The sequence below is a fragment of the Rhea pennata genome, chromosome 4, assembly GCF_028389875.1.
Source record: "Rhea pennata isolate bPtePen1 chromosome 4, bPtePen1.pri, whole genome shotgun sequence".
NCBI lineage: Eukaryota > Metazoa > Chordata > Aves > Rheiformes > Rheidae > Rhea > Rhea pennata.
Window position 1 is genome coordinate 63260943 of NC_084666.1, and position 117755 is coordinate 63378697.

At 38.0% G+C, this 117755-nt stretch overlaps 4 protein-coding genes across 5 annotated transcripts; all 4 read right to left on the reverse strand.

Moving 5' to 3' along the window:
• Window positions 1-436: 436 nt before the first annotated feature.
• On the reverse strand, window positions 437-62118 carry EGF (epidermal growth factor). Its single transcript, XM_062574874.1, has 25 exons — window positions 61992-62118; window positions 53388-53519; window positions 50424-50623; window positions 49279-49460; window positions 46299-46529; window positions 44632-44834; window positions 39729-39854; window positions 38587-38709; window positions 35568-35690; window positions 34456-34581; window positions 32704-32840; window positions 30570-30718; window positions 28885-28989; window positions 26988-27211; window positions 23264-23431; window positions 22281-22430; window positions 21123-21272; window positions 20372-20488; window positions 19227-19352; window positions 16688-16807; window positions 14418-14568; window positions 11243-11407; window positions 7646-7748; window positions 5273-5375; window positions 437-2983 (listed from the first exon to the last, which is right to left on the reverse strand). Exons 1-25 carry the CDS (start codon window positions 62116-62118, stop codon window positions 2760-2762), a joined length of 3765 nt encoding a protein of 1254 aa, XP_062430858.1. The 3' UTR covers window positions 437-2759.
• A 17914-nt stretch (window positions 62119-80032) lies between these two features.
• On the reverse strand, window positions 80033-91761 carry LRIT3 (leucine rich repeat, Ig-like and transmembrane domains 3). Its single transcript, XM_062574876.1, has 4 exons — window positions 91613-91761; window positions 90759-91237; window positions 82444-82749; window positions 80033-81415 (listed from the first exon to the last, which is right to left on the reverse strand). Exons 1-4 carry the CDS (start codon window positions 91726-91728, stop codon window positions 80352-80354), a joined length of 1965 nt encoding a protein of 654 aa, XP_062430860.1. The 5' UTR covers window positions 91729-91761; the 3' UTR covers window positions 80033-80351.
• A 1434-nt stretch (window positions 91762-93195) lies between these two features.
• On the reverse strand, window positions 93196-105351 carry RRH (retinal pigment epithelium-derived rhodopsin homolog). Its single transcript, XM_062574877.1, has 7 exons — window positions 105246-105351; window positions 99179-99369; window positions 97504-97603; window positions 96573-96726; window positions 96019-96187; window positions 94556-94734; window positions 93196-93697 (listed from the first exon to the last, which is right to left on the reverse strand). The coding sequence occupies exons 1-7, from the start codon at window positions 105349-105351 to the stop codon at window positions 93592-93594; spliced, it is 1005 nt and encodes a 334-aa protein (XP_062430861.1). The 3' UTR covers window positions 93196-93591.
• A 5544-nt stretch (window positions 105352-110895) lies between these two features.
• On the reverse strand, window positions 110896-115668 carry GAR1 (GAR1 ribonucleoprotein). 2 transcript variants are annotated; one of them, XM_062574879.1, is made up of 7 exons: window positions 115588-115668; window positions 114809-114984; window positions 114580-114734; window positions 113087-113146; window positions 112570-112711; window positions 111659-111766; window positions 110896-111289 (listed from the first exon to the last, which is right to left on the reverse strand). In XM_062574879.1, exons 2-7 carry the CDS (start codon window positions 114969-114971, stop codon window positions 111276-111278), a joined length of 642 nt encoding a protein of 213 aa, XP_062430863.1. In that variant the 5' UTR covers window positions 114972-114984; window positions 115588-115668; the 3' UTR covers window positions 110896-111275. The 2 variants fall into 2 exon arrangements, with proteins under 2 accessions (XP_062430863.1, XP_062430864.1); XM_062574880.1 differs by having other exon boundaries at window positions 115633-115659.
• Window positions 115669-117755: the final 2087 nt, after the last annotated feature.

Consider the following 117755-nt stretch of genomic DNA (forward strand, 5'->3'; position numbering starts at 1 on the left):
TATCAAATGTAGTACATGGTAATTAGTCACAGGGCTTCTACAGGTTTATGGGAATTATATAACTAAAATTTTAAATAAAAACTTACTGTATTAAAGCTGGGATATAACTGTGAGCTGTAGACTATAATCCTCATCAGTACAGATCCTCTAAATGGTGTAAGAAGAACTCATGGCATCTGCAAATGCTTCACCAGCACATTACACTGCAGCTATATGAAACCAATGGAGCTACCAACAAACATGATATTCTTTAACTGAAACCAGAATTTTGCACTCTCTTCTACTAAAATAAGAGACACAGCAGGGATTTTTTTTATTTTATAAATCAACAGCTTTATAAACACACAAATAAACCAAATATATTACATTTATGTTGAAATATCATCTCAATGTTTTAATGCTAAAGATTATTTTGAATTTAGAGTGGAGTTTAGGAAATATTTGAAATTTGTAATATCCCAATTATAAAAACACATCATTCTGATTTTCCTATTTCATTCTCCAAAGACAGTTATCAAATTCAAAATTAGATTTTTAAACTGAAGAAAAGCAAAGCAACTGAAACATGGGGTAGAATATGAAACTCTAATCTGTGATTAGTTGAAACATCTTTGTTTAAACAAGATTCAAAATTACAAACCTGTATTTCCTTTGATCAGGGAAACTTCAGTGTTGACCATCATCAAACATAGCACTTTGATTTTAAGCACACAAACATATTTCAACAGAGATAATCAAATTCCAGGGATCAAAGCAATTTTACTATCTAACTCTTATGGAATCTAAATGCTTTACTGAATCAGGGCCTTCATAGCTGGACTCTCTTCATCAACCTATACAAGATCACTGATGAACTGTGAAAGATCAGGGAAGCCAATCGAGAGGCTTTTAAGAGTGTTAATGAAATTTAACTACATTGAACTTAAAATCCATTCTGCTGAATATTAGCATCTCAACCCAACTGTTGCCCTCTCCTGAACACAATTTAGTATGCCAACATTCCTCAATCACTTCACTTTCAATGGAAGCATTCTTCTTCCCATTCACACAAGAAAATGCATCTTCATTGTTCCTAATTTCAGCTAATCTTTTCAAAATGCCTATTTTACAAGTCTATTTTGAGATTAGAGCAGAATCACAGAAGTGATGTGATTAGAAAACAGCCTCAGCAATTCAAAATCACCAGTAGAAATCACTTGGGAAGAAAAACAAATAAGTGACAGCTTTCTATACAACAGAGTACTGTAATTGTCGTGATTCAGATGCTTTAGGCTGAATGCTCCTATTGTTTACACTAGCAGAAATCAGAAGTAACTCTGCAAAGTTACTCAAGTGTGTAAAACTGTCTTTCGACAAGAGATCAGAGCCTTTCAATACTGTCTTCCATTATCAGCCTACAGAGTTGGTTACCATAGGACAGTCACTACTCTCCAGCGAATGAATTTCAAGTAGTAGGAAATGTAGCAGAGTTTAAAGATGATGTCCAGTAGTTATAATAATAGACTTCAAAAACAGAGGACTGACAGATGCTGTACAATGAAAACAATATTTGCAATACAGCTGATTTACAGATATCTTCCAAACATTTTGAAAACAGCCTCAGGAATTGAAGACCAGTGATGAAATCACTTGAGATGATAAACAACTAAGCTACAACTCTCTGTACAACAGAACTTTATAAGTGTTAGTTCTTCTTAGTAAATAACCACAAGGGAGTCGCAGCTGTTAGAATGTCAGCTACAAAAAAAACTGGTGTTTTTTTTCCAATTTATCCCACGGATTTTATGAGGCAGAACAAAGCATTTTGTGGAAGTCAGTCCAAACTGAGAGGTTTTTTTTTGTTTGTTTGTCCCTCTTCTTCTATTCTGTTGGAACAGCAACTGGCTGGAGTTGTTTCCCTACATTAGATTCTATATAATGAGCTAGATTTTGCTGCCTGTCACACTTCCGTGAGATGAGGATAGCACCAGCACGTGTTTACTAGCCGGACTGAAACAAACTCTGGCCCACTGCCTCAGTTCAGAAATAATCACTTAATGGTCTGAAGTACTTCAAAAACTATAGACTGGAAAATTAACAGAAGAATCACCTTTCCTCTCAGATATTACATCTCATTTTATAGATGTGACTATCATGAATACCGTACACTCACAAACAATCCTACAGTTCAGCAAAATGGAAAAAATTAGGACTACACTTGGAACTCTCTTACAGACGCAGATACAAGAATAAGACTGGTGAAGTCCAAGAAGTTTCACTAATACGACAGCAGTAATGGAGAGTCGCTTATAGTGTCCATGAACAAAACTGTAATACAAAAAATCATTTTAACTCGTTTTCCTGCATCACCTTTGATTCCAGTTTCTCTGCAGTTTTTCTTGTTGCCCGTTTTCTAGGCTGTTTTCTGGATTTTGCATGCATAACGTGTAAAGATCACCGCTCATTTATACAATATTTGTCTCTAACAAATCACCCAGTAGTCTGTTTTGCCTTAATGTCCTTTTGCTGCCAGTAAATGAGCTTAGCAGTGTTAACCCTTAAAGAGATATTTATAGAGTATTCATTGATAATATATTGATTACAGTAATTCTTCCAAGCAGAGATGACAGAGAAGGAGTGTCAAGGATTTCTTTGTTCTGTTTTGATTTGTGGTGCTAATGCACAGTTAAGGAAAAGATAAGGATTGTTTCAGTGTTTCACAAGTTCCCGTTCTCTACTGATTTCATCCTCCCTCCTTTTCAACTCAACTCAGACTATTTCTAGTCTGGCTGCATCAATAGGCTGGCTGGGGCAAGCTCACATGGTCCTCTTTCTGGCAGGAGGTTGGAACGGACACTCCAGGGAGCCTCGAGAGGATTCTTCTCAGCTACCCTGGGCTGAAGCAATCTTTCACCACGAGGAACCTCTTGTCGGCAGCCTTGTTCCTTTTCCTCTTCTGCCAAACTCTCTACTGCTTTGTCATATGTTACAGGCTGTTTTTCCACTGAATAAAATAGAAAAATATTGTTCAAAGCCATTTGAGGATTTTCATAAAAACTAAGCAAAAAGAAAGCTAATGGCAGCTTTGAGAGAAGAAAGCTATGACAGGAAGAGAAGCAACAGATTCCAAAAATTGCAAAAACAACTCATGCCAAAGAAGACAAAAAGAGGCAAAGTCAAGAATTTTCTTCAGATTTTAAGAAATTGCTTGTTTTGCGCAAATTTTTAAGTCTTTTGGTTTTCATATATAAAAACAGGAAAAGGAATGTCTGTAACAAGATGACCATCCACCTGGCAAAATTGGAGCCCCTGCTCCACAGTCTTAGAATTATTCACTGATGTGGTATAAGACTTTTTAATACATTTGAAAAAATGTCATAGTATTTACCAGTCTTGCTCTCTAACATGGTTGAATTGATTTTGCTAATATTTTCAAATATGAAAAAAAAAATCAGACATCTGTAATGGGAAATTTCTGTTCTATTAGTTATACCTGCTAAAACTGTAAATAAAAGCAGAGTCTTCTGATGGGAAACATTAGGCATCTTCCACTGGACAATACACATTCTCTATGTAAGTCGAACCATTTAAATTGAGGCATGTTTTCTATTAATAAATAAACTGTGTTCCCAAGACATATTCAAGGTACCTAAATAGGACAGGTAATTCTAAAAATCTCACAAGATGCCTGCTTACTCAAGTATCTTCAAATATTTATAATTTCTAAATAGCCAATGCAAACTTTGGGTTCTCTGATAACTTCTGTAAATTATGGTAAACAAGAAAAATGGTTAAGGATATCAGTTTTTCTCCATCAGTTCCCACTATCTCAGCTATTAGTAGATTCAGTTTCCATCTATAGAGAAGCATTTTCTAAAATCCAGGCTGGTCCAGCCAGTAGGCTGTGGGTCACGGAAGCCTGTTGTGCACTTCTGTGCCGTCTGCTGTCTTAGCACCAGGGATGGCATGGAATACCTCCTTTATGCATCTCATCTGTGTTTAAGCACCAAACATTCCCCAAGCAGTCAATCACCTTGTCTAACATTTAGAGCATAACTGCAGTTGCTATCACATGACAAAAGGTTTCTTGGGAGATCTGGACTTCTCACACCATGACTGCCACTTATCCTGCCTGAATGAGTAAGGACCATCAAGGTATATCTTTCCTAAGATATACATGCCCCGTCAGCATGATGGATATAACTCACTTGCTATGAAGAGTACCTGAAAAGTTCTATATAAATGCAAAAATTTGACATTATTACTATCACAAGAGACCTCTGTCTCCTTAGGAACCTAAAAGTATTATTATAGCCTAATTTCTGATGAGCAATCTGCACAGTCAGGGACTGAATGGCCTCTTCACAGCAGTATAAACACGGCTTCTGCTGTGCAAGGCACAGGTCAGGAATAGCATTCTGGTTTCTGTCTCCTCTATCAGTCACTCATCCTGCTCATATAAAAGGGAGAAGAATCACAGTAAAGATGGATCTGGGGGGCCTGCTAAGGTTATTAGGGGAATAGAGCTTCACCATGGCATTTGAGATTCTTCTTCAGATTACAGACTTCAGGAGCTGGTTGGATCCAGATCAAAACATCTCAGAAAGCTTCTTAGAATTGTTGGTCTTGGAAATGCAAGAAAAACAGGCCCAGTAAAGGTAAATGGACATTAAATAACAAACACTGTATGTAGTTTTCCATTTTCTAATGTGATGGAAAATGTCATTTGTCCCAAGTGAGAAATACAAGATGACAGGGATAGAAATTCTGTCACAAAAATTCAGAATAGTAATATAGGTTTAGCAAAATAAAAGAGTAGACTTTAGAGTTCAGATTATTGTGTTTTCTCAGTGTGAAACTAGGATTCATGGCAGTGGCCCCCACTAATGACCCAGTGGATTGAGCTCTAGGAATACAACTCATTGCTTTCCCAGCAGTTCTGGCTGCCATATTGCATAGTGACTCTCACCCATACCTCCCCTGAGAACCACTGCCAAGAAATGGATAAATTTTACAGGTAAACAAGAGCTCCTATTTTTCAAAATGAACAAGCGAGAAACAGACTGGTGAGACTGGTGGCTGCTTTATATACCAGAATGGTTTACATTCATCACCCTAACCTATTCATGAATTTGAATTATAACACTGCCTCCTGTAAAAAGGCATAAATGACACCCTCCCCCCAACATTACTAATATCACCGTAACACTGGTGCAAAACACACACTATACCTACAGCTACTGCGCTAGCCGAGCCAAGCTTCTCCCCAAAACTGAAGGAAATCCTAACTCACCATATTCTGAAGAACAAGCAGGATGAAGGTCTGCTGTTTGACACTCGGTTAGATCAATTGCTTTAGTCTCCAGAGAATTGTTACACTCTTTGACAACTGCAAACTGCAAAATACATGCAATACATACAAAATACAAAGAGACTATATTAATATAAAACAAATCAGTTTCCTAAAACTCAAAGGGCAGACTAAAAAGGACAGAGGAGGGGGTAAAGGGTCATCCTGGTTTCTGGGATGACCTCTCCTCTGCAGATAATTAAACGTTTGAACTGGTGACAGCGCTGGAGAGCGTGCAGTTCCAAGCTATCGAAGAAGTACCCGACCTCTTGCTTTGCATAAAAGATGTTCAAACAAAAGCATGACAAATTCCGCGGTCTTGATGCAGAATTGGTGGATATCTGTGAATAGGTCACACTTATGTAAGCAGATGTGAATATTTAGGCACGAGTTCGTTTGCACAAAATCTGTAGGCTTACAGCTGTTAACACACATGTTATGGCCTTGGCCCAGAGGGGATCCAGCTATACACAGTTCTGCAAAATAACTTTGATTGTACAAAGTAGAACAACATTTGCTAGGTGACAAGTCTCAGAAGAGCATCAAAATCTAGGCACGTGCAGAAGTTTACCAGGGCTTCCATACTGCTGGGATAAACCCAGTTGGGGTTACGGATATCCTTCACAAGAATGTGAAAAATACCCAGCCATACCCTAGCCTAAATGTTGCCTCACTTGACAGAACAGAAGTAAAGGGAAGGATGAATGTCACAGGCAAATTTACAGGTGTCGTTCCAGTATCATGATACCTAGCATTTGACAGAAGAGAAAGGGCTTTTGCCCTGTCACATACATGCCAGCCAACACACATAGGAGCAAGGAAGAAACTTTGGACTCCCCTTCCCCAGCCTTACAGATGAGCAGCAGGTCTGTTTGCTAAGAAAGGAGTGAATTTCATGAACTCCTTGTCACTGCATACAGACCACCAGTCCCCATTTCAACTTCTTTATTAGTATTCCTAATGCTACATACATCAATAGCACCTAAGGACCTTTACCAGAACCTTAACGGTTACAAAACCAGCCAGACAATCTAAACCATTTGCAAGGCATCCTTTGGGATGATTAAAAATCCCCCGATTTGCAATATAGATATTACATGATACTCAACCCTTCAAACATAGCCTCCAATAGATGTAAACACATCTCTTTCTGGACTCAAAGATCTGGGGAAGTAACATAAAGAATCGAACTTTAAAATCAAGATTTAAAGTCAATATACCCATTAACATAAAAGGAAATACATAAAGCCAAATTGTCTTATAAACATGACCCCTTTACACACAGTTTTTATACCTTTCCAGCTATAGCTGGATATATAAGGCTATATTTCCTTAAACTTATACTAGAAAGCATTTGTGTAGTCACCTGAGTAGAAATGTTTGTGCATCACTACAGCTTATCTCCAAAGCTGTGTGGGTATAAACTCCTCCAACAGTCTTTTACACTGTCATAACTGTGCTTATTCCGAAGAGCATATGCTGCTTAGCTAAAATTACACTACCTAGGAGTGTAATGCTGCCTATACTACAACAGCTTCTTCAGAACTGTATGGTATGTGTTTGTATGTGTGCAGACAAGGTCTCAGACTATGTTGTACCATTCTGACATAGCAAGCTCAGATTGAGCATAAAAATAGCCACATATGCCAATTATGTCATTTTTGCCAACTTCAAGTTCCAGTTGCAATGAGTTAGCAACGACCTGATGAAAATCAGGTTTCTAGAACAGATCTTATGGAGTCAAATTCTCACAACACAAAAAACAATAGAAATAGGCCATTGCAACTAGATCATGACTGCACTTTTGCCAATATCAGAGCAAAATTAATATTTTATACTCCCTCCCAAACTGCTAGATAACATCCTAGTTCTTTTTCTTTACAAGATAGCCTCTAATACAAATACATTTAATTGCATCAACCACCCCAAATAAAGTTCAACATCTCAAGTAGTGCACACAACACTTGGCTTCCAAGAAGCCTTTTATAGGGAGGGCATACTTTCCTGTGAAAATAACTCTGTGATATGCCATGTCATCACATTGCCATTTCCTTAATTTAGAGCACAGTTCCCCAACTGTTGTGTTCAAAGCTAACAATAACACTGGCTAATAGTTGCAATACATCCAGGCAGCTGTGAACTATGAGGGATAACAATGAGGTAAGATGAACTAGGGTTCACAGCAAAGCACTTGATGACTCTAGCAGTTATTTAATATATTTAAGATGTGAATTATTTGATGGATAATCTCAAGTGGATCCCTAACACTCTTTGATCCTTCCTGCCTCCCTCTCCACTCCACATTAACATAGTTACCCGAGGCTTGTTGCAAGTAGGTGTCACGTTCTCATTGTCAGCACGGCTGCTGCCATCTCTTATTGCTTCTGCATAGAGATTCTTCTTATAGAAGTTTTGACTTCTGCAACAGAGCAAAAGCTGAAACAAATTACTTCCCTTCGGGAGGAACAGGCACTGCTTCCTTTCACACTTTATTCTATATCTGTTTACAGAAGGGATATACATTTTGGTTTCTTTCATTCATTTGAAGGGGTGTGTTACTGTTAGTTACAGCACAGTGGTTAAAACAGTTACCAGGCTTGCCAAAAATAGAAGTCATTAAGAGGTGAATAAACATTTTTCTAATGAATAACTCTTTAGAGATGCACATTAGAATAACCAATAGGCCTGAGAAGCAAATGGACAGGGGAAGTTAAAATTACGTTATTCTATTTATAATACATTCCTCTTATTAAGATTTAAGTTTAAGCACATACAATGGATGGTGCTTGCAGACGCAGCTGAAGGAAATCTGATTGAACTTTTGTACATCACTTAATTAATTACAATTATGAAAGTCACTTCTGTGTTTATCTGTATCATTTAAGGAAAGCAACAGCTTCAGAAAATGATAGGAAATAATTAAACTGAAGTTCTCAAAAATCTTGGAACTAAGTTATTTCCTGGGAAAAGCATGACCAGTTGAATTAGCTAAAGGGAAAAAACATCAATATACAGTTGGAACTGGAAAAAGGATATGAATAGGCCGATCCAAGTAGCTGGTTCCATAAATCAAAAAATTGTTATTTTTGCAGTTAAATAGTGACCACTTATAAGGTAGTATTAAAAGCCAATATAGGCTCCAACACACACACACACACACAAAAAAAAATCTTGATAAGAAAGATAGCTCATTTATACTGCCTGAGATCCAAATCAGCACATCCCTACTGAATAACATACAGAATTTTTATTCTCTTAGATGTCATCTATAAAATGAAAGTAGCTTATTCTAACTTCTTTTTACTTGTCTATTTTGAATTAAATTTAATAGACATGTATCAAAGAGAATAAGAATTTTCCCTTTATTTCCACACTGCATTCACAAAACTGGAAAAGTGCCTCATGCCATTATTATCATGAACATTCAATACAGGTAAGATGTGGCTTCTGCTAGAAGTGACAGAGACCTGTCTCTACCACGGATTTTCCCCTTAGACTCTGTGTGACATGCTGCTATGTGTTCACCTCCAAAAAAAAATTCTAGTTGTCCCTAGTAAAGGATTGCTAATATGAAGTCAGATATCAACCACACAGCCTTTAGTGCTGTGTGTCAGATCTAGGGGTATGTCCACAGAGCAAAATACTGAGAAAAATACTGACTTTCCTGACACTGTGGCAAGGCTGCTGTTGACATTTAAATCCTCACTTGCATGTGCCCACTCTGCATTGCAGCTCACCCTGCTGGCATAACTCAAGTATGTTATTCAGGGGTTTGAAAATCCATTGCACAGAACTGCAACTCACAGGCCCTGTCCTCAGACAGACGCCTGTTCAAGAGGATCACCTTAATTCTACAGCTTACTTCAAAGAATGCAAAATTATACATGCTAGATTGACTTTGCATGCATGGGAATCTTCACGTGTGACTTGAGCACAAGAAGGAGAGGCAGCGAAATCTAGTTGACTGAGCATGGGCAAGAAGAGCCAAGAATTCCTCAATCCTAATCCTAGCTCTATTGCTAATTTTTACATGACCATGGCCAATTTGTGATGGGTTGTGAGTGTCAAATTTGTGATTCAGTTTTTCTTTGATGGAAAATAAATTAACGTTTTTCTGTTTCCCAAGGAGATAGGAAGTTCAGAGAGTGCTACTGAACATTCAGACTAAATAAACCTAAAATTAAAAACATCACAATTCTGCTTAGCAGGCTATACTCATTGGACACCACAGTGCTTTGGTATTCTTGGTCTCCAGTTCATACATTTTTCAAACTGGCAAGTGCAGATCATCTACTTTGTTTCCTCCAACTAAAAGGAGATATGAGTCTGCAGCTTACAGGGGAAGGAACAGGACTGTTAGACACTTAATCAATGCATTTCAAAACACAGTAGGTTATGAGAAAAAGCAGTATAACAATTTCAATCCAAATATTGGTTTACAGACTCCAGTTAAGTAGGGATTTTAGATCTGCAGTTTCATTTCGATCTAGTTAGGCTAGTAATAGCTTCAGAACAAACAGTCAAGCATGTAATTGAAAACTTGTTTTGAGGTAAATAGTTATACTGATCAAAAGCATTTGGTAAGAAAAAAGTAAATCAGGGAGAAATGACAAAAGAGAGAGGAAGTGAAGAGAATCTTTACACCTTAACATCAGCAATATTCTGGCTAATTTTCATGAAAGTTTGTATGACATACATGGGAAATCTAAGAACCACATGATTTGTCTATTCTGCATGTACCATTCCACTGATTAGCTTCTCAATCACAGGTCACAAGAACATATCAGCCTGCGCTTAGTTTTAATCCAGAGCTCTACAATCAGTTAATAGAAAACAAAAAATGTGGCAGCTTACCTATTTGTATGGACTAAATATGCTAGGAACCATTAAATAAAAATATAAAATATATACTTTTATAGCTAACTACTTCTGTGACTTAATTTTTAGGGTCTGGTAGATTTGAATTTTAAAATTAACCTAAACCAGAAACAAAATACTTGGAAGACAGTTAGGCATGCAGCAAGAGGCTCTGCCAACTTGTCTGCTGCCTGGCTTTTTGTTTGCTTGCTTTTAAAGATAAACATGCATTTAAACAAGAGCCTCTGAGAACGGTTGCCTGCCAAGGTCATTTCCAAAAGACTCTAGCTTATTAAATGCTGAATACTTTCCAGTGCAAGGGACATCAACATTTAATTTCACATGAGACTGGGTTCTTAAATAGTAACTACAGGGATCTTTTTCACCATGAGGAGAATCCCAAACCTGCAAAACTTATTATAGCCATGGAAAATGCCAGGGAGATGTGCCCTAAACTCAATATCCCTAATTTTACTTTTTCTACTGCAAGAAAACTGCTTTCATGTTCATTGCTGCAGGCATCACTGTAGAAGTTCACTATTGGAAGGGTAACACACAGTTTTTCTCAATGGCAAAGGAGGATTCAGGTGTGGTTCTACACTAAAAAAGAAACAAAACAGAACTAGTAAGTTCTGTTCAGGGTAGGTAAGCCCTCGTATGACTGCTTCAGCCATTCAGAGCTCTTAAAAAAAAAAAAAAAAAAAAAAAAAAAAGAGGAAGAAATAAATAGCAAATAGCATGTCCCTGAACTCTTTCATCAATACAAATTACGGTTCCTCTTCAAACCTGATCAGGTTCCTGGACACATGTCACTCTCATTGAGGTCAGTGTGAGTACTGTGGAAAAGGGACATGACAGAACTTTATAAATTATTCATAGATTCAATTGCCGAAAAGCAAAAACAAACAAAAACACTGCACAACAACAGAAAGGATGTTATGGCGATTTCTACCAGCTAAGAAACAGTGCAAAATTTTCACCATTAGCCATCTATGAAATCCAGCAGCACCTCTGCCCCTCTGCCATGTGTTCAAACTCTGTGTTTGGAAGCATTACCTGTAGCAGTAGGCAGTCAGGGAGCCCAGCAGGAGCAGCAAGAGCACAGCTGCTATACAAACTGCAATGGTTACGTTCCGCATCTTCACTTGCTCGGCATTCTGCTGTTCCCACCACTCCAAATCGCTGAACTGACAGCGTTCCCCTACGTAGCCTGTCACACAGCTGCCAAAAGGAGCGGGTACACATTGTAACTGATGGTGGCAGGGTGGGAGGGGAATCATCACTTCAATCACCCTTTATATTGATTTATCATCAGCAACCCTATGGAAGCATCTTGTTCAATTTAGCAGGAAAGTAAACAAAAAGACATTAACGGGTTGACTGTCAAAACCTATAGAACTCAATAATATATACACTTTTTTTTACTGTAAAGCCCTTGAGTTTTTCTATACAATTATACAGTGGAATTATAATTTCCTGATTAAAATGGGTCAAATCTAGAAAAATAATTTTTTCTTAAATTCCATTGAATTTTTTTGTCATAAGTGTTTCCCTAAGATTTCCATTCAGCAGTTTCTAACAGTAAGCTCCATTTTTCTAAACTAGACACTATGAGACTTACAAGCTTTTTTCAGAGTGATTTGCTTAAGGGAACAAAATTCTATTCTGAATCCTTAATTCCAAACAAAATAAGCAAAAAGAAGGTGCTAAAAAACCTCACATGATTAGAAATATCTTCATAATTTAGTTTTATTACAAGCATCTTCCATGGGGTTTTTGTTTGTGTTTTACCCAGAAATATCTTACTAGGGAATGAAACCTATAAATCAAAATGACAAGAAAGTGACAAATACATCAAAAAGAATCTCAGTCCAGTTTTACTGTCCAAGCTTAGACACAAGCAAAAGTTGAACAATAAACAAGCAATGAAAAGTGGATTCAGTTCTTAAAAATCTCAGAGTAATGTAGGCTCAAATTATTCCCACAATACTTACAGGTATAATTTTACTCAAGCCTAGAATTAGTCAAATGAGTGAAGGAAGCAGTATTTGAGCTATAGCAGCTTTTGCCTAATGACTTGAAAATGATATATCAGTGTTCCTTATTAAATCAGGCATAAGCACTCTCATTCTGTCACAAATTGTAATACATATATGCTGAAAAGCTGAAAAATGTTCATGTTTTTGATGTAATACCACAATGAATCCTAAACAAACCAGAAGACCTAATTTAATAACAGCTCTTACATTGAAAAGTAAAACAAGAATTACACCTGGTATGTGATTTTTTTTTTTTTTTCCTAAATAACATTTTCCCATGACTTCGTTCTGGTATTTAACATATTTGTCAGACTGTATCACAGCCTACATGAACGAATGCTGCCATCTAGTGTACAATGTGAAAAATCAGAAATTGTGTGAAAAACACAATCACAGAACGATTGAGGTCAGAAGGGACCTCTGGAGATCATCTAGTCCAACCCCTCTGCTCAAGCAAGGTCACCTAGAGCACGTTGTCCAAGACCCTCTCCAGTCAAGTTCTAAATATCTCCAAGGATGGGGACTCCACAGGCTCTCTGGGTGATCTGTTCAAGTGTTCAGTCACCCTCTCAGTAAAAAAAAGTTTCTCCTTACGTTTAGAGGAACCTTCCTGTGTTTCAGTTTGTGCCTGTTGTCTCTCATCCTTTCACTGGGCACCATTGAGCAGAATCTGGCCCCATCCTCTTTACACTCACCCTTCAAATATGGATAAGATCCTCCGTCAGTCTTCTCTTCAGCAGCCTGAACAGTCCCAGCTCTCAGCCTTTCCTCATATGAGAGATGCTCCAGTCCCTTAAACATCTTAGCAGCCCTTCACTGGACTCGCTACACATCTGTTGTATTGGTGAGCCCAGAACTGGACACAGCACTCCAGATGTGGCCTCACCAGGGCTAAGTAGAGGGGAAGGATCACCTCCCTCTCTCAAAGAGCTGGCAATAGCCTTCCTAATGCAACCCAGGATACTATTGGCCTTCTTTGCCACAAGGGCACATGACTGACCATGAGGTCAAACTGTTGTCCATGAGGACTCTCAGGTGCTTCTCAGCAGAGCTGCTCTCCAGCAGGTCAGCCTGTATTGGTGCATGGGTTATTCCTCCCCAGGAGCATGACTCTGTACTTCCTTTTACTGAATTTCATGAATTTCATTTCTCTGCCCAGTTCAGAGCCCAGAGCCCTCTGGTGTATTAACCACTGCTCCACCCTAAACTTGCTGAGAGTTCACTCTGCCCCTTCATATAGGTTATTGATGAGTAAGCTGAACAAGACTGCACCCAATATTGACCCCTGGGGTATACCGCTAGCCGTAGGTCTCCAACTAGATTTTGTGCCACTGATCACAACCATCTAAGCTCTGCCATTCAGCCAATTTTCAATCCACCTCACTGTCTGCTCATCTAATTCATGCTTCCTCAGCTTGCCTATGAGGATATTATGTATGTCCCACGAAGAACATAGCTAAACCTGGTTGGACCTTAATTTGTTAAAGGGCTCCAATTTCCAGTAGTGAAGAGTATGTACATTTGGTCACATTGACCAGGCTAGGGCTGATTTCTAGAAACATAATAATCCCTGCTTTTGTCAGTAACTACGTTTGGGAACCTAGCTGTTAGGCTTCACAAAATAGCCACAAGAGGAAGAACATATTTTTGAGGTCTCATTGCCACTCTCCTTGTTTTTAAAAGGACCATCGTGTCATGCACTTTCTGTCAAAGAGAAAAACTCTTCAAATTGTAAGGAAAGATGCTGACATCCGGTTTTCTCCTTCTGGGACCCAATCAGAGAGGACTGGACAGAAGTGTTCTCTTCCATCTCAGTATGTGATAGAACAGGTGGACACAGTAAATGAACAGCAAGACCAACAGGGAGATGAAAGTCAGCAGGATGTATAAAGGAGAGACAGTAAGAACTTCTTTCATAAAGCTATGAGCACTCAGTCATTTAACAACTTGTCTCACACTTCCAAAGCAAATAACTGAGTGCTTAGAGAACAAATCCAGTCCTACTATTAATTGCAGCAGGTGTGAATGGAGTGATCACCTACAGAAACCAAACATAAAGAGCAGAGCATGATAATAATTACAAGTATGGGTGATGCACAGATCATACACTGAGAAATACTTCATTGTCTGTACTCATCTGTACCTTAAGAATACCATTCACCAGCACAGACAATACAAAATTCTATACTCACTTGCAGGCATAGTCTTGTAGATCAGAAACATAATTGCACACTCCACCATGAAGGCAGTAGGAGTCATATGAATGTGGACATCCTACAAAATCACCTTGCACAGGGTATGTAGTGTCTTCACTTTTGACAGTAGTAGGAGATACAGTAGATTCTGAAATACAGAATTTCACAAGCATATTTTGTAATGTTGGCTGCATTGGCAATATGACCATAAGAAAGTTTGAGAACTTCAAATGAGGAAAGTAAGAAAGAATCTCTGATTTCAGCCTGTGAATTGTTACTTGCCCATTTGCTTATTTTGGTATGGCCACATACTTATCAAATTTAAGCATATGGACTCTTTGATCAAAATACCAAATATGTTTGAATACCATACAGAGAAACTGTTGGTTTGTGTATCTACTATCTAGTATACTTTGTTCCCATCTATTATGTGCAAGTCTTAAAACAACAGATCATGACTAGCAATGTACATAACATTCTAGACATGCAGAAAAAGACCCATAGAGGTTGGCTGTGTTGTATTTAGATGTCTGAAGTACATTTTGAACTAAAATTGCTTTGGCTGTCTAGTTACCTATTTTAAAATGATTTCTGCAACTTAGACAGCTTTATGCTATGATGAATCTCCATCATGAATACCGTACCAGAGTCAGATGTGCAGGTGAAGGATGATCGCATTCATGTACTTGGATGTGAGCCTGAAAAGCTTTCACACGCAGCTTATTGTTCTTAAACAGATTATTTCTACTCTGCAGTCATCCAGTTGATTGCGTCTGCAGATGACTGCAGGTCACACTTTCGAGTGGCTTTAAATGAGCTAGCCCAGGTACAGATACCAGCATAATTAGTGAAGCACAGAACTTTGCGGACTCAGTTTCTTGAAAGGGTTTTGTAGCTTGTTCTGAACTGCACGTATAGTCACCTACATAAACGTGCAAACTAGCTAAAAGGTAGGTCTGATACCTCTGCACAGCACAATCCGCAGTGCAGACATATCCTTATAGAAAATAAGCACTTTCTTGCCTACTTTGGTACAATAGCATGTCTGTAGGTCAGAACTCAACAAGGTAAAGAATTTCTAGTATTATGGCTTAGGAGAGCTGCACCTAAGTGCTCTCATACACTTATGTCATCAATTCTGACCCGCACAATTTTTATTGCAACTTCACCTTCAAAAACATTTGGTCTTTAACATTTCATTTGCAGGAGAACTGACATGACAAAGTACCTTAATGCAAAGGAATAAGTGATTTTAGTAAATCCCAGGTGTGACTGCATTCCATGAAGAAAATTTCAGCTAGCTAAAGAGCTTATTACGTAAAGAACTAAAACAGTGTGTTAACACACATGAACACATGGGATCAGATTTACAACTGAGGGAACTACAGAACATTACTTATAAGTCATGTGTCATTTAAAATCATCATTTGTGTGTGACACCCAGAACTACTGAAAGCTTATACATCTGAAAAGCAGTGGTCAGGGCAGGGGGGAATTCTGGTAAGTGTTCTACTTATAAAGCCGTAGTGTTCTTCAGTTTTTTGCAGGAACAGATCTCTGAGAATCATACAGTACCCTTCTCTCATTAGACAGTCACTTGCTATGGGATAAAATTCACCTCTATGAAGAGAACTGATGCAGAGACAGAGACGATGAGTCACTCATCTCCCCATTTTCAGAAAACACAGCTGTGGTGCTGAGGCACTGAAATGAGGGTCAGATATTCACCAGCGCTGAAGCTGAACCAGCTCCCTTAGTTAAACTAGTAGCTAGTAACTAATTTTACTAGTAAACTAGTAAAATTTTCTGGAGAGTTGCAGAGCTCTTCTGAAAAATTAGTCACCTACTCAAGCAGTTTCCTGGATCTGGAAGACTAACTTATTCTGAAATATGGAACGGGACTTAAATTACATCCATTGCAGAAGGGAAAAAAAAATAACAGAGATTTTGAAAAATATTACACAGCCTGAAATCAACTCCAGAAATGGGCTAAATGTTATTTCTGAGAAGCACTTACCTATGTTCTGGTTTGCAAAAGGCATTAGATAGGCACGTCATTACGGTCAGACAGTATAAACTAGAGTTGAACATAGACAGTTCCAAACTAAACTCAGATTTAGTGTCCTTAGTTCATCTCAAAACAGCCATCTGCAAAACAGCATCCTAAAGCAATGTTAAATGGACTCACAAGTTGTCCAGTATGTCACTACTCAGTGTTTTCCTGAATTTTACTGTATAACAATCTGAGAGCTCAGTTCTTTACTCACCACAACTGATGCCAGTTCCAGAAACATCATCAGTGCAAGAACAGGTGTAGTTTCCTTCTGTATTTGTGCAGGTTATATTCTCTCCACAGACGTGGGACCCCATCTTGCACTCATCAATATCTGTCACCCAAACAGTCTGCAGTTAGAAGAATGAAATGCCTCAGAGCATCAGTTAAAATGGGCGGCAGTAGCAGCATTATGGTCTCCTAGCAGTGGAAGAAATGTAAACAGAGCACCCCTCTGCAAGTTTTTCTTGGTAGAAAGTAGAACAGAAAAGCAACCAGTATGATGTCTAAATCAAGTAATCATATTCTCCGCAGCCTCTCAGAACATGCTACACTGCTGAAGAAGTGCTCCACAAGAAAAAGGAAGGAAAAGCTTTCCCACAAAATATAATGGGTACAGAAGAGTTGAAGAGAAGATTGTTTGCACTAGATGTACAGCACTATGAGTTGGCATTCTTTCACTGAGAAAGCAGAAGGGCTACCCATCTGGTCCTGCCTAGACAAGAAGTGCAGATAGAAGGAAAGGGTCCAGAAACCTGCAGGTTTATCTAGTTTGTACAGACACTTAAATGAAGTAATCCTCTGAACCACTATAAAGAGGAATCCCTAATTACATATAACAAGAGTTTTCAGGCCTAGTTTGCTCAGTCTGTTAGGCTCATAAATACCAAAAAGGAGGAATACATGTTGGCTTCCTTCATCTCTCTCACTTCATACTGTATATCCTCACCCTGCCTCCACATCTTTTCCAGCACAGCCCACAGAGGCAGCTCCAGCCAGGCCAGCACTCACCCTTACGGGGCTGGCACGTGTACTGTGCCTTGCCATGAGCAAATACTTATGTGCACACACACACTGCCCGCCCCCCCCCCCCCCCCCAAATAAAGTAGGAGTTAGGAATTTTGAAATGGTTTATGCACCACAGTTTGGGAGCCTCTGATTTATTTTATGAGCTGTCAATAGAATATATGCACTAGATTTACTGTGGGGAAACAAAGACACAAATCTACTATCTCAATTTGTGTGAAACTCTCGCTAAAATCATTGGGATTTTTTCTACAGTAAAATTAATAGGATCTGACCCAAAGCAGTGAAGAAAATTCAAAGTAGTTTTAAAAGTAAAAACACAAGAACAAAACCATTGAAACATATTCCAAGAAATGTGATTTCAACAAAACAACCTGGATTCTTCTTGCAATATTTTTAGATGAACTGGTAGATTTGGGGATACTATTAAAAGCGTGCAGGCATCTAAAACCAAAGTAGAGAATCCTGCTCTGGCTCTTTACAGTACATTTCAACTCACCCAATTAAAAACTAGTTTCAGTTTTGTTTAGCTCGTGACAAGATCTTACCATTTATAAAATACTGTGAAAACATATCTGACCATACCCTCAGCTTAAAGACTGCAGGCAGAGAATGGATTGCTCTTCAATAGTAGTGTTAGTTTCCGTAATCATTTTAGCTGAGCAACTATACTACAGGCTGTGAGAGCCCTGAGCTGTCCAGGGACATACACCTCCGATGGAACCTGGATAGCAAGAGAAGGTTGCCACTACTATCCTTGCTCCCTAACATCCCCAAGGTCGTGAGCCCTGACCTATACAAGCAGAATGCTTTCTCAAACCCTCTACCTCCAATACTTCCCACATCCTGCCCACATTGATAATATCACTCTTAATTATTTAGTTTTCCTTGTCTGTGCTGAAGAACTAAATTCTAGTAAAGACTATGTGAGAAATGGGTCATATTTAATGGGATTTGAATTAAACTATAAAGGAGAATGGGGGAAAAAAAAAGGTGGACAAATGAGAAGCCAAGACTCTTGTAAAGCTCTGAACAAACTGTGTGCTACTTGCATACTGGGGGGGGGGGGGAAGGCGGAAGCTTCCTGTTCCTTCATATTTACTCCTAAAGGAGATTTAAAAATTAAGACTAATGAACTAAAGAGCATAAAGGCATTAGAACTGGATGGAAGAGTCAGTGGGTTTGATTATTAACGTGACTAAATGTACTCAAGTTGCAAGTGTCAGCTCAGTGAACCTCATGCCTATTAAACCAGCCTGGAATTATTTGATGAGTATTATGACACACTCAATACCTACTTTTCTTTATATCCGTGGCAACGATTTCCAATAAACTTGTACTGGTTCCCCCTCATTTCCCTCCTCCCCTTCACTTTTCCTCTGTCTCTTGCTATAGCTACCAGAAGAGTACAAACAACCAGGGGAAGCCTCCACTAACAATTAGAGGCTTTGAATATTGATCAGTTGCTAAGGTTGCCACACTTCAAACAGGAAGGAAAGAATGAAAAAGGAGAAAATGATATATGCCAACTGTCTGGGGGGAGACACCCAGCCCACTGTTAGTATGCATGCCCCTATCACATTTTTCAAAAAGAGACAGAACAGATCATTAGGGACATTTGATAACTCTGCAGTTTGATGCAGAGTTAGCCCATATCATTAGACACGTCTCTTATTCACTCTGTCACTGCCTGTCAAACACACCACAACCTTCACATATTCCCTTACCATAACAACGGAGTCCATCTCCAGTGTATCCCTCCAGACACTTACAGACATAGCCTCCTTCAGTATTGATACAGCCTGACACATTTCGATTACAGCGGTCCATATTTACAGCACACTCATCGACATCTGCAAGAAAAAACAAGCAGCAGGGACACATTGGTCATGAAGCCATTGGGTAAACTGCTAAAAAGAAATGTCTGTGTCATGAATTTTCTTCAGGCTATACTGTTACTTGTCATGTGCGCTTCTGAAGTGAAGGGCTTTGTGCTTATTTCTGGCCTGAAATTCAACCAGAATGTTCTAAAGAGCTTAAGAAAGTCAGATACTGAATACTTTAAAATCAGAAGTCTTTATGTTCCACAAATACCACTTGCTTCAAAAAAATCTCTAGTTCAGAGGGTATGATCCTACTCAAAATTCACCTTATATCCTGATCATCTTAAACCCTACTTAGAGAGAAACATCATGTTGAGAAAGAACACACAAGCTTAAGAAAAAGATATCACAGCTCACCTACTCTCCCCACCATTTTTTTTCCTTTAGGTAGGAAACAACAAAAATTCCTGTGAGTCTTCGTGCTTTGCCAAAGGGTAAATTATTTTGTTTCTAATGCCTTCCTGTCTTGGCCTTTGTGAAAGAATAAAGTGCTTCTACTGACATTTTATGCAAGTCCAAAAACTGGTTTTAAAGACCACTCTGAGCAATGTATTGTCTGATCCTTAGTCACTTTCTTGTGCCAGAAAGAAACAAGAACAGTCTTTTATATAAACATTACATTGGGAATATTAACCTTTAAGAGATTCCTCAGTACATAATTCTAAATTATATATGAATTATTATGTCATATCTGAGCTTTTATAATTATACAGTTTTTTCAAATAAATACTTTATGCTTGTATTCCTATTATTTCCTTTATTTCTTATTAACAGGATTAACACTCATGACTCAGGAGAAAATAAGGCATGTGATAATTAGCAATTTCATCTCACATGCCCTCTGCTCATCATCCTTCTCAAGACAAGCAATTTCACTGACCTTTCTGTGAGAGCTCACACAGCACCTCTGCCAATATGAGAAAAGATATATTTTTTTCCTGATCATAATTCCACAGTTTTCTAAAAGGCTGTATTAATGTTTTTATTACCATAGCACAATTTGCCCTTCCTCGTAAACCCTTTCAAACATTGGCACGCAGCTCCATCTTCCAGCAAAACACACTGTGCGTTGACATCGCATTCTAATGCAGCGCAGTCGTCTTGGTCTATAGCATAAACAAAACCAAAACCACTAAACACATTTGAACTGACCAAAGGAAGTAGTGTATTAAAAAAAAGAAAACAACAGAATAGGTCAAACAACAAGGTCAAAGTTCAAAACATAGCTCTCCACAGTTAATGGTGACAAGCCAACATAATCACGAGGGCTGTCATCTTTGTCTAGATGCAGTTGAAGCACTGAGTAATATTGGGATTTCTGAATATCGTAAGAAAAACCTGCAGTGCGATTTTTGACCTAGTGTCATTGAACATATGTAGAATTCAATAGTTTTATTTGCCATTGTGTTCAGAAGTACGTAACATACTTGCCAAAACTAAGGGAGAGAGGAACTTTTCACAAGCTGTCCCAAGTCACAAATGTTTGTTCTTTAGACCTGGATAATACTATCAAGTTTTGTTGGCGTAGCATGGGAACATGAAGACAAACAAACATAAGATCAGTTCTACCTGATATAATTAGACAGACTCAGCTTGTTTTAAGAGATTTAGCATAGATCATGAATGCCACAAGACTTCACATTGAGCCTTTCTTCCTCTAAAGCCCGTGATTTCTTTCTTTTCTATAAACCAGCTCAGATCCTCACATTAAGTAGAAGGCAGTAAATCATCAGACTCTACCTGATATCATGATTTCAGCCATCAATAAAACATTGATTTGCTGCTTTTCCCCACTTTCAATATCCTTGAATGTTTCACTACTTTGTGTGCTCTGGAGCAAGGTCCCCAGTGTGGGCGGTGGCACTGCCTCCTTATGCACAAAGACATTGCCTGAAAATGACAAGCAAAAGGTAACACAGATTGTTTAAATCTACTGAACTGATGTCTTGATTTTCTATCACTCACCTCTACTTTCTGACAATCACAATGGTTTCCTTCTAAAATAAAAATCATTTCCCTTCCAGACTGGCCTATTTCTGTTCCACTATTAAAACCACTCACTGGTGGATTTTCTCAAATATAATGGACAAAGAATGCAACTTGTTGCCCATAATATTTATCAGCATTGCAAATATCTCTTTTACAGCTAGTATGTCAAGGGTAAAATGACAATGCAACAGTCCCAGGACAATATCCCAGTTTTTCTCATGGGAGATTTGTTCTACTTGCCTCTCATGAAAGCGTTAACCCTCCAGAAGGCAGTAGCATGCTCAGATAAGAACCAACATACCAGCTGTTTGATCACTGGTGGGAGAGGGAGGTGGACAGCAGTGGTAGTACTGCCGTTTGTGAGGCTAGGGGTGTGTTGTCAGAACACAGAAATAAAAGAACAAAAGGAGATGGAAAGATGGTTTCATTCTGATCCATCTCAAGAGGAAGGGTAAACTATTTTCCACTCTCACATAGGTACTAGCACTTTGTAAAATGCTCTGTTGCTCTTCCTGTAATATATAGACACAGAGAACCATAAATTACTATACACCTGGACCGTATCATGTCAATTAGCTTAATATTTTATTAGTGAAGCTTGTGATGTTTCTTATAAGAGCCAGAAATTGTCCTAATCACAATATCATCATCAAAGATACAGAAGTAACACTATTCGCACATGGGTAAATTGTGTCAGAGTTTAAATAATTCAGTCTCCTTGGGAGAAAGAAAAAGAGAAGGTAAGCAGGAGTGTGAAAATAAGAAAATGCTATAAAGGCAAATACATATCATTTTAATTCTTCTGATAAACTATCATTAATTATGTAGAGCAAGGTGAATATTTTCCAAAGTTATTTGTCAGGATCCTTAAGGTTTTGGGGGATCTTTTTTAGAACTATAAGATCATACCTGCTATCGTGTTAGAAGCATTCAGTGCACGACAGGTTTTTCCATCTTGAGTTTTTCTAAATCCTCGATGGCACAAACAACTGGCAACTCCAAAACTGTTTTCACAGATCTGATCACAGCCTCCATTCTCATAAAGGCAAGGATTTGCCCCTAATATAGAAAGATGACAGGGGCAACTTAGTAAACGGCAAGTTTGTTGCTTCCTCAATCAACATCTCCTCTTGGCTGTAACAGAGTTGGATTAATTGGAAAACAGTAAGAACTGACAAAGACTCTAATGTCCATTTTGCTAACAACAGACGTGTACACTAAAGCATTGGTATTACTGCCTAACCTCTGGCAGGAAAGTAGTTTGGCATACTCTCTGTCAAATTAATGTATCACTTCAGTTTTATTTCCTTTATTATCTCTCCTGTAATATTTGGAGTCATAATTTTACCTTAGGGAATATTACAAGGGGTAGAGAAGCTGTGATTGTCTTCTCTCAGCCACAGCATATTGAGTTTCCTGAGGTTTTTTTTCTTGCTCTCAGGGAGACTGCTCCCAACAAAAAAAAACTAATAAATCTTACAAAATCTTTCTTCATGTCATTTGTTACTATTTGTGCGTGAGGGGTTGATAATAATAAATTCAGTTATATAAGAATTACAAGACTGTGATAGCCTTGTGGCAATTGATCAGCAATTGATCTATTCTTGGGCATAACCACAAAAATGCAGATCTGTCAGTAGCCCTGGGATGAACATGCCCAGACTCTCTGAGTAGAAGACACCCTCCAATGTAAATACAACAGAATATAAACATAAATTACAACGGAGTAACAGATTTCTAGTGCTTTCAGTGAACATTAGTCTGACTATGCAAGTCTTCTAGAGTCTGTTTCTGAGAGGAATAAAGTCTCCCCAAGGACATCTATTCTATTAACATCAGCAAATATCAAGAGGAGGCTGGAAGGGAATGACTGCTTAATTTTTGCAATATACCTGGTTTTGCCAGAGGATGAACTACAACCATTGATGAGGGTCTCAGCATGCTGCCTCGAAGACGTACCCTGTTTTGGCCTGTCTTCTTGTCCACCCTCATTAGTGATGGCCTAGCCCAGTCAGAAAACCAAAGGTGATCCTCAAACACCGCTACATCAAAGGGATGGCCTACAAAGAAATAAGACTTCTCATCTCCAGATCTTTAGAAGAGGCACAAGAAACCATATAAACAAAATCAGTATCTGCACATACGCATCCTTCTATCAAGTTGCACAGACATAGCCACTCCTCCACTTTGATATCTTGGGGATGGGTAAGTGCCCATGGATGATAGGCCACAGGCACTTGTTATTCATGCTCTGAGCTGAGGAGACGATGACACTTGCCAGGCTCATTTCAATCTCCAGGCTGCTGGTGAACCAGATCAGCCCATACAACGCTCCTACCTCGGGACATCACCTTTTCCTGAATTAGCTTTCAGGATAGGCCTTTCAGAAGTTGAGTGCCTCCTTTCTCTGCCAGTAAATGGCCTGGCACAGAGCTGCTGAGGTATGTGGGCGCTTTTGCAGTCCTCATATAACAGAAGGGAGAGAAGCTCAAGGCATGACTCATCTCCATAAATTGCTGGCACAGGGCAGCTTGGGAGCTACAGATCCTGTAGCAACTGACTTATGGCAAGACCCCAGTGCCAGTATGTGGTCTCCGCAAGTGCAGTATTACACACAAGTGCAATACAATGGTCCACATGTACATACAAATGCATACAGATATTCATTAGCCCATTCATCACAGTGTGAAATTCAAGAGGGGAATTCATTTTCCACACTTCAGCCAACTACAGTCAGCCAGCTAGCAAATAGTAGACACAAACCATAGGATGCATCAGATCACCCAGGAAGTTTCCTATGTTTTAACTGACAGTGAGAACACAGACACCAGCTTAGACCAGACACCTTACAGTTATATGGCTAACAGCAGGTGAGAGAAATCCCATCTCAAGTTCAGAATACAGTAGTTTTTCCTTGGTTGAAGAATAACATCTGCACTAAAAGATTTCAGATCCCTGGTTTGACTCAAAAGAGAAGCTCAGCAATTCAGAATCCAAGGACACTTCTATATATAAGAATAGGCATACTTATAGATAAACACATCTGCAGAATAACTGATTCTTTTTAATGTCACTGTCATGATAGAAATGTTCATTTGTTGATAGTCCAAATAAGACCATGCATTCTTTGTATACAGTTAGAAATCTCCTGCTTCCAAGATAGCCTAGAGGCAAGTTTTTTGCAGTGGAAGTTAAGAACACGTACTGTTCTTCCATGGATATACGGCTGTTCTCAGAGTGTGTGCTTCCTGGCTAAAGCAGGTTTGCTTACCCACAGTCCAAATATGCATCTCATTTTGCAATACTGCAGTCTGAGCTCCTCTGAGAGGCATGTCTTGTAGTCACACAATTTGTGCTCTGTGTTTTTATTATTGGATGTAGACCTCATTTAGACAGAGATTTTTAACTATAGTTATCAAAGAGAGATTCCAAAATGTATTAGTTTAAAAAAAAAGTCAAACAAGTAAGCAAACAAAACAGCAACAGATAAACTATAACCCTGTAGAAAGAGTATGTGCTGATATGTTATCTTAAATACATACCACAATTAAACTGAAAGAACACTCCTACCTAAGAAAAGTTCTAAGACATTATTTAAGTGTTCTTGAGTGTTAAGGCTAAGAGCATATTTCTATTGTATTAGCATACCACCAGTTCCACTGAACTGTGTTTAATCACTGGGATTGGTTCTTAGCTCTTCTCTCCGTGAAATTTGAGCAGTTTTTCCAAGATCTAGATACTGTCTCTGTCCAAGCATTGATTCATGATTTTAGGATCTTTAGCTTGCACTGTCAACAAACAACAGCCCTCCCACCCTTACCAGCAGTTCTCTAACCTATTCACTTTAAAATACACTACATATTAAAAATAAGTGCAAAGTGATCAGTGGAGACAGTGGTTGAAAAGTGGTCTATCCTGAATCACACATAAGCAGAATTTTTCTACAGCAGTTCAAAAAACAACCCATTGCACAAAGTGCAGATGTGCTGTTACTGCCTTGGGCAGGGCTTACAGGCTGTTTATCTGCAGCTTAAAATGGAATTAATAGCAGTGCAGGAGAACACCTTACCCATCTTGCATGCAGCTGTGCTGAACGAGTTCCCAGTACAGGGCCACTAGAGGGAGCCACTATTACAAAAATTCAGGTTACAGCAGCCTAAGTAGGAAAGATGCAGTCTTCCCTTCCTCCAGGGTAAAATCATAGAAATAATCATAGAATGGTAAGGTTGGAAGCGACCTCGGGAGATCATCTAGTCCAACCCCCCAGCGTAGCCCATATGGGGATTGAACCCACAACCTTGGCATTAGCAGCACCACACTCGAACCAACTGAGCTAAACCTGCCCCCGTAGAATTCTTGTCTCAATAATGATATTAACAAAAGATTAGGATTTCATGCTTCTCTGTCACTCTAAATTCACATTCCTACTGGTTTGCATCCTGCTCTGTTCTTTCCATACCCTTATTTCCTCTTTCCCCAACTTCAAACATCCATCAACCATCCCAAGCCTACCCCTCCTTTCCCCTACCCTTTGTTTCTCCTGTGCTTCTAACTCTCCTTCACTGTTTTTTCCTCATAAGACATTATCCTGTTCACTGTGGAGAAACAAGTGAAAATTTCAAGAGACTTCAAGGTCCTCCTTTGCAGATCAGTTGCAAGGTGGAGTGTATAGCAGAACATCTGCAACAGGGGAAAGGAGAGGAATTCTGCCAAGACACTCTACTCTGCACTTTTCATGTCTTACAGACTGAAGAGCACTTCTTGCTCCAAGGTCTCAGCCTGCAGACAAGTGGGAGGGCATCTGGCATAGAAGAACAGCAGCAGCTTATCAGAGTAACACTGAAGTTTCTACCCAGGGTAGCTTAGGTACTGACATAGGCCAAGAGTTCTCATTCTGCCCATGCTTTGCCTGTACACCTCCAAGACAAATCTGGTCCCTGGAGAAGTATCATGAACAGAAAGCATTGTCTTCTCCAGTAAGTAATTTGCCACATAGGAGATTCTGAAAAATGCAGTTTACTTCAAATGTGTTACAGCATCAGTCTAACACTTCTGTTCTCTTACTCCAGAACAATGTAATTATATGTCAAACAACAGCAATCTCAGCAATAACAGCTACCAGCTTCTTTCATTATTTGTTTTTCCATTCAGTATCTGTTATGTATTTAGAATCTTCCCAGTGTTCAACACAGTGCAGATTCTTCGCTCAAAGACCTTAACAATCAAGATTGTTTCTCTTCCAGCTTGCATCTATATAACTTCACTGCCATAATAAACACAGCAAAATTTGAATTAAACTAAGCAACCATGCATGGAACAAGCAAAACACGTTTTTAATTTTTAACTTGTATTCACTTTTCTGATGAAGGCAGAGAAGTTCTCTGTGCAATGTGAAGTGGCTAATAAGTTAAAAACTGAGAATATCTAAAGGTGTTTTGCTAAAATAAATAAATAAAACTTCAGCTAGAGTGAGAGGATGAAGGACAAAGTGATCCCATTAGCCTCAACAGAGTTGCATGGGATATGCACATAGCCACTGGTCCATAATTCACATGCACAGTCACATATGCACATACACCAAGCAGCAGTAGATGATTATCAAACCCGAAGCCTCACCTACATCATTCTGTGCAAGAATTCGACGGTCAGAACCATCCAGATTTGCGCTCTCAATAACCGACTGTTTAGCATCGCACCAGTATAACTTGTCAGCTAAGTAGTCAAGAGCTATTCCACTGGGCCACACCAGACCAGTGCTGGCTATAACCTGACGATCAACACCGTCTAGTGAAGAGCTGTCAATTCGGGGATTGACCCCCATGTCAGTCCAGAATAACCTCCTTTAGAAAAAAAAATAGAGGAAGTCATCAAGTAAACATTTGTCCTCCACTCTGTGGAGTTCCTTCAAAGCAGAAAGATCAGATCAGAGTAACACAGGCCTGAAGCACATAAGAAAAAGTGCAACACATCAAGCAAATACGTATTGGCTGCTGATCTTTAAAACCTGTCAAAATAGTCCAGATCATTACACTGTATGTTTATTGTCACAAAACCTGTGAAAAACAACTCCCACTGCTACTTGCCAAGTCTTCATACCCGCTTTTTGCATTTCCCACACCACTGATGACAGCAGCATAGCAAACCAAGACAACAGAAGGCTTGGTGCATTAACCAGCCATTCTGCTAAACAGAGGGGTAACAACGTGCAAATGGAACCAGAACTTCCCACTGCCCAGGGAAAGCAAGCCAGAGTCCTGTTATTTTGTAATTAAAAAAATGAACTAGTAACAGGCCCAACATCTTTTTTTTATTATTATTATTATTTAATAAAATCATTATTCTGAAGGGTCTTACTTTAGAGTCCTGACTGTTATGCACTGAATGCTTAGAGTTTTTCAAAGAACAGATAGTGCAAGACAGCAACTCAAAACACAGATAGCCAGAATCACAAATTACTTCTGACAGTTGGACTCTAGTCTTTCCGGCATTAGCTACCTCTGCCAGGTTTACTGAGATAACCCACAGATTCACTTAGCTTTACTTGAACAGTTTTGCTGTAGTCAGTGAAGGGCCCAGTATTCTCAATAGTCTTGCAAGAGCCTCAAATTCCTCTTCAGTAGTGACTTTATTACTATGGACATAGCTACAATATCTGTTGTGTAATAAGACAGGTTTTAGTCTCATTTCATTCTCTTTCTCCCCTTATAGCCTTTGCTTCAAGATGGACAAGCTATCTATCTCTACTGATAATTCAAATAAATTATCTCCCTGAACATAGCTATCCTTAAAGGTTTTCCTATAAAACATCTCTCATGTTCCATCTCTACTGAAAGACCTTTTATGTCCAGAGTGAAGCTAACAAGATACCCTCTCCAATTTGGTTTCACTTGCCAATACTTAGTTATAGCAGTATCCAAGCATCAAGATAATTCAATAGAAGAATTCTGCATCCCTTCAAAACCATCCTACTGGATGTACCTCCAGTACTAAAGTACATTGACTGGTATCTTTCGAGGTTTGCCCGAAATTTCAGAATTTCATCAGTAGATAAGATCCAAGGTATGTTTAAATCAACTTTTCCTCAGAGACTGAAACATGATCAAAAAAGTCCTTTGTAAGCACCACTGATTAAAAGCGACTGCACCTTCTTCACATATATGCAGAACTATGTAAGTAATCTTTCTGTTTGTTAGTATGGTGCTTACAATAGTCAGAGTGACTTCAGTTGCTTGTGGTTTTTTTAGTTTAAAATGTACACAATATCCTTAATGCTTCTGGTATTTTTCTGGTATTACCTTTATGAGGAAATGAATGTGTCCTACAATCTTCCCTGACTCATAATGGAAACCCAGACATAAAAGGCTGCAGTTTACTTAACTCTGCTGAGCAACCACTATGCTAACAAGAGGCCAATGCTTTTCTTGTCTGCCAGAAGGGCAAGGCTGGCATGCTCATTGGTTTTTTTAAATCTTCCGCAATTATTCCACAATTAGTTGTATTTATCATTTCTTACTTAGCAAATGGGTGAATGACAATCCCTCGGGGCTGGGAGATATCTTCCCAGATGATCATTTTTCTTTGCATTCCATCCGTATTGCTCCTCTCAATGCATGCTTTCCTGCAACACACATGACACTGTTACCTTTTTAATTACCCTCTTTAGCAGAACATTCTAAGTACTTACATTGCTTTAACACAAAACTGTAATATATAACTAAGTAACGGGAAATAAATCTGCTGGATTTTTTGTTTGTCCTGACACACTTGTCACCTAGACACATACAGGCACAGCTGTCTAGTTGCTTTATCAACAAGTAATTCATGCTACAGTCTCATTATCTGGCCTAGGGCATGATGATAAAATACAGACCTTATGGTCTCCTTTTTTGGAGAAATAGAGAATTGGAAGTATAATCACTAACGGATAAATGTTAGCTTTAAAAGGAGTCAGGAGAAAAACAAGCTCCTAACTGAACACTATAATCAAATACATAAAGAATGTTTTAAAACTGTATTTTTAAATAGCATTTTTCATCTGGAAATCTCCAAGCAATTTATATATTACATCTGTTTTACAGCAAAGAACGAAGCAAAGGTTCTTATGATCACTCTTAAAATCTATGGCAGAGTCAAGTATAGAACCTACTTTGCCTGGCTCTCAATCCAATTTTTTCCATAGAACTGCAGACACTTACTGTTACAAACTTCATTTTGCGAAACAAATATCAGCTTCTACCTGAAAATATACAGCCTTTCACCTCAATCTGCAAAGAAAAGCCACACAAGGATGGAAAGAGAAACAGATACATGTATATGGAAACCCAATAGGTGAGAAGAAAGTAGTAGGTACAGATTCACAGCTCCAACCTTGACTCCTATGTTGTGGAGACAAGTAGCACAATTTGCCATTGTACAAGAAACACTGGCATATTTATTCAGGAATGACTGTGTAGGCAAGATTGTATCTATCAGTAAGGAAGCGTACTATCAGTGTATGTAACAGATAAGGAGGCTGACCCGGATATTCAAAAATCACTTTTTATTGACTAATAAAACATGGTTTATACTGAAGCATCCTTCAAGGAGTCACCACTATGTGTTCTGACCTGATACAGCCTTTTTACCTAAGGTTTCTCTCTGTGTGTTATGTCAGGTTTCACACTGAAACGTGAGCTCGTACAGTTTGCCAGTGGTTGTTCCTCTCTTATTAGGGATAATTGACAAAGATTGTCCATTAGCTTAAGGAGGCATGGTTCTAGTCATCAGTGATGCTGACTTTTATCTAAGATCTACTTAGTGCAATAATACTCGATATATATAGATATAGATATAGATATACATACACTGCATGTATGTGTGTGTATAAATACGAGTGTACACATATATATACACAAAAAAACAAGTGTGTGCCCTTATATATACACATGTATATGCAGCACATGTCTTAGATTCCTTGCAACCAAGTCCAAATCCTTGCTTCTTAGAAAGACAAAGATAAAAATAAAATAGCAGACAAAGTGAACTTACAGCATTTCAGTTTTAAAGACACTTCCAACTGTTTATACTTCAGATTACAGCTATCAGAATAGGAAGCATTACTGAATTTAGAGTAATATTTCAGCTATTCTTGTATCACCAGTCATTTATTCCAAATATTTTATGGTACGCTTTTACATAAATGCGGTACAGAGCACGTACCCTCTGTCTGTCCAATATAATTTACGGTTAATCCAGTCCACAGCAAGTCCTTCGGGTATATCTATAGCTTCGTGAACAACTTTTTTGCGATTTGAGCCATCCAGGTCAGCTCGTTCAATCCATTTCAAGGCAGTATGGGCAAAGTAAACCTGAGAAGAAATAACAGATGAGATGTGAGCATTTCCCACTTCACTTTCTGGTCTATTTCCATGGTCTAATAGCTCCTATCTGAACCAACTTTTCAATTTTGAAAGTTCCCTGAATCATTTGGTCACAGAGGGGTAACAACCTGTGATCCCTAATTAAATAAAAAGGCACTTATCCTTCAACCAGGATGACTTCTACATGCTGCTTGTGCTTAGCCGTAAATCCTAGCTGCCCTATATACAGTCCCCTGAATATCCTATGATTTTATTTCAGTGACCTGCTACCTCACATGAAGCACAGCTGATGAAACAAAAGTAGGAGCATGCAAAAGGAAGCATGTTATCATTTAACTGGCCATTCATTTTAAAAAAGAGGATGGGGGATGGAGTAGTAGTGTGTGTGTCAAGGAGCTGTGAGAGGAATATAAGAGTAGTTATATAATCTGCCTGTTTTTTCTCTTTCAGCCTACGTATATTTTAATTTCTTATCAGGTGTTGATCCTACAAGGCTCCAACATTTCCACAAGAAACTTTTCAAGTTCGGGTCAAAATAAAAGTTCTCCACTGGTTGGAAATTAGTTTTGTGTTTCCTGAAGATGAAGAAAAAAATATGCTCTTACATTTGGTATCCAGAGGGAACCAAACATTGTGTAGCAGAACTAAATACAAAACAATACTGTTTTATTTGCAAATGGTAACAACAAAACACATAACCTTGCTTTGACACTATTCATGAGGCCAAACAAAGCAGGTGGGAGGTCTCCACCTTTGAACCAGCTAATCCAAGTCTCAGAAGCTGTCTGACCATGGGACCACAGAGTTATGTTGAGCTAATTTACCACGCATCTCACTCCGTTCTGTACCACTAGGTCTAGCCTGCCACAGTGTAGCTAGATCACTGCTCATTACTTCATCTCTCTACACCACACTTCAGAGCTCCTTCCAACACAGATCTCCCTAAAAAAGTGGAACAGAAGTACATGTAGTGTCATCAGAGCAATTGATTTAGATGCACTGCAGTACAGAACAACTGCTAGCTCTCCAACAAGGTCCTATTTCAAAAAGGAAGTGGCGATGTTCCAGCAGTGCCCAAAATGATCCTCCTGCAAGGCAGATCTTGTAACATTTTGACTTGTTTAACTGTGTCCATTCAGACCTTGATACACTTCCAACAACTTAAGGAAGTTCCTCATCAGCCTTCACTGTACTTCCCAGGACCTTTTTGTATCATTTTTACAGAGTACATAATTCTCATCATAGGGAAAAAGAAAAAAAAAATGCCACAGAAGGTTTAGCAAAGTACAGCTGAACTCCTATTCTTCCATATTCTCCAGGCAAAATATAGGGCACTGGGATGAAGCTGCACATATAAACAGCTCCTTATGAAGAGAAGAATCCTATTTCCAAAAGGAACTGTCTTGTAATACGAAGAACGTACTTCATAAGAACAATAAACCCATCGAGTTGCTCAGCAGTTTATTCAATAATGTCAGAACATAAAGATGTAATTTTTGTTAAGATTGCTCCAACATTTAGTATGGGCTGTGGGATGTAGCTGTATAGAAAAAAAAAAAAAAAAAAAGAAAAAAAAAAAAAAAAAAGATGCTGCTGTCTGTTATAGCTACCAGTAAAAAATACTATACAATATATTTTCAGAAAACGGTACTGAAATCTCAAGGAGAAAGCAATCAATCACACAAAAGTTCTTCTTTGAAGCTGCATTCAGGCCTAAAGTGAATTTATAAATCCACATTCTTTGTGAATTAGCCTTGTCAACATATGAAGCATATTAAGTCAGTAAGCAAAGGATGAAACTGTTCAACTCGTGTTTGGCATTCTGTACCAGCTGTGCCCCTGGACAGGCAACAGAACAAGTAGCAACACAATGAGTAATCTGGATCACTGACAGCAGAAAGGTTAAGACACATGAACGCCCAATCCATTTGTCCTTGCAATACTTCAAAATCCTCTCATTTTTAATGCCTTACCTTATTTTCAACCGGGTCAGAGTCCAGTGCTAAGACTATTCCCATCTGCCAGTCAAGTAAACTTGCATAATCTGTTCCATCAAAACTGATTCGACGGATGTCTTGGCCATTTGCAAATAACAAAAATGGCTTCGGTCCTGTTGATGAAAATTTGCATGTACATTAATTCCATTAGGTTCAAAGCAATCTCTACATTGCATTTCTAAGATGGTCAGTGTGAGAATGACAGATACTATATATCTGCTTTGTTTCTTTGTGTTCTTTGCACCATTTTAACAATGCAATCAGCAGTATTTAGTTAGTGAAAAGGGAAAACTCTGAAAGCTGCTTCTTTGTTTTTTTTAAGCATATATTTTTCTATTCTCTATAGCCCTGTACATTTTTCAGGTCAAACTATTTCATTTTCACTTAACTATAGTCATTATCTCAGGCATACCCCAAGTAAACAGTGGAAGCTTTGTCTCAGTAAGGACTGAAAGTACGAATCCACAGACACACAAACCAAGATGTCTTTTATGTAACAAAGAAACAAAAAGCAAAATAAAAGAAGAGCTAAAAATAGAATATGAAATCTAGACTGAAAGCCATATTCCCATCTCCCATGCTAGAAAAATGTTTTAAAGACATAACAAAAAAGGAAAGAAGGAATTTGACAGTGATTTATTTTACTGCATCAGCCTTTTACCTCTGGATCCCATATTTAAATCTCACACAGATCTGAGGTAATCTCATATATCACTTAAGTTACTCCGGCAGTCTAGAACTGTTCCCCAAGACAAAATTTTTGCTGCTCTTACTACTGAGCTAAAAGCCAATTTAGGACCCAGTGTGCTAGATCCAACACCAATGTAGTGTAAGACTCAAATTGACTCAAAGAGCTAACATAAGTAGGTAACAAAAGCAGATAATATAGGGAAGAGAAGAAGAAAGAAATGTAGGCCCTTGTCCTAAATCCAACTTGCATCATTTCAGATTTCACAAAAATAAATGTGCTACGTGTTTTAAGGATCTTTGCCCAAGATCATTGTAAAAATTCATGATAAAGGCAGTAACTAGCCCAGCCGCATTTCACATTGGATGACATTCACATTGCCCATAAGAAGCCTTGACTTAGTAAAAGACTGAGTAAAAGCAAGAAAAATGCTGTCCTATAATAATAAAGAATAAAGGTTTTCATTTATGCCTAAAATAATCTCACAAACTTCTTTTTCATCCATTCTCTCATGCACCCATGTATACCTTGCTGCTCACACTGCGGTCTGCCCTGTTCTCAGAATAAATAGATGTATCTGAAATCCAAACATGCACATCAAATACCTGGAAATATCATCACAGGTAAGGTCCTTCAATAGACTATTCCCTATCCTTTTTTCCAAATATAGACACCTCGGCCCCAGTTCTGTAACATGGGCTAGAAACTACACCTACATTTACATGAAGACACAGCAACCTGAATACTGCAGATAGGTGAGGTAGAGTAAAGGATCCCAAAGTGAAATGTAGAAGTTGGATAACAGAATGAATCTTCTGCAATGGTGACTGAACCATATAGCAGTGGAGACTGAACCATATTGCAATGGTTCTGATACATTTCCAAACTAATAATTCCCAATCTGCATAACAGTATCTTAAAACCTGTGCAAAAATAGAGCCTAGTTATGCCATCCACTTAAAATGACTCTAAAATGTTTTTGTTTGCTTATTGATAAAAAACATTTATCGGCAGCAATACGTGGATATCAAGATACTCACCTATGGCAGTGCAGTGCTTTCTGTCCTGCTGAAGCTTATATCCAGGAAAACAAGCACACTCCCAGGAGGATGGGCTTAAAGAAGAACATATCTGACTACAGCCACCATTATCTGGAGATGTACAGCCTTAAATAAAGCATTTTAAAAACTTTAATTTTGCTATTCAAGGAAAAAATGCAACAGAAGTATAAGCATGAACAATCCATTCTGTGATTAAGATTTCTGCAGCGAAAAGCACCCTAATTATTGACAGATTTCATGAAAGGACTCCTGTTGAGAGAAGTCTGGCAAATTAAAGCAAACTAGCAGCAACTTCTAGAGCTTTTCCTGAAAATTCACAAGGAAGAACGAGTGGGATATATGAACAGAGCTTCGATTTGTTGATTATTTCACAGAACTCTTAGAGGTGCATAGAAGTGCAAATTCTATCAGACATTGCACTTCAAGCAAAGAAACAGCAAATTGCCATTTTTTCCCCTAGGACAGTGATCCGATGAAATTCGCTTGATTCTTACGAAAAGAAATCATTCTTTCCTCTTGCAGCAGTACAGTGGTTACACCCACAATGCCAGTCTGAGTTTACTCAGTGAACTGTACCTAGAAAAACAGTAACACTGAACCTATGTTACATATAATGCTGTCCAAAGTACGTAAGGGGTGTAAAATGGGAAGGGTATTTGTCAAGGCACAAGGCTGCCATTAATGGAGTTATCTTGACCCAGAACCTGGGTAGCATGAGGCTGATAAAATCACCGACAGATTTCACAGAGTTCCTAATCTTGCATCATCCGTCCTATGATTCATGTCAAATATAAATTATAGATGTCTCTCCTGCAACAAAGCAGCAAAAGATCTTGAAGCATCTGGGAGATGCTTCAATTTGTACTGACAACAGAATTTCACCTGCAAATATAGGATGTTACTGCTAAGAGACACCTATTAAATGTGAAGACAAATATTGCTCAAACATCAAATGATTGTACACTCATTTGTACAATCATTTACAGCTGTGCAAAATGAGTGTAAAATGACATCCTTCACTTCCGGTTCTTAGTGCCAAGGACAGACAGACTCTGGTAGTTACTACAACTAGAAAAACGTTAAATACTTGCCTGTGCATGTTTTGCCATCCACTTTGAGTATAGATCCTTCAGGACAAAAGCAAACAGGCCCTTTAGATGTCTGAAGGCATCCATGGCTACATTCAGTGATGTTACTTACACAGGAAATCAGCTCTACAGTAATTTACAGAGGAAAAACATTCTTAAATGATAAGAAAATCTTTCATTTTACATTACAAATAATACCCAAGATGTGCTGACACTTCCTTAAATAGCAAAAAAACTGTGATAGCAGAGAGAACAATAATTCTGTTTCCCAACTCTCCCTGCCAAATCACTCTCTCATAAGCAAAGGAGAAAGCCAAGATTCCTGCAGGGTCCTAAAGCATTACACTGATCAGCTTTATATTTTCCAAAATTTTATGAAGGAGTGTTTGCAAAATGGTAACAATTTAGAAATTTAGAAAACCCTCTTTCTTACAGTTCACCAAAAATGTATCAGGCTTCAAAAACTACATGGAAGTTATACTTTAAGGATAAGTACAAAATGTAGAGAGAATGAGGAAGAACTACTTTCCTAGTACTAAGGTAGCTGGTAACGAAGCTGGAAGCACTGAAATAGGAGATGAACCTTACAGAAATAAAATTAAATTTCTTAGTGGTAAATCTTGAAACTATAAGGGCAACACCATGTGAGGACCTGGCAATATCTTTCCTCTATTTTCTACTATAATTGTTGCAGTGCCAACACTTCTTCTAATATTTTTTTTAATTTTCTTTCTCTTATACAATTTCACAGGGTAACTCTCCTTCCAGCTTCTGTATTGCAGTGCTACATCTCTTTATGCCTCCCACAGTGCCATATGGCAACATCTGTTGGAAGAGTGGAACTAATGCAGGTTACCACAGCTGCTTCTTTGAATCACCAGCATACACTGGCTTAATGGTGCATAGCTGTTGCAAATATTCCTTCTCCAAGGCAACTGCACTCTGGACCAGATTGTTCTAACCCCTTACGAACAACGAACAGGGTCAAGAAACTGATCTCATGTCTATTTCTGACCAGAGCCTGTGGCTTCAGATTCAAGAGCTTCATACAGAACTTGGAAGACAGAGTATCAAAATGTCTGGTCAGCATGTGGGCTTCTCACCTTGCATCTGTCTCTCAAGTTGCACAGATAGTGACGTATCTGCCTTGTGCTGCAGTAGTGATGGAGTCACAATGTCCACGCTGCATCCCTAATCCGTGTTGTAAAAACATTTTCTATCTAATTTGAGCCACCCAAAATGTAGGCATATAGTTTAAGCTATTCATCAAGAATGGGACTGAGCTACACAGTGCCTAGAGTCATTCTGGATGTTTATGAATATCCTATCTCCGAAAAGCCTCTGGCTCCAGAACTCCCATAGGTCTTCTATCATACCTAACAGCCTTGTACAGCTGTCTTACATATCCCAGACCCCCACGGTTAGGCCACTGAATTGTGCTTCCAGCTCACTCTTAATAGAGAGGAAGAAGTGCCTCTTGGAAGCCTAAAACAGACAGCCAGATCAGCTTGCAGAGTCTGTGAGACTCTACGGCTGCATATACACATTAGTACTGATATTTAGTATATAGGTGCTGATCTTGCTATAACACGGACTGAACCAAGTGGTGTGCACTGGGCATATATCTGTCTGGGGCATATATTAATGTTCTCTTTATGTGGAAACAGGGTCAAGGGATCTTTGTATATACCTAAGTTTCACTTCATTATGGAGCAGAAAGTGACTGAGAAGACCCTAAGACTTCAGAACTCGGATGCATTCCTCATTTTATGTTCTAGACTTAGTTTAGAAAGGCTTAATTCAGCTGTAGGTTGAATATAGGCAATGCCACACAAAGGAAGAGCAAAAACCTTCAGCTCGGACTCTTACTACGACTAAAACATTGTCCCCCAAGCTTACTGAAACATAGATCTTTGTTTTTGCCCCTCCAGTCTTCTGCTATCTGCATTCAGTTTACTCAAATTTGGCCAATTTTAGACAGCTTCCTTGTTTAAGTACCTATGCTACGTGTATATATTTTCTCAGGCATATTTTTTATACACAATTTATTTGATAACAAAAAAGACAACTCTCTGAAACTGCAGCAGCCACCTGGAACAAAGAACTTTACTGATATTTTTGTGTGACTTATCCATTGCAAACAGAAGTTCATGAATTTAATTTCATACCTATTAGCAATGCTATCAACTCTGATCTGAAAAGTGATGATGCTGTAAAGCTGCCGGTTTAGAGACTGGACAAATTGTTATGCAGGTTAGAGAGAGTGAATCAAATTCAGAGATCACATTTAAAAAGATATACTTGCTTATCCACTTTTCATGTTCACAGAACCTACATTGAGCACTGAGGTCTCCCTAGTTTGGGGTCCAAGACCAAGAAGACACCTACTTACAAATGCATGCATACTGCAGTCAGACTTTTTTTATTACTTCTCTGTGACTAATTGAATTATCATCCATTATCAGCATTTCCAAATGGCCCAATGTCCAGTTATTATCAGCATTTCCAAATGGCCCAATGTCCAGTTATTCACAAGTGTCTCCCGAGGATGAAGCAAAACAAGGGAGTCTGCATTCTTTGCCCCATTTACTGTATTTCAATATTCCATTGGCATAAGCTGTGTTGCTAGCTTTTGCTGCTAGAAAAAGTCAGGTACAGATGGACCTTTATAGAATTGGAGTTCCCCCAAGGTAAAGTTGACAGTTTGCAAGTAACTCACTAAACTCCCTAACATTTACAGCCATGATTCAACATAAGGGCTGCATCCAAGCATCTTGTACCAGATAAACAGAAGCACTAGACTTGACTCAGTTCTCCTCCCCAGGAAGCTCACATCTGATTACTCACGTGTAACTTCTTTAAACATGACCTCTGAATTTGATTCACTCAGTTTAAGCTGATCTTACATAACAAGGGATTGGAATAGAGCCATGCAACACACAAAACTCACAGTCACTGAAGCATTAAGTGAGGATTCTCTCCAATATCATACTGGAAGTGTTTATATGTTACTGCTACTTACCATGACATGTTTTCCTATCAGGCAGCAGAACAAAACCTCTTGGGCAGGTGCAGTAATAGGAACCAGGGACGTTCACACAGCCCAAAGTACAGCCATGATTCCAAAAGCCACATTCATTGATATCTGCCAAGAGAAGCACTGTGTCAGAATAAGGTCATCAGCCAGTGGCAGGGAACTAGATTAATGAAACAAGTTAACAGTCTTCAAGAAATACCTCTCTTTCTGCTGTTCATTTTGCAAAATATGTTGATACTAAATAAATGCTAAAAAGCAAGTTTGTGGAGCATAATTCAAACAAGTGTTAAAAGCTGCTAGCAAAAGCAATTGTTTGTAATTATACTATTACAGCTTATCCTCAGAAATTTTCACTATTCATGCTGTATGTGTCCAGTATAATGAACTTTCAGAAGTATGTCTTTCCATATAGATTCGAATGGCAGTTAAGTCCTATGTGTAATTCCTGCCCTTCTCCATATCACATTAAATACTTTTTTCAGACAAAAAAAAAAAAAATCCTAAAAAAAAAAAAAATCTGGCTCCAACATAACTCAAGTAAAATTCTTAAACCATAGAAGTGGCTTAGAAATTCTATTTTGGAAAGTGATCACAGTTAATTTTCTGAGAAGTGGGTTGCTGCTCTGTTTATGCAATTCTATTAAATCTGTAAGTTTTTTTCTTTCAATGCCTTTGTGACTTTGCAAATCTGGTCCTGTAGTGGAAAAAAGATGCTTCTAAAGGGTTATGTTAACTATAAATAAAAAATCCAGACTGAAACATTCAGAAGCAAGTTAGGAATTCAAGCTACTGTTGAAAGTAGGACTTTAGACAGTCATCTTCTTCCAGGATCTTTCAATATTTCACCTTTGGTGGTTTTAATTTTTCAAGACCAAAAAGCATGCCTATTTATCTAAAGCTCCTCTACTCAGGCTGAGATCAAAATTTCTCACAAGAATAGCACTTCTTGTGACACTTTGATAGGTCTCCTTTTAGACTGCATCAGAGCCTGGAAGGATACAAAAATAAAATGACACAACTGAAATTTTTAAGATCTCAGAGTTTTTTGTCATACTCAAAATATGAGTGTAACATTACATAGCACAGAAGAAGTTTTGTCATGTAATGGATTAAGAGTCACATATTACCTTCACAAAACTGTCTATTTCGACTCAAAATAAAACCACTAGAACATTTACACCGATGAGTCCTCGAGTCTGGCCTGCAGATCCTCCTTCTGCACTTTTCTTTGTTCAGATCACAAGATTCTTTTTCTGGAAGAATAAATATAATGTAACTATTTTGAACAGTTCTTTACACTCAGTGACACGACTTCTCCTTCTCAACAGGTATTTGTTCAACCCAAGGAAATTTATTTTTAAAAAATAGAAATATTTTAAATATTAAATATTTAAAATAAAAATCATTTAAAAAAATAGAAAATGATAAACAAATTTTCTATTTATAAAAAAGGAAGGTACTTAGAGGAGTAGGCATAGGTCTGTTTGAATGATCATTTCTAGCTCCCTATCAGCACAAAGCAGATTTAGAGAGAATCTGCAGTAGGGGATGCCTTGTTTTCAGCAGGTGGATACCTATAGTGACCATGGAAGGATCTTCAGGAGATTCATCAAACAAGATGCAGGACGACTGAAGCTAACAAGGATTCTCCTGCATTCCTGATCTTCTGCTCTGCGTACCTGTTCACATGGAAGCTCCTATATAGCAGGCTTACCATGCAACTAATCCAGTACATCACTCTACGTTACCAGGCTCTGTCAGATGCTTGGAGTGTGTGTGTGTGTGTGTGTGTGTGTGTGTGTGTGTGTGTGTGTGTGTGTGTGTGTGTGTGTCAGAGAGAAAGAGAGAGCGTGCAAAAAGGAGAAAGAGAACAAAAAGGAGAAAAAGAGCGAAAGTATGAGGACTGGCAATATTAAGACAAAGTAGTACAACACAACTTGCCAGATCATTAGAATGTTACAATATATTTCATTTGGACAAAAAAAAATAGCAGTCTAGAGTTTCTACTGAAGTCGATCCTGGGTTCCTGACAGTTAGAAATGCATGCATTATAAATCTTTGTTTATAACACTGTGTCCCAAAAAGTCAGAACATTTCTGATGCCCCCAAATACATATTCAAAGTTTCTTCAAAGAAAGCAGAAAAATGTACCTAACATATCTCCACGAGTCCTCCAATTTCTCTCTCACAGAAAAAGACAAGCAGGTGTTTAAGTACCATTTTTATGGGGAGGACTTGCAGAACTTCTTATCTGTGCCCAGCTATCTTTTACAGCTGGTGCTTTCGCAGATACGCGAACACTCGCAGTCTTATTTTGGTCTCCCAAACTATTATTTTGTTTTTAATCCTCCTAGTCTTCCTTCTGGGATTGCATGTCCCTTTTCCAAGCTAAGAATAGCTGAACTGCTGTTACTGAATGAGGGTATGCAGCCACCGACATACAACTCTTGTATTTGTCCTGTGCTTCCCGCATAATGTAAAAGAAATCATAGGCTCATACGGACAGAGAATATATTTGCATGTGAACAAATTCTTGTGCTATTTCCAATTCACCCTTTGAATTCCAAGAGATGGAGAATAGCACATTATTCAAGTTCAACATTCAATCTTCTGCTGCTCACAACAATAAAAATCCTGGGCAGTTAAGTGAATTATACATCATACACATACACAAACGAATTAATTTCCTGGACAGAAATTTCAGTTTAGCTGAAAGCATCATGATTGCTCTTACTTGCATCAAACTGATTAATTCTTCTCTAACTAAAGTCATACTGTTACATGAAGAATGATGAATGGATGACTTGATGGATATCATCTATGTTATTAAAAATGTTAGCTTATCAAAGGCTTGATTTTTACATGGCTTCAGCTCAGCCTCTGTTTTTATAGAATGTTTTGTAGAATGCTGGACCCTTATCCTTTGTCCCTAAAGCAGCCAAATCAGACACACACAGTACTGCAGTGTCTATCTTCAAATACACAACTCATTACAATGATAGAACTGCAAGTACATGCAGTCTCAAAACCTTACAAACCAGAGAAGAGATCCTGTTGGAGGCTGCATCTTATGATTATTACTGGTGCTACTCCATTGTCCCTTGCTTGTACCATTACTGATAAAATGAGACTGAAGACAGTGGAGCATTAAAAAGAAATAACAGAAGCAACAATTCTGCAATTTGGGTAACCTCAGGAAGATGCTCTTTTTTAACCGAATAATTTTTAGAAATCAGTATTACCAAAGCCCAATGCCAAAAAAAAAAGGCTCAAAACTTTGAGTAGATAGTTACTGACTTACGAATCATGCAGTTTTTAAAATAATCTTTCTAGAAGGGGAAATTTAAACATTTTCTGGAAGAAGCCACCAGGAACCATCTTTCTTCTTTTTAGTCCTCCAGGCACCTCTTTTGAATGAAAATGAGAGTTCTCAAACAATAGTCTGAGGCCAGTATCTCACACAGGAAAGGAAAAACAAGGTAAGTCCTCTTCCAAAAAATCCTGGGTAGCCTGAACATGATTTCCTCTTAATTTTTTAACCTATCAGAGAAGACGCTTTAAAAAATTTCAGAGGTAATCTTTGAGGTTTTAAGGTAATTTGGACATTTTATGAGCCATTAATAAAACTGAAAACAGCATTCCATCAGGTATTTATAAACATATATAGTGTCATCAAATCTAGGGTTAGTCATTCAAGATTCAAGACCTCCTTTCAGATTTTACCCTACCAAACTTGTTGTCCAGGGTTATAGCTGAATCCATGTTCTTCTCTGTACTTATTGATCCCAACCAATTCAGGAAAGTCTTTTGAAAGGGAAGTAAATTATAGGATAAGAGGAACTTAAATAATACAAACTTCAGTTCAAAAAAATAAAATCACATCAGCTGAGCACTTTTGCTTCTGAAAGGACTCACTTGATATCTGCTTTAAATAAAGCCTGAAAATTCACAGTTAACACTGCATCGCAACATATACTTTCTTAGGCTGTACAGAGCTTCCATTTAGTTTAGATACGCTTTCATCTCCAGATTTCTCTGTTGTAAGATTTGCTATAAATCTCATTTGATCCCAGTTCTTGCACTGGATATGCCAAAGCAACATACATGCAAAGTCCAAAAAGTTCATCTGGATTCAGCCTGTTAAGCTTGTGACTTAGAGTCAGGATAGTGACTCTATCACTTTCCAGACTTCTTATGAGAGCTATATGGAATAAAAAAAGTGCTACTGCTGATACCACTTATTGTTAATACTTTTCAAAGACGTGTTAAAAATAGAGCAGTATCATAAGGCATTTTAAAACACTAGTAGTATATTTATCAAGGAAAAGGGAGGAAGAAAATTGTTTCCAGTGGAAACAAAAGCATTGGAAATCAGTATGCTCCAGAGGAAGACGAGGAGCTAAGCTTCTGAGAGATGAATAAAACCTAAGCACCCACAGTTAATGAGCATTATGTTAAATGCTCCTGTGAAGTGAACACATGTAACACAACTAATAGCCCCTGAGGTTCAAAAGTCCACCATCACAACCTATATTTCTTGATCACTGTTTCTCCTTCTCCATCCTCATGCATATGCAGACATGGTGACTACCAATATCTAAGCACCCTTCATGAGATGTTACTCAGGGTCTTTGAAATCTCATTGAAACAACCTTGAGTCATGTGTGGACAGGTCACCATCCGTCCCTAGGTCTTCTGTGTGAGTACAAGAGATGTGTAAGCTGAGAAAAATGCTTTAATCTGCCAAGGTGTTTGTTTTCCTTGAAGAAAGCACAAAATGGGAATGTCTCTGAATGAAGGTATTCAAAAATATAAGCTTTATCTCCGAGAGCACTTTCTCTTCTGCATCTCAATAGCTCTTTGCATCTCAATAGCTCTTTGCACTGCAAATTAAACATTTAAAGGGGAAAGCCTCTTTGAAGATTGTGATTTCCCTGCTCAGACTAGGCTTCGGGAAGAAGAGGGAGCACAATACTGTACAAATGTATTGGCTGGATGAAGAGAGTGAAAGACTATTTGATAGTGGATATTTAGGAGTAGTTCAAGAGAGATACCTACAGTTTCATTTTTGCTCATACAAATACTGCCTTTTCCATGTCTTTACACCACCCAGGCCTCTGGAGACCTCAGACCATCTTCCTTTGGGAGTTCCATAACTCTTGCTAGAGACTCACAAGTGCCTGAGTCACTACCTGTCCTACTGTTTGCTCTGTTGTTCACATCTGAGCCAAATTGATGCCTAAAGCTACTCAATTAAAGCAATAATGCTTTGCTTTCCAGAAACCAGAGACCAAGGCATTATTTCCCCTGGACAGGTATATTCTGCATTACACTTCCTACTGTCACAGCAGAAATCTTCAGCAGGGTGAGCTCTCCGTAGTCATCTGCCTTCACTTTCTGACCCACAGTGAAAAGTGGTGATATGGCCACTTCATACTGTAGGTTACAACTAATCTCAGTTAAACAAAGACTCTCATTTGATAGCTCCTGTGGCAAATTCAGGTCCGTCTTAAACAGAGTAACTCTTAATCCAGTCACTCCACAGTGAAGCTGAGACATACACATTAGCACTTGTGGGACATACGACACACTTCTTAAAATCCTTTACTGCCACACTAAATGATCAGAGGTTTTCATATATGCATTAGAGTGAAATATCCAGAAGGGAAAAGTCATTTGATGAAGATAATCTACAAGAAGAATTAAAAAGCTGTCCGTTATGTGCATTTAACAGGAAAGTATAAAAATGTCTATATATAAATAAAAGAGAAGAGAAGGAGGAAACCATGTTTATGCATATGTGTTTTTATATTAAAAGAGTGCATCTATGCTCAGCATGCTTCCTGCCTTGTATTCCAATTGGAGTTACACACACCAAATGGAATCTTGAATCACTGAAGTTAAAAGCAAATTCTGTCATTGACTTCACTGAATCTTGGATTTTTGCTGAAAAAAATATTATCTAAAAAGATCAGAGTATATTACTTTACTATTCTCACACATGTAACTATATCATTACAATTTACTTACCAAAATCCTGAGAATCTTCTCTTGCACCTGGCTGTTTGAATGGATGTACCACTTTTATCTCCACTGGTGGAAAAAATGATGGCTTCAGGCTAATTGTGACTACAGTTTTTCCAGTATACTTGTTGGCTCTCCATATCATACCCAATTTCGACTCTGAATAGTACAAGTGCTCAGCAAAGACAGACATACCAAGCAACTGATGTCTGTAACAAACAGAAAATAACATGAAGTGCACACTACTGGATCTTGACACATCTACTCACTCACACATTTTTTAAGCATCTAGTTCAGTCAAGTACACAGTAAATATCCCTTTTTTTAGTATAAATTGCATTCTACGTAATCTTATATATGAGCAAGTCAGGTGAGATGCCACAGATATTCCCAAATAATACAGCAGCCAGAATCCTGCAGATTTGCAAGAACCAGCTGCAAAACTATGAACATTTCTCACCAGTTGTGAGGACTGGTTGTTTCCAGTTGACTCTGACCAGTTGTTCAGGACTGACTCAACTCACAAAGAAAGCCTAGGTATTGCCTTGCATCTGTTGAACCCAACAACTAAAATTGATGCTTGCTTTATTGAAGGATCTAGGCCAATTAAGTCCCCTGTTTTCCCAATTTCCAATGCCTTTTCTGAAGCTTCTGACTGTACCAAGAAATTGGGCTCAATTCACCTTGCAGCTTTTCCTGCCACATGAAATTAGTTTCTATTTTCTGATCAATTATAGCAGCCAGCAGAAACCATACAATGGTCTAGCTTTGATAAGAGAGGAGACAGAATAAGTACTAAAAGCAAGACTTCTAGCCTCCATACTCAGGAGGAGGAAAAAGAAGAATCCATATCATCCAGGCTCAAAGGAAAAGTGTTGATGCTCAGGAAACACCAACCAACTCAAAGGAGAAAGGATAGGAAAAAATCCAATGAGGCAACTGGCAGTGCAGAGAAAAACCTCAGCTTTGCTGAAATCTGATAGAAGCTGCAGTCACACAGAGTAACCTCCCTCAGAAAATGAGTCTAGCATGTAACACTGTAGAGCATGAAGGCTAGATGTGTTACAGGCACTCAGACACACACAGATGTAACAGGCCCTTGGCTGTGCTTAGCCCAGGCACTGGGGAGTAGGGTGGAATGAGGTTATTCCATAGGACAGATACTGCCAGATCTGCTGGTTTACTGGAGAGACTGAGCCCTGGGGGTTAGTCAAGCCCCCACATTCAATAGCTAAGGAGGACAACAAGTTTAGAGGAGGACAGGAAAGACTTGATCTAGCTCAGAGTCTTGAGCACAGCTCAGACACTTGCACTCACCTACTGTGACCTTGGACAAATCATTTAATCTCTTTGCTTTTGGCTTCTCTATCTGCAGAAAAAGACCACTAACAAACACTCAGAGGGAATTCCTGAGGATTAAGTAGTTACCATTTACTAAAAGCTTAGAGTATGAGGAATACTGAACAGCAATATTATCACTACAGCACAGAAAAGTAGTTCTGACTTTTTATTTTCCTATCAGTAATGTTAAATATATTGTTATAGGCCATTTCTGCTATACTTTATACTCACTACTGTGTTAAGAACAGACAAAAGAAACAGGAGAAGGAGGTGACCTTAACACTATCCCTGAAAATGACTGTTTTATTTCTGACCTGCTCAGAAAAACTCACCGAACAGAATTTTTGAGCAAGTGAATAGCCCCACCATCATAATTACACGATCCAATATGGGAAACTTCTTTCTCATGGTCATGTTGGATCCAGTAGAGCCTTAGGTCAATCAAATCCAGTGAGATAGCATTTATTTTTCCTGTGGTTCTTAAAACATTTCTCCTATTACTCCCATCAAGGGATACTCTGTATATGCTGGAAACAGTACTGTCTGAAGACCAAAATAACAACCTGCCGACAAGAAAAGCATATTTTGAACAAAGATAAATTTGCAAGATTATGTCATTGCTGCACATTCCTTGTTTAGCTGCTCCTGTATATAGAGTTTTTCTTTCTTATCACAGTGGTTCCAGAATAAAAAATAATAATAAAGCCAGGGGCTTTCTTAATATGTGCTAACCTATTTAAGGAAAACCCCATATACATCTCCCCTTAATAGAACTCTTTTCTGACCACAAAGTGTTGTCTGTTTAATGGAAGCAGTACTATTGCTAGAATTTTACTAGAGTTGTTTTCTTATTTTAAAAAACTTATTTCTATTATGGACAATACAATGCAGGAAGTAGTGAGACACTAGAAATTTCTCTCAAAGTAGGTCAAGAAGGAATCAGTTCAGCTTAACCATGAAGCAATATTGTCTCTGCATCTGCTTTGTTCAGCCATGCGGTCAGAGAAGAAAACCGGAATGCAAGTAAACTTGGGAAATGGCACACTTGTGAGGCAGATCTGCATCAGTTATAGCAGTCAGACTATGCTGCCATTAAATTAAGGCACACTCAAAATAAAGCTCTAATATCAAAAACAATCATGCATTCAAATTACTTATACGGGAAGTTATTCATGGATCAGAACCTAGATTTACTGATGTGACTAAGATTAGCAAGTTGTTCCAAAATGGCAAGTAATCCCTGATTCATGTGTGTTTTATTTTTCATAAGTTTGGATTTAGAGGGGTTTTATTTGTTTTTGTTTCTTACACTTACACACACAAATTCCAAAGAGCATTAACATTTTGCCTTGTTTTCACAAATTTTAAGATCTAAATGTACAAAAATAAATGTAGCATAAAGCCAGGTATGCTATGTTTATGTTAATCATATGTTAAAGGCACAAAAGTGGATTAGATTTCATTAGCAAAGGACTGAACTAACTGAAGAAGAATCAGTCCCTGCCCTGGCTTTTCCACTCTGTTACATAGTCTACAGTTATCATAGTTTTTAATGTATACGTGAAAATAAGTTTCAAGAAGGTCCATCAGATTTTCTATTGATATGTTTAAATATTTCTTTAATAATTGCTTGCATTTCTATAGCACCTGCTATTTAAGAATCTTTAGAGCTCTGGAAGTTTAGATAGATACAAGGATTCACATTTTACAGATAGGAAAACTAAGAAACAATGGCGATTACAATCACGCAAGTCAGTGGATGGCAGGATACAATACAAGCAAACAGGAACACAGTCTTTACTGTATTTGCTCTCCTCTTAATTCTGAATCCTTATTTTTCAGCATATCTAACATCCATTCAGCAAAATCAGTCTTACAGCAATAGTTATGTTATTTTTACTAAAATAATCTTATCACTACTAACAAACATCTTTTGAGGAAAAGTTTCTAAGATATCACATTGACCTCTGTTACTTGTGTGAGCTGCACACATTGGAGAGAAGATATTGTTAGCATCAGACTTTTTGCATATCTGTGCTTGCTGCATTACATTTGTCCTAATTCACTTCACATATACAGCTCTCAGAATTTTTACACAAGCAAAATGCACCAAGATATAAAAATTATGTTAGGTTCCCTGGCGCCTACATTCTTTACAGCTTATTACTAGCTAATTTGCCTCCCTCTAAGCACTTGTGTACAGCTTTAATGCTTAGTGAATCACACTTAGGTGAATATATGCATTTGAGTTTGTCCACAAAGTTTAGTGCAAGTTCACCAAATATATTCCTATAATGCCATTTGTAACACATTTCCCTATGGCATCAGGCCAGCAGACTTGAGGACTTTTGAGAATTTCCCAAATTGGTAAACATGACTTTCAAAAGCAGATTAGAGAGAAAAATATATAGGCCTTCAAAATCTATCCAAATGACAACATTCTAAGGAATACTAGTAATGCATCAGGAAGTTGGTATATGCACAAATGCACAAGGAGGGGGCACATAAGCCTTAATATTAAAATACTTCCACACTATTCTGAGCGACTTTATGGCAACAAAAATATGTTATTGTTGTACCAAACAGAAGCATCTCAAAGTCTCCTCAGCTTTTATTTTTGAAACTTTGAATGGAAGAGCTCTACATGCCAAGATAAATCAGTATGGGGAGACCACATTGACAATCAGTATCAATAATTTTTGAGGAAGCCAAAACTCTCATGTGAGCATAGTTCTCTGTGTGAACAGCTTGGAGCTGAAAGATGCATCTTTATGATGGTTAAATTACTAGTGAAACAGAGTAGCAACAATAGCAATAACAGAACCAATAAGCAGAGCAACTGAGGGACAAAGGAAACAGGAGCAAAATTTTGAGTTTAGATATGTTCCAGAATATATGCTAATTTATTTTCCAAGCATGCCAGATCTGGAGCACAAGGGACTTGCACCATTTGCAGAGACTTTATCCTTTGTCGTTCCAAGCCATCTTCCCTGCTGCCCTAAAATTTCAATATCTTTGAGAAAGAACCAGCAATGCCTCTTTCCCTCAGATCTCGCGTTTTGCAAAAACTTTCCCTTATGCCCAAAAGACACAGTTTCTGCATAAGCCTTCTGTGGACTTTTTTCACGCAATTCTCTATTTATTTCTTATATGGTTATTAACCTTTTATCCTACCTGGTCAAAGCTCAAGCAATTATTGCACTGTAGATAATACAATGTGTATAGACTATCCCTATGTTTATAAATCACAGTCATAAGACTTAGTATAGTCTGAGTCCATTTCAATTAAATTACTAACCTAGTCAAAATTACCTTTGCTCAGCATCAATGGTAATCCTTGTGGGATGACCAGCATCTCTTAGAAAAACTCTGTGTTTTTTCCCATTCATGTCTGTTGCTCCAATGGTTGCTTTCTGTTTATTGGCCCAAAGAATATTTTGATGTATCCAGTCAATAGCAAATCCTGAAACGCCTTTATCTATGTAACATAGTCTCTGTAAACAAAAAAGTTGACAAGAAGCACCCCACTTAATACTCTAAACTTGACTTGCATTACGTAGACTACAGTGCCAGAGTGGGCTTTCCATTTCATTTTACATCCTTTTCTTTCAGACCCACAGAAATTTCACTTTCTTATTCTTTAACCACTTCATTTGATCTTCTTTGTACTTGCACATATCCACTCTGAACTGTCCGACCACCTCACAGAGGCAAACTGTTCTCCAGGGAAAATAAGGAAATATGCTGGACCGATCTTTTAACTAGAAACATCTTCTGTATTTGGCTTACTATGAAATACCCAGACCTGTACTGTTACAGATAGAAGACTGCCTGACACACTGCTGCGGGACCCTAATCCTTAAAAATCAGTGTGAAATACATCCTCTCCACGTGAGAACAGGAACTCTGGCTATATCTTTCAAACAAAAGAAGGCTCTCAGAATATTGTTGTTCAGCCACAACACCCTGTCTTCCCCTCTTAATCAGGGGGATACAATGAACTGTACAGCTTTTTCTGAACAAAAAATGCAGTGCTGAAAGAGGCATTTATGCAACCATAGAAAGCAATAAAAGGTTTGAGAGAAGAGAGTAGGAATTCAAATACATTCTCCTCATACCATTTGTGCCAATTTGAGTAACAGTAATCTGGAAGAGAAACGTCTGTTACACCAGTGATAAATTTAAAATGGATAGACACTCTACTGTCTTCAAAGCTTTGGTTTGCCTAAATTTCCTCCCCTTCATTTTTAACTATATTCACTTGATCCCTAGAAAATACTAAATGTACTGTGAAAGTCAGTAAAACAGCACAAACACAGGCCTCCCTGGTACTTAACACAACTATTATGGCAGTAAATACTACTTAAATTTTAAAGTGCCAATCAATAAACAGAGTTGTTTCAGTAGAGGTTATAATGTTCAGTAACTTGGCGATTTCACAGAATTGATTACCTTACCTCTCGTTGTGTGCCATTCAAGTGAATTCTTTGCAGAAGCCGTCTTTCAGAGTCAACCCAATACACTTTCTCTCCTGCATAATGGAAGTCCACAAGTGTTGACTGACCAGTATCAGCCACCAGTCTTTCATGATTTGTCCCTTCAGCATCAATTCTGAAGATGGCATTTCCATGGCTGAAAAGTAAAAAAGGTGCAGGGTCTGGTGTGGAGAAAAAAAGACACCAATTAGATACGTATGGTACTTTCGCCACATTAAATTCTCATCGGTATTATACTAGCCCTAGCAAACATTCAGGATCTAACCATCTTTTTCATATTTGTACATTTTAACGATAACTTCCCAGATATATCGCAGAGAAGCAATGTGACATAAACTTCATGTCCCTACACATTTACTGCTGAAAATGTGTTAGGTCAAAAAAATGACCCACGAAAGGGAAATTGAGGAAAAAAATTGTTATCACTCATCTCAAGTCTTATGATCTAGTTGGAGTCAAAAGAATCATTTTATGCATATCTTGCATTTAAAACATTTAAAACATGCTTAGAGATATCTAGAATTTGGTTACCTGACACAATAGATCATAGCATACAAAAAATGCACTAATCAAGTAATTTTGAAATACAATTATTAATACAATGACAACTGAATAATGGCTTTAAAACCTGTCTAATCACTTGCTGAATTCATCTTCCAGCAATGCAAAGGAGACTCTCCATTCATTAAGGATGGATGTCAGCAAGGATGTACTGTCATCAGTTTTTGCTCATATACTTTTGAAAAATTGAACTAGTTCTATTGGAAAGCTTTGCCACATTTTAACTAATTATCTTCAAAATTAACATGAAACTTGAGATTTAGAACAGCAGATATGACTCCTACAAATTTTAGCCAGATGCTGCACATTTATCATGGCTGCAAGGTTGCTCGATTCAATGCCCTGTATATTAAAGAGATGAAGTTTGATTTCTCCAGCGAACAGCAGGTTAGGCAGCAAATTCTGACAAGCATCCAAAACGTATTTTACTGTTATTCACAAGAAAGATGGCCAGAACTCTGACTTCTGTAACAATAGACTGCTTTGTATCTGGACTTTTCAAGGTATTGCTCAGTTATAAGAGCTGCTTCTAGGATGTTATTGACATCTTTTTCTGCTGCTATTTGTACTGAGCATCACCATGTGAGAATATTTAAACTATGAAGACTTGCTTTACATAAATGGTAAATGAACACTGAAGTGTATCAAGGTTAATTTATCTCAGGAATTTGGCAGTTGTACTGTTTGCACTTTGCTAATTACTTGACCAACAGCATATATATACACTTCGCTTTTGTGCTTTCCAGGCTCTGCATTTTCCATCAGGATCCTGTGAGTAAGGGCTGTAAATAGAATGTGGACTGAAGAATTGCATTTTGTTTGGATTTTCTTTCATTTCAACCGCAGAGGCACTGGTCAGATTTGGGACTTAATACTATCACGTGTTTATCACGTGTTTGATGAACAGATAAAACATACCTGCATCAAAGAGCTTACTGTCTTTAAAACATGAGGGTATTTCACTTGGCATACTCATTACAGAGGATTTGCACCTAGTGTAAGGATAGCGTTCTTTATCCATGACAGTAGCTCCTGAATTGTCACTCACTTTCTACTCATGGTATAAACGTTAGTAATATCCTTAGAAAAGGTTTGAAGTCCACCAATAATGTATTACGGTAGGATTGTTCTTTGAAACATCTGAGCTGAAATATCACTGTGAGTTAACATGTTTATTTTCACTTCTCTTCATTTCAAAAGTAAATAGTTTACCAAACATTAGATAAAAAGGTAATACTTATTTTTTAAAGGGCTAGCCCTGTATAGGCAGGGCTACAAAAATGCAGCTTGGGGCTTTGGGAGGGACACTTTGCTGTCAGTAATGATGATTCTAGAAATTGACTGAGCTAATTTTGTTGATGCTGATTTGGCAGCTCCACAGAATACTTCTGGTTATGCTCTTGGTTCCAAAGGCTGCATCTAGAGTGACTTGAGTACATCCCCTGTTTCTTGGGTCACAAACACACCCTGCCACACCACAGTTCCACATTGAGAACCCAAAGAACATATTGATCACAAAAGGAAAATTTGAACACCTGGACCAGAAGGGTGTTGTAGTACGTCCCAGACAAAAACTCAAACCAGACATGAAAGAAATCAAGATGGAGAGACAAGAGGTGAATTTCAGAGCACACTTGCCTGTTACTCTGGACAGCAATACATTTATTTCCCCAGCAGTATCAGTAGAGGACAAAATAAAGGTTATTCAAAGGCTGTAACCATGTATATTTTCCTCTTAGGGTGGCTAAAAGGTTTTAAAACTTAAATGCAAATTGCGTGTTCAAAAATCAGTTTGACAATTTAGGACAGAGGGAGAGAAAGAACTCACAGTAGCATTCATGTTTATTAAAGTATCTGTGGACCAAACCAAAAATAAGGACTTCCTGTCCCGCATTTCACAGCATTGTCCCCAGAACTTAAATACACTGGACAGGTATCAATGCTAAGAGATTGAAAGCGGCAAAAGGGAGTAAAATCTTATGTAGTGCCATGTTTTTCTGTAAGCAGTAAGGACAGGACAAGAGAGAGAGTTTAAAGTTAGGGTACAGTTTACTCCTGAGAGGGAGTAGATCTGCTAAACAGGAAGTCATGTTTCGTTTTTGTTTTTCACATATCCACCATAGTTTCTTCTCTCCACTGTCACTCTTCTGTGACATCTGCTTTTCCCCTTGCCAGTTAACTGAACACTAGAAGAGGCAGTTTTTCATTGAGCAAATCAAAGCATCAGTCCACTTTCCAGTAGCTGAATTAAGCCAGCATTGTGAATAGGGAAGACACAGGCATGATTCACTTTGAAAAGTATGCTAACTGCTAATTAAAACTCTAAAACTCTTTTTTAGTCATTAGAAAACAAAATTACATTACCGTTCACATAGCAAGACCATTTGTCTATATCCAAGGTGTAGCCAGGCAAACAGGAACAGATATAAGACCCTGGAACATTGATACAGCTTTGGCCACAGGTTCCCAAACCACCTTCAAGACATTCATCAATATCTGAAAAATGTTTTGAACAGATTAGGATAACTCAGCTAGCAAAAGCAGAAGAAAATAAACAGAAAGACAACCCTGGACACAGAACGCTGATAGCAGGTTAGTTACAAAGTTTAGTTTCCCACCATTAAAACAGGAGGATGGCTATATTGTTTCACTTACTAGTTTCAGAATTGTTGGTTGTTGTGTTTTCGTATGTTGAGTGATTTTTTTTTTTTTTTCATTTTTAAGACGACTGACCAGGAAAATTACCTCTTCCCCAAGTGACTTGGCACTTTACACAAATGGTCTCCAATTGCCCAAAAATAGGGAAAGGACTTGTCCACTACTCTGTTTCTGTGATTTGCTTTTTCCTTTGCTACAAATTTTGATGCTCTCATAACCTCTGCCTGCAGCTGCTTCCTTCTATTACAATCTCTCTTCCCACAGTAACAATTTTGCAAATAAATCACCGGACTTTATAAAACATACGACTGCCAAAGCACTCCTACCCTGACATTTTGAATTCAGTCAAGTCTCAAAAACATACAATACTTCAAAGAACACTATATTCTGAAAGCAACAATCCCAGGTCAAACACCCATTCAGGGCACCAAGCAAATTAATTAGCAACTTGACTTTTAGCTGATGGATTAGCTCAGAGTCTTTATTAATTAAAAAGATAATTACAGTATTCATGGTGCATTAATAGGGCTTGAGGTTGTAGCTATTAAAGTGAAAGACTTTTTTTTTCTTTCTTTTTTTTCCCTAAAAAGAAAGGTCACCACTGAGGAGCACATTTTACATTGGGGGGTGGGGGGCATATTAAGCCCTTTATCAGTTTTCAGCACCATAGATTGTCCCAGAAAGTTCAGAGAAACTTCACTTCCTACTGAAATCAAATAGTAATTTCTAGAGGTCCATAATATCTGGCAGTATTGTGTCCTTGTATATTTCTTGGTAGAATAACTGAGGGCATTCACCCTGTCCAAGATCTATTTGATGTCCATGCCCTAGTAAAACACAGCAGCTTTTATTCTGGGTTTTAACATTACAGTAAGTTTGAATTTGCACATACAAGAAAAAAAGAAATAACCTGAGCTCTCTTTACAGGACACTTTTGACTAAGCAGGTACGGGACACTGAATCACAACCAAATCTACACACACACACACACACACACACACACACACACACACGTATTAACATATTTATGTATATATATATACTTATGTTCCTGACCAAGACTTCAGAAGAACTAAGGAAGAACTTCTTGGGTAACCCAGCATTTGAATCATGTGCAAATTGCCACAGTGCTTTAGGAGGTCTGTGAGTGTTAGGTGGATATTCACCTAGATCAGAGAAGGCCAGAAATGGCATCTCACTATAACAAACTGGTAATTTCATCAACTCACTTCAGCGCTTTGAAAGGAACTTTTCCTGTTTGCAATCTCAGATTAATGAAAGCAAGTAGATCCCTGGTGTTTCATGTGGTCCAGGGAACTGTCTCCCTTAAATGCTTTTAAAATCTCCATATATCAGAAGAGTTGGCAGGCAGGAGGAAGATTGTTGAAAGTTGATGCTTTACAACCATTTAATGTGATGACACAGATTAGGGAGTGCTTCTATATTCTTTTCAGAGTTGATCCACAATATATGTTCCACATGGCGAATAAACCAATTTTGATAATGTATGAAATATAATCAGAGTACATGTAACTAACTAATTTTTGTTTTCATAGATTAGAAAGGTAAAACAAAAGCATTTTCAACATTTTAATTCCATGAAGGTAAGAATAAACAGAATAAGAATAAAGGTAAGAATAAACATCTTTCAGTGAGACACCCAAAGAGCTCAGTTTGCTTAGCTTATCAAAAAGACTGGGAGTAGGCTTGATCACAATACATACGTACATACCTTCAGAAAGAAAAAGTACCTGATTTTCCAAAAAAAAACACTTTAATTTCTTTCAGGAAAGATTTAAACAAGGACTAATGGCTGAGAACTGAAGCCTGGAGAAGAGAAGACAGAGGGGATCTTATCAATGTCTATAAATACCTTAAGGGAGGGTCTCAAGAGGATGGGGCCAGACTCTTTTCAGTTGCATTAAGTGACAGGATAAGAGACAATAGGTACAAACTGAAACACAAGAAGCTCCACCTGAATATAAGGAAAAATTTCTTTACTATGAGGGTTACAGAGCACCGGAACAGGTTGTGGAGTCTCCTTCTCTGGAGATATTCAAAACCCGCCTGGATGCGATCTCATGCAACACGGTCTAGGTCACCCTGCTTGAGCAAGAGGTTGGACTAGATGATCTCCAGAAGTCCCTTCCAACCTCAACCATCCTGTGAAATCAAATTTAGAAATTAAACTCATGTTTTAACAAGTGTGATTAACTAAAGGAATAAGCTACCAAGAAAAAAACTGACATTATGAAAAACATCAGTGGATATTCTCTAACCAAGATGAGAATGGGAATACATGCTTTAATTAAAAACAGGTTACTGTGCTATGTACCAAGGTAACTGGACAATGATCTGTGATTTACAGGATGATCTCAGCTTTAAATCATATAATTAAAAACAAACAAACAAAATGACTGTCCAGGAAAGAACACATTGATTGATCAGGCTAAAAGAATTTACACTGCCTCCCTAGTAACTTGAAGAGGGGATCTGGGGGTAATCAGTGTGCCAGTCTTCAGCGCTGCTTAAGTTCACATAATACAGAATATCAGCCATATGCTAAAAAGTGAACAATCACTCTAACTGAGGAAAAGATACAGTTCAAGAATAATTGCCCAATGAAAAAATCAGAGGCACACTGACAAGCTGCTTGGCCATCAGAGAACATCCATTCCAGCTGTAAACAGGAAGTGCCGATAAACAGTGAGCTATTGTTAAACATGCTGGAGCTCTGTGAACATTCAGTGTTCAAGGCGCTAACAATGTAAAAGGTCCCAGGCTTAATATGAGCTCTACTTCTTGTAAAGGTCAAAAAAAAAATCCAAAAACAAAAACAAAAAAAACACCCAAAAGCTGTTTCTTAAGCCTTAGGAGAACTTGATCAAAAAATAATCCATCAGGTATAAGTAAGAGTGCCTTCACCTGCACTTTTTATGCCTAAGCAAAGCACAGTCACATCCTGCTGTAGCTGTTTTATGTATCCTGGCAACCACTTTCCCCAGTGGGAACTTTACCCTGTGAAAGAAATCGGCTTAGTGAACACAAAAGCAGTCTGCAGTGCCCTGACAGCCAGTCCTGAATGGAAGAATAAGATTCTGCTCAGTTCTCAAAGGCTTCTTTATGCAAAAAATGCCTTGAGAATCAGCAAAAACGATGAATCATGTCATCATGATGTTGGCAGCTCTCAATGACTTTGCATACAAATATACCACTTTATTGAAAGTCTTGAGAAATGCTCTGATTGCAGAAGGTGAAGCATTAGTATGCCTGGCAGGGATACAGAGAAACCACAGTAACACAGAATGTGCCTTTCATTATGGCCCCAAATATACAGATTATATACATAAAATATATACACACAGATACACACACTCATACAACCTAACTCAAATTTGGTTCTTGTGGAATTGGACTACGGATGAATTCTGTCTTCTGTATCCAGTTACCATCATAATCTTATCAATATAGTTAAACAATAAATTTCATTTGGATTACAAAGAAAATAGCTCCTACATTTTTTCTATTTTGTTAAAAACATACAGCTCAAAGAACAGAAGATAGTCACAAATGGAAAAAAATCTCCATTTATCAACAAGCCACAATAAAATAGCTGAGGCACTTCTCTGACCAAAGGAGTAAAGAAGTGCAAGTTTATCATTACCTCAGCTCCCTAGTTTTTGTGAAATGTTCAGATAATATGGTAAGAAAAATAATGTAAATAAGTTATCAATTCTGCACTTTTTCAGTCCAAAGCCACAGCTGTGATAGCACAAGGAACCATATGATTTAGAAGAACTAAAAACAAGTTCTACATAAAGTAGAACCAAGTTTAGATCTGAAATCAAGTTCATAAACCATTTCTGGATATCTTGAAGAAAAATGGTAAAACAATATCAGGGGACTATAATATCTTCTCTAATCTTCTATTGTTCTAGATTCGGATCTCAAGAGTTTGGTCACTAGAATGGAAAAAAAAATCATTTTCAAACTTTGTTTTAGAAATAAATGCTGAGAGTAAATTAGTAACCACAAATTCCACATCAACCCACTGAGAAAAGGTGCAGTTCTAATTGGTCTCTACTTCCCTGAAAATAGTTTAATTTTCAACATACTATTACTGGATTGCCTTTCAAGGACGAAGTCCTTGAAGTCATCTTCTGGCACTTTTTGTGACAGATTTCTTGTGACAGATTCTCCTCCTCCTTATTTTCATCCAAGTTTTTACAATTAAAGACAGTATCTGTCCACATCCAGCAGAATCCAATTTCCAGAGAATTATATGGGAGTCTTTCAGTGAGTTGGCCTGTAACTCAGACCCATGTGGAAGAATTCCCTTCTATTATTTGGTAAAAATATTTTCAAATATCTATCCCAAGGTAGTATAATATGAAGTGAGCTAACTAGAAGACAGCTACTGAAAATAAGAAAACGTATGTGCTTCAGCTGCACTCTTACAAAAAAGAGGGATTCAGTGGAATCCCAACTGATGTATCCCTAAAATTACATTATGACGGGTGTAGCCAACACAGCTCCCCATTTCATTGGCTCTTACACCACCTTATACGATACTTGCAGACGATAGCTGTGAATTAGTTTTGAATTGGCATTTAATAATTCTGAGAATACAATATAAAAAATTTCAAGTGTGTCTTCAGAAGGCTATATGGAGCAAACTGGAGCCAGGATTTAGGTAACTAAGGGGAATTTTTAAATTTGTAATTCAAACGGGAATAACCTAATATTGTGATTCTGTGACCAGTGCTCCATGACAGGAGAGTGGTGAAGAGCAAGAAAGAAAGAGGAAAAGCTTGAGATACAAAAAGAAAAATCTAACCAAAACAGCTGATCTAATTGCAGCTGTCATCTTCAACTACAAAAGCAAGAAAGCTGTAGCTCTGGAGGAACACATAGCATGCTAGTTCTAAAGCAAAGAAGTCCTAAAGATGTGAAAAATGCTGACTAGTCAACATCAGAATTAGCAGTGATGTGGCAGAATTTAAGAACCCCTATGATTTAGCATTACTTTAATATTGTGGGTTTTGCTGTGTCTTCTTTAAAAGCTTCTCTTCAATACTGTGAATTTGTTTTTAAACAACCATCTTCCTTCACCTTTAAAACTTACAAAGTGAGTACTCAAAGTCAGCCCTGAAGACAAGGTACACTTTCATTCATGCAGTATGTAGAACATCAATATATTTCTCTAGGGTAGCCCAAGATTAACAGGCACTACTGTCAAGTCTTAAATTTGATAACGCAAAGAAACATACTAGAGGCTTCTTGAGATTACAGTATCACATCAGAAGGTGTCTTGGCTTCTAGGGGAAAAAGTATCTAAACCACAAGAAAGCATGAAAAATGGTGTTGTTATAGAGGTACTTGGGGAGGACAGAATCAACTAAAATCTAAATAGCCATAAGGCCAAAGCCTATTCCCTGGTGTCCCTTGTAGTGCTTACAGAAGTCAAACATGTTAGAAATCAAAGCTCTCCCAAGAAACACTGTTCTCATGTTGTTTTTCTTCCTAAAAGATAAAAAACAACTCCTACATGGCCAAGACCATTTTTCCTTTAGAGACAGAGGGTTCTATGTGTTTACTGGGGTCTAAGAAAGGTGAATTTTTAAGGGTAACTTAGTCCGCAGTCCTGACACTAGTTAAAAAATTTTAAAAGTTTAAATCAAAATGGCAATGTCAAGAAGTACAGAAATGCTTTCAGTTGTATCATTACTTGCAGATAAATAGGTGTGTTCAGGCATCAAACTAGTCCTTTGTTTTTAACTCATAAGCTGTTCTCCCATACTTCCTCGCATAGATTGTGCTGTTCCGGGATACATTGTTGCCTCAAAGACCTTTCCCCTCTTGGCATACCAAGTCAGGATTCAAATACTCTCTCTTAAAACTGTACAAAACTATGTGAAACATTTAAGATTAGATTACATTATGTTTCCTCATGACGAAGTGGTTTTTGATCTTTGACTATCCCTAGAAATAAAAGGAACTAATTAAGAAATAAGATATTAAGCCACATAAGACCACAACCTAGATCTTCATCTGTAGTAGCAAGATGGAAAAAAAAATCTAGAAAAGCCTATGCACTTTCCCGTAAGTATCCATTGTGGCAGCTCTCTAATGAAGAGCCAGCACCTCCACAATTTAGGATAGGTCTTACGGCTGGCAGGTTGCCACCACAGTCACAGATGACAAAGAACATTTTACAATTGGTATATTTATTACAACTCGCCAAAGATGATCACCAAGCCACTGTTCAGCTTGCTGTCATTGTTCACAGTTCACTGGTATGAGTCATGTGAGTCATGTCTCCCACTCTCCACTTTTATGTCCATTATTACCTTCAAAGTCTGCCTCCAGCTTCCTACCATTTGCTTCCCACTGCACCCTCTATCTCACATCTGGTCTTCTGGTCATGACAGAGCTTGTGTGTCCAGCACATACAAAAAAGAACAGGGGAAATCCATTCCATTGAAGTATCCTTTAGTCCTGTATTTCACCTCAAAATTCTGCCTGTGCTTGCTCCTCTTTAATTCAGTGATCTCTAATTAAAAAGATAACCTAGCACATTTTATTTTTTTGTTTATTCTATGCTATACAAGGTAAAATAAGGTCTTTACTCAGAGTACGTCATAGTAAATTTAGCCATTGCAGAAATCACTACTTCTATTACTATTTCTTGCACTGTCTGCTGAGCTACTAGCCATTCTGTTTTGGTGCTTTACCTAGTCTCCTCAAGACTGCTACAATAAGAGAATAAATCTAGCTTTCAACAGAAAAGACAATGTAGGGCAACTCCTGTCTCAGGTAATGGGAGAGCAAAACACATGAGTGTGCAAAATGAGTCGACTGAAACAGAAGAATGACTGCATCTTTGTACCATTTTAACCTTCAGTGATATTTATAGTGGACTTCGACCCACCAAAAAATAGCCAAACACCTTCAGTTTAGTATGACTGTCCTGTTAAAAGTGAGGTCTCGACTGGGTGATACAGTAATATGTAAGTCATAACTAATGTACTTCTTAATTAGCCCATAGAAACTAGGTTAACATTAGCAAATAGCATGGACCCACAGGAGAGGATCTGTAAAGTGCAACAGCTGCTGAGGAAGCGCACATATCTCAGGATGAGGTTACACAGAACCAGTTCTAGTCTGGTCCTGCAGTAGGGAGGACAGGTGCTCTTCTCAGGTGCATCTACTGGTTTAGGTTCACCAGTGGGAATCCCATTTGTGCACTTCAAGACTGCACAAAGAGGGGAGTAAGAGGGGAGAGTATGGAGATTCACTTCAGAATTGTGCTCCTCATTCAAATTCAAGCATAAGCATAGAAATATCCTCAGTGTTTGTGGATCTCTGATAAATCTTCAATCAAGATTATAATTTGTACACAAAAATGCCTAGTTCCTCCTCCCCCGATACCAGAGCATTTAATATGCATACTTCTCTTTTCTGCTTACAAGTTGGTATTTCTTGGTAGAATGCACAGAGGCACCTGTTATTAAATCACTGGAATCATATCAAGAACTGAGTCAGAGCTTCTGAAGCCCAAACATGACAAAACAAACTATGACAAAAGCTTAACTCCAAGTATTAGGTCTGTTTGCTTGAAGTCTTATAGAGCATTTCCTCTTCTCCTTAACACAAAACCCAGTACTTCACTGGCTCTGTCTTTCTAAAAAAAAAGATGAACTTCAAGGTATCAGGGTGGGGAGAAGGCTTCTGTCATTCTTTATCTTACACTTTTTAAAGAATAAGAATCTGTATTTTAAATGTTCCAAATCACTAGAGATTATTATAGTAATATTCAGGTCATACACTTCACCCACATTTTAGTACTACAGTATCCAACACATAAATCGTGTATTGTATGGGATGTATTAACTCTATATAAAAGTACTCTTTCTCTATGCATGTAGAGATATAAAAATATATCCATATATAGATTACACATATATAGTAGCACAACAATGTGCATTCACATGTGTTGAAGATAAAGAGACACTAAAGCAAAGAAAAGGAATTTTGGTAACCAGGCAACTGTTCAGATCTCTTTAAAAAAGATCATACACACCCTAATTCTACTTTCTGATAATTAAACTGACAAGAAACTGATTTCTGAAACTATTAAATAAAATGAGTTCTGTTGGCTCTGAGAAGCAAGTGGTATCAAAAAGTTGATTTATTTTCTTGGCCAGTACAGCACACTAACACTCTGTTATAAAATTATTTTAAAATTATAAAGTTCAATTAAGATAACACAAATGCTGTTTTCATAATTGTGAATGGTCACTTACTTACCTATACAAGTGGAGTTTTCAGTCTCTAGTCTGTATCCATTAGGACAGTTCCAGTGCTGCAGAGCTGAGAGGCTGACAAAACCAATTTTAAAAACCACTGGCAAAAAAGCAACAGGGAAGAGAAACATAATCTTGAGTGTTTTGAACTGTCACTAGAGAAAAATAAGCTTGTATTCAGTCATATCCAGAGCAAGATGAACACGTGTAATCCCAAAAAGTTTCTGCAATCTCCTCCCTTATACTCAGACATCTTATCACAATACTGAGTTTTATCTTTGTCTTGCTTTTCTTGTCACTTTAGCCCTTACTGTGTCTGACTACAACCTTGAAGAAATTCCTGGGGGATTTCTTCCCCACACATGTCGTTTTCTCTGTCTCTCTCTCTCTCTCACTCTTTTTTTTTTTCTTTTTTAGAAGCCAAGTATGAAATGCCTGACACTCTTGCCACAAATTTAACACAGCTTAAAAGCAAAGCTTGCAAGGATCATTGCAAATTTCCTCATGACAAGCAAAGCTGCTGTTTAAATCTTAAACACAGAGAAACTGAAAGACTGTTCACTACAGCCCTCAGTGGAGTATAGGGAGCAAGATCTCCAGGTTCCGTCCCTCTCCAAAACGTAGTTGCTTTATACATACAAACTTGGAGGGACTCCTCTTTCTTTTTAAAGCTCTACTTGCCCCACCTCTTCTCTTTTTAGTACCACTTGAGTGAACCCTGTGTTTGCAAATAGTAATGTGGTCAGTTCTTTACTACAGGGAACTGAGCCAGAATGCAGATGCCCAGCCACTCATAATAAATACATTCTACAAAAGAAGCCCCTCATATCTGAGAAGTACCTGCTGCCTACCAGCTAAGTTTTAGTCCTCAGAGATTGTAGCCTGACTTACACCATGTATGTTCAGTCACGATTAGTCACATACATTTTTAATGTCATATGTTTTACCACCAAACTTTGTCAAACTTTGTTCATGCAAAAAGGAAGGAAAAAAAAATCCCTCCAGGTTCTTCAATCTATTTCAGCTGGAAATACACCCTGACTTAGGGCCAGATTCAGTTCTAGGGTATGTGTTTGCAATTTGGTTTTCACAGAAGTCACAACTTTCTCTCAGGGTCTGAATATGGCCCTTCTGCAGTTCTAGGAAAATACCTATGTCAGAATCTAAGGTAACGTGTTCCAAGTCTGCCATATGTCACACATGTTCCAGTCATTTATATGTGCACATAGGTGCTCTAAAACACTACTGTTCTGATATAGTGCTTTTACACTTATTTTATCAAAGCATGTAAACTAGAGAAATTCCAAGCGAGTCAAGCTCAGTATTCTTCCAGTATTGAAAAAAAATCTCCATTTCCCTAATCCTTTGGCCCAAATCAGCAAAGCTCTAGAGTACAAGCATAAGTGATTTGCTGAATTTTTAATGTGCTGAGATTTAAGCAGGTGTTTAAGTGGCTGACTGCTCTAACTGTTGTGAGGCTGCTGCTTTTTCCTTTTCCTTTCTTTTTTTTTCTTTTTCTTTTCTTTCTTTCCTTTTTTATTTTTTTTATTTCTGCAGTATTGTGCTAGAATAAACACTAATACAACAGGTGGAAACACCAGCAGTATCAGACAGTAACTTACAGCTGCATAAGTTCTGTCCTTGGGAATTCTTTGCCCCTTTATTTGCCTGAATTAATAAGAGTCCAGATTTGCACTGAAAAAAAGAAAGAAGCATGAAACTTGATTATAAACTGGGCCACACACTACCAAAAGCAACTATTTCTTGATGTTTCTGTGCCTGAGTGTAGCCACATTCTGCTTGCTCAATCCTCACTGCTGCAACTAATGCAACTAATTAAATCCGGACTGACAAATGGAAGCCACATTTTCATGTACTCTGTTCAGAACAGAACGTCTATTCTGCATGCTATAAAACACAATAATAGTAATGTAAATTATGCAGGGCCAGATTCATGCCAAACAGCACTTGCTTCTCCAAATAGTCCCCTGGAAAACAAAAGAGGAATCAATGTGAAAGCGTAGCAATGCCATACCATCTAGGATTATAGGATTCTGCCCAGGAACTGTGGTATGTTCCACATGAATCTATTTTACTAATTCTGTAGCTGTCAATTCTTCCTCACACAGTTTTCCTCTGTGTTCAAGCAGGGAGCACACAACCTAAAAATCTCAAAAGGAATGTGTCACTTTTCTGTTAGTAACCACCAGCAGAGCACTTGCTAGACTGTGAGGGTGGTCATCCAAGTAGACTTCTTCCAGGGGAGAAGCCGACAAACTCACAAAAAGAGACAAAAGGAATAAGCTCTCCAGTGAAACCTAGAAGCAATTTTTGTTACTCCGCAGGCATTCACATTCTTTTAGTCTCTCCTTCACATATAGTGTTCTTTTATAACATCTCCTTCAATCTTTCCCCCCATCTATTTTTCCTCTTTTTGCCTTTACTCAAAGCAAAAGTCAAAGGCATGTCCCAGAATTCTTTTTTTCCTCTCTAAGATAAAAATAGGAAGTCTGACATGTCAATACCACAATGAACTTTTCTGGAAGAAGATATCCCTTCACTGCATTCAGATAGAAACTGGTTAATAAAGCGATTAATTTCACTGTCCCAGAAGTATAGGAAGGATTTAAAAACAGGAGAAAAATCTCTTAACAGTGGGATTTTCTTTTCCCCTCAAAAGAAGACATGCTTCAGACCAGAACTAGAGGCCAGATCCACTATGATATGATCTGGGCCTGAGGATGTAAATAAGTTACTCGAAAGCAGATAGAACCAATTATCTTCCCTTAGACCAAACCACAAAGTTCTCAGCAAAGCACAAAATTCATCAGGCTATACCACAGCTAAACTTTCCAAATGTATCATTTTTCACTAATTGATTCACAAGATCAACACTATAATTCTTTCTCATCTAAAATCATTTAGCATTTAAGGAGTTGTTTCAAAAATGTTTCTACAAAGCAAGCTATTGTTCACACCCACAGCTAGTAGACACACTAATTGCCTTTAGACTAGCATTCATACAATAAATTAGACCTCTGAATCAGTCCAAATCATCTTAAAATTCTCCCTCCTGATACACTGAATGCAAAGAACTGATATAGTTTAATTTGACTTGGTGTCTCAAGAAACTGATGAACTAACAATAAATAAACATCCTTCTTTTTCTTTCTTTTGGACTTCCCACTCTCTCATCTAGTTTTGGAAGGCTTTCTTTGCCTTAGTTGGCAAAGACCAGCTAGTGATCCAATTGAAGAGGGTCTTTTCCCCTACCTTGGCACAGAGCTACAATTACTGAGTTCAAGGACACAATGTTCTGGCTGTTTCTAAGCTATGAAGGAAACAACTTCTCTCTCCCTTTTCCAGAGCTTCCAGTATCTATATTGTATTAATTAGCACATTGTTAAAATCATATACTGGCTTTTTTTCTTGCTTACTACATACTATGCTAACTTGTCAGCACTGCAATTTCTTTTCCTGTCAGCCTCTAGAAGTTTGATCCTAGTCTTATGCATATTCCAATCTGGTTAAAATTATATTTTATAGGCACCATAATCCTAGCTCCTGCCAATATGGGTTAATGACGAAATGAAGATGCTTAGTTCCCTGAAATAGCATAGGAAATATATACTGATTATTTTTAGTATGAACAGTCTAGAGTGGCAAGAAATACTCAGAGATGCACCATCTCCCCCAAACAGCTTTGAGCTCCTTCTCAATAGCTCAGGCAATTCTACTAGGCCTTGGGTCAAAGTGCTTAGAGAAATGTTATTCTGTCAGAAAGGATATTGCAATCAGAGCAGTAGGTGACAGACCTAGGCAACTGTTCAATAACACTAGGGATTTCTAACAAGGAAAAAAAAAAAAGAAAGAAAAGAAAGCAACGTTTTTGTAAAATCTACCTCACATTGACTCACCTTGGCCTGATCTCAGGATTGCCAGCTCTGATGAGCATACTTCCTCTGATCTAACAGTGCTTGATTCAGTACCACTCCTTTCAGCAGGTTGAATACAGTTCGCAGATAATTCTGACCTAAGGGACATTATAAATTATTAGTGTGTGTGTTGCATAGAGTGTGGGGGGGGAGGCATAGCATGAGAGAAAGTAGTGTATTGTGATATCAAAAAGCCAGGAATGCTTGAAATCTCCTCCTGAAGTACGATGCTCATTCTTTTTTGGCCTCAGGTACGTCACTTACTGTTTTCTTCAACAATTTGGAGATGATATTTAGCTGACAGGATGCTTTAAGTTAATCTGTTAGTAAAATTAAAGAGCATGGTTTTAATCATTAAAGTTTTACGAAAACCAAGTGCTCTTACAGGCCATCTCTTTCCAGTTATCTCATTTTATTTTATAGCGACAATGATGACAAATATTCCCCAAATTTGTTTTGGCAATTTGAATTTCATATTTTTTCTGACAGAGTTACAACCTCCTCTGTTATAATCTCATTGTAAGGAAAAGACAAGAAAAAACTCTCATTGAAACTATAATGTTAATTATAACCAATATTATCTTCTTCAAGCATTTTTTTTTTAAGATTTTGACATACACTTCTCACCAGTTGTTGTACTGTAAATGCTTCATCAGACAGACCAGACTGCAATGCACAGAAGGATCCAGAAAGCAAGTTAAACGTGCTGTTGAATCCAGCAGCTCACACATTCTAGGGAACGAGAGCAAGAACAGCAACACAATGATCTGGGGAAGCTGCACAGCATCTTACTGACTTCTGACATTTATCACTGTTAGATGACTACTTTAGGCCTCAATATTAGGAGATACAAGAAACAGTTAAAATAGCATAATGAAACAGTATTTAGCTCTCTGAAGTGAAGCTAAAACTTTAACAGGTTTTCAATTACCGTGACTAAGGTCTACGCAGTTTATTATGCAAGTGTATTTAAGAAAAGAGTAAAAGGTATGACATTACTTCACTATTGCAGGTCAAAAAACACATCTCCCCTTAGTTTTTTGCCTCACAGTTACTTTTCATCCCAGAGATAGCTGTGTTTCAGTGACAGTGACATGATTCTTAATACATGTGCTGGAACCTGACACTAAAAGTCAGAACAAAGGCACTGATTGAAATCTGTCACTGACTTTCAGAGTTGATGAGCATTCAAGACTTCCATTGATATCAATAAGAGATCAGGATTTTAAAAATCTGTCCACGGGTTCTTATTGTGAAGTCCATTTATCAGAGGTATTACTATTTCCTATGGATCTTCTCTTTCTCCCCATCAGTTCTGGCTGGAAAGATAAATAATTAAAAGAACTATTTCAGTCAAATTCTGTCTTCCACATTACAGACCTTTTCAGATGGTTCATTCTCTTTGTGCTCGTGTTGCTCCTTAGAAAAATGAGTATCACAGACTACTTTAAGGTTTTGTTTTACAGCTGCTTCATTGGCTATGTGGAATAGAATTTGTGCATTTACCAATCTAAATCACTTTTGTTGTTAGATTATCTCATTTCACTTGGTGCTTCTATTATGCCAGTTCAGCATACTTCCAGGAACACACACTCATGCATAAACTTCCATGTGTGTATCACCGACAAAAATAGAGAGAGAATCAAAAAAGGTGGATTATAAGTAAGTATAAGTAGAAATAGGCATTGTTATAGCCAGCTTTCCCCAGCAAAAGCATTTGAAATGCACTCAAGACACTGGGATTACCAGAAATGTCAGTGCCCAGAGCTCAGCTCTGTGAGTAGATTGCGGGATGCTCTCAGAGGCTGCCAGACTCTGGAATTCTCTTCATCCGACAGACTAGCTGATCTTAAGGTGGTGACTTCCTAAGCATGCTGCAAGCCACATTCTCTTCACTGAAATTTAGCATTTCGCTGTACATGGGCAAGCCGCTAGTGTCAGAGGGATTAGTTAGTAAAATAATGGGTAACCAAGAGGAGGAGTAATATATGCAAAAAAGTTGTTAGACCCTACCCTACCGTGGCACAGGAGTCTTGCATGTAGTTTTCCTATAACATATCAAGAAGTTGGTAGAGAAAGTAGCAAGAGACCTGCAAGGGGCCCTGCCATAGAGGAGGCAGCCTGACCCGACGCTACCCCACAGACAGCCTCACAGCTGCAGAGAGAGCAATGCCAAAGAGTTTATCACAGACCCAAATGCCACTGTGAGAATGATATCCCAGAACTTGGCATTTAAGTCCTGCAGCTACCAAACACACCCTGCTTGAGGCCACAGCTGTCAGTTCTGCTCCTGGACAGACAAGGAGAGCAATGGGAAGGAAGTCAGGGATACTAAAGTACAAGTAGTAGTCAACCTTGTATTTATCTCCCAAATATTTATTCAGAGTACTTTAAAGCTTCAGACAGATTCTGTATTGCTGGCAAGAGACTGACTATGGAGGCTTCAGTTTGGAGCCAGTAACAGTGGCAATTTGGGAAAAGCAGGAAGCAATAGTCTCTGCCTCTGTGTCCTGTAAAACACTATTGCCCTATACAAATGCCATTTGTTTACCTGTAGGAGTCAGAAATAGTAATATTCCCGTAGTGTTCTTAAAGAAAATGAAACAACCTAACAAAGGCTCAGTCTCAGGCATTGAGTTAAGTGTTAAAGACTGAGGAATCTCAGTTTGTAAGAGACCAGATTACAGGCGATTGCATAACGGGTAGTCAAGACTGACACAAAGTGCCCCTGAACAATAACATACATTCTTACAAAACTTCTACTCAGCTGCATGCCCACGTACATTTTCGGCCTCACTGAAGTGTGAGTGAACAGATCCTGAAAGATATATTACCTCCTTAATAGTTACCAGTATGGATCAGTTGGAGTAGCCTTTGACATAGACAAGGCTGTCAACTGACAATCCAGAGAAAGCAAAGGTGGAATCAGGCAGTTAGACTTTGCAAACTGATGCTCAGGCAATTCTGTGCCTGCTATAACCATATAACCATGCAGGGTACTAAAGGATTCATTCATTCCATCTACATCCCTGCCACAGGCTACTTTGTGTGACCGTAGCAAGACTACTTATGATCTCGGCACTTCACTAGCTTCTTTTTTTAATTGTAAAATGAACTGATACACTCCTTTGGCATGAAAAGGGACTAGTGGTTACAAAGTGCTTTTGAGATCATTTTTGGAAGGTAGTATTCAAAATTGTAAAGTAATTATTAATTTATTATTGCTGCTAAAATCACAAAGAGAATAAATTAGACCACCAAACAGAACAGAAAAGAGAAAATTAATTTGAGTTTATACATTATTTGCACTGGAACTAAAAACAGGCTTCTTCTCAAGTGGTGTTGCAAATCACTGAAAACTTTTAGATATCATTTTTATTGTCACTCTCAGCATGCAATATAAGTTCACTTAAACATATAAAAGCACAGTAAGATATCTTTCTTCATAGGAGATATGTAAATGTTTATACTTCATATCTACCAGAAATCATTACACTTTATTGTATAAACTTCCATTTCTCAAAAAGCAAACTAAGTTTGTCACATAAAATTCCTATTAGTGCTATGAGATAAAAAAAAAAAAAAAAAAAAAAAAAAAAAAAAACACAGAAGCCCTCTGTGATTTTACTAGAACTAGCACATCACATTAGCAGGAATATGCCATTTAGTTTAAAGTACTAGGAAAGCATTTATGGGATTCACTGCCTTGTATACCACACAAAAAACTACTTAACTGTCTTAAATCATTTCAAAAATTACCAAACTAAAACAGACAATAATAATGAGCATAGTACTTGGACCAAAATCATAATTTATAAAGTTTACCCTGACCTATTATAGCACCTTTCATGGAAAGTAGACATACTTAGGGGCCATTTTGTATATTATTGTAATACTACTGCAGATTAGGTCAGCTGGGCATTAGCATAAAATTATAGAAGAGAGTACCCATCCAAATCCTTCTCAGTAATGCCCATGGGAGAGACTCTGATGTACCTCTTGGGCAGTGCTTTGAAAATTAGTCATAGGTGCCCGGTTTTCCAAAATGAAACAAGACTCTAGTAAGGGGAGAGGCACCAGGGAAATCTATTCCGAGAGTCTGCATGTGTTTCCCAATGCTAAAGAAACCTCCCTATCTGTGCGAATGAGCTTAACTGCCTTATTTGGAACTGGGCTTGGAGGCAAGGCAGAATGCGTCATACGAAAAAAAAAATACCTAAAATCTCTGGGCCAAATAGTAAAATTCTAATAATATCTACATATATCCAGATAGATTTACAGGAGGACCAACTTCATGTATGTTGGCACAGAAGTCAAAGACACTGATCATGCATAAATTCTCAATGTGCACAGCCGCTCGTTGCTGTAAAACATGCGGACCAAGGGCAAGGACGCTCCACAAGTGTTGTCGGATCACAGGCTCATCATCACGTTCCAGGATTAAATACCCAGAGTGACAGCACTTTACTTCCAGACACCAAAGAGAAAATGATCCTGCACCCACTGAAGTCAGTATCAAACTCCCACTGAGTGCACTAAAAACTCTGGATTAGGCCTATCTTATGGAAGGGACAGATTCTTGTCCTAAATCATCCACACAGATCTAAATAAGCACGTTTCCTCTCTCTCCCACAGAAACCTTAAAGAGACTAGGTTCTTGAGTAAGAGAATATTTCAGTCTATGCTCTCCAAGGGTTACTTAAGTATTTTTAAAGCCTATATAATTTACCTCAAGCCTGATACTCTAATAAAAATATTAGTAAATGTTACTAAGTTTTTACAAAATACTAGTAGAAGTAAAGGCAAAATAAGAGTAAAATCTGATTAAGGCTTCAGGATATGGTTTTCACTGTATGCACCTGCATATATGCTGCCATGGCATGAACATATCAAACGGACATTTCTTTTTTCACTCTTATGTCTCTGAGAGGTTTGAGCAGCACACGTTAACAAGTAAGTCCCATCAAAATTTTTTTGTCTTTTGCTACCAAAACCGACCACCTTTTCACTCTTACACAACAAAGCAATTATACCTTCAGAAGTGATATTATTAAAAACTCTCTTCAAGTCATAGGTTCTTGAATTGGCCCAAATACTTAACTATTACTAATGCTTTTGCCAAAATATGAAGAAAAAGCTATTAAGGGCAGAAATATTCAAAATAAGAAAGTATTAAAAATGTTTAAGACAGAATGGTTGCCTGTGCTGCTGCATGGCCCTTGCTTACAGACACATCCAAGAGGAATAAATGATGATATTCGTATTTCACATCATTTTTGTTTTTACTAGGATCCGTCGGAGTAAGCATGGGGTTAAGATCAAACACATACACATACAGGAAAAGACTGCCATGACGTAGTTTCACATGTTAACATATATCAACTTATGATGAAAATTAATTTGCAGCATTGTCAGGATTTCTCTTTAATTCCTAGACTAACCAGCAGGATTATTTCTTTTTAGTCCCTAGATTAACCAGTTAAGTGATGTGGTCACTGTTCTCTAGTTTAGCAGATATATGGATCTTTCCAATGCAGCAACGCTCTTGGCAACCATTGCTCAAGCAAAGAAGTGGTTAGGGCTTGAAGGAACCTTCTTGAAATTTTAGTACTGAACCCAAAAGTAATTCCTTTCTGTGTGACTAGCTGAATTGCTGAGTTACTGTAAAGCAGAATCTCCACAAAACTAGAAAAAGATATCAGTCAACACCACAGAAATAAACATACATCAAATTATAAATGGCAGTTACTTTACTGTTTACAGTCTCATTACTCTAGTAATGAATACAATACGCTCTGTGGCTGGTACCTTTACAGCAACTGGCGCTGCTTGCAAGCCCCTCTACCTTTCTGATTGCTATTTGTCTACATGCAAGTATAAACCTTAAGGTTTCTTGTAAGCTGCAGACCTTTGAGGAAGGGGGAACTATAATGAAGCTGCTGTACATAATAAATAAAATAAAATAAAATAAATAAAATAAAATAAATAAAATAAAATAAATAAAATAAAATAAATAAAATAAAATAAATAAAATAAAATAAATAAAATAAAATAAAATAAAATAAATAAAATAAAATAAATAAAATAAAATAAAATAAAATAAAATAAATAAAATAAAAATAAATAAATTAAATAAATTAAATAAATTAAATAAATAAATAAAAAAGAGCTCTGCCCCTATTGCATAAAACTGCCAGGTAAAACACAGATCCCTGATGGATACCTAGGTCAACTCCCTTAAAACAAACAAACAAATAAACAAACAAAACACCACCACTTAGGGTTTTTGTGTGTCTGTGGTCTTCAGTGGTTACTTACAAATGTTGAATTTGTATAGTGATGCATGAAGACATTCAATTGCATCTTCACAGGCTCCTTTACCATCCTGAAAATCTCAGTCATCTATAGTGTCCTTAACAGGCCATCAGTCACCTCTACAGACTTTCCTAGTATAGTCATTTTTTGAGGCAGGTTTAAACGTATGACTAAAGGGACATCTCATCTAATCTATTAGTCTTCTATCAATAAAGCAAGTGGTTTGTGATCTACCTGTCACCACCTTGAACTTATCAAGATCTTGCAAGTGTCCTCTAAATCTCTCCCACAGTCCAACCACTCTACAGACCTTCTCAACATTTTTGCATACTTATTCTTGTTGTCTGAAAGCCACTCGGAACAACACGTGACAGGATTCATCTCACTGTAACTGAAGCACCACTCCATTAAGACTTGAGCTCCTGGCACCTGATGAAATGGCGGTGGGCTTTGAAACATTATCAAACATCAGTTTCCAGGATACGATCAGTAAGTTATTTGGATCTTCTCTTCAGAACCCTGTTCCTATGTTTTATCCCCAGCCCACACAAGTCGGCATTAAATAGTGAATAAAGAGTCTGGCCTTTTGTGGAACTTACTCCAAAAATTCATCAGAGGAAGAAACGTCATCATTTCAAATGTATTTTTAGGTGGTGACATTTGAGTTCAACTTCCTCCAGGCCTGTCACCCTGCCCTTTTGATGAATCACAGGTCATTTGAACTATAATCAGCTTCCCATATTAGAAGTTTTGTCAGTTCATTCTCCTCAGAACTTCCTATCACTGTGAAGGACTCAGAAGATACAAAAGAGTATGTTTCAATTATATTAGATCTCACAGAGGTGCATCATCTTGATAGTTTGTTTCTCTGTTCCGTTTCAGTATTCTTACTGAACTGTCCCATTACTACTGGAAAAGCTAAGGTTGAAATAATTCAGGCAGTGCTGTCTGCAGTTCACTGCAGCTATCTGGCACTTGCCACAAAATATTGTCCCAGTTTTCCCACTTAATATGTGGTTCCTCTCACTTGCTATTGTTCCACTAGGCTCCTTTGATGACAGAGGTATCAACCACATAGCTCCTTGCCTACTTAGCCTCACTTAGCCCATGTTGCCAAGTTACCTGTCCAGATGGCTTTGAATATCCCCAAGGAAGACGACCCCCCAACCTCTCTGGGAAACCTCTTCCAGTGCTCCGTCACCCTCACAGGAAAGTTCTACCTAATGTTCACATGGAACTTCCTATGTTTCCATTTGTGCCCATTGCCTCTTGGCTCTTCGTTGGGCACCACCAAAAAGAGTCTAGCCTCACCCTCTCCACAACCCCCCCTCAGGTACTTACACACATTGATAAGATCCCCTTCAGTCTTCTTTTCTCCAGGCTGAAGAGTCCCAGCTCGCTAGATGGCCAGTTTAATGCTCTCTTCCTGGGCAGACTTGCACATAAATAGTTGTACTAAACAGTCTTGTTTCATATCCCAACCACCAAACTATCTTTTATATGATCTGCCTGTACTGAGTGCCTCTCAAAATGCCTTTCTGCTGATTCTGGACCTTTACAGATTATTAAAGAAAGAAAAAAAATGGATTATTCACTTTTTTGGCATCAAAATTCTGACAAACTCTTGAAAGGCTTTCAAGATCATTCTTCTTATTTCCTTCTTAAGGTCAACAATCTTTAAGATTCATCAATTTCTTTCTCACATCATTTAGTCCAGACTTCACTTCTATGTGAATCTTCAGTATGATAAAAAACTCAAGACTTGAATCACCTTGTGGCAGGCTCAACTTGTCTGTATCAGTTCACATTCAGAGAACCTGTAGAGCTAAGTCACTGTTAAAAAAATCGCAAGAAAGAATCAGTTTTCTACCAATAAACAAGGAATTTTGTATTAGTTACCTCTCCAAATTCTTCAGTTTCAAAGAAACAGCTCATGTGAATATTGGATATAATGTCTGTTCAATCATGGTGCCTCACCAAAGCGAAGACTTACTTTTTTGGCTTGTGAGAAATGCGGCATGGGTTGCTTCTATTGCTGATTACCCCATCCAAAGGGAATGTCTGCTCCTCTGCCAAAGAATTAAGAATGCCCAAGCAAGCTAAGGAACAAATAACAGCACCTTTGTGCACTAAAACGTGGCTGTATCATTCTATGGGGATTCTTTGCCCCAAAGTATTTTTAAATATTATGAATCTTCTGCAAAAATAAGTAATTCTCAGATTTTAAAATGAACTTGGAATGACTGGCATATAACTTTAAGAATGGAGTATTTTGTGGATATTGATACAATACAGACAGCAACTACTACAATAGCAACGTACTAGTGACCCTCAGTCATTAAGTTTGAGTTCCACAATGAACAGAAGTTTTATGACCTGTTTTCACATTCCTGCTTCAGCAGATAGCAAATCACTCCACCATATCACTTTTATGCTAGATAACAAAAAAAACTGATTTAAATCTTTTTTAACCAATCAGCAAGAAACCAGAACAGGTCACTCAAGACCATAGTGTGCACTCTGGAAAATTACCCATAAACATCATTCATGTGTAAACTGAAGCTAGCAACACACTGCAGGATTACTCTAACATAGAAAGCTCTATCAAGAGTCAAGTAAGGATAAAATTTAAAAGAATTTCAGGAGGAAGGAGTTATTCTGAATTTAATTTGCTATGTTGTATAGCTGGTTGCTTACCATACTCTTAAATTGTCCTCTTTCTCCCTCTGTGATTTAGATTTCCACATGATCTTAAACGCAAGAGACTATGAAACAAAAAATATAATTGGTACACTTTATTTTTAGAGGCTCAAATGTTTGGCTAAATCACAGCAGCATAAAAATTCAAAACATACGACTCTGAATTTGATCATTCCCTGGCATTAGACTTCAGTGTCATTAATTAAATCAGATTCTCACATATAGGATTTATGGGTATTTGACTTAATTTCCTTTTTCTGCAACAAAGGTGTAATTGTTTTAAAGACTGGGAATTATTACAACGCAAATTGTATGTGTTGCTTTATTCCTGCTTTTCAAAACAATATTAAAGTGGGAGGAATAGCAAGAGGAGTTAGGCAAGAACATTATTTGGAGATCTGTTTATGAATTTACTTTATTCTGTTTTTTTTAATTATTATTTTTTTTATTTATTTTTTTAAGTAATTGCCAATACTGTAGGTCTCAGAAGAAAGTGCCTGAACTCCATACTGGTAACACTGCAATACTCAATATTCCTGCCCTTCATCCACACATACAAAGCTTATTCTTCCTAGAGTAAGAAACAGCAGAAAAATACATTCTATTTCAGCCTTTTCTGACATGTAGTACTTTACTGAGTCCTCTTAGACATCTTCACAAAAAACTCTATTCAATTTCTTTGAATCACTACTTAAGAGATTTTCCAAATCTTCTATTACTCATCACCGTCAAGAATAAAGTATTTTCTTGTTACTTTCTTGTCAGAGCATCTTCTCCAAAATGCAGTGATTTACATATTGTGGGAAAACTCTACTCTACTATTATGAGAGCTTCATGTCGGTGATTTGTTCTGTCAACTCTGATCATACCACTCTTAAGCCATTCAACTATCTCCCAAAAATAACAGATGCTAAATTAGACCAAATATATTTAAAAATATACCTGATAGGTGCTGCTGAACTGGGTGCAGTAACTGGAACTATCTGACATTCCTTTCTAAACACAAAGTTAGGATGTAATTTCATAACTAAAATTAGGACTTAGGAAACTCACAGAAAGTGCATCGTTATAATTACTATTTAGGTCTTGGGAAAGATAATATCCTTTTGTTCAAAGTTGCTTTCTGTATTAATGATTAGCAAAATTCCCGGTATGAACATTGATGAATAATATGTTGTACAGAGCACTGTAAAGAGAATTCTCTCCTTGCTATATATTGTTTGGCAAGGAAGCCTCTAAGATTTATGGATCATCACAGTTTATAAAACTGACAGATTAATCATACCTCCATTCTGATGTGAATTCTGGTCTTCTGGATTCAGAGGGAAATTCTGTCAGTGATTTAAAAGAAAACACAACACAACTGCTTAAAACTTCTCCTTTTGTATCAGTGGAAAGCTAGCCTGGAGTTTCTGCAGCTGACTAACACCTCGAACTATGTAGTAAGTTCTGTTACGGAAGACATCCAGGTAAGCATGTTTCCAGTCTACAACCAGTTAGATCACTAGGGAAAAAAAAAAAAAAAAAAAGTTCATCTTGAAATCTCCTTTGGTGGTCCCACAAAAAATTCAAGATGGCTCCTTTTCTAGGCACAAATCTAACGAAAGTGCTGTTTTTAAAGAAAATTGTACGCCACAACAGTCGGTCATAGTCTATTATATCCAGGATTCACATCCTAGCTCAAATTGTGACCAAAGCACACTCCTCTTCACTGCAAAAGTTGCATACATTATGCAACCTTTCCTTTTCAGCTTTAAAATACTGTCTTCAAGGAGCTCTCAAAACCTCCTTTAAGGTCAGCTTCAGGTACGTTCTTCATATTATATTCCCTCAGTGCCTGTTCCATGCTCCCAATTTTTTAGCTCCTCATACCCTGTCCAAATTGGACACAAACAGAGCTCCACTCACTATAATACGCACGCAGTATCTTCATCCATTCTCTTACAACTACCTGTCTGCAGATACTCTAGTCATTTTGCCATGTACGTGACAGAATCGCAAGGAAAACACTGTGGCACATACTTCCAGCATACTTCCATACTTCCTATGATATTAACCTCCATGTCTCAGCCTTCTTTTTGCATTTTTTTTCTCCTTTTGCCTCAGATTTCTTCTTGTCCCCAAATTTACATTCATTGCATATAGTCTAAAGCTAAAAGCAGAAGAAAGGGTCAGGCAAGCACACTCATGTTTTATTTTCACATCAAAACAACTTCTAAGTACTATATTAGTTGAACTACTTTTTAAAAAAGGTAATGCATTTCAAATGTCTTTAGTATAGTCTCTTAAATATAGCCCAATTCTATTTTTTCCCTTACTATTACAGATATTTTCATCATACATATTAAAGGATTTCGTTTCTTAATCTAATCCCCGAGTGCCCTTCAGAAAAAGTAATGGAATTTTATGGTAGTGCAAAGAATACTATGCTTACTGTGAGCAAAAGCCAAGACTAAAACAGATGCTAAAAGTTTGGCTTAGTAAGTGCCCACTGAGGACAAGATTATGGTCAACTATGACAAGTGCTGAGGCCCACTAAAGCTTCGAGTAAACACAGGGTCTATTTGGAATTCAGTTCACATCACACATTATCCAGATTTTACACATTCTTTGTAAATGTAAAGGTAATGTATAAAAAGAGGTTTAATCTCTTCTGTGAGGCACAGGATGAATTGAGCTAACAAAGTGCAAAAATACATGAAAGGCAGCACATAACCGTTGGTAAAATTACCTCCAAAACTTCCTACCAGTCAAACAGAGATTATAGGCATCCACTGTTCATAATGACGACTGATTCAGTATTGCATTTCAGAAGATGCTACTCAAATTGACTAAAGGTGACATAAATCTAACTCAATGATTCTATAATGAATCTTAACAATTCATAGTATAAAAAACTGCTTCTGTTACCATAAGTATTTCTTCAGCTTTTCCATTATTGACAGAGAAGGTAAAGGGTGCATAGTTTTAGTTTGTGATTTGGCCTGTGTGTATTCATCCTATAGAAATTCTACAGCTACTGTGTTGTTTCCAGAAGTATGTCCAGGTTAAATAACTCTGTTATCTCAAGAACCAAAAATAAATAACGTGTGTGGCATTTTCTTCAAAGAACATCTCCTTTATGATACATTCCATTTTTGATACACTGATAATATACATGTGCTCACAGAGATTCATTCCTAACTTTAGGATATGCTAATTCCACAAGGATTAGACAAACCTAAAGATTTCAGATTAGCAAATGAGTCCTCTACAAATGAGTTTCATACCACCATAGTCTGATACACTGATGCACCATCTAAAAGCCTGGTGATAGCATTTCTGAAGAAAAGAACTCTAGAATTACATTTAAGTTTCTTGCAAAGCTTTTAAATTTTAAATAACATACATTACCTAGGGATTAAAATTGAATGTTAAAATAATCTCTCAGTGACAAAGGTGGTGTTTTTAATTGAGAATACCTTCAGCAACACCTACTGGCTACGTTATATATATGGAGAATGGAAGGTAAATAGTGCAACACTACAGGTCTCCTATTAAAAACTTAGTTTATCATAGATGGCTTTTCAGACGAACTACTTTTTTGAAGCAAGAACAACCTTCTTCCCCTAAAAAAAAAAAAAAAAAAAAGGGGGGGGGGGAAACAAAAACAAAACAAAACAAAAAAACACAGAACTGTCAAAGTCAATACATTCCACTTAGAAAAATAAAAACATTTCACTGCAGTTAAAATTATCCATGGAAAAAGAATATGAAGAAAACAAAAAGATCATGTTTTGACCACATGTTCTAGTGACACAGAAAGGAACACTAAGATTCATTCTAAAAGCACAGGTGAATAAGTGGATTTCATTCTTTTGAACTTCTCACCAGCTTCCCTACCACAAATCTATGGTCTCAAATAGTCCATCTACCATCCCCAACCATTGAGTACTATCATGTAGATGCCATGGAGAACTGAGCTAATATTTTTTCCAAGGTTTTATTTTTTAAGGTGGGGGTTTTTTGCTTGTTTGTTTTTACAAAATGCTTTCCTTCTGATCAAGCTCTCCAACATTCCAGCAGGCAAAATTTAATCCTACACTAGTGATATCAACAAATACCACAATTTTAATTAAATAAGCTTCGGTCTGTAGTTTTGGGGTAATATTTCTCCTAAAGGAAAGAGAAGATTCCCAGTTTCCCATCAAAACAGTTCTAAGTATGTAAAGGTCCAAGGAAGCAGTACAGTTGTGATTTTTAGGAAAACATGTGATTCTCACTTCACCCTTATTCTTAACCATGATATCTGAACCTAAACCAATGAAGCTCTGTTATTTACTTCAGGCAATGAAAGAGTAGCCTCACAATAGATAATGAATTATCATTAATAGGCAATTCTGTATTCATCGTTATTATAAATATCCAATTTTATAAACACTGGGAATCATGCTCATAACAAACTTCTATTATGCTAATTAAACTTCCTCTTACAGACAACATGATCCAAGGTCAAGACCTCATCCTACTGTGTCTCCGTGTGTATTACGGTAATGCAATGTAGTATATAATATTCTGTAATATATGCAATATACAGTTATACAGAAGTGTGCTGTATTACAAAGTGCCAGGAAAATTTTTGTACAGATATTTCTGAAATTGAGATATGTACACGTCCAAGTAAATTATAAGGCTAGGATTTTTACAGTAACATTATTTGCTATAAATTCACATTATTAATATCTACTATCCCTCACAGAGTTACTCATAACGTTACCTTACCGGAACTTCAGAATACTAAAGAGTCTCCTTTCCCATACCATCTGCAAAATGAAAATATGGTGTGTACTGTACCTCCCCAGAGTCCATAATCTACGGTTATCTAGCTTCAGTTTTTGAGTGGCCTGAGATCACTTCCAATCCAACATACTGTACAGAGCTGAACGACATCTTGAAGCACAAGCTCATGTCAGAAGAAAACTTGCATTTTCAAATAAAGTTTTGACTTCAGCAAAAGTAGTTTCAGTTCTATTCCTATCACTTAAGTACATAGTTTGAGAGTTGTAATTAATGTCTGATACATACAACTTGCACATAGTACAGTGAAACGAGAAGATAAAACAGAATGATATTTTAATTAAAACAAAAAATAGATGATCATTAACCAGGCAAGATAATTTCATGTTATATTTATCCCTCAAAGAATGTCATTCCTTCACATTCAGAGTAACAATCATTAGAATAAGAAGCCAACATTTTTCTTCTATTCCACCTCCTACCCACCATCCTACCCACCCAGTAGACTGCATTATATCAGATGACATACATGACTGTGATACTTTATAACTGGCACCAACCTGCTTCCAGATGCAGTATCATCATTTTGGATTAATTTTACCCCTTGTATATTCCACCTCCTCCATCCTCACCCTTGTTCAACAAAGATACTCAGATCTAGAGCCCTCACTTTTGAAGGTCATTTGAGAATCCATGCTTGACCTAGAACAAAGCAGAAGTCTTTCGGATTCATTTGTGTACCTTCGTGCCCAGAGCTCTCCTGCTGTATTCACTACTCGAGGCTTGAGAGACAGTGTTTCAAATTTCACATAGGTCTCTTTTGCAAGGTCAGCTTCCTTAGCAATCTTAGGTTTCCCATGAAGTTTTAAAACTTTGTAGAGTAAGAAAAATATCAAAGGTAAAACAACTACACACGCTGCACTGCTGGCCACTATCAGAATAGAAAACTGAGAGCTGCTTTTATCATTTAGCCCATCAGTAGAGAAAATAATGCATTGGTCTTTTGTTGGTGGCACTCCTTTGGGAGAGACACATGCCATATATTGAGTACTAGGCTGCAAACCATCAATAGTGACTTTGTTTTTGCTAGAATCGGTACTCAGAGGCAGCATGTCTTTCTCACCATACTTTGAGTACAACACAGTCACTGCAGAGTTGCTTGTAGCACTGATAGTTTTCCAAGTTAAGGTCACTCTTTCATCTGTTTCACTGATCACTCTTATGTTTTTTACAGTGACATTTTGCTCAGCCAAAGCTGTTGTATTCAGGGAAGTCTCCTCATCTTTCCTGCTCACTTCCCCAGTTTGCTTTTTGTTTTCATTTATCACTGCCTTTGAATTTTTCTCTCCATCTCCCATGGGCCTGGATTGCCTCTTGTCAGTAATCCTGGCACTCGTTGATCTTCCAGTGGTAATCAGTGCTGTCGTGGTTGATGAAGTGACAGGTGGCATGGTTGTTCTCTCAGAGACCTGCTTGGATTCATCTTGTGTAGAGTTCTGTCTCTCTGCCTCTTGCTTCCTTCCATATTTCTGTGGCAACATAGTTGTAGTAACCACACCAACCACTGTGACAGTAACAGCAGCTTCTGACATTCCTGCTAAATTCTTGGCTTTACATCTGTATTCCCCTGCATCCTTGTATGAAATCCCTGTCAAGCTTATTATGGACCATCTCACACCCTCTCCAGGTGTTTCTTGAATTACTACAGGAAAATGCAAAGAGTAAAATATTATAAAAGGCAGCGGAAGAAAGAGAAAAGTTATTAGACTACTTTTTCCCCCTGAAATCATTTCTGCCAGGAAGAACCGCATATAACAAATATTTAAAAACAAACAAAGCAAAACAAAATAAACCCTCCACACCCACACACTCTCCAACTATGGAATATAATATTATTGCAGAAAAGTGCTCAGCTTGGGTAAAAATGGAATTGAAGTTCAGCAGGAACTACAAGATAATTTGCATTTGCACTAAGTAAAACAAAATACAAAGTGAAATTAAGTATCTTAAAACTGTCAAGTGACTAGGAAATAAAAGTCTCTGACTTCAGATGACACTAAACACACTAGCCATTTAAAATATTTTGGGGAATTATCTACTCGTCTCAAGACAATTCAGTGCTTTGGATAACTACCCTCCTCAGATCTAAAATTTAATCTAACTGCTAACTACTCAGCATTAGCAAGAAACTTTTTCTGCAAGTTATTGCGTAAATTTCTGTCATAGCATATTACAGCTAGAAAGGTATCAGACAATCACAGCTTCTTCAGTATTCAAGATACGCTTTGCAAATAAGCAATAACATGTGCAAATAAAACGGACAAGACATACTGTGTTTTAAGTGGCTCAGTTATGGCCTCACTAGTTTTTCCTAACTTGAATATGTTAAACCAAAAAGGAGATTTCAGTCCTGAATTCTCCTTTCTGCTTTTCAGCTATTGAGTTAGAGTCTAACTAACTCAACCTCTATTTTCCTTTATTCTTCTCACCTGACATCCATTTCCCACCCTCACCCCACATTTTTATTATACATCACACCTAGAATCAGATTAGCCTGTTGGATCTCTTTAGGTTCAGACCTAGACAAAAAATTTTATAACAGCAGTTTCACAGGATACAATTGCCAGCATGGTGGAATATCTGGTCCATTTTTTTTTTTACGATAATGTTCGCAAAGCACAAACAATCCAATACTTTTCTCTCCCATTTCCCAGAAAAGAGCTATTATACCTGTATAGTTCACTGGCATATTGTCTGACCTAGTCCAAGTAAGCTGTGGCGTTGGGTATCCAGTTGCATCACAGCGTAACAAAACATTGCTTCCCAGCGGAGAAGTGATTTTTGTTGCTGACGTCATCACAGATGGTTTAAGACACTGCTCTAACTCAGCTCTCTGGAACAAGATCCCTGCCAAGCTCTCAGGTCCACTACAAGAAACCAGTGGATCAAGGAGTATAACTAAGGTATCCACAATTTTGGAAAATTCAATTAGCTTTGAAATGCGACAGTCACAAAACCATGGATTGTCCTGCAAACCTGAAGCGAGAGAAAAGAAAAAAAAAAAAAAGTAATCAGGCAATATTTGAGTATTGTGATTACAGTATGGCATATGATTATACCAAGTATGATTAAGGAGGGCCATGAGCCTAATCTGATTTAATCTTTCCACCTTCAATTTGTCTTTTTTTTGTTTGGCTAGTTGATGGCAGATTTTTTGCAGAGATGAGGACAAAAATTATGAATGTCTATTAAACTAAATCTTTCACCACAGAACTTTACAGGGTATGGTAATAAATTGATAATAAATAATAAATGGCATGGTAATAAATTGGAGTATGATAATAGATTAGTAGTAATAAAGCACTACTTTGTTAAACTGCTATTTATCTAGGAAAAAAAACACTTTGAAAAGACACCTTAAGACTGATGGTACAGTACTTCACCTGCCTGCGATGCTTTCTAGGTCTACTGCATCCGCTCCTTCTCCTCTGATCTTAGCTCTTGTTCAGGCTCTTCTAGTGTGCTCTTCTCAGAGCCTTTTTTAAATGGGTGCAGAGAATATGATGATTAAAGGGTTTATACCAATAGCTCTGCCCCCTGAAGAAAAGGATATGGGCTAAGCAAAAGGGGAGGAAAAAAAAAAAAAAAAAAAAAAAGAAGCTTTAGGTCAAAAAAATTCTTATCTGGCTTTGAACTATACCAATGTTCACAGAAGTCTGGCTTTAATTTTGGACAGTCTTTGAAACATTAAAAAAAAAAAAAAAAAAGAAAAAGGAGAAGAGAGGAAAATGGGAAGAATCATGAAAAAAGGCTGATGACTATAACATTTTTATGATGGCACACAAGAACACTCTCTCTCCACTTCTGTTGGGTACAGTATTTTCTTTTGATTCCAAAGTCTTTCAATGATGCATTTCCTCCTCTTGGTGAATGGCTAGGATGGAAGCATGGCCATTTCTGAGAAGCACAAGTTTAAAGCCTCAGCTGGTATCAATTCTTTTGCTACGCTGAATTCTACAGAGCAACATCCATTTTACCTGGTAAAACAGCACACAGATTATCACTCACTTGCTCATTTGACTCACACCATTGGGATCACGTTTTTTATTTTCTTTCAGCATTAACAATAAACAGAACTTAGATGAAATGAGGGATAATATGCTAAAAGTAACTACAGGAACCCCTCACTCTTGCATTTACCAATTAGTGCAACAAATAAGTCATTAACTAAACCCAAATGGAAAGAAAAATAAAAACATATGAAACATTTGCTAACATTATTCAGTGAGTAGTTTTAGGAGTTATCAAACCAACCAATGGAAATATTCTGTATTAGCAATCTCTACTTTTCCTTTTGAAAAAGTCTAGAGATATAAAAGCACTTGAATAATTAACTCCTATTGTCTTTAACTGCCTGACCAGGATTAGGTTATTTTAAGCGCAATGGCAGTGACTGGTTAAAACAGCGGTAAAGCCTGATTAATCCCCGCTCTTTAAAACAAGACTTGACCTGAAGGGATTCCATGACTGACATCACAATCCAATTTCACCTCTTCCAGACGTAAGAGATTTTACATCTATTCACTACTTGCTGCCCCCAAGAACAGAAAAGGAGCTATCAAGGAAACTGTAACAGCAACTGCTTTTCTTTAGAAAAGAAAAAGAAAATTAATCTCCAAAATACAAAAAAGTTCACTGTAAACTTCAAATACATGCTCACAAGCAAAAAAGACACCCTCTGAATGTTTCCCTTTGACATGTCTAGGCACATCAACTATTTCCTCACAGAAATTCTGCCCAATCAAGTACATGCATGTAACTATTTGTACTCATCTTAAATGAGGCAGGTTTTACTTTGTAGTAAGATAGAGATAATATTCTCCTCCTCCTTTTTCTCATTCTTACTTGCTTACAAAGGGATTGCTCACAAAGATTTTCCTCTCTATGTTACAAAGAGACTGTAAGAGAGTCTGGAAATGAAATTCCCCCATGATAGAGGAAGGTAGACAGGCCCCACCAGAAACAAGGCCTCAACTGATAGACTTCTTCTGTAAGAAATGCTGCTGAAAGGATGTAAGCTCTTCAGTACAGACTCTGCGCTATCCATAAAGCACAAAAGTATGGGGGTAGCTGTGCTACAAGCAGACAGCAGGGTTGGAAACTGTGTCCAAAGAATTAATCAAGACCAATTCTCAGAGATGATAGGGCTCACGTCCCACACACAGGCAGCAGACTCTCCCTTGCACTGAATTCTTTTGAAAGTATTTCTTATGCTACCTTTCTCCCTCCTGCAGTGTTTACTGTAGGTAAGGATGGATCTTACTATTTCTCAAACTAGTGCAGTGCTCAAAGGTCTTTCATCTATATAAATACATGGCTTTCATATTCTCCCAATATCCAAAAGGAGAATCAAAGATGATCCAATCTAAACAGAGTAACAGAAATTGATAAAATAGAAGAAAAGTGAAGCAAATATGCAGGAAAAATCGTAAGATTGGACAGTTTGTCTAGTCTAGGACACAAGTTTGATTGTCCCAGATCATTCTGAGGGCCTGGATTGAGCAGATGAAGAAAAACTATAGTCTCAGAAGACTGCACTTCTGTGTTTTAGTGCAAAGGAAGAGAGTGTTCTTTCAAAGTTAGTCTTCTCATCTCCTCTACTCATCACACTTCCCAGATGTGTATATATACACACACATACACATTAACACATGCACATATTTTTTTTAAAAATGTATATATCTATATGTCCATTCCCTGCCTCCATGGCCCAGTCCTTCTATTTATTTGGGTCTTGCTGATATCTGCCCGCATTCACATTATTTGTAGAAAACTCGCACAGCCATCTGAAGTCACTAAGCTATGTGAAATCCCCAAATGAAAAAAATGAAAGCACTACTGAGTTGGAAGGATGGATAATAGCTCTCAGTTTGATTATACTTCAGTTAACTATTGAAGAGAACAGAAAATGGAATGTAAACCTAGATGCCAAACTACAGAGAGTACTCTGAAATTTAACAGTTTGTGTTTACAAGACAGTAAAAGAAAGAAAGAACACATGAAAGAATGAAGAAAGGTTAAAATGGAAAAAGAATTGAAGAAATTGGAAAAGATAAGGAGCTTTAATAAAGGAATGAGATTGAATCCTTTCAGAAAAATAATTTTTGGAGAAGAGAAAATAAACATCATGACAAATCTCCAATGGCACATGTATCTGTTGGATCACGAAGTATCAACCCTGGATTCTTCTGGAGAAATACTAAGGCAGCTTATTTACCTGAGACAGAAATACTAACCAAGTCAAAACAAAAGTTGATTAATACTGATATGCATTGCAATATGCCAATGCAGTGTATTTTAACATTATTACAGATTAGAAATTGCTGTAAAAACCTGTCTTTATTCTAATTTTAGCACATTTAAAATGTGCTCTCCCTTATTTATACCCTGTGTGCATGTATGATGGCAAATACATGTATGTGTGTGTCTGTGCATGCCTATTTTTGCCGCCTTCTCAGTAAGCAGTTTCCCCATGCCATATCAACGTGGACTTTAGCATTTGAAATAGCTGTGAGCAAAATTTCCTTTGTAAATCAGTAACCAGTCTCAGGCCACAATCTGAAGTACAATGTATTGTTTTTCATCTGCAGCAAAATGCCAATAAAAAAATCAGGTTTTGGGCCAATGGAAATACACATCAGAGCTTGGCCCAACCTACCCAAGACTCTCCTCTAAGTGAAGCCACAAGATTTTTTGATCCATGATCATAAATGGCAAAGCTCATGTCTCCCACTGATTCCCTGTGCTTCCTACACAGACTGTAATCACCAGGGAGTAGGTTCAGGAAAAGCAGCATCTACTTCATTGCCCAACTAGTCCAACTAGTGTGGAGCCTGATGAACCTGCTGTGTTTCAAATTCTCAGCACCTATACAGGCAAAAGACAAGATTTCATCTAACAGTTTCTCTGTGAAATCCTGGATTTCTTCATCCCCCTCATTTTTCATATGGAAAATGCTACTACTGTCATTCAAGCCAGAAATTTCAATTTTTGCATTGCATCTAATGCTGAAGCTTAGCTGTGATTCCGATCAAAGCATTAGGGTACAGCTCCAGTGCTAACCAAGACAGGGCCAGAGGCTGAACTCCTGTGTTGGTCCCTTGATAATTTCTGCTGCTTAATTGTCAGCTTTTCCAAAGCTTCATTTTGAAGCATTTCAAAGAGCTCTCTCCAAGACAAAGCCAAACACAGTTCCAGGGATAGTTCACTCCAAGGACCACTCACTGAAGAATGCATTGACAGATGATGCCAAGGATGGCTCCCTCTATTCTGTTCATTCCTCCAACATAAGCACAGCAGGTTTTATACCTTCAAACTATCCTGCATGCCTGCCATCCCCTTGGGTATACAACATATACTTGCTGTTTGATATTACGAAAGCACAATTCTGTGGGCGACACCACAGTCCTTGCATTACTTCAGGTGCCTTGAACCAAGGAGACTCCCCACATGCATACACACACACACATTCTTACACATCAGACCCACTGCTACATTCCACAGGGCTCACAGAAAACTAAGGGCCAAGCATTACACTTTGAGGAGCAGCCCTAAGAGGGCTCTCTTTTAAGAGAGCTAGCCCTAAACTGCATGGATGACAGCCAGAGTGAGCTACTGGGGCTTAGGGTTAAGGATCATTCCCTGACCCTCGTTCATTTAGCACAGCATCCACATTGCAGAATATCATGCAATGGGGTAAGTAAAGAGGTCCCAGAGTAAAAAGATTATGAACTGAAATAAGGAGATGCCAGTTTGTCAGTCATCAGCCCATTGCTTCCACAAGACAGTTCAGACTGAACATGGGGAACCTGAACTTTCTCTAACATGCAACTCTCTTGAAGTTCAAGATACTGCAGATGAAACTGAAAAAAAAAATACATGCACAACTATTTAAGTTTGGGGCTTTGCTGTTGTTGAGGTCATTAATCAAACATAAGTGACAATCTTCTTTTGCCAGAACAGGAAAGGAGCCGGTTCAAGCCATAATTGCTTACACTAAACAGAATCTAAATTTTAGCAACCACACAAAAATCAGCATTTCTGTGCTCTGGCTGCTGTTACCATTCCATGTAGGCCAATGGGCCACATTGAATGCTCCCAATGAAAACAGCCAAGAGGGCATAGGACACTCTTCGAGTAACAAAGTGAGTACTGTGTGCAACTGTGGGCATCACATTTTAAAAGAAACGTTTTTAAAACACAGGAAAGTCCAGAATGAATCAGTAAGTATGATAGGAAATGGGGGTGGGGGGAGACTAAGAAATGAGTGAAAGAAATGGTTTGACTAGGTAAGAAAGAAGGCAGCAAAACAGAAAGGAAAATATGACCATCTTTCAATATATGAAAGATTACTCTAATAGACAATAATCAGTTGTTCTGCACGTCCATCTCATGTAGGACAAGTAATCAGCTTAGTCTGCAGTAAGGTAGATTGAGGTTAGATATTAAGAGAAACTTTCTCACTATACTGATAGATAAGCACTGGAAAAGGTTACAAGGGAAGGCTACAGAATGGATTGCCTGAAAGTTTTAAGAACAGCAACAGCATAGCCAAGTAGCAGAAAGGGTTCGGTCTGTCTGGATCTGCATACCAGCAGCTGCATGGGCTAAAGGAATTTTTAAGTTCTTCCTGATCTTGTGCTTCTGTGATCCTCACTTCCATCTCAAAGGAGAGCATCTATGGAGTACAATTCTCTTCCCTCAGTTCCAGCAATCCCAGCAGAGACTTCTAGGGATGGCAGAGAGGAAGCAATGCAGCAGAGCGCACCTTTAGCCTGCCTTCTAAGCCAACATCTTTGGCTGAAGCATTAGAGACATTTTGACTCTCAGGTCATCTCTCTGAGCAGTTTCTTTTGGACTCAACCAATCATTCTTAGAATCTACTGTTTTGCAATTGTCCATCAAAATCAACCTCAGAATGAGTTTCTGGCAAGGGATGTGAGTGGTACAACTAAAACTTAGACAAAGCACAACAATTTAGATAATAAAACTAACACTTAATGGAGACAAAGTGAGCTTGTCATAGAACAATATATGACATAAGAAATATTCCACTTTCTGATCTCTAGAAGACAACAACATATTCTTATTCACTTTATGATTTCTTGTATAGCAAACATTGCCTACATGTATTGAGATACCATCAAAAAAAGGCCATGAGATACAGTCACAAGAAGGCCATGAGATCAATGAATGTAAGTTTAGCAAATTACCCACAGCTCAAAGACAAATTTATTCAATACACTACAATGAAATTACTACCTAGCAATTTGGATTCTCAGATTCAGACCTATAATGACTGCACAGAGCATCCCCTCAGAATGTAACCTCAAAAAGGGAAAAGCAAAGTGTTCTTTGAAACCTGTATGCTTTCCCCTCTGGAGATCTGTATTTAAACTCCATTTTAGTTCATACACAAGAATGATCTAAAGATCCCATCCTAAGTCTCTAGAGCTAAAGTCAGCATTGGTACCAGAGAGTCTGCTAGGACTAAAAGAGGTTGGCAAAGTGCACGTACCAACAAAGCCTGCAGGGTTTTTTTGTTTTGTTTTTTTTGGGAGGGTATGGGGGGCTTGAAGGGTTAAGTAGTGAGAGCAATATAAGACAAGCAAATTAAATAACCACTGGAACTCTCATGTGAGGAGATCCTCAGCACAGTCAGCTACTTTGATCCCTCTTGTAGCCCTCAGTGCAGCAACAAGGAAAGGGGTGCCAAGCTGGACTTACTTTTCCAGCATTTTTGTAATGAAATAAAAACCAAGATCCTTTTCACGCTGCAAACCTAAAATTACCATGCATGTGAGGAGCTTGATCAGGCTACCTGCATTGATTAGGTTACCTGCACACATTCTCACCTGAATGAGTTTTAGATTGCAACTTCTGCTGCAAAACAAAGCAGCTAAACACAGGAACACTGAATACTGGCTTTAGACCAAGAAGTTAGACATAGTGGGTAGCACAAATGCAGGGCAGATCTTTACTAGTGAGTACAGAACTCCTCCAGTTAGCTTATGGAGAGCCAGTTGTTCACCTGCTGCTGGTTTTCTTCTCTTCCACCTGCTACACTGCACTTAAAAAATGCCAAAACACACACCTATCGATGGAGAAACAGTGACAGAAAAGAAAGCTATTGATGCAGCTGCACCAGGCATATTCTGAAATCACAAGAGAAAAAAAAGGGATACCTGAAAGACCAAAAACGGTTATATAAAGTGTGAGAAAAAGCACGAAGTCACAAGTCGAATTGATATGCTGGTCTACTAGAAACTAGAGAGAGTTGGAATATAATAATGAAAAATAAGTCTGGACAGACCAGGCTTAAATGCTTTATCTTAATGCTTATGAGAATTGCTATGAAATCTTGGGTATCACAGTTCTTTTCTTCCTCTCATTTTTCATCGTGTAAATTGGGGGAAAAAAAAAAATCAAGACAACTAGTCAGCTTTACAGCAATGCAAAGTCAACGTGAGTCAGGGGGAGAAGAAAGTTGCCCTCTCTTGAACCACCAATACAGTCTGCAACACTGTATTTCAGGAGAAGCTTTCATAAGGATATTGACTCTAATCATCTGAGTTGTGAGCTACTGGGAAAAACAGCCCTAAATGAACCTGCTTGTGTTTGCAACCATACATATACAATGATGAGGGCAATATCACCAGAAATACAATTTTTATGAAGTCCTACATTTATCTGAACACTTGATATTCCTTATGGCCTGTACTTCTGTAGACAGGAATCCAACAGCTTTTCTTCCTTAGGGTTATAAAAGAGAAGCAACTCTGAGGTTGCTACATTCATTTTGTAATTGACACCAACAGGAAAAAAATATTATAAATAAACAAATATATCTCACAGAGCAAACCAGAAGCATGTCTTGGATTAAAACCTACTCTCCTAAACCCCAGGCTAGTGCCCTATCTGCTTTATTTTGCAAGTTAACATTTATGTACTTTTTAATAAGGAATGAGACAGGTTCTTGAACATACCCAAAATTACTCTCTGCGTTGCCAGAATGTCTGTATTCTTGGATGGGACTGCTTCAGAGAACAGGGGCCAAATGTCCACTAAGTCTGATGGCAAGGTCGTTAGCTTGTTGCTGGATATGTCCAGGTAGGTGAGGCTTCTCAGGTACCTCCCGGCATCTGCTGGAATGCTGGTCACTTTATTGTTATGTAAATCAAGGGTCCTCAGGTTGGGCATCTCTGCCAGGGATTCCCATGGGAAAGTTGAGAGCAGGTTACCATCCAACCGTAACTCATGCAGTTGTTTCAAATTATAAAAACTGCTGGTATCAATGTTAGCTACACAGTTGTAAGTTACCCACAAGTATTTGAGATCTACTAAATAGTAAAAGGCTTCAGTTGGGATCCTTCGTACAACTGTTTTTTCTATACGAAGCTTTACAGTATCCACAGGAACATTCACAGGGATCTCAAACATATCAGGATCATTACAGAGCACAGACCTGGCATCAAAAAAAAAAGAGATCTGCACTTAATTATCAGAAATTTGTATTTCAGATTTCAATGCAAATGACATTGTTTTCTCTGCCAGTAGTATTGAATAAAGTAATGTCAAATCAGGAACAGTCCTCTGCATTTAAAAGAGACAATTAAGAGTAGCTAGCTGCTAAATACAAAGCCATCAAAACAAAGCGTTGTCACACCATCTGTTCCTACCAGAAACACTGCCAGTCATATAACAGTAGTGTAAGATATGCAGCTATTTCTAAGAAACAACGCTAAACTGTAGTTTGTAATGTGCCAGAAGATGTTACTTTCAATTTCCTCAGCCCTCTTCCTTACAAATTGCCTTGCACAGAAAACAATAAAATGTATACCTTGTTCCAGTGCCATCACTTCTGCCATGGTAAATGCAAGTGCACTGCGAAGGACAAAAACCACTTACTTCTTCAAAAAAGCTCATTATAAGGTATAAGCATGTAAACAGATACATGTTTCTTCCCAGAAAAACCGATATAAACAAATTTGAAGACTTTATTCCCAGGTGCTCAAGTGCAGTGTGCTACAAATGTGAATGTAGACATCCATTTAGTAACAGCAGATTATAGTAGATTAGCCAAGATCTGTAGTTACTTAACCTTCAAATGTATCCTGGAAGGGGTCAGCTAAACCAGCTTCTTTCTTGTGTCAGAAGAACACATTCTGTTCCAAATTACATTCAGCATGTTTCAAGACTATTTTAATATGCAGCTGTGACTGTAGGAGTAGTACAAAATAAAATATTTCTTTGCTGCTCCTTATATTAGGGCCAATATATTAGCTAGTTAATGCCCGTGAAGTATTCCAAGGTCCCTGAAGGAAATCTAATACAGCAAGTACATCAACACAGTACTAGAAAATATTTCACAAGAGGATATTGCATGGCAGCTACTTTAATACTAGAAAATACAAACTAATAGAAATGCTAGATTTCAGAGCTTTAAAAAAAATCATTTTTAAGAGGTTTTACCAAAAACTTGCCTATTTTAAATTTTAAATATTTTAAATAAGTTATACACTGCAAAGCCAAACTTCAGATATATGCATATACATAACTTTAATATTAATAATATTAAAATACAGCCACAGAAACAAAACATTTGCTAGTGCAAATCATACTCAAAAGTCTTGTGAAGTTCAGTCTCACCGAGCCAGGTTTAAAATACATGTAAAAGGTTTATTTTCTAAGCATGGTATCTCAGAATCAATTGCATTATTTGATCTGGCTTTTTCATGTTTGATGTACATTAAGTTGAATATTTTGCATTCCAAAGTGACTGACTACTTACAGTAGTATCCTTTCCGACGGGCATTAAAGGTCTTAAAAAAATAACCTAGAGAGCTGAGTACTGTATAAAGTCACAGTGGATTAAATTTGTCTGAAGGATCATTGAGACTTTGGATTGGCAAGTGAGAAGATAACCTGAGAATAATCAAGAGTGCATACACTACCATCCACATATAGATCTATACACAGTCATTCCTTCTATTCTGCATAAACCCATTGTTCTCATTGTCAAATCCACTTTTCGAAAATTATTTAACAGATCTGTATAACCATGAGATTGACTTAGAAATGATGAAAAATCATCATAAACATTTACTCAATTTTATGTGCCTTCTGGGTGTCAAGTTTTAGAATGCAGTTTGCCTTATTTTCAGGACTTTCTGCACAGTCACATCTTTCTCACAAATTCATATGATTCTGTGAGCCAAGACTTTCAACTATCACAAAACCCCTGTAAAATCCTCTAAGCTGGTAACAACAGATTCTCGAGGGTTTGGCTAGATATTCTAGTATCTTAACATATTCACTGAAACAGAACTTTGCAAGGCATGCCAATCTGGAAACTCAGTTTAGCTATATATATATTTATGTATATATGTATATATATAAATACATATATATGTGCATGTATACTTGTATATAAACAGAAAGGGAGAATCCAGAGTATTGAAATCCTGGAAAATTTAAAGGGAGGTTGAGGACAAGTCATTTACAAAAGAAATCTTTGCTACTGAGGCTAAGCACTTCCAGCTCTAGTCTCTCCCTGCCCCTGCCTCACCTTGTCCAAGAGTCTAATGAACACTTCACTAGTCTTTTTTGTTTGGAATAGACATATTGGGCCATTCAGCCTCATTGCCTGAAACTAAAGTCTAAACTTTTTTTTCCTTTTTGTTTTTACACCATCTAAAACATTACTGTGATTAACAGAAAACAGCTGGCTGGATAAGGCAGATTATTATACCAAACAATTAACTGTAACCCAGATTTGACTTCTTTCCATTTAACATATGCAGGCAAATGAAGCAAGTTTTACGATGTCAGTGCATTCTGAGATACATTCATGGGCAAGGCATTATTTATAGTTATCTCCTGTCGTCTCTGACATCGCACCATTGCCAGAATTGCCCTCCGAAACCTGAAAAGGACAAAAAAAGGAAAGCAGAGATTGTTAGTCCAAGAAGCAAATACAAAGAAAAAGTGGCTCAACTGGTTATAAGTACTACAACGGTATTCAATCTTAGCAAAACTTCATCAGTAAAAAAGTGTGTATTTGAAATTTAGGAATATCTGAGTCTTATTCCACTCACATGTACAGAAATAACTCAATCAAGTTCAGTGTTTCTTCTACAATAGCGGTCACAGTATGTTTTGCTTAGTGCTGGACAGGGTACAGCCACGACAAAAGTAAACTTACAGGATGGGGGGGCAGGGGGAAGGAAGAAGTCAAACTTTCATTGACACAGCAAGATCATATCAGCTCACCTGGATGGAGATCACAGGCTCTGCTTGTAGGCTCGTGGTAGAGAAAGGAAGGATACCTCTTTCCAAAATATACAGTTCCCAATCAGAGGCATTGGTTTGGTTAGAGTATATGATATGTTTGCTCAAACAACAATAGAATTATTTTGGGGTGGAAAGAATAGGTTGGACTTATTTTAATGAAAAGTATCAATCCACCCTAAGCAAGTTAGAATATGACGCACCCAAGATCAAGCAAGAAAATCCACAGAAGTTACAAGTCACTAAGTAGCCACCCATTTTGGCCACAGACATGAAAAACAAGGCTACTGCTGATGCAAACCAAATTCCACAATGAGTCTCTCATGATAAATCACAAAATAACTTTGAACAGATCTAACAAAAGCATTACTATTGTGTTTTCAAAAATCTTTATCAATTTAGTATGTTCTGAATCTGACCCACACAATTTCTTCATGCCCAAAAAGGCCATGAAGTAGACTGGTACTCTCAGTTCAAAATTAGGAACACTTACTTCTTGTTTGCAGCAACATAAATGCAGGGATTATAGAATGTAGAAGATTTTGCGAACAGAGGAGCTATGATGGCCATTGCAGGAGAAATTTTCTTTGGGTCTCCAAAGGAAGACCATAAACACACAATGGAATATGGAGACCATGCCACCAGAAACATCACAATCATCACAACAGACATCTGTAAAACAAGAGGAACACACATAACTGGTATTACCTGCTCATAAACACCTCACAACCTAACCACAAATGTGCACGCATTTGTGTGAAAATACAACTATACAAAACCAAATAATCGAAAAATAACACATAAATCACATGTCCTGACTTATTTGAGAGGTTATAATGAAATCTCACTTTGGGGATTTTATAGTACATCACACAGGTACATAGTTTGACATGCTGTTATTTTATTATACACAATCTTCCTTCACAATCAGCACTATTGATTATGCTGAATGCGTCCAGCAAAAATTAAAAAGGCCAGAGAGGACTTTGTGCATGAATCATGACTGCCCAATACTAAGTAGGAAATTCACTGCATGCCGTCAACAAATTCTTTCTTTCAAAGCACACATTACCTTAGTTGTACTGTTTTATTATCACATACCTCTAAAAAGCTCTGATTATGTCTACCAGAGAATGGCTATCTATCTCTAAAAAAAGAAAATGCCATATTTGAAAACAGTCAGGTAGTCAACATCATCTAACTCACAGAAGGTATCAATTTTTACACAAACTACCTTAGTCTACTTCCTAGCTACTATCTTTGGTTTCTCTTTGAGCATAAACAACCTGAAGTCTACTTTCTGGCTCTTCTAAAAAAAAATACAATAAACTGCTTCCTGAAATTACAATGTTCTGATGGAATGACAGATTCTCTTTCAAAATAGTCTTGAGATGCACATTAAAAAAAAAAAAAAGGCAGAAAACCCCACCAACCACAGAGCACAGCATGGCACCAAGCAGTGACAAATTGGGGGGGGGGGAAGGGGAAGGGGAGGGAGAGTTAAAATCAATTAGGACAGAAATCTTTTTGTCAACCTTTGTAAAATCTTTTACAGCTTTTGTCAGGAAAGTGAATCAATAACAAACTGAAAGGTGAACCTCAAATTAAGAGGACAAATGTATCACGTGTGTGTGCACGTATGCATATGTGCATTTTTTATACATACTTATGTTATGAAAAAATCACACACACATATATACATATGTGAGTGTATGAATGTATGTATGTATATATCTGTATGTACATCTGTGGAATCTATTGTTATAAAAATCAGGCCAAGAATTGTCACCTCAGCTAAATTTCAGTTAATATTCAGTAAGTAACAAGAAAAAGGGAGACTGGAGGAAAAATGCTTAAAAGGCTGTATTGTTCCTCTATCTCCAAACTGTGACACAGAAGAATGAGCGTAAAAACAGAAGAATGTGCGTAAAAAGAAACAGCCTTCATTTGTCATACCTTTGTTACATCTACTTGGTCAGACCAATCTATATTGATGCTCTCCAAGCAGTTACTGGTGGCATATTGTTTCATTGTCCGGGAAACATTGTAATAACAGTAAAACATGACAGTTAAGGGTACAACAAAATTAACAGCAATTACACTCACTGTGTAGGAAACAAAGGACCTGATAAGACAAAAAAAGAAAAAAGAAAACACAAAACACCACAGTAACTTACAACTATCCATCCATGAAAAGTTACTACAGAATTTGGTATTCTGATTTGATTGTTTATGACATAAAAAAGAGCTTTTAAAGAATTAGGAAAATTTTCCTTAGCCTTAGTTTTTATTAGTGGCCACAAGTCTTGCAGTTTTCAAGCATAGCTTTTTTCCTACAGTTTTTCCCTAGACCTGTTCTGTATTTTTTCCAGGATTTATGAATGATTTTTTATATAATTTTGGCTTCATAATTTATTAAGAAAAAGTTATTCTCATAGTAGTAAATTAAGTAATCTTAACCTTCAACAAGACAACAGATTTAAAAAACAGAAAGGAGGGGAGAATCTTACACATCATTTTTCCTCCAATTTACTGTGCATGTTGCTCCAGTAGGATCAGGAGCATAGCTAGCCCAGCCTACAGTAGGCATGGAGGCCCAAAAGACTGCATTTATCCAAGCAGCAATTATTAGAGTGGCGTAGTTACGGGTAGTCATTCTTCTTCCTGTAACCAAGCACAGACAATCACAAATAGCTGTCATCTTCTGTTTTCTTCCAACATTGAACTTGAACCACAAGTGGGTTCCAGAAAGCCTGTAACCATATTCATGGTAACAATCCTTTCAGAGTTAACAATTCAACAACTTCCAAACACTATAGCAAAACCGTTTCATACTGCTAATGAATGACAAAGCTTTCCAGCTCAAACACACTTCATACTGTCACCTATCCCAACTCAAATCATACTGACAATACCCAATCCTAATCCCACATAAAAGAAAGTTTACTATACAACAGTGCATTCAAGAGCGAGCAGCTTTGTGTTTGCAGGAAAGGAAAAAGAGAAAGAAAGAGAGGAATTAACAGTTATAGTATTAACAGTTATAGTACAGTTGTAATAGGTAGGAATGAAAAAGAATCCAGTATGGTGCTAACAATATTAGAGGCACATATCAGCTTGATAGCAGCCAGAAACATCCCACAGTTGGAGGCTTTTGGTGTGCTTCTGCATACAGGTAGGGCCTTCTAATAAGTAGATTTAGCAAATACAGTTTGTAAATGGACGAAAAAAGACAGAACACCAGCCCAAAATCTGCAATTTCCACCTGCAAAAGCAGTACCATTCAAATAACGAGACTATGCAGTGAAGCAAGTACTGCAGGATTATGTCCTAATTTAAAACTATGCCCAGTACTCCATTTACTCTTAAGAAAATAATACAACTAGAATGATAGTTCACAGAAATCATACAGTGAATGATTTTTTATTACGAATACAGTACCTATATCAGGCCTGCAGATTGTCAGATAACGGTCAACTGCAACAACAGTAAGCAAACCAATACTTGCCATCCCAAAAAAGATATTTAAGGCAGCATAGATCTGAAATTTAAAAAAACATCCTTTCTGAGAAACCTTTCAAAGGTATAAGCACAAGTTTATGGACTGAATCTAAAGTACTGCCGATACATTACATTTCGTCTGTGTTCTCTGTTAGCAAGGTACTGAATGAACTGATCCACTGCAGGCAATTTGGAGCTAGCTAATTTCAAATTAAACATCTTAAAAGCAACTTGTCTGCATGTATATTAGAAACCCTAAAGAAGAAAGTCTAAAAATAAATGACATATTAAGTAAATTCTGAGATTCAAGGATAAAGGGTTTGGAGTTTGTGGGCTTCTTCAATTCATGTTTTCAATGCATGTTAAAGAAAACATGAATTGCATTTTTTTCATCATTAGAAGTTAAATCAGGTATCGCTTTAGCAAATACAGGGTTCTGAATGGTCACTCTTCCCTCTGTCATATAACTAAACTTACTTTGCAGATGTAGTACACTAATTTTTTCCCATTGACCTCTATTTTTACATGGTGCCAAGTCTATCGCTAATACACAAGTGATTGTACTGTATGTGTGCTGAAGTCTCAGCATGATCCAAAAGCACCTGCCCAGTTGTCCTCTGTGCAACCTGACCAGGAATGGTGCCTGGGAGGGCTGTGCTGCCAGCGGCACTCCCAAAATACAGATCCTTCCGCCATCACATGCCACAAGTAGTTATAACAGAAAACATGTTACATTCTGTTGTCTCATTTTCACTTGGTTTAGGCTGGCATGAGTTGTGCTTCATATGATCTTAAGAGCTCCCAAAGCATTGGTAGTGAGATTTCACATTAACTTCAGCCCATAGAGTCACTCTCAATCCATAGTTATTAGTCAGGCTTCTTCTTAAAAAAAATAGCTGAATTTTTAGCTCAACATGACTGTGCATCAAGTAAGTGACACCCATCATCATACACAGGCTCAAGAATCTATGGTGTTACTAATACTTGCCTTGACTAACATTTATAACATTTGCCTTGGTAATACTCATTTTCCTGGCCTCTTAAGCCCACTATTCTATTAAGAGGTAGATTTAAGTTGTCGTATATAGCAAGCAAACGGTATTAAATTTCTCCTATAAAAGTCAATTTTTCACTAATAACTTTTAAAAATAGACAGTTGTTAAAACTAGGTCAGATTTTCAATACCTCTTTTGCAGGTCTTCATTTTTATAACCTAATAGTCACATTTCAAGGAAGATATATTCATCAGGCAGAACTCATAAAACAATTACCACTTCTGAACTCTTGATTATTATTACATCAAATAAATCTGTGCTATCTAAAACATTTTTCATTTGAGGATTTCATTTCCTAAAGGCATTTTACAATCTCCAGTTGATAAATAAAAGGTTACACTTCAATGCTTTCAGATTTTAAATGATACAATTTATGGTAAAATCCAAACCAAATCCATTCAAAAATTGTTGATTTTAAAGAAGATCAGTTTCAGGTCTACAGTCAAATTTTGCACCTCCACCTCATCTCTAAAAAGAACAAAACATAAAGTAGGGTTACTGTGATCACTTGGTTTGCTTTTAAGTGCTTAAGACTTCGCATCCTAACTGAATTGAAATACCTGGCATCCAGTATATCCAAATTTCCAGCGTCCATGCAGGTCTGAGGCAGCAGACATGGGGTAACCAATGCCACTAACACCAATGTCAGTAAAAGCCAAGTTGATAATAATTGCGTTGGTTGCTGTCCGAAGCTCTTTGTACTTAACAAAGATGCCTAACACAACAATGTTGCTGAAAATGCTTATCACTCCTGTAGGAACAAAGAAAACCGGGAACTTAACGAAAGATGTAGGCAAGCCAGCAATCTGCATGCAAAAGGAAGTGTAGCCTATTGTAATACCTAAGTCCTAAACAAGTTTTATCTTCAATTAAATGCAATTTCATACACAAAAGACATTCAAGAAAGGGAGAAATTCTAATACTAGTTAGAGAAGTTGCACTTGGATTTGGTAAGGGCCCAAGGTGCTAGTGGTTGGCTTTACTGAACCTAGGACTTCCTATGCAATGGCAACAGGAATAGCAAACATTCCAAACAATTTAGGATTACAATTTAGAAATTTCACCCACAGAGTACAGTTTTTTATCTCACACAGCCAAAAAGAATGCAGACCAGCAAGCTGATATAAAGTAGGGTTACTGGACTTCTGTACAGATTCACCAGGTCTGGCAAAAGCCTCTCTGTCACCACCTTAGTTCCTCCCTTCTCTCAGGAAAGTTTCCACTGTGCATTCAGGTAAAAGCAATATTCCTGGGTGAAAGGAATACAGAAAAATAGTTGTTATGCTCTGACCTTGCTACCCTCCATCCTAGCCAGACATACTCCGCTCTCTGTTCTTAAGCGCCCAACTCCTTACAAGACAAGTTGGTTCAGGTTGTTGCAAACTGTGTATTTTCTGAAATACTAAGCCCTGTCAAGCTCTCTAGTCCATCCTTATAGCCTGCCATTGTGGCATGGTTGTGACCCTCTCGATTGCATGACAGTCATTTTCTTCATGCTCCAAGCTCTACGGCTAACTCATAGCTATGCTAGAAGTCCAGCTATGCACTCAACTTGCTCCTGCCTCAGTGATCAATGTATTTTTAAGCCCCTTTGGGCTGGTTTGGTTTGTTACCTTGTTTTGGCATATTTTACCTGTCTCTTCTATCTTTTTAGAACTAGGACTCCCAGCCTCTAACAAACCACGCCCCAGAAACAAATGTTCCCAAAACCCCAGTGTGACAAGCGCTTTTACATTTAAACTACCTGCAGTAGAGGCAGCACAAAGCATGTGCAAACTGTGCCTGGAGGTCAATCCTTACACAAAAAAATATCCTGTAGACCAAATAAAGAGTTGTAACAAACTATATTAAAGCTAGCATGTACATTCTTCTGTCTTCATGTCCAATGCCTCTGGAATTTGCTTTGGACTTAGCAGTGCTTTATGAGTCCTGGAAGTGTCCAGGACTCTCTTCTTCAGGATCCTTTTCACCAGCAAGCTTTTTCTGACCCTGATAACCTTCACCTTCTCCCTTTCTCTCCTACTGCATACCGTTTATATGGCATTTCCACAAAACAGGTTTTCTTTGTTCTGTTTTTTGTTTTTTTTCCTCTCTTCAGGCTCTAGCCCACTGCAGAAATACTTAGAGCAAAATCGCAGCCCCCAGGCTCCTATTAATACCAGCAATAAGAAGTCTCGCACTACTAATAACAGTAATAAGAGTTACTGAAGTTAAACACTTCCCTTTGCATCTCACTCAAATGGTCATACCCTTTTTAACAAAATGGAGAATTCCAACATGCTCAAAAAATACAGAAAATTATTTTAAAAATAACTTGTAAATAATGATAAGAATTGGCAAAGTGGTCATAGATTCCCTAGACCAGCACAGCTGGTACAATAATACTGATTCAAATTCTAAGTTATTTGTGTATCTTGGGCATCTGAAATTACAATGAACAGTGGAATGTTATTTTAGAAAAACACAGCATCCATGGAAATGCTTCCCAGAGTTTTTCAGTTTTACATTTAAAGGCTTCACCTATGAACCAAACACTATACCTTTCACCTTCACAGATCTGTAGGGATAAATCTGTAAAGAGCTTAAGCAAATGGCTGTTACTCTGAATGTAGAGCTAAAGAGCCTGAAACAATAGTATTTGCCTCTTTATAGGATGTTAACCTCGCATTTTAACTACCAGGTCCATAGAGCATAACCAACACATACATACAGTTAGGCTCAGTAAAAACAGAATAGCAAGCTATCCAGCATAGTGAAATGTCCTCGTTGCCCTGAGGGGCAAAACAAGGATTGTACTACTCTTCTGGGTCCCAAAACAGGAATAGGCAATGACACCAGCGTGTCTGATTTACTTCTCTGTAACTCCAGACTTCTGGAAGTGGTCCCATCTTTCTTCACAGTCATTGCCCACCTTGCTCTGTGGAAATTTATACCCCTCACACCCTCCTGATACCAATGAGATTTCTGCCTTTCTACTTGCTCCATCAAGCCCTGACACATGCTCCTTAGCTTTTTGCTGACACACTTGTGTGGAAAGGGCAGTAAGATTTTCAAGTATTATGTAATGTTCTTCCCTCCCTGCCACTGCCAATGCCACAGCATAGGATTAAAAATGTCTAACGTCAATTTACACTCAGACTACAATTTCACTGCAGTTAAAACAACAACCTCAAGCCAGCAGGGTCAAAAAAACTGAGAGAGAGCATCAGTTTCATGTACTTCAGCTCCACAGTTGAACTTTGAAAACTTCTACTGGTGTCAATAAGGAAAGTCCTACGAAGGCCATTATTGACAATGCATAGGAAGACTACCCATAGATTTTTAAATACCAGCATGCACCCCAGTACATGAAACTGAGTTTGTCAGATTCTTCTAGAAATCAGTTACACATTTACCATTTCTTTATTTGAACCACTATGTTCAGCAAAAGCCATGTTAATCATATGAAACAGATATGAAAACAGGCAGAAGAGAAACCAATACAATTGTAGTAACCTATATAAATATATAAAAAACCAATACCTTGGATAATGTACACTGGTGGTGATACCAACTTTTCAGCTTTTAAATGGAGTTCATCCATTTCAATTATGTAAATTAGGAAATTTTTTTCTATACCTACACTTCACCTAAGGAGTTTCACTGCAATGTTTCATTAATCAGTATCACTCTCCTACATTACAGAAACTCTAAAAGACTGAGTAATCTTAAAATCAACTGAGGAAAAAATCACTTTCAGCTCTATTTCATTTCCATTCTCTTTTTTACTTGAGAACAGACAAGCTGGAAGGTTTTCAAATCACCTGCACAGCACACAAAAATTGCACTACAGAAAAGATGTTGGCTGGTGCACAGCTTCATGAACACCATCAACTATCACATTGCACACATTTTAGGAACAACACTGTGATGCTATGAACTGCTATAACAACAAACGGATGGAGCTGCGGATCCAACAGAAAACAAATAATATAGTAAAAGAGCTCTGTGTCATCTCTGTCAGCTCTCCTGTTGATAGGCAGTATGTTATCTCCTAGAACAGTTGAAGTAAACTAGAGTACAAGTTTATACAACAGTATGAGCTTCCTATGATACATGTTTTAACAGACAGTACAGCTACCAGGAATGAAACCAATAATCCAATATGACTGTAAACTCACACCCTCAGGGCAAAGGAGGATCCTGCTAACTACACTTTGATTTTGTATTCAGAGCCCAATCTTAAAAAGAATAAAGAATCTGGAAGAGAAAGCATTACACCTATATTCAGTAAAGGTTTCAGCACTACTAAAACAAATTAATAGCAGAGCCAAAAAAGAGTTCTGGGGAGCACAACATGAGAAAGAAGGTAGACTCTATCTTGAATAAAGTGAGGAAGAACATGTAGATTCAAGAAACGCTCTCTTCTCTATTTGAGAGAAGCAGGTCACATTGAAGAACAAAGTTGTTTCTCCAGGCAGCAGATAATCAGTGCCCATTTCTTAGAGGGCAGGGAGTACACAGATAGAGCCCAAGAGTTACAGTAACCTGATATTGTCAGCCAGGAAAAACTCATCTGATTCAGAAAAATCATGTGGATGCTGCGACTTGGCCTATGAAACATTTTAGGGTTAGACAAGAATTCACATTCTAAACTCTGCTTTTACCTCACATATGCCCTGATCAAGAACAGAAGATTTTTTTTTTTATTTTTCTTCTTCCTAGGAAAGCAAAGAAAACTAAAGGAGACCAAATGCAAATACAAGCCCTAACAAAGTAAAGCAGAACACATTGGAAGGAGCACTAAAAAAACGAAGTCGAAGGTAAGTCTATGTATAATATGGAATTTACTACTCCAAGAAGTATTTTAAAGTTATTCTAGAGCACTTCATTAAAAGCTGAAGGCTATCAGTGAAGCAGCACTGCTTCCTTTGTCTAAATATCCCTGTGGTCATCACTAAAATTATAAATTGATCACTACAGACAGCAACATTTTAACAATGACTTCCTTCTCAGAAAAAAACAATTATTTGCAGATAATCAAGTATTCAAGCTGTTTAAAAAGAAAAAAATAACAATAACCACTGTATCTTTATTTGTCTTAGAGATCTAGTTATTAATACAATTGAAATCTTCCAGACATGAGAACTATTTACCCTGCTAGTGCATTTGCAAAACAAACAATCATATTTTCAAAGATGCTGTAGACTTTACTGTCAGAAATATTAATCATTAAGAAAGCAACGTCCAAATTACAGCTGAAAGTTTTACCAGACTCCCTCACTTTAGTAATCCAACCCCTTCATTGCTTCTAAAAAAATATTTTAAAATCATTTCTATACAAAATAAGAAAGAAGAGTTTGGTTGGGTCTGGGATGATCACCTATGAAAAACTATGATCCCTAATGCCAGATATTCTGACAGTCTGCAAAGACCACTTTATTACATATTAATGTAATCAATTTGAATTATAATATGAACAAGTACCACACATATTTGGGGTGTCTTACAGATCCAGTTACCTGCAAATAATTTAGTAGTACTGTGGAGTGTCTCTAGTCTTTTAATACTTGACCAACATCCATCTCTACATATCTACTCTCTTCATCCATCTCAGCATATCTACAAACTAGTATTCAGCCAATGACACAAATTTCCCCAAAAACCTGAAATAATTAAGTTATCAGCCTTTCATTCAAAAACATCCTCTTTGAGAAGATTTCGTATCTCCCACTTCAAATAGCTTCTCTAAATAAAATGTGAGCGTTATCACCTATATGTCCTAAAAAGATTAATATTTTGTAGTATTTCAACAGCTAGTTAACATAGAAAACATGCCCTAAATGTAGGATATGGTCTATCAATAAAGTATTTATAAATGCATTTAAATTTTCAATCAAAAAGGTACAGAACAACCATTTTTAAACACAGTAGGTTACAGTTTTTGTTTCAAGGTGTAGCAGTCAATGCTTCAAAAAAAAAGCATTTCCAAAGCAGCTGCAGTTATAATAATGAGAAAATTTTCAATAAAAAATTATTCTATAATCATTCCAGCCTTAGCTGATGGTCATTACAGTCAATGTGAACACATGATGTCAAGCCTTCCAGCGTGCTTTTTCTAACGCATGTCATCAGTGAAAAATACAACTGCAACTGGAGACTGCTCTTCTCTCTGATTAATGACCAGCTCCCTCCCTCTCAGTCACATTCCAATCCTTTCCCTTACATCCCCCTAACAGACACCCGCTCACATGCTCAGACTACACATATATTATTATGAACATGTGGCCCAAGAGAAATCTCAAGATAGCTTCAAGCACATCACAGAAAAATGCAAGATGCGACAGCTATGTCCTATTTTTATCTCTTCTGCAAGCTGGCAGAAATTAATTCTCACTCTCTCCTATAATTACATATCAACAAAATATGTTTTTCAACACACCACACTGCCTTCAAGTATACAGAGGAAAATGTAATGGCTCTGCACACTTCAGTCAGCCTGCTGATTACTGAATTGCCAGTAAACTACCAAGGAAAGCCATTAGATATTTGCATAATACAAAATGAAATACCTCTATAATCATACAAAATGAGCTTTCAAATACACAGTTCTGCTTAAGAAATGCAACAACTTGCTAACGCCCATACCTGCTGTTATTAAGTAAGCTGCAACTATGTTGTGCTCAGTCTGTGTAAAGGCTGAATGAGCTTCATTGTCACTTTCCGAGGAGTTGGTTGAATCATTCGAAAGCATGTTGGAGAGGAAAAAAAAAAAAAAAGAAAAGAAAAGAAAAGACTGGTCTATCCTCGGTGGTAATTCATCAAGCAGACAAAACGCTACAAACCCTGTCAGGCAAATTCTTTCATTATCCAACAGACTCACTCAACAGTTTAAAAAAAAAAGGGAGGGAGGGGGAGGCACCCCCTTCCACTGACAGTCTTCAAATAAGATTTAATTAGACTAAGTAAGTTTACACTCCCCATCTATGCAGGAGGAAAGCTTGTTAATTAAAACAAAGAGCAGCATACAAGAGCACATTTCCAACATGATGCTTAAACTTCATTCTTACTGCTAAAGAGATTAACTGTCACATGCCTCCAAACTTTTTACTTAAAACCTCCTGTGCAATGCTTTCAGTGAAAACTGGCTCAAGGCTGTTGGTCATCAGCCTGGTTTGCAATTAATTCTAATCATCATGGAGAACACAACTACAGCACAATACAGAAACAAAAATGCCAATTTCTCTAAAAAGTAGGACATGCTTACTCTAAAATCCACCTCTTCAAATCTTAAGAGGCCTACTTCCACTTACAACTCTAAGATTTTTTGTTAAATTACCTAACTGATAGCAGACAAGAAAAAATGTAGTCCAGTATTTACTAAAGCGAAGTGTGACTATTGAAAAACCCAATTATTAGATTTTTAAAACAGCTTGGTCTGCAAAAAATAGGCATTGAACATGCCAAGATCAAACTCCCTCTCTCCTACATACATATAGCTAAGCTCACACTGGAAAGCTTCGCATAAGCATTTTACTGGACAGCAAATTATTGGGATTTTCCAGAGCCCTGAGCAGTAGTTTGCTTTCTTCTTTTCAGTGATGATGTTCCAGCACACAGAAGATAGACTGAAAAAGCCTTTTTACAAAACCCTGTATAAATATTAGTGGCAATAAATTCTCACCTAAAGACCTTATACGCAGTGTTAGTGTAAGTAATCAAAGATGTTTACCACCAGTTCCCCTTTATACAGTAGTCTCCAGCTTTGTACTTATAAAGCCTACAAAAGTAACAAGAAGGAGCAACCAGTGGTTCTTCAGCTGTATGAGGTTTACAGGCAGCTCAAGTATGGCTCCCAGGCTAGGACTGCACCTTGTGAGCAGCAGTAAGGCTGTACTGACACCAGGAGTATGAAAGCAATATAACCATCCCATAAAAAGGAGGTACGCCTGAAAAGCTAATCCCATCTCCAACCCATGAAACACTCAGAGTACTCCCTGTCGCTCCTTATCTTTTCAAAGCAGACATCTTATATCTTTCATCTATTTGAATATGAAGATATAAAAATTTTGATACACCACTTACTCAGTCAGGACCTTTAGTCATCACTGCGACACAAGATCACGTGTCATAGTTCTACTAGGAAACTAATTAAAAAAAGCATTGCAGATGTACATTCACTCTTACAGTTCCCAGAGTACTCATATTAAGATATTCTTCCTGTCAGAAAAGGATTAGGCAGGAACTGGGTAGGAGGGTTCCAGAAGGAAAGATGATCTGCTTGGCAATGAAGCCGCTTCCCTAGTACCCTACAGTCCTGCCTTGAAAGATAAAAGCTTAATGATAATTTGATATCTTTGCTTTCCTCCTCTGAAACTTTGGCAAGATTTTCAGAAGCACCTCAGATCTTGCAACTTTCATAGAATCTGAACTTGCAATGTATAATGCCTCAGAAAAGCAAAGCATTTCTATTTTTATTTGGATAGGATTCCGATTTAGAGGTAGCATAGTTAATGAGACCATACAGATTTTATACATACTTGTCAGTAAAGTTTCCAGTGTCACAGTTTCCAACATGCACAGTCTATTCTATGCACCATTACACTGTTTTCAGCTCTTTTTCTCTTAATTTGGCTAATTCTAAAGTGATAGAAATAGAGACAAAAAGTCAAAATTAAAGGCAGAAATGACTTATCACTAACCTGTCAGTGAACTTTTTCTAGAACACTGAAGTCCATAAAACAAAATAAAAAGGATAAAGAAATGAAATCAATATTAGAGTATACAAGCAATCCACAAAGTTGGAAATGTAATTCTTAAGCCAGGCAAGATGTGCCTTACACCACACTGCTTTCTAGTACTGGTATAAATCAGAAACTGTTCTTCTCCATAACAGCTAGCGCTCCTAGTGTCACAGACATGCTTTATGACTTCGAATGACAGTTTGCTTGCTTGCTTTCTGTCTGGCCCTGATCACTAGCAACAAAAACAATTTCTATTTGAGTCAATTCTTCAATTTATAGATATTTGTATGGATATGGGGCAATGCATAACTTGTAACAAGGTTTAGCAAGTTGCAAGCATCAGTTATATGTATTTAAAAGTATATTTTAATCCACAAGTGATGAGAGCAGACACACTTACTGTCTGAATTTAAAAAAAAAAGCATAATCTTCTTGCTATTTTCTGAAAACCTCCCATGTACATTGAACATATCAGCACTAGACGGCTGTATTAGGCAGTACTTTTCTTTAATCTTGTTTCCACAAATAGATGAAAATAGTTCCAACACAAGGGAAAAATTAATAAATCATATTTCTTCCTTCCACAAAAAAGTCTCTATATTTAGACTGTTAATTAGAAAATTTTGACTCTTTAAACTAAGGAGGCTTTCAGCTAACTGAATGAAAAAAAAATAAGGGACCCCCAAAAAGCTTTTTACTTGATACGCTTCATATTCATACCATAACAATGCCTTCTCTAAGAGAAGATTTTCTACTGCCAAGACAACACTTCACACAATTGCAAATAACTTTGCACCAGTGTATGAGTGACCATTCAGTATTGTTCCATATTCTGAAAAACAGGACTTGGCCATCTAAGACTCCACCTCAGCTAACAGCAAGCACAGGCAGACACTGATAAGTGGACAAGGAGACAGCAAAGGTAACAACACTGCTCCCATGTCCAGGGCAGGGAAGCAAAGCACTGTGGAGTGCAGTGAAGCTTACCTTCTCCTGACTTCAGAGAAATACTGCAGAACAGCAGAAAGTTCAGGACAGAGGGAAAGAAGACATAGAAAATCAGAGAACCTGTATTTTAGCCCATTGTAACATTACATCACGGACAAGTCAGAGTTGTGGTCTTATAAAATTTAAGACACTATATCTGCATGTCTATATTACACTTAGCAAGTACTAACATTGGAAGGGCAAGGTCAGGTCATGGCGAAAAAAGGGCAATGCAGAACAAGGACAGACTGGCCATGCTACAGTCAAACACCTACCTTTCCCCAGCACCTTGGGGCAGTTGGGAGGGAAATGGAGTGAGAGGCAGACATCACATGGCAGACATCAACATACCTGTTCGTACACCGCTTCCTCAGATGGTAGCTCACTTCAGGCCTAGTCACTAAGGACTTTCTTCCATCTGCATCTGAATGTCCTTTTACCTCCACAATGATCTAATACAATAAACAATCTTTGGGTATTTGTGTTGTTCTCACGAAACATCGCCTATAGGTGTATGGCTCCTCATATGTTTCTCAGCTGGGATTGGATAGCCACATACACAGTCCAGGTTCCTATTATCAGAAACAGATCTTCCCTCTACAGCTACAACAGGCAATGTAGTTCTTTACCCCCTTGCAATGGAGATGTGGAAGTTTCTGCTTTGGCCTTGCAAGAGCTCCAGGCTTGTCTATGACTCACAGCTCCACCTGCTGTGAGATTCATAGCATATACTTCTTGTCCTAGGCTGAAATGCGGTATGGTAGAAGCGCATACTGACAGCTGTCAGGCCACGCAATTGAAAGACAATGTCAGCGCAGTCTTCTGATACCTGGAGAGAAGTGCGTCTCTGAAGCACGCAGTAAGAACAGCTATGTAGAGAATGAATTTGGTTAAAAGAATGAGGATTGCGTCATCTTAGTCTTCCAAGCCAAGGGAATAAGAAAAGACCAAAGTCGGCTACCCAAAACTACACACTGGAGCATCAGTGCAGGAATGTAGCAGAGCAGAGGATGCAGACACTTACAAACACAACAAAGTAAAGGCAGGCCTGGCTTCACTGCAGGTTGGTATTGTTTGACTGCAATTTTGTATTCCAGAGGTGGTTTACGATAGTTACAATGACTTGTGTAAGATTTTGTCTACATTACATCATATACCTAAGTAACTGAGGTCTAGCAATGCACAGTAACAAAGAGTGCAAGTGTCTAACAATCTAGATTTAATTGATATAATTGACCTGAATAAAGTCTTAAACAATACCAGGTAAAGAATCTGCAACTCCTGATTCCTGACTTTGTTGTGGTTGAACATAGACTTATTTCTTCTCATAAAAGCAGATCTAGCAAAATTTTCAATGTTCTTGTAATGGAAGAACGTTTTATCTGTTATCCTACACAGTATCTGTTTAGGCTTCCTATTTGAATTCTTGAACAGCTTTTCTAAATTGTTTCAAGTTTTGATCCAAGGATTATTCACAATGAGCAATCATTTTTGTTAAAAATGATAAGTAACTGTCCAATTCCAGCCTGGACAGCAAATTAACTTTTTTCAATTTTTTTAATTTTTTTTTCCTTTTAAGTGGAAGGCTAACATAACTTATTTCCACCTGTGTTCACTAACTAAAAAATAAATAAATAAATGCAACAGCATGATTAATTCCAAAATGCATTTTCTTCCACCAATGAAAAAGGTGCTCAAAATACTTTCACTTGGATTACTCTGCAGCACTCTTAACACAATGCATAGCATGAGACTCTACCAATGGATTCTCTAGTTGAGATGCAATCTGTAGAGAAAGATTCTGTTTTTCCATTCTTATTCTTTTTCCAGAGCTAATGAATACGGAAGTACTCTGTCATTCTCCATCCTTAAAAATACACCCTTGCTAGCTTTTCAACCCTCATATATATGTGTATATATATATATATATATATATATATATACGTACATATACACACACACATATATAATGCATCTGATTAAAGACAACACAGCCTGCATTGAAAACTCACGCAGACTTTTTTTTTTATGTCTTTAGGGAGTATAGCATCATATGCAGAAAAGCCCTAACTATGACAAGCTATTCAATCTTAAACCTGTGTAAGCTTAGTGCACCAGTAGCATTTTTCCAGGGCATCCAAATCTCAGAGAAACAGGCTAAGATGGGAAAAAAACCTGGGCAATTTCCGTATCAGTGTAATTAGACACAACTATTTAGGTGACTCAGAACAGTATTAAACTTGAAATTATTCAACAGACAGCAGCTTCTAAGAAGAGTATGTCATGATGCCTTTAGTTTTCATTCAAATTTATGTAGAAGAATCCATGAAGTACCCTAACCTATCTTCCTTTTCTTGTATGCATATATATATATATATATAGATAAAAATAAATAAAATGTATGATATATATATATATATATAAAGTTCTATCAACACAAAATTTTGAAGTTTAGCTTGTAGATAAAGTTTCAAAAAGATTGTTTAAAAGGCATGTCCACTGTACAGCAACCCAGTGGACTAAATATAAAGAGAGGATGAGAATGAGGGATCAATCACACACAGGTAAAAAATTCACAGGTGTGTATTTAGAAACTCTGCAGAGTTAAAAAAGGGGGGAAAAAAAAAGAACCAAAGGATTGTTTACTCCCAACTCCAACATGAACTCAAGCATTAAAGTAGTTTGTAAGAAAGAAACGGTTTAAGAATAGCATTATCTTGGCTTAGTTAAAAAAGTCAAGTATGTTCTGAGCAATCTTCAATTCTTCAACAGGGGCTATGTTGTCTTTGTGTGTTGATAAACAGTCATTAACTGTAATAGTAATTGTCATTTTACAGTTTTAAGTTTTTTATAAACAATTTCTCAAGGTCCGATAGAAAATTTATCTTCTTCTTCACTTTTGCAGATCATATGGTAAGACAGCAGGAAGACACTCGTGGCTCCATTTCTAATATCCTCTCCCTATTTTAAGAGGGAAGAAAAATACACTGAACAAGTCATGTCTTAGTTGCATTTAAAGCAAATGAATGATACACATTCATTTATTTTATCACACGTGATAAAATAAAAATCATTATCACATTTGTTCTAGCAGGCCTTTTTGAGGCAACAGTTAGAGTGATCTTTCATAAGCATCAAAAAATACAGAATATTGAGCTTGGGTTTAGGATAGATACTGTGATGAACAGAAGCTTTTTGCAAAAAAATATAAACAGTCTATAAACCCTTATAAAACAGATGGAAAGAAAATACTGCATTCTGTTTAATTGTAGAAATTTTAGAAAATCAGGACCTGTTTTTATTACTGAAATGGAACAACTGCACACTCACCCCTGAAACCGCCTCCTCCTCCACCTCTTCCTCCTCTGAATCCTCCTCCTCCACCTCTTCCTCCTCTGAATCCTCCTCTTCCTCCACCTCTTCCTCCTCCGAATCCTCCTAAACATAGGCAAGAAATTACATTTTGAGGAGCCTATAAATTCTGTTATACATAACAAATTATTTTGTTAACACCTTCAGAAAGGACAAAAAAAATATTTTAATACAAAAAAGGTTCACTGCTTCATCCTTATCCTCTAGTCCCCCTTAGATGGTCTCTTCTTGGGACTGTCTCCAGCATTTTAGGTATTGCACTGGCAATCCAATTTTATACCCAAAACGCTAAAGGGACTTCTTAAAACTCCAATGTAACTCATGAAAGTCAAAAAATTACTACAGCTCTTACATAAGAAATCTTTTTTTTTTTTTTTTTTTTTTTTTTTTTAATATTTCTGCTCTCTGCACACAAAGGAGCAGGATAAGGAGAAGAGGGAAAGTCTGACACATAAGAAAGAATTAACTTCATTTTTAACCAAGGAGCATATCACAGATGATGTTCAAATAGCCAAGACAAAACAGATCTGGTGGGTCATTGATCCCTTCTTTCAACCAATACATTTCAAGTATTACGTCCAAAATAGATTTTTTTATCACAAAAAGTTTGCTTAATAGTCACTAAGCTTTCTTAATCTCACTAATCCTATCTTGGATATAAATCGATGCACTCTCTTTCCTACACTTCAGATCCATTATTCAACTAGCTACAGAAGCATAGCTCCCACATTGGAAAGATGTCCCTGACTCTTCCACTGAGATCAAACACAAGTACGTGTAACATTTTTCTTCACAATATAACTGTTCACGCAAGTACTTTACTATCTTTACAAAGAAATATTCTGCAGCTTTTATTCTTGGGATCTTACCTCCACCTCTACCACCACCTCTTCCTCCTCCACGTCCACCACCACGTCCTCCTCTACCACCTCCTCTAGGAGGACCTTTTTCTCCAGGAGGCCTTGGCAAAAATCTCTGCAGGGGTAGCAGCTTTGCTGGATCAATGTAAAACTGTAGGAAGAGAGTTCCATTAAGTCCTGATACTCTCAGAGCCTAAGAGCACATTAGTATTTTTTGATTCCTTTATAGACATCCACAATTCAGTCTTAACTCTTTATGTCTAATTGTCCACTGCAAAGAGCAACATAAACACAATGCAAAAAATGAAATTATTAAAAATAGATAATGTTTCCATTCTACAATTTTCACTATTTTTTTTCCTCAACAAGAAGTAAAAACAGGGCAGATGAAAAAGTGAAAACGAAAAGTAAATGGATAATAATGTTTTAAAAGGACAATTAGCTTTTAATGTCAATAAAAACTATTTATAAAGTTGCGTTTTATCTGATAACATACTGTGAAGTTCTGCTATTAAGACTGCCTCACCTTTTGCAATTTTTTAAATGAAGAGGCTTTCATATTCTCAGATAGTTTCACTGAAAAATACTATTATTTTCTTTAAGGAACGTATCATGAATGAAGTATTAGAAATAGTGGGTTTGATTATTATGTAAAAGAAACATTCAGAGAATTTCTAGTTTAGTAGTCTATAAATGAAGGTAAATAGCATCACTACAAATGAAAAATTATAACTGAAAGATCAGGAGAAATTATTGCTAATTTTTCTGAGAGTTTTTCCACAGATACAAATACTATATTTTGTAGAAAAATCACTTTCTCCTTCTCTTGTATTAAGGCATAATAGAAGAATATAATAGAAGAATGGGCAAGAGTATTTAAAATCAACTGCGAAGAGACAAATTGCCAGGGTAAATAACTATCTCTTGAAGCCCCAGGATGACCTTGGTATTTCCCCAGAACAATCTGGAGGAAACTCCATGTTGCAGGGGCTCTGCCAGCATATGTGTTGGGTGACACAACTGCCTGGCTGTGGAAAGAGATGAATCAGCAGAAACTCCGAGCCCCAGCAGCATGCACAGTCAACAGTCAAGTGGCAGAGAGTCTTCATCACTCCACATGCAACCTTGTACCTCCTGTAGCTCTCCAGTGTGACGCTGGTATATGGCTTTCAAAAAAGGTTGGCCAACTCATCTTAATAAATCTCAAGATTAAAATGGGAAAGCAAGGAGCTGCAAAACCCACTCAAGTCCCTTCTTATCTCTAAATCTGCTACAGTAGAGGAGAAGGGGGTGTGTGTGGGGGAGAGTTCCTGGAATTCAAATAATTCTGATACAAATTCACTTTTTGTGAGCTAACATATTCAGATCACAACAGTGAATTAGACCTGCACATTTTACTTTACATTTAAAATAGGATAGGAGAATGCACAGAGCTGGTTACCAGTGTTCGACAACAAGGACTAAAGTCTTACTGCCACACTAGAGATTTACTTCGCTAGCTGTCTCACTCCTCCTCTTTTGTCTGGAATTCTGTCAATCCAGCAATAACAACAGAAGGGACTCATCGACTTTAACCCACCCATCTTCCTTCACTAGCATCACTATCTTCACAATTGCTTTAAGAAATAAGTTGGACCATAAGCAAGTTCCCCTAAAGCACAGAAAACCCTCTCCCTTGGGCCAATCCTGTTACGAGGTTATTAACCTAAAACAAGAGAAATTTAGGTAGCCAAAAAAGTAACGTCTTCAACCACCAGACTCAGAAGACACCTGCCATTATCTTATGTAGTTATACACTTAGCTGACAGCAAATCTCTGCCTGACCCATGATACTCACGCTTTGTCATATCATGAATGTTTTAAGACACACACCTCATCAGAATGAGACATCTACTGACATGTGCAGTTACATCTACGACTATTTACATTTAATTCTAGCCAAGTCTTAAATTATTTGCAAATTTTGGAGCAGCCTTAAAAATACAAATATCACATAGCACACATGCTTTTGAAGGATACAAAATCTCTTAGCTGTCCGAAGATTTCATCTACTTTGCCAATCTGCTCCTTATTATCCAAGTACACTGGTGCATTGAAGTACGGAACTCTGTTTTCTTCTGTTTTACATTTACAAACAATGTCATCTTCGCACGGATGCATGAACTCTCCCAATACTGAAATAAAGAAGAAATACTAAAGATCTGAAACAGTCATTCTAGATTAAATACAGTCTCTTCAAATAACTTACAGACTACCCTTTCTGGAGGGCCCTGGTCATATCCGCCTCTGTTGAAGCCTCCGCGTCCACTACCTCCCCGTCCAAAGCCACCTCGTCCACGATTAAAGCCACCTCTGTCACCACCTCCCCCACGATTGAAGCCACCTCCTCTTCCTCTTCCACGGAAAGTCATTCTCTATTATCTCCTAAATTGAGGAAAGAAAATGAGTTAAGAAATAAAAGATATTTCATGTTTGATTTGTTGTACAAATAAAGGTCTCTAGACAGCATTGGTTGCAAATTTAATGGTTAGGTACTTCACTCATTACTAGAAACATGCAGTCATACAGAAACCAAGTTTCCAGCTAAAATGTTGTCTATTGTTAATGACTACCCATGAGACTAGCAATAACACCATGTTTTTTATTCATATTCCTCAGAATTGAACGTGGTACTGTCCATTCCCGTAAGAGGGCCACACGGCACATCCCAGCCCCGACTCCATAAAGAAGCGCCACAAAACGAACACATACGCAGTACACACTCATGTAACTCCTTTCCTAGGCACCTTCCAGGGTGCCGAAGCGCGCCCTCCCTCGCGATACCCGCCTCCAAGGCCCCCGGCGCAGCCCCCCGCCTTCGCAGCCGGCTCAGGGGCCGCTCCGCGGTCCGCTGGTTGCCCCGGCCCCTCAAAGCACCCGTGTCACGGCCCGAGAGGCGCGGGCGCGGCGCATGTCAGCCCGCAGCCCTCACGCCAACGGCCCCAACTGTCAGTAACGGCTGCGCACCCCGCACGCGCCCCCACTCACGCGCCGAGCCAGTTCTTCTCTCCCGCCCCCCCGCACGTGGCGCACCCCGCACGCGCGCGCGCGCCGCCGGCCGCCCGCGTCACCAAAGCGCGCCGCCGTCGCGCGCATGCCCAACGGTCACCTCCGCCGGCCGGAAAAGTGAACCGTTAAGGAGAAACGCCAAGCGCCAACCGATACTGTCGCAAAAGCCCCGCGGGCCGGGAGCGCGCGCTGCTGCGACGGCGAGGGAGCGCGCCGGGAGGCGCGAACGGCAGCTGGGAGGGGCGCGGCCCGCGGGGGGGGGGGGGGGCGGCGGGCGGCGGTTGGCGCTGCCTGCTCGCGGGCCGCGCCGCGAAGGACTTTGCTCCGCAGCCACCCTGCGCTGTAGTTGCGGAAACAACTGCGTTTTTACGCCGTGTTTCGGTGATCTCAGCAGAGGGTAAACCCCCGAACCCGCAGCGATGCAAAAGGAGTGTCAAAACAAGCTGAAAGACTACCCTCAGAGCGAGAGCCAAGCTGTTAGACGTGTTGAAACAGATGTGTGCGAAACGTGCGTTTTGTCAGATACGTGTAGGGGCGTAATTCTTTCCACGGAGCTGGGGGAGTGTCTCCTCCCCTCTTTGTACTTGGCTGCACAGTCGTCCTCACGCAGCACAGTAAGCTCTGCATCATGTTTTACAGTGCTAAAAGATGCCATTTACACGCCTAGGAGCCACTAGGTTAAACATCTAACCGTGCTATCAGCTGAATCTCAACCCAGATGCAATTGCTATTGTCTTGAAATAATCCCGGACCTTGGCTGGGATTGACGGTAATAGAGTAATCTTAAATGCTGGAAGAGTCAAGAGATTAAGTGAATGCTGCTTAAATTTTCATCTCTCCAGTACTGTAAAAACTCTGCTGGAAAGCACTGACTTCCTAAATGCCATCGAACAGATGTAATGGCCTAGGCTAGCTTAAAAAAGGAGCAGCCATGCTTCATTCTGTTTTCGTACTTACTTCAGCTTATCTCACAGGTGCAGTCACTCATTTCCTAGGCCACGGGGAATTCAGCGTGCGGGGCACCACTACACCAGTCTTTTTGGGAAAGAAGATCTCCCCACACACTCAAAGAGCAGCCTGCTGCAATGCAAGCCAGGTGCATGGGAAGCACAGTCACAGGCAGGCGACTGATTGCAACGTTCAAGGAGAAATCTGAGAGGCAATCTTTTTTGGAAGGCCAGGGAAGCATTTATCAGCTCTTCAGAGTACCTCTGTTTGGACCTAGTGTCCAAAACGAACAGCCAGGTACCCATAGTCCAAGTCACAAGTAGACACATAGCTAAGAAGGGCTTCAGGTGATGGAGTGACCCCAGACTGCACACAGAATTATTCTTCCCTAAGGAAAACAGGCATCTCACAAATCTTCTCTGATGAGTCTCAAAGATCTCAGTGTAGAAACTAATGAGCCCACCTTTTAAGGGGAAAAGTATACATTTTGACAATGTATGACAAGAAAGTAATTAGTAACAAGAAAAAATTACAAAAATGAAAACACAACTGAACACAAAATGGAGCTGTGACAACTCATAGCAATACGTGACTTCAACATTAGAGAACGGTGGGGTCACAGAGGCAATGGAAAGCGGTGGCGTGGAGACTATGCACTACATACGTGGGGAGAGCTTTCTTTGTCATGGGTACAATTTGCATCTGATGCAGGCAGTGTTTAACAGTCCCACTTCTGTGCCTGTAAATTATTTGCTCGATGCCCTGGAGCCCTTTTTCACTTTCTTGTGACCACATCTCATTACCTCCCGTTCGTTTCCTCTGTTTGTAGCAGGTGCATATGGCGATGAACATTATCCCAAGCACTGTATGATCAGTGGCTTCAGCAGCCTCATATTCCAGTCTTCTCCTGACTGACCTGTCTCAAATGATCAGGCCTTTTTGTCTTAATGTTATTGTGTGGCACTGAGCTCCAAAAAAACTGGGAGGGCAGAGGGAGTATTAGTGTCTTAACAGGAAAGAGGTAGGACCCTCTTCCCTGCAAACTGCCTACCTGGGAGAAAATCCCGTTACCACCTTGTAGCCTGTACTGTAATTTGTGGAGGGTTTTGGTTCTACTGTTTTCAATTAATGTTTTCCTGGAAATTGACTTTCAAAAGAATACTTCAGCCATTTGTCAAATACTTGAGCAATTTTCTATA

Excerpts from the sequence above, each read along its gene's own strand:
- EGF (XM_062574874.1), bottom strand. The coding sequence starts at position 62,118 with ATGTTTCTCTTCCCTGTTGCTTTTTTGCCAGTGGTTTTTAAAATTGGT. Across the intron at positions 49,461-50,423 it reads TGAATGGCACACAACGAGAG|AGACTATGTTACATAGATAA; the intron begins GTAAGGTAATCA and ends TTTTGTTTACAG. Across the intron at positions 19,353-20,371 it reads GAAGGGCAAATTGTGCTATG|ATGTCGATGAGTGTGCTGTA; the intron begins GTAATAAAAACA and ends TTTTTCTTGCAG.
- RRH (XM_062574877.1), bottom strand. The coding sequence starts at position 105,351 with ATGCTTTCGAATGATTCAACCAACTCCTCGGAAAGTGACAATGAAGCT. Across the intron at positions 99,370-105,245 it reads AGCTTACTTAATAACAGCAG|GAGTGATAAGCATTTTCAGC; the intron begins GTATGGGCGTTA and ends TTGTTCCTACAG. Across the intron at positions 97,604-99,178 it reads TTGGATATACTGGATGCCAG|ATCTATGCTGCCTTAAATAT; the intron begins GTATTTCAATTC and ends TTTAAATTTCAG.
- GAR1 (XM_062574879.1), bottom strand. The coding sequence starts at position 114,971 with ATGACTTTCCGTGGAAGAGGAAGAGGAGGTGGCTTCAATCGTGGGGGA. Across the intron at positions 112,712-113,086 it reads CATTTAAAAAATTGCAAAAG|TTTTACATTGATCCAGCAAA; the intron begins GTGAGGCAGTCT and ends CTCTTCCTACAG. Across the intron at positions 111,767-112,569 it reads AGGTGGTGGTAGAGGTGGAG|GAGGATTCGGAGGAGGAAGA; the intron begins GTAAGATCCCAA and ends GCCTATGTTTAG.
- LRIT3 (XM_062574876.1), bottom strand. The coding sequence starts at position 91,728 with ATGTATCTGTTTACATGCTTATACCTTATAATGAGCTTTTTTGAAGAA. Across the intron at positions 82,750-90,758 it reads AACGCAGAGAGTAATTTTGG|GTTTGCAGGACAATCCATGG; the intron begins GTATGTTCAAGA and ends CTCTCGCTTCAG. Across the intron at positions 81,416-82,443 it reads TATGCCAGTGAACTATACAG|TAATTCAAGAAACACCTGGA; the intron begins GTATAATAGCTC and ends ATTTTCCTGTAG.